At 40.9% G+C, this 143,027-nt stretch overlaps 5 protein-coding genes across 13 annotated transcripts in view; 2 read left to right on the forward strand and 3 right to left on the reverse strand.

The window, feature by feature from the left end:
* The first annotated feature begins 11,382 nt into the window (after positions 1-11,382).
* On the forward strand, positions 11,383-35,461 carry COG2 (component of oligomeric golgi complex 2). 5 transcript variants are annotated; one of them, XR_016464238.1, is made up of 18 exons: positions 11,383-11,616; positions 11,813-11,974; positions 12,691-12,756; positions 13,154-13,234; positions 13,783-13,886; positions 15,098-15,206; positions 17,041-17,220; positions 19,461-19,585; positions 20,829-20,955; positions 22,969-23,108; positions 26,069-26,130; positions 28,065-28,216; positions 29,381-29,581; positions 30,375-30,447; positions 31,329-31,471; positions 32,386-32,581; positions 33,105-33,209; positions 33,299-33,427. XR_016464238.1 is itself a non-coding variant. In XM_031613705.2 (18 exons), the coding sequence occupies exons 2-18, from the start codon at positions 11,918-11,920 to the stop codon at positions 35,148-35,150; spliced, it is 2,043 nt and encodes a 680-aa protein (XP_031469565.1). In that variant the 5' UTR covers positions 11,388-11,616; positions 11,851-11,917; the 3' UTR covers positions 35,151-35,461. The 5 variants fall into 5 exon arrangements, 4 of the variants coding, with proteins under 4 accessions (XP_089991576.1, XP_031469565.1, XP_031469555.1 ...); XM_031613705.2 differs by lacking the exon at positions 32,386-32,581 and adding an exon at positions 35,049-35,461 and having other exon boundaries at positions 11,388-11,616; positions 11,851-11,974; positions 33,070-33,209; positions 33,299-33,479; XM_031613695.2 differs by lacking the exon at positions 32,386-32,581 and adding an exon at positions 35,049-35,461 and having other exon boundaries at positions 11,392-11,616; positions 33,070-33,209; positions 33,299-33,479.
* A 2,828-nt stretch (positions 35,462-38,289) lies between these two features.
* Positions 38,290-56,652, reverse strand: AGT (angiotensinogen). Of its 3 annotated transcripts, none has more exons than XM_031613674.2 (5): positions 56,436-56,652; positions 44,446-45,265; positions 41,277-41,541; positions 40,537-40,681; positions 38,290-39,974 (listed from the first exon to the last, which is right to left on the reverse strand). In XM_031613674.2, exons 2-5 carry the CDS (start codon positions 45,236-45,238, stop codon positions 39,783-39,785), a joined length of 1,395 nt encoding a protein of 464 aa, XP_031469534.2. In that variant the 5' UTR covers positions 45,239-45,265; positions 56,436-56,652; the 3' UTR covers positions 38,290-39,782. The 3 variants fall into 3 exon arrangements, with proteins under 3 accessions (XP_031469534.2, XP_089991578.1, XP_089991577.1); XM_090135452.1 differs by lacking the exon at positions 56,436-56,652 and adding an exon at positions 50,139-50,269; XM_090135451.1 differs by lacking the exon at positions 56,436-56,652 and adding an exon at positions 47,082-47,292 and having other exon boundaries at positions 38,301-39,974.
* Positions 56,653-59,471: 2,819 nt separating this feature from the next.
* CAPN9 (calpain 9) lies at positions 59,472-88,033 on the forward strand. The gene is made up of 20 exons (XM_031613647.2): positions 59,472-60,610; positions 66,515-66,584; positions 67,003-67,121; positions 67,577-67,710; positions 68,299-68,467; positions 68,968-69,051; positions 69,318-69,403; positions 71,312-71,389; positions 75,271-75,431; positions 76,127-76,284; positions 76,944-77,152; positions 77,947-77,983; positions 79,483-79,563; positions 80,096-80,153; positions 80,705-80,769; positions 83,084-83,152; positions 84,533-84,611; positions 85,422-85,538; positions 86,775-86,833; positions 87,615-88,033. The coding sequence occupies exons 1-20, from the start codon at positions 59,924-59,926 to the stop codon at positions 87,639-87,641; spliced, it is 2,547 nt and encodes an 848-aa protein (XP_031469507.2). The 5' UTR covers positions 59,472-59,923; the 3' UTR covers positions 87,642-88,033.
* Positions 88,034-101,772: 13,739 nt separating this feature from the next.
* On the reverse strand, positions 101,773-123,221 carry C2H1orf198 (chromosome 2 C1orf198 homolog). Of its 2 annotated transcripts, XM_090135453.1 has the most exons (5): positions 122,748-123,221; positions 114,731-114,781; positions 106,152-106,700; positions 104,158-104,217; positions 101,773-103,619 (listed from the first exon to the last, which is right to left on the reverse strand). In XM_090135453.1, exons 1-4 carry the CDS (start codon positions 123,093-123,095, stop codon positions 104,161-104,163), a joined length of 1,005 nt encoding a protein of 334 aa, XP_089991579.1. In that variant the 5' UTR covers positions 123,096-123,221; the 3' UTR covers positions 101,773-103,619; positions 104,158-104,160. The 2 variants fall into 2 exon arrangements, with proteins under 2 accessions (XP_089991579.1, XP_031469493.1); XM_031613633.2 differs by having other exon boundaries at positions 101,773-104,217; positions 122,748-123,220.
* A 1,592-nt stretch (positions 123,222-124,813) lies between these two features.
* Positions 124,814-143,027, reverse strand: part of TTC13 (tetratricopeptide repeat domain 13) — a 37,936-nt gene continuing 19,722 nt past the window's right edge. The window contains exons 15-23 of one of the 2 annotated variants that reach the window (XM_031613598.2): positions 141,787-141,879; positions 137,216-137,299; positions 135,947-136,031; positions 133,754-133,860; positions 132,355-132,490; positions 131,513-131,592; positions 130,254-130,332; positions 128,660-128,739; positions 124,814-125,003 (exon numbers count right to left, since the gene is read on the reverse strand). In XM_031613598.2, coding sequence (XP_031469458.2) covers positions 124,880-125,003; positions 128,660-128,739; positions 130,254-130,332; positions 131,513-131,592; positions 132,355-132,490; positions 133,754-133,860; positions 135,947-136,031; positions 137,216-137,299; positions 141,787-141,879 — 868 coding nt within the window. In that variant the 3' untranslated portion in view covers positions 124,814-124,879. Of the gene's footprint in view, positions 125,004-128,659; positions 128,740-130,253; positions 130,333-131,512; positions 131,593-132,354; positions 132,491-133,753; positions 133,864-135,946; positions 136,032-137,215; positions 137,300-141,786; positions 141,880-143,027 lie in introns of both variants that reach the window. The other variant, XM_031613588.2, reaches the window with a different exon arrangement.

Below are 143,027 nucleotides of genomic sequence, written 5' to 3' on the forward strand. Positions count from 1 at the left end.
GTTAGAGCGCATGGAATACCTTGTGTCCTCTCTTAAAAAAGTTAAAATATAACAGTCTGAGAGGTCAATGCAAAAAAAACACCATCACAGATTTCTGCCCTAGGGTCAGAATGACAAATCAAGATGCTGATGAGACTGCTCTCTGCAGAGCTTTCTGAGCTGAAGGAACAAATTACATTATTGCCACCAACCAGGCCGGTAAAGACCAGTGGAAAGTCCCCCTTCACTTTTGCACTCTCTCTGCTTCCAGCTGGTCCTGTCAGCTCAGATGTTGTGAAGAAAACTCTTCTTCCCTGGTGAGGAGTGAATGTGTGCTGTAAAGATTGGCTTGAAATAAAACTGGGCCTGCAGCCAAGCTTGGATTCAGTAGCTCTAAAATAAGTTAATTTACCTTCTCCCCAGGGATGAGTGTCTACCCGATGACTGTCCTCAACATTCCTAACTCTCCCACCCTCTCCCTGCTCACCTCCATTGCTCACTTCTCACTGCACCCTACTTCCCAACTCTCTATAAATCTTTTGTGGGCAGCACAGGTCCTGGCATCGCTCAGTCTTTGCATGGGGTGCTGCAGAAGAGGTCTGGGAGCTGCAAACGTACAACATCCCACCAGAATGCATCCATTGCTCCCACATCACCATTCCTTGTGCCAGAGGGCACGTGAAGCTATTTTTCCTCCTGAAAAAGAGGCATCAAATTATCCTGCCCGTGCATAAGCAATTGCTGCAGAAGGTTTGCCTGATGGGATGCAGAATTGGGCAGAGTGACACATGATCATAGCAGTCATTGGTTCTTACTGTGTATGAACAAGTGTTGGTCTTCTGTTTCATTAATGGGGACAGTGCAATCACTGTTTGTATCAAAAATCTTTTTGGTTGGTTTTTTTTTTTGACATCCCATGTTGTTATTTTGCTTCGAGGCATCTGAGTGAATTCAAGAATTAGCTAGGGAGAAATTTCAGTAGAATATTTTTCAGAGATTCAATAAATATCCTTATTTTTAGATACCATCAAAGACAGAATGTGGGGCCAGCTGAGCTGTCAGTCAGAGTTTCTGTAGCAACTGCTATCATATGTATATATAAAAGAAGAACTGAAAAGCTGAACTGGAAATATTTTTAATTTACAAATAGAAATAGAGAAAACATTTCAGGAAAGAGATGTCGCAGCATGGGAGAGAGCTGGGAGAACAAAGTGGAACTGAAACCACCCATGCCATACTTTGTGAGACAAGGAGAGAAAATAGCAGTGAGTTATATTCATAGCAAGGTGACCCCATGCGCTTTCATGGCTGAACTCACCACCTGCACAAAATAGTCATGGCTTAGGGCCTGTGAGACAGAAATAAATTTTAAACTTGCATTTTCTACACTGCAAGCAGTATTCCTTTCTTTCTTCTGCATTTCTCTTGTCCTTGCTGAGTATGACACTCAGAACCTGTGATCTTGGGGTCTGTTAGAGAAGAAAAGCAGATACAATGATGGTTTTAGTCTATCTACTTATAGCTACTCTAAGTACACCTCAACCTTGAAAATTCCTCCAGGCTCTTCTCTTTCTCTTTCAAACAATATTGTCATTGTTTTAATGTGAGTGGTAACATACCCAACTGGTGTCATTTAGTATACATGTAAAATACAGCTTACGAAGCTTCAGATGGATACAAAAGCAAAGGTGATAGATCAAGAGAGACTCTACCTGGCCAAGAGGAATCCAGCTGTGATTAGCAAGGAAAAGTGTCACTGCATAGCACCATACAGCTCAGCACTATCAAGAATTCTGAAGGCAATAACTTAGAATCGGGCTTCAGAAAGGCTTAGAATATTATAGACTTGTTTTCACCATGACTCAGAGAGGGACTATTCCTTCTCTTGTCTTCAATCCACTTTTTTTCCGTATTCCTAAATAGCCCATAACTCTTCCATGTTCCTTTCCTGTAGTTTCTTTACTTCAAACAATTCACACAGCACTCTTGGACATCCCAGCAGTATCTGCATATAGGTTTGCTGGGTAAGTTTAGAGTTCTACATCTCCTTCAGTATCTTTCTTCCTCTGATTTTGTCCTCTTGCTCTCCTCAGTTGAGATGCTAGGATGCTCTGTATGGGCTTCCTCAGTCCTACAGCTTTTAAAACAGTAACTGTGAGTGCCTGTCAAAAACACTTGTTAGTCTTGCTCTGGGCTGCACCCATGCCTGGGAGGTGTGAAGCTCTGATTTCAGGCTGAGAAGTGCTCCTAAATTCTCTAATCATCCATTAAATGCCTTCCCTTTGGCCCCTGTACATGCCGGCAAGGATTCACCCGCTAACGAACAGCAGCTGTTGTTCATTCTGTCATCTGGCTATGGGAAAGTGAAACAGAAATGAAAGCACCAAGGAAACAAGTGGTGTACTGTGAGACTTACAGTGAAGATCATCAGCAAGCAGTGGGAGTGGGAACACTGAGAGCAGCTGACACGGATGCCTCTCTGCACTTCAGGGTGCCTCAGGTGCAGTCACCCTGCTAGTTCAGCAGGTAGGGGCCACAGGCAGTGTATCTGCACCCCTGCACTCTGCCCTCCACCTTTACATTTCCAGAAGGAGCAAGAACCCCAGCAGAGTACGCTCAGTGTCATTCATGCAAGGTCTACATGCAAGGACAATCCATGTGTGCTCCAAAAGTGGAGAATGGCCCTCACTGATCAGTGAGGGAGGAACGGAAAATATTCTTCACAGCAAATGAATACTGAGCATGTCTGTTTCTTATCGGTCTCCATAGCATATTTTTCCCATATCTCACAGGAACCTCATACTCATAGACAGCACAAAAGACAAAACCATGTTTTTTGCTTTTCAGAGACTATCAAAGGTGGGCATTGTCATCTTGCCACAATTACTTTTTTTATACCAAACATTGACCATTCATCAAAGCAAGTCTCTTTAACCTATAAAAAGAAGTAATATCTTGCTGTCAGCCTTCTGTGCAAGAAATGAAAGCTTATTTGAGCTATTTGTGCACTGCATTGCATAGAAATTATCCTGCTGTAAAGGGACAGACTTAATGACCAAATAGGTCATTTCTATTGCTAATTTCTTTGCTTATATCTCAGGAGATTGCATGCTAAAAATTCTTCTTCAGAAGAACTTTCTTATCCTAGTGTACATAATTACACCTCTGGTAAAGCACAGACTTGTTCTACTTTTTTATGACTCTTGATTTTTCCTGCCTTGCCTTCAGACACTGAATGCGATCCATCTTGAAAGGATCTGATTCTTAAGAACCTTCTGAATATGTGGTCTCTTCGAAGTGTTACAGCCTATCTAAGCCAAAAGCACTACACAACTAATTGCTTGAAAATTTCATTACAATATCTTTCTGCACTGTAGCTAAGGTCAGGGGAAACTTCTTTTAAAAAAGGTACTTGGCTGCAGAAGCATCCCATTGAGAGCCATTCATTACATTTATACTTCAGAGGACAAGATGAAAATGGTGAAATCGAGAGAAAATGTGAAGTCATGTCTGATCATTTATTGCCAGGTGTAAATTAGTTGGTAGCCTAAGCGAGACCTGACTAAGGACAGAATGAGGACTGCATATCATAACCTTGTTGCTTGGTTTTTTTTTTTTCCAGCTCTAACTGCACAGCATTAGATGACAGTGACTCAGCCTGCATCTCATCCGCCATATGTCTCAAATATGGTCTTTTCCCACTTAAAAAGTTTGCCTGGGCAGAATGAGAGGATTTTTCACATTTGCCTGTGAATTCTGGGCAGATGGCAGTATTTCTCACTAGCTCCAGCCATGTATGTCTGGGAAGCTGGGGTATTTCCTCAGACCGCCAACAGATCAGCTGTATAGTGCTCAAGATGCAGGAACAACACATGAGCACAAGGCTGTGCCCATAAATCCTGCACTTCTCAGGAGCACCCACTGGTTAGCACATGCAACTGATGTGCCCACAGGCAGGTGAGAGCTGCACTGAACAATCTGCATTACTCACTGCAATCAGCTAAGTCTCACAACTTACTGTGTGTTATATGTGTTAATTTGACAAATCCAGGACAGAGCTAGTAATATTTTCTGGGCAGATTAAAAAGCTTGGTCCCTGGTGATTAATAGTGCTGAGGCCTACCTACCAGTGTAGCATAACAAATACAAAAAAAAGGGATGACACATACAATATTTCTATGAGGAGTTCTTGAAACTGTCAAGATGGACACAGTTTTTTCCAAAATATTTGTATAAAGAGGACTCCTCTGACAGTGAGTCAAATTCAAGGCCTTTATCTACAAGTATATTTTTGGTGATTTCAAGGTAAGGATAAGGTTTCCTTATATAGTTGCATCAGAAGGGTGCTTTAAATGACTGTGGAGACTGTGAATTTATGTCTTCTGAGTGTATGTGTGTGTGATAGGTGCAGAACTTGAACTTACAGCTGCCCAATCCTGGTAAAGACCTCATGGACATTATTGACAGAGAGTGCTGAAATCAGGCACCAGGTAAAACACTGGGGGGGGAAAGATCATTCTTTTTTTAAATCACCTTACATGGAGCAGTGCCACACCAAGTGAATAACAAGTGTCTGTCTATAAGCTTGCTGTCCTAAACAACTTGGCATGCTGTAATCATGGAGCAATCTCTGGGTGAAGCAGGGAAGATCAACCAAAGACATTCTATGATTCTATGATTCTAAGAGGAGACTGATGGCTGACAAGAGAGGCAAACAGTGAGGATGAGATGGGATGGGATGGGGGAAGCCATACTGCAATCAAGTGACTTGCTGGCCCTCTCCCCCACCAGCTCTGCCAGCGGCAGGCAGCTTTAAAGCTTCTTTCCCGTAAGCAGCCCTTTCCTGCTGATCCTATTTACTTTTGGGGATGGCTCCCAGCATCAAGCAGCTGAGAGGTTGCCAACATTTGATGCTACTTCTCTCACCACCTCCAGAGGAGGAAGGTGGGTGAGGAGCAGAGCTCCTGAGCAGTGACATAGCAGGGTTGGCAGGAAGGGAAGGATCTCACAAAGAGGAGAGGAAGAAATATTTTTCATTTCTCATTTCCACTTTCTTTCCGATCACTTGCTCTGATACAAGCTGAAGTGCCAGTGCATACTTCAGCATAGAGAAATGAGAGGCTGAGACAGAGCCTGATCACAGTGGTTGCTAAGAGAGTAACCGAATTTACAGCAGATGGTGTTTATTGTTACTTCCCATCTGCATAAGGATTAAGAATTCTTCTCAGAAGAAAACAATGCAGCCTGACAGCATCCTGGTAGGAAGGGGCAAAATTAATTCCAATCAAATACAGCTTTTCTCATAAAAGAGATTTTTTTTCCAGACCTTTGGGTAAGCTTAACTTCAATAGAGTTTAGGATCATTATTTTTTCTTTAATATCACTAAGTTTCTAGCTGTGCAGTGTCATTTTTAGAAATGTGAAGGAATGGAGTCAAGTAAAGGTTAAGTACATTGCCTCTGATCAGAAAGAAACTCAATGCCAGAGTTGAGATTAAAGTTTCAGCTTCCCAAGGTCTTACAGCAGGATGCTGTTCCACAAAGGAACTGACAAGACTTCTTGCAAGCATCTGTCCTTGGCCCAGGGACTGCCAGAAGAGAGCTGTAGCTATACTGTCTATGAATGATCAGTCCCTTAGGATTGCAAATGTCTCTCTTACATTCAGCTCCCATCGACAAATGTTGACTCAGCATGCCTTTTTGCTCACAGAAAGAAATTAAATTTTTGTTCTGTTGGTATAATCCATGTAAAATCATAGAGTTATAGCAAGATGATCAGTACACTGAGCATCATTATACTTTGACTGGGCTTTCTTTGTATGCCACACCATAAGATTCATGTATTACATACATTAGTGCTGCTGCCACTTTGCTTTGAGTTGGGCCTAGGCTTTAGTAAACAGACAAGCATCAAAATGATGACAATTATGAAATAGCAATGAAACCTTAATCTAGAAATGGAAGGAAAAGAGAGCGGACAGTTAACAGACAACAAAGCAAAAAATAATAGCATTCAAAACAAGGATAGCAAAAGAATAAAGAATGAAATGGTAGTTTGAAAAAATAGAATCATAGAATCATTTGAGGTGGAAGAGACCTTAAAAGGTCATCTGGTCTAAGTAGTCCAACTTCTCTGCAATGAACAGGAACACCTACAGCTGGACCAGGTTGCTCGGAGTGCTGTCCAGCCTGACTTGTGTAGCGGGCCATTCTGTATATAGTATATAGTATATGTATATACTGTATATAGTATAGTATATATATATATATAGTGTGTCTTTTTTTCTTTTTTTGCTCTATGTTGCTTGGTTATAGAGTTTTAAGCCTGGCACACCCTCTTTTACTTTCTGCAGTTTTTGTCTTGGAAAAATAAGCAGTCTGGCTATTTTTTCTGGGATTTCTAGAAACGAGACAGACCTTGGCAGATCGCTGGTGGTGCACAAGCAGATTGTCTGGGTACGTCAGGGAATTCATGGCATTCTCTGCAAGGGGATGGCAACTGAGGCTGCTGAATCTGACCAAAGCAGCTGCCTGCATAGCAGTAGGCAGCCATCTCTTGCACAGTGGCTGCACAGTTGATCTCTTAAATTCACAGCAAATCTGAAGCAGCTGGGGTATGTCTGATATCTGGCATATGTGCTGCATAAATAGAAATATCTCTCTGAGATTTCTTGAACACAAGTCTGGAAATCCTACATACATCTGCAGCAGGTATCCTAGTGGTTGATAATTTTATGCAATAGTCATGACAGCATAAGTCACTGAGTAAGTTGTCTTTTTGAGAATTGCAGTGCAAGCCATTCAGAAAGGCACAACAGTAGAGGAACCTATGTGGTGATGCCGGCAGAAGATGCTTTGCCATTTTAAATTGCAGTTATTAAAATCCTCAGACATATTCTTCCTCTTAACTGGTTTATACAGTAGTGGCATATCTTAGCCTTTTTCATTATTTCCTCTCCTTTGCTGATAATAGGTGAAGTCTGTGTGTGCATGTGCGTATACTTACACGCAGTGTAAAATATACATGCATCCCAACTCATATCAATGCCTTCCCATTTGTAGTTTCTCTAGCAGCTTGGTTGTGCTCATGTTTCTTAACTGATATGTGCAAAAAACCTTTGCAGACTTTGTTTCTTGAAGTCTTACAATAGAAGATCTGTTTACCACCTATAAAGTCATCCAGTTCAATACAATTTGGTGATCCCAACCAGCTCTATGTTTGTTGTACACTGATACAATCTGCTCCCACTCTCAACAGAAATACTTCTCCAGACCAGCTCCTTAAGTCATTTTTTTTTTTAACATCCTGGAAAATGTACATGGATTTCTATGTTTGTGTGAAGCATTAGTGACATCCAGTGGTTTCCAGTGCAAATGGTAAGAATGCTTAACCCTGTTCTCAAGGGACACCTAATATTCCTCTTTCTCCTTCTGTAACAGACAGCTATTTGAAAACGGAGAAAGGCAGAGAATATGTGTTTCCTGGATCTTTCACAATACATCCTTATCTGGGTTTGATTAAACCTCACTGATCATGCACTATATAATTGTTATTTTTCATCTGTATTATGTGTAAGAACCTACAGAGTCCCTTTGAGAAAGTGGGTGGCTGAAATCATGCCACCAAAGGCGTCTCCCATCAAAACAGATATAGATTACAATGAAAACCAACTTAGCAATCAGATATGAGACTACTGAGAAGTATTAGCTGTATACATACAAGGGTTTCAATAGGTAGTCTTCCATGGAGGTGTGTGAATGACAGCATGAGAAGATGAAGAAAGAATACAGAAAGAAACAAAAGCAACAGCCATAACATACTCCTGATGAAAAGCATCACAGGCACTTTTGGGCAGAGTGTTGGCTAAGAGAGGCTTGGGACTACAAAAGAAAAAAAAAAAGCTGTTGTTTGAATTCTCTTCTCTTAAAGAAAATGCACTTTGTTATAAATAATCAGGTTCTCAAAGAAATAAGCAACTCTATCATCTGTTTCCTTTCCCAATGGAAATAAGTTGATAGTCTCTGAATTTTGGGCAAGAATCTGTTGAATCAGTCACAGGCAGTTATCTCAGCTCCAATGCCGCTAATTCTGCGCTGTCTGGGATACTGTTCAGTTTCAAGGAGGCAGTTGAGACACCAACAGCCCAGAAGAAATTTTCAGATTAACTCAAAATAATTAAGTTGAATTATGAGAGCTCCCATCCCAATCATGGTGAGCATCTCAGAAGGAGTTTTTTACATAAAATACTAGCTCATACAGAACATATCAGGAAACAGAGGCTGTTCTGCAACATTTCAACATGAAATATGTTCAAAACATGTTTTCGGCCAGTTCATTTTCAAACTCCAGTTCTATATTCTACATATGTTCACTATAAATCTTACAGTACATATCATACTTAAAGCAAAACAAATCAAAACAAAACCAACCCAATAGATTTTAATATAATCACAAAACAATGGCATTACTTCAATTTTATTGTTAGCTTCCAAATCACATCACCCTAGGAATTAGCAAACTTCCTTACCTTGTCCAATTAGGACAAAGCGGTTTTTTTTTTTAATATGCCCACTGACATGATTACACTAGAATTACTTATGTCTTTAGAGTTGGGCAGTAACATGTTGCAATGAGTGACAGTCATCAAAGAAATCAGCAGCATTCATTCATTGACTTCAGTGTTCTGTATTCACGTAAGCAAGTTCATTCCTATGTCTTATGCATCAAAAGAAAACAAATAAAAAGCTGTAAAATATTAATATTAGGAAAATATTATTTTTCTTGTGAACTTCTATGTCTATCTGGAGTTCTTTGTTTCTAATATGTACTGAAAGCAGCAAACATCTTTTTTTTTTCACACTTTTCCCAGAGCCAAGCGATATGTTGATGGAGAAGTCATTTTAGTTAGGCAAGATATTCAAGCTAATGTATCAGTACTGGCATGATAGTTTGTCAAATATTATCTACATTTCCTGAAGGATTTTTGTACCTGGAGCGTTCACTACAAATTAACTGTAGTATCTCTGTCCCTGCATGATGCACATCGTCGCACTTCTCTCCTTTATAATAAATTGCATGCCAGGCCTTCAGCTTTTTAAAATGATAGCAATAGAGAGAAGTCTTAAGAATGTGGTGGGAGGTAAAAGCAGATGCTTTCTTTTCCAGCTTACCTAGTGTATACTGGAATAAAAGTATTTCCAAGATAGTGGATTTGTTACTGGCAGCCTTCAAGAAAATGATTATATAATTATACTAAGCATGATTTGTCATATCATTACACATCCCTCACAATGTTCATTATTTGAGAATAAGGGATGCTGGAATCTTTAAAATTCAGTGCCCACACAAAAGCTAAAAGTAGCTATTCTGCTCACCGGCCCCTACAACAACCCTATTCAGGTAGTAACAATAAAGTGAGACAGACTTTCAGATGCTCTCTCTTCATTCATTCAATGAGTTCATTAATCATATGTTATCCAAAACCTGCAGATTATATAGTGATTCCAGCTTTCATAAGAAGTTATTAAGTGTTATGCCTTTGTGTCTCGGGAAGGATGATGATGAAAAAATTTAAAACCTGTGCTTTGCTAGGCCTAGAAATCTTGGATTGAGTGATGAGAGTCAGGAAAGGATAAGCATGAAAGGCTTTATAATAGAAATGAAATAAATAATCCTAGCATAAAAATAATGGAAGATAGATTCAGAGAGAAATTTTTTTACTGAGAGAGTGGTGAAGTGCTGGAACAGGTTGCCAAGAGTTGTCGATGCCCCATCCCTGGAGGTGTGTAAGGCCAGGTTGGATGGATGGGGCCCTGGGCAACCTGATCTAGTACTTATCTAGTGGCTGGCAACCCTGCCAATGACAGGGACGTTGGAACCTGATGATCCTTGGGGTCTTTTCCAGCTAAAGCCATTCTATGATCCTATGACTCCTACAGTGCTGTGAAATGGCTCGATTCTCTTCTTGGTTTGGTCTGCTGAGTCATGGGGATGCTCCGGTTTGTGCATGGCTGTGCCAGATGAAGGTGGCTGCCTTATTCTGGTTTTACTGTAACTTACTGAACCTGTTATATTGCAGTTTCCATTGGCAAATGATTACATTCCACAGACTCCATGGTAATTTTACAAATACAACAACAAATCAGAAGGATGTGAACAGTTCATCAACAAACAGATCCAAGTGGAAGCATACTCTTTTTTCCTCAAAGAACTTTGTAAGCAAAAGCACGAATGAGTAGATATTTTTAGAGCAGCATTTGTCTTAGCTAACACAAGAGATCTTAGCTCCCTCGGCAAGCACATAAATTAAAATTGTTTAGAAGTTTAATTTCCAACATCTCGTTCATTAAATTGAAAAGATGGGTGAGCAGAAATATGGCTTTGCTCCTGTACCAGCATCAGCTACAGAAAAAAAAAAAAAAAAAAGGAGGAAAAAAAAAAAAAAAGATTTATGTGGTGGATGTATCTTTCCTGCTCTGTAGCTGATGACATGTGAGAGATACTAACCTTGCTCACCAACATCTGAGATCTCCAATGGGGCTGGGTTGTGAGATACTTCAGCCTCAAAGAACTTTCCAAATGGAGATGATGAGAACGGCTGTTTCACTGCATGCAATCAGCCTGCCTACCACGCAGGGACAACCAGCACGCAGATGGGGTAAGTGCCCACAATTCTCACTGAACTCTTCAGTTCTTCATCCTGGAAATCCTAATTAACTACATGCCGGGAGTGACTTGCTCAACAAGTTGGGCTGGGATGTAGGCGTCCAGCCTGCTAAAACCCATGCTGCACAGATCTGCAGGGGTTCAGCCCTCCCTACTCACCTCTCTACCAAAAACCCACACCTGTTGCACCCAGTGAACCTCTCCCAGCACTGTCCATGGACATGCAGAGAGCACTGCAACAGGGACACCAGTACAACGGCTCAGTACAGCTCAAAGAGGCAAGGTTAAATAGAAAGTAAAGCACTTGTGTGAGGAAGGAGGTCATTTATTCTTCCATTCTGCGGCAGCATACAGAAGCACATGATAGCAAGGCATATTTTTAGATCTGAAGTTACCTTTATTAACACGTGAGAAACTGCGAATGAAAGACTTGAAAGAAGATGTTAACAGAGTACGCTGGAAGGCAGCAGAATGGAGAAGGTGAATTACGCTCTGATTCATTTCTGATACTCAGGAACACATGAGCACAACCCAAAACACCTGGACAAGGAAAAGCTGGTTTTGCTGTCAGGAGCGCAGGTTACCACGAAAAACAGCAGGAGCTCCACTCCAAAAGATATCAAACCCCAGGGGCCGGGCTTGGCACGGCCTGGAGCTGTCAGCTCTGGGCGAGCCAGCTCAAACGATGAACAGCATCGTTATCCCGGCCCCGCCATTTTGAGCTGGCCGGCCCCGCCCGCAGTGCCGCTCGGAGCGCTGCAGGGGGCGCTGCCATGGCGGCTGGTGGTGCCGCGCCGCTACCGCACGCCGGGCCCGCCCCGTCCGGCCCGCGGGGCGGATGAGGCGTTGCGCTGGCAGCTGGTTCCTGTTGTCGTGTTGGGCCTGCCGAGCCGGGCCGTCATGGAGGCCAGGAAGATGAACCTGCCGCGTGGCCCCGAGAACCTCTGCTTCGACAAGGACGAGTTCATGAAGGTGGCTGGGGGCCGCGTGTGCCCCGGGGATGAGCGGGGGGGGCTGCAGCCTCGGTCGGGCTCTTCGAGCCCACAGCGGGGAAGCGGTGTGTGTCGCTGGGGTTGATCCAGGGGAGGGGACGGATGGGACGTGTGTGTGTGTGCGCTTGGTTTGCACTTCTCCTTCCATCGTTCTCCTTTTCCTGTTTCATTTCCAGCCGGATTTTGACGTCGATCACTTTGTATCCGAGTGTAGGAAGCGCGTGCAGTTGGAGGAGCTCAGGGAGGATCTGGAGCTCTATTACAAACTCCTGAAAACGGCCATGGTAGAGCTCATAAATAAGGACTATGCGGACTTTGTTAACCTCTCAACGAACCTGGTAAGTTTACGGTGTCATCTTTACAGTGTGCATTGTAACGTGCTTCTTGTTTCTCGTGTGAAAAGCATGTGTTAGATTTAGGGCATCTTAAACAGTGGCTCCTTGCACTGAGAGGAGGTGAAAGACCATTCCTGGAGAGTTAGCTAAAGTAGAGGATTGACCCATGATAAATGTTTTAGAATGCACTTTTGTTGTGTAACTCATGAGGAAAACAGATTCGAGGCAGACGCTTTCTGTTTTCATCTGCTAAAGTTTGTAGAATTGAAGGCTGTGAGTCATTAACATTCAGTAGTAAAGTTTTAGACAAGGCCACTCTGCAGGATTCTTTAGGAGTCTTCAAACTTGCTGTCCCTTCTTTAGAAGTTCCAACTCATTTTACCGAGAGTTTTAATACCTTCCGTGTTAAAATTACTTGTTCCCTATTTCTCCTACTCTTTTACCTCAGTTTTACAATATTTTACAGGTTCAGAGATTGAGATTTATCTTTTTTATTGTAAGAAAAGTTGTTATAGATTGTGATTTTCTTTCACTTTTGGCTTTATGTGACAATCTGATATCTTTATACGTGCATTTAAAGTAACATCTTTTTGTATCGCACTTATATCCTCCTATAGACTCCAGTTTTCTCAGTTCTCCTTCAGTGTCTATAGAATAATAGTAATTCAGCAATTAACTTACCAAATGAGTTGTAAAAGTTTTTATGGTAATTTCTTTAGGTTGGCATGGACAAAGCCCTCAATCAGCTTTCAGTACCCTTGGGACAGTTAAGAGAAGAAGTTATGGTATGCTCAAAGAAGTCATTATAATTTGTATTCATTTCTGTGTGATATGTAAACTACATTTTATTTATGTTAGTTTTTATTATAATCTTAAAAAGTTATTCCTAGTTGGGTAATAGAGGAGATGTGTTTTCTAAGACTTGCAGTAAACTTACATTTCTTATGTTGCAGTAGTGCCTTTCAATCAAGTGATAATGGATTCCTTAAATAATAAATGAGTGAACTTCTGCAAGATAAATCTATACAAAATGTTGGAACTATTTCTGTCTTTTTTTACTTTGAGAGTAGTTAATCTATTTCCTATTCTGCATTGTTAGAGATTAGATTTTCAATTGTTTTTTTAAACTACTTCTTCATAGTAGCAAGCCAGCTTTTCATTCTGACTTTTTTTCTCTCACAGAGTCTAAGGTCATGTGTCAGTGAAGGAATTCAAGCAATAGATGATCGTCTGTCCAAACAAGAAGATATCAGGAAAAAAAAGGTAAAATAGACAAATTATTACCTTGAAGAGATGCCTATTAGGGCAACTTCTGACATTAACCCCTAGAAAATTGAATTTACAAAGATCCAGGCCATGTAGCTGCATACTGTGCAGAATTTTGTGGTTGTTAAACTGAGAGATTTTGATTGACTGTCTTCATTTTTATTATGTCTTCTTGACAATAAATATTTTGTTTGTTGGCTTTTTTAATTACAGCTGCTCTTACTTTTGCTTGTAGTAGTCTGTAAACTTGTATGTTGTGAAAGTAATTGAAACACAGCAGCTTAATTTTTGTATGGGGGGAAAGTAACATTTGACTTGTTGCTTGACGTGGAAAAATTCAGGGGTAAGAACAGCTGTTCTCCCACATTGTGGGATTTTACAAACTCACGTGGTCAGTAACTGATATGTGATTTAAATATCAAGAAGGCAGAGATTTTACATCAGGGGAGAAAAATAATAATTTTAAAAAAAAGTATCCCATATATCTTCAGAGGTGTTGTAATGGGTTTGAGGTCAGACATTAAAAAGTCTTTCTTTATTTATAGGTGTGTGTCCTGAGGCTTATCCATGTTATTCAGTCAGTTGAGAAAATTGAGAAAATTCTACATTCCCAAGGCACTAACGAGTTATCCACTTTAGAAGGAAACAGGTAAAAAAAAATAAGAAAAAGTGCTTGCTTAGTTGATGGGACCAACTGAATTTCATGGTATTGTTGTAGATGAATTTACAGACATTAAAGTACATCTTTGTAATTCTGGTAGAATATGTGACTATTATTTTAGTATTTTTTTCGAGCTTAGACTACAGACTGGTCATTCATAGATCACATAACAGCCTCCAGTGTTCTTGTAACGATGAAGTTTGCGTAAAATGTTTGGTGAAATAATCCTGCCATGTTCAGAATACTTTGCAGTCCTGCAGATGTGGTTTCCTCCCGTATCATTTGGAAATAAAGTGTGGGTTAGCATTTATTGCTTTACTTGCTTATGTATATCTGAAGTGACTACAGCAGGAGTAGCCTGAGGCAGACAAGCCACACTGGTAGTGCTTCTGAAAAGTTCTGAGAAGACTTGGACTGTGAGAAGTTTTGATTTTTAACAGCGTAGTGGAAAGTGTCCTTTCCCTCTATCTTGGAGTGATGGAAAATGTCTTTTGGTCGGTTTTGTAACTGATGTACCATCCGGGTGTTTGCAGTAGTTGATTATAATGCAAGTGTTACTTAAAGGCAGAGGAAAAAGACAATTTCATGAACCTGTTTGAACGTGAGATAAGCTCTGGTGTTCTGCTGGATCATAAAGCAGTGAGTGGGTGGAGGTGGACAGAAGACTAACTAGATACACAGAACAAAAAAGCATATGCAAGTGTTTTCTGTCAGGATCAGAGACTTTGTAGAATCATGTTTGGAAGCAAGACTGCTTCAGTGACTCAAAATTTAGGCTAATTATTGGCACCATATAAACTTGAGAAGGGTGGTTTCTCTAGAAATAGCTGTCGTTAATTTTACCATTGGACAAAAGGAGGAAATAAAGAAATTTGGATGGTAAAGAGCACTTACTGCAGTTTTTGAGCTCTGTGAGACTGATATCTGTGACAGCAAGCATCATCACAAAATAAAAGAACACTTCATACTTCTAGGCAGGATCTCATGGTCCTCAGCTTCTGCTCACAGATTTTATATCCTCATGGGCCCCAGACAAGTCTGATAGTCTATGTGTTATTATCATGTGATTGCAGCATACTAAATTTCAAATATTTATGTCAAATCACAAAAATTGAGGTTGTCACCTGTTTGATGCAGATGACAGTGAGTTGATACGAAAGGATCTGTGTATGCTCATTTTCTCATTGTTTCTTTTCCAGCCCGCTTTTAACTGGACAGGTTTTAGAGAGAATTGCCACAGAATTTAATCAACTACAATTTCATGCAGTACAAAGCAAAGGAATGCCCCTTTTGGACAAAGTGAGACCAGTGAGTGTTGCCTGATATCCAGCTTAACATTTGCATGATCAAGCTAAAATGATAATATTGGAAAACAAAAGTCCATTTCCACAAAGGAGAAAATTATTTTCAAGAGGCCATTTTATCAGCTGTTATCAAGTGTTATTTCTTGTCTTTTGTTTGCTAACGTTAGGATAAATTACTTAAAATAATAGTGGGAAATATGACAGGCGCTTTTGTTAGCCTAATGCATCTTGCAGTCTGCTTATTAATAGCAGAGTATAGTTCCAGAGGTGTATATTGTTTTTATTACCTGCAGCATACAGACCAAAATATAAATTGGATATGCCTTAGAGTGGCTGACTTGAATAAATTCAAGTTTGTCTTTCTCTGGTATTTGGTGCCTTACTGTTGGTGTCCTGGCTGGCAGGCTAATCTCCCTGATAAGCCTGTTTATAGCAACTATCTAGTGTAAAAGATGAACGACTGTTGTTGTTTTTTTTTTTTCCCCTAGACATCCATTTGTGAGAAGGAACAAAGGCAGGTGCTTAAGAAGTAGATAGTGTGAGTTGAGGTAATGCTTCAAGCAGATTAGCATGGAAGCTGTCATTCTTGATGGCTTTTGAACTAGTGAGATGTTTCATCATTACAGCTTCTTGTTATTACATATTCCTACTGGCAGTATGAGCTTGTTTTATATCAGGACTTCAGTGGTACCTTGTTGATTCGTGGACTGCTCACAAGACTATTCTGTCTACTGAATTATGAAATAACAGCAGGAGTAGATGTGAGCAACAGAGTAGTATTTATGGTGGGAGAACCATTGTTCCTTTGTTGTGTAGCTTTCTTAACAATATTTGCCTAGTCTTCTATACTTTTTGTTGATGCCCCAGTTTTGGTTGGGTGATCTCTTAATAGAGCCTGTTTGGTGCTTTTTTAAATTTATTTTGGACTGGTGATTTGAAAAATTTGAACGTACCAATGTTTTAGTTGTCATCAGATAGTGGTTTCCATGACTGGTCAGCAGTTGGGTTATTGGCTTTGTATATTCAGATCATATTCTCTGATCATGTAAAAAATAACTTTAAGATGAATGTGTGCAATATAGCATGCCAACTGCTAGAGAGAAAATTTGGCTTGTTAAATTGGTAGTTCAGCTTTGATTGAATTATTGCATGTTATTGAATTCACTTTTGTACAGAGCTGCAAGGGACCATCTTGGGCCAATGTTGTATCTAATGTAGCAGGGAGTTGGATCTAATAGAAGAAATGTTGTAGGGGAAGAGGAAAAATGATTAGGAGAATATACACTGAGCAGGAGGATATATGCTGACTGAAGTGGCTGTTTAGCAGAAGCCAGAAGGAGAAGGAATGTACTGGCAGATCATTTGTTGCCAGTATAATTCAATGTCTTTGGTTTGCAGTTATTTGGAAAGTAGTGCTGTGAACACGCTATAGTTTTAGTTTTTGACAGAGGGATAAATGCTGCAGTTGTTACCCAGGTAACATACTGAAAAACTTTTGTGTATTATCACACACAGTTGTTCAGCTGAACAAGGAATAATTATCGACCTATTTCTTCACTATAATGAGTACCTTAGATAATTTATGATGTCTCTTTCAAAATATACAAGAAAATAATTGCCTTTTAATTTAACTTTATAACAATAAATACTGTGTTAAATAACGTCAGTAACCAAGTAAGCTTGTGTTAATTTTCATTTGATGTTAACATTTATTAGAACTTGCGTGCCTTTCAAATAAAAATTGAAAGCTGAATCAAGTATTTCTGAACGAATTTACTTTAGCAATGATGACAAGGCTTTTTTTTTTTCTAACTACCATGTTTTGTTTCTCTTCATAGCGTATAGCTGGAATAACAGCTATGTTGCAGCAGTCTCTGGAAGGACTGCTCTTAGAAGGTCTTCAGACTTCAAATGTTGACATAATACGTCACTGTCTTCGCACTTATGCAACAATTGACAAAACACGAGATGCAGAGGCTTTAGTTGGTCAAGTGCTTGTAAAACCTTACATGGATGAGGTAAGAGAAAATCAGGAATCCTAGGAAAGTGAACTGACTTGCAAGAAAACTTATTTTTCCAGCTTCGGTTAGCAGTTTCAAAGTACCTTTGTGAAGGGAGCGAGGGAACTGACCATGTCATTTTCTGTTACTTAAGGAAAAAAGGTGGAGGAATTCTCTATTTACCTGTCACCAATTTTGGGTACATCCATTTGAGGTTCTTTACCTATGTTTTTCTTGGGCAGGGGAGAAATCCAACTAACAGACTTGAAACTAAGCAGATGACTGTAATAAAATACAATTTATTCTAGACCAGAGTGCATTGGATCAGGACTGGAGTGAGCATTTCTCATCAGCTGGCTCAGTACCAAGCAAATGCAGCAAAAGTAGTTCTTAGTGCAATGTCCTTTTCTTCCCATTGTGTGAAGAAGCAATATCTGCAATTCCCACCACTGCCAGAACAAAAGCAGGAGCAAGATCAAGGCTTTGTTTGGGAAGCATTGACTCTTGTAAGAGCAGAGTGGCAATAGATGCTGAGAAAGTTTTCATCAGTGCGTTGGCAGTTGTGTCCAGGTCAGGTAGTAGTGATGTGTCATTGCAGGCAGATAATTTTTTCTCTACTGGGATAGATGTGAATTGATGCCCTTTTACAGTATAAGTTCTAATGCTAACTAATTGCCCAGGGAGTTTCCCTGGTTTTCAGTAGATTATCAGAATATTTTATAAAACTATTAAATTCACTGGTCTTACAGAAAAAGTTAAGCTGGGCCAGTGCCAGGGCTATAAAGTTGTTCTAAAACTAGTGTTACGCGCGACTCGACAGTGCTAATTATGGTTTCCTACAGGAAAGTTGAGGAGGGACTTTTTGTAAGGGCATGTAGTGACAGGACAAGGGGAAATGGCTTTAAGCTGAAAGAGGGTAGGTTTAGACTAGATATTATGAAGAGCTGTGAGGGTGGTGAGACACTGGAACAGGTTGCCCAGAAAGGCTGTGGAAGTCCCCTCCTTGGAAGCAGGGAGGCCAGGCTGGATGGGGCTGTGGGCAGTCTGGTCTAGAGGGAGGTGTCCCTGTCTATAGCAGGGGGGTTGGAACTGGGTGATCTTAAAGGTCCTTTCCAACCCAAACTATTCATTGATTCTGTGTTTGGTTTTCCAAGCTTTCACTTCTGTGTCCCTGGGGAGGAAAGGCCTTGAAGTATGAGAGCTGCCTTGGTGGTTGTGATTGCTCAAATTGGTGTATGCTGATAGGAAACAGAATAGATCTTGTTTCCCTCATCATTACTTCTAAAAGGGATAACACTTTTCAGTGCCTTTAGGTCCCAAGTTACATTGCTGTAATGTACATCTTTCTCTTTGCTTTGTCCAGATTTTCCTTTATTACCATTACGCTTGAAATGGAGATGTTTAATAATGTTTTCCTTGCTTCATAAACCTCTAAGTGAGAGGCATGGGATGATGCAAGACACTGTTCTGCTCTCAGGATATTTAAAACAATTATTCTCTACTGGTTTTTTACACTCATATTAAAGAGTTAACATTTCTATTAAGACTCATAAAAGCAATTTGAACATTATTCCTAAAAACATTGAATTGCCTTTTCTTAGGGTGGTGTGCCTTTTTACACATAAATGCAGAAGTGAACTTAAGCTGTTTGTTTCCTTCTTTTATTTAGAGGCAGTTTGCCACATAGTGTTTCTAAGCAAGGCAAGCGAAAGCAAATCTGTGTAACTTCTGATGAAGGAGTTTGTCTAAATCAAGATAGGGGAAATAAATTACTTCTTTTTTTAACACTTAGTAATTCCTTCAGCAGCCAAGATGTGGAATTATTTACCTTCCCCAGTGAAAGAATAGTCTATCTGATAAAACGTGAGCTGTTTATCATTGTCAGTAGGATGCCTCTTCCCTTCTTTAGAAAAGGAAACATTTAAAATTGTTCTGTTTTTTAGTTTGTGTGCACCTACTCTTAAAAAACAAAGCTCATGGCTTTTGAATGGTAGAAGAAGTAGAATGTTGGTGACCCATCCACTTAAGAATGGACTTCCTTTGGGTGCTTTCTAATGCTGTAGCAACTGCTGCAGTAGGAGATGGTCTTCTTTCCTCAAGGAGATGTGTCCTGCTTGGAAACTGGGAAAGCAACATACTGAATACTGCAGGATTTTTGGATATGGTATTGGGAATTCTGAGTGAATAGACATCTGAATCTTTTATTACTGTATTTCATACTTGCTCTTCTGATGTTCAGCGTTGAATCTTCCTGACAGGTGATTGTGGAGCAGTATGTTCAGGCTCATCCTAACGGCCTTCAGGCCATGTACAATAAACTGCTGGAGTTTGTTCCTCACCACTGCCGTCTCTTGCGTGAAGTTACAGGGGGAGCTATTTCAAGGTAAATGTTTGGGGTTTCTTTCAATTGCTCTAAAGTTACCTCAAAGATAATATATTTTTGAAGTATCTTGTGTATTGACCTTCCATGCACAAATGACTTATGAGGTCTTTCCTGAGGATTCATATTCAACAGTGAACAAATTTTCTTGGATCTGGGGTCCAGACCTTCACAGGAGGCAAATAAAATCCTGTATTTCAGTATTAGAATTGAGTACTAATCACGATACAATGTGACACAAATCTAGGGTTTTGCTGTTTTTTTGTGACTCAAGGAAACATGATTGAATGTATCATCCAAGGGCATCATAAAGCTATTAGAAAACAGAAGTTCAAAAATGACTGAGTTGCTAGGGTACAAAAAAAAGCGGAGTTCCCCAGCAATTTGACAGATTTATTGCATGACACATTTAATTGATTTCTATGGTACTTCCACTGTTGTCTTTAAAAGTGCTTAATTGCTTATGCAGCTAAATTGCCTTTTCTGAAGTTGAAATGTTTTATGTGTACTGAATCGTATCCACTTATCCATCTGCTTGCAGGCTGGTTAATACAGTGGAATGCTGTAATTAGCAAAACTACAAACGCATCCCATAGGGACTGCAGAATTATTTTTCTAGTCATCGTTTGCTCTTAAATTGTATTAGTGTTTCAATACTTCTAATCTTCTGGCAAGATTTTTATCTGCATTTGTCATTATTTAAGGTTTTGACTTTGTATACTGAAATGGAAAGAAATGCTTGTGTCTATTCTGCTCTTGATTTATAAATTTTCCTAATGAGGGTGGCTTTCAATTCTTTGTTTGGAACCACTGTAACATGTATAAATACAGCTTGGAACAATGACAAGGGATAATTCTTTTTCTTTCGTTGCATAAGTCACCTTGCACATATTTGCTAATTCTTTCAAGTTTGGAGCTGTTTAAATCTTGAAAATATGTGAGTAAGAGTTAGGAGTTTTCAGCTGAAAAGCAGGTGCTTTCCGGACACGTTTGCAAAATATGTAACAGATAAAATTGTGAAACACTTCCAGGGTTATAAAAATACTTGCAACTTGTTGAGATCATTGGGATCATCCCAACCTGGAAGGAAGAACGGTATAAGAGAATCAGCATTCCCATGTTTAAAAAAAAAAAAAAAGTAATTACATTTTGTCTAATGCAGTGCATGTCCTTCTAGTTATCCTTACCTCTAAATAGAAGCCTAGTGGTAAAATACAGCCATGGAATCATTTCATTTTTATTTCAGTGAAAAAGCGGATATTGTTCCTGGATATGATTTCTTGGTGAACTCAGTGTGGCCAGAAATAGTACGTGGTTTAGAAGAAAAACTGCCATCACTGTTTAACCCTGGAAACCCAGATGTGTTTCATGAGGTAATTAATTTTGTGACTTATTTTCCATTTGTTATTTCTATGACACACATATGAATGAGTCATATTCTCTAGCTTTTTTTTTTCCTACTACTTTTATGTAAACTTCTGTTGTGCTTGGAAGAGAAGACTATCTCACAACACTTGATTTTTTTCATAGTAATTAATTCTCCCCTCAGGTTTGTCAGCATCGTGGATTCAATTTGGTACCTGATATGGTGCTGTGTTTTGGATTTAGCGTGGGAATTATGTTGATAACAGACTGGTGTTTCTGTTGATGCTGAGCAGTGCTGCACAGAGCCAAAAGCCTTTCAGCTTCTTGTGCTGTGCTGCTGGTGAGGAAGGAATTGGGGGTGCATGAGGAGGGGCTGAACCAGGACAACTGATCCGAAGTGGCCAGAGGGATGTCTCCTATCTTGTGGGTTCATGTGGAACTGTAAGACTGGGGGAGTTAGCTGGAGGGGCTGCCACTGCTTGAGAACCTGTCAGGCATTGGCATCAGTCTGCAAGTGGTGAGCAATTGCATTGTGCACCGCTTGTCTTATGTGTTCTATTATTATTATTTTCCACTTCTTTCCTGTCCTGTTAAACCAATCTATGTCTCAACACAGAAGATTTACGTTTTTTTTTTCTTCCCCCCAGTTTTCTCCCACATCCCATGCAAGGAAACAGGGTTGGGGGGAACAGACGGCTGTGTGGGGCTTAGTTGTGTGCTGGGTTAAACCACAGCTGTCAGGAAAGCTCTTACAGGGGTTACTGGAAGCCAGATTGTCATGTGAATTTGGCCTTAAATATTTGTTTTAGGAGTAGCTGTCCTTTTTTTAGTTTTAGAATTGCAAAATTGATGAAGGTGGAAGTGGATGGCTACGGTGTTTTTGCAAGATCAGGACTTCTGTATATAGAAGGCTGTCGTCTTAGTTTTTTAATTGAACAGCTAGGTTACAGCTTGCCTTAATACCTCTCCGTTTCCCACAAAGTTTCAATCATCCTTCAGGCTTTCACCTAACGTTATGACTTGTGCTATTTGCGTTATACAAGAGTTTTTTTTCTTTTTAAACAAGTATTTTATACTTAAAATATACTTTAAAACCTTTTATCTTATGTTGAGCTGATATCAACCAGTGGTGCTGTTGTGTTATTTAAAAACAACAACAGCAACAACAAAGAAACACCCACAATGACTTTCAGTTACTTGATGTAGTCAGTCTAAAGTTCTTAAGTTCTTTCAAGACTGCTTTTGTCTATTTAAGATAAAAATTGGAGTCTAGGTCATTAAAATATTTTATCTGAAAATCACTGAAGTGCCAAGTGTAAAAGTGCTCATGTCTGTGGAAGAACAGGTAGGAGTAGTTAAAAATGAAGGAGGGAAAAATACTTGTGAAACATTTGCCATGTCGCTGATAATCTATTAATGGAGACTGTAGTCAGTAGTCTTCTAACTTCGTTTTCTTGGTTGATAGAACTGCAGAGTAGTCTTTTTCTCCAGGTTGGATTGGTTATTTTGCATATGTAAGTACAGCTGTAATACTTGGAAGTATTATCTGTTAAAGGGTCTTTATATATAAGAGAAATAAAATACTGTACTTTCATTCTCATGTGCGTTTGGTGGAGCATATTTCTGGAAGTAACTAAAATCCATCTGTTGTATCCCTTTATTTCTCATTTACTAGGACTGACTGTTCTTAGTGCTGTGCACCAGTGTTGCTCCACGTTGGTGATTTAGCTCAGAAATACTTATAGGTCTCTCTGATCTGGTTGTTGAGGTAACTCAGACAATTTTATGATTTCCAGGAGTGCGGTGCACTGGGTTTTTGTATTGCAGAGTAACACCTATTAGATAACTGGTTTTGGTTTCACTGCAGGATTTTGGCATTATATGATTAGGTATCAGTGTTGGCCTGTTCTGAGCCTTGAGCTTAACTGTAGGCTGATATGGGAGTTCTTTTCAGAGGGTTGTGGCCTTCACTGCTTAATGGGACCCTGGCAGTGATCAGAATGCTCATTTTCTTCCTGCAGAAGTACACTACCAGCATGGATTTTGTACGGAAGTTTGAACGGCAGTGTGGCTCACAGGCCAGTGTGAAACGGTTGAGATCTCATCCCTCCTACCACAGCTTTAACAACAAATGGAACTTGCCTGTTTATTTTCAGATAAGGTTGGTAAGCATCTGTTGGTCATTTCAAAAGTAAAATGTGCTGTGTGTCATCTCTCTCATTCCAGAGTCACAGAATCATTGAATCATAGGGGTTGGAAGGGACCTCTGGAGATTGTCAAGTCCAACCCACCAGCTAAAGCAGGTTCCCTACAGAAGGTTGCCAAGGTTGAAAAGTGTTCTGAGAGTCTCTCAACAGCTTGAGGGTAGTGCAGCACTGTTAATTGGGAGTCAGAGTCATAAGCAGAGGCAACTAACAATTTCCTTCCTCAATTTTTTGTTCCACATGTCTTTTAGTTTGCATACACACAGTGAGGATGAATGCTTGATTTTATGGATTGTTCTTGTTTACAGTCCACAATATTAATGAATTCTTTAATATGCTTTTAGTTTAGAAGGTGCTGGCTGAAGAACTGTTCTGGCTGTGTTGTATACCCTGTGTTGTACCCTAACTATATGTAGCCTCTTGTCCTGCTTGAATGTGGTTTGGATAATGTTTTCTCTGCTGGCAAATCCAGTCACAAGATTTTCTTGCCTCTGTTTCCCACTATGCTACACATTTATTTGTTCCACCTCAGTTGTTTGTGGGGCTGACCTACATCCTGGATCACTGAAATTATCAGGTCTGTTTAAGAAATAAAAAAGGAAGTAGGTGGTGGCAGCAAAGGGAATGATATGCAAAAAAAGGATAAGAAAGTGAGGTTTATTTTTTAACCTGGATCACCACGGTGGCTTTCCTTATTGCGTGTCTATAAATGATAATTATGGTACAGCCATAGGCACATTTATACAGCAGGTTTAATCCAGTGTAAATCTGATGCTGCTGAAAAGTTCCATCTGGGAATCTTATGAGAGCTGGAGCTAATTCAAGACAAGTGATAGGAACATGGGGATGGGAGCATTTTGTTAGTGTTTTGATGATGTGCAACATTTTGTAACGTGGTGGTCCTGGCCTCTTCTGACATCCTTCTTTATTTTTTTTTTCCACTTGCACAACTGTTCTGCAGCTGTGTAGTGAACAACATGAAGAACTGTTATCTTGGGCAAAAAAAAAGCTGTCTTCCGACTCCAATCAATTTTTCCAAGCCACTTAACTGTACAAATATTGATGCTGGCCCAAGGGAAAGGGCAGGAGTACTCACTACAATAGTGGTGCTGACTGTGCAGACTGTAGAACTACAGCAATTATAAACTTCTTAGCAAAAGGCAGGTATCATTAATGAGTCTGTGAATCTGCCCTTTTGTTTGAAAGCACAGCTTTTCTAACAAGTGACCACTTGATCAAGCTGTCATACTGCTGTTCTAAACATTGAAATGCATCTTCAGCATATTCTTTTAGAAGAAAATAATAATCTCTTAGATGTTTTGAGTTCTGGCTAACAAAAAGGAAAAAAAATAGTAATTCTCTTTTAAGATTACTGTAAATCCAAAAGAGTGCACTATTTCAGCAGATGATTGGGTAACAGGAATTGCTTCATCTTTCATCGTCATTCCTATATGTTGGAATGATCTGATAACTTTTGGAATTGCCCATGAATCCTTTAGTACACGAATAATGAAACATATAGCGTGGAAGCTTTTTCTTTGCTGTATGTAACTGTCCCCAAGTCACACAGGATTTGTATTGAAGTGTGTTCTTCCACTATTGCACTTACGGTTAAGATTGCTAGTTTTTTCAGTTACAGAAATTGCCCAGAACAAAGAGCCCTCACTAAAGCCTGTACAAAGGAGTCTGTAAGGAATAGATGGACGTAGAGGCATTTCTTCTGTAGCAGTGCAGGTACCAGCAGCCTCAGTAACTCTTTTCCTTGCCATTTCTTTCAATTACATCAGTACAACAGATAATGGGACTGTAAGGAACTCATGCTTGTGATTGTTTTCCCATGTAAGGAATATTCAGTAAAAGATGAATAATTTAAAAAAAAAAAAAAAAAAGTGATTCAGTTCTCTAATTCATTTCACTGTAAGACCTGAATGTGCTGCTTTGTCAGTGAAAGTGTTGCACAGGCAGGAATTAATATTTGAAACCATTTCACAAATACTTCAAAATACATGCTAACTGTTGGTAGCAAATGAACAAGAAACCTCTTGTGGGTTTCTTCCTCTTTGATATGTCAATCACAGAATTGCTGCTTAAATTACTTTAAATATGCATCTGGTACATTAGTAGCTGGAACAGGAAAAGCTGGGCAGGTGCCTGCTCTGATTTGAAAATGACAGTTGAGAAGTTTTAAAATGATCCTTGCAGGTTCATGATTAGGAAGTTTGGTAGCTGTAGAGATTACTGTGATGAACATAAAAGCAATAAGGAAGAATGACAAAAGCTTTCAATAGAGAAGTTTAAAATATAGTTTTATTTCAGAGTTAGGAATAAAAATGTTACTAATGATTACATTTTTACCCAAGGGAAATGCTGTCTTATTTGCTGTTAATCTTCAGGGAAAAAAAAAAAGGCAAAAAAGAGGAGGGTAGGGCATCCTGTGGGGAACTATTGATTTTTGTCAGGTACAGAGTTGTTTGCAGAACCTTATGCCATTAACAAACACATAGAAAGCTAAAGGCTCCCAGTGCCACGTGACATGCCTGAAGGTCAGCTTAAGTAAGTATGAGGTAATGTGTTCACTTCTAGTGTGAAAACATTAACAATTAGGAAAAAGAACCCACAAACACAAACCTTTACTCCATAAAAAAAGACCTAAATACTTGACATGATCTTAATTCTAAGTTACATGTTTATTTGTAATATGTACGTTTTAAATCTGCCTATATAAAATGAAATGTTGTCTTTCAAGTATTTGTTGATTGTTGGCCTTATTTATATCCTGGGTCATGTTGAGGAAAATAATAAATGTATAATCTGTCAGTGTGTGTACACTAATGGCATACAGACTGAACATTGAAAAGTATTGAGGCATCAATTTAAGAAATGATTTATTTATAATCAAAATTTTTCTGTTTTTCAGATTTAGAGAAATAGCAGGGGCCTTAGAAACTGCACTTTCAGATTCCCTAGAGGAAGCACCAGGTAAACTTCCACTGAAAATTAATAGTTTCCCTATTGTGGTGAAAGCTGTATTTTAAGTAGCAGTGATTATTGCCTCTTCATCACTTACTGACTTGCATCCTTAGGGTTCATGTGTGCTGTTCTGGTTTTTTTTATGAACCGATTTAACAGTAGATTACATTTTTATGGGAAAGGCAATATAGAAGCATTGTTTGGTGATCACTTCACTTACTAAAAACACTTCTTACGGTAGCAGTAATTAACGTATTTGTGGATCTGTTCCCTTATTTCAAAAAAGGTCTAAATTTCCACTTGGCAACCTGCATGTGATATCCAACGGGTTATGCTTTGTTGTTGGGGCACTTCTCTTGTTACGTGTGGAGAGGAAGGTGTCTGTTGGCAGCATTTAGGCTTTCTGTGGTTTGTATTGTTGGCTTCTACTCAATACGTGTACATTGATTTATGAGCAGGTGAGAAGGCAAGCATAGAAAAGATTATAATAGAAGGACAAACCTAGGGTATTTCTTAGAAGTATATTTTAATTAGACAAGCTTTTATTTCAGTTAATTGAGTAAAATAGCTGTGAGGAAGGCAGTGAAAAGTAATGTATGTATATAATGCACACATATGTATACATATATTTATACACATCTTGTGTGTAATATTTTGAACTTTAAGCTATTAAACTAAAGAAAGTAAGGAGGAAAAAAACTAATGAGTATGAAATGAGTAAATTCTACAACTTCAAGGCATTTATTTGTGACCATGAGTTCCATTAATTAGCTTTTGGATTGTATGCTATAAAAATCAGAATCATAAGAATAGTCTGGGTTGAAAGGGACTTTAGGATCATCGAGTTCCAAACCCCCTGCCACAGGCGGGGTTGCCATCCACTAGATCAAGTATTGGATAAGCTTGCCGAATGCCCCATCCAACCTGGCCTTGAACAGGGACAAGGCATCCATAGCCTCTCTGGGCAGCCTGTTCCAGGACCTCACCACCCTCTCAATGAAAAACTTCCCCCTGACATCTAAATCTAACCTCTTTTAATTTAAAACAATTCTCTCTCGTCCTACCACTATCTACCCATGTAAAAATTTTATATATAGTTTCCCTTTAAATGTTGGAAGACCGTAATGAGATTTCTGTGCAGCCTTCTCATCTTCAGTCTAAACAAATCTAGCTCTCTAGCCTGTCTTCATAGGAAAGGTGCTCCTGTCCTCTGATCATCTTTGTGGCCCTTCTCTCAACCCTCCAAAAGCTCCACATCTTTCCTGTGTTGGGGGCTCCAGACCTAGATATGGTACTCCAGATGGAGCCTCACAAGGGTAGAGTAGAGAGGGGCAATCATCTCTCATCCAGCTGATACACCCTGGATACCATTGGCCTGGACTGCAAGCACACACTGCTAGCTCACATTAAGTTTTTCATCTACCATGTTTCCATGATAACAGTAAGATCATAGTTCTTCAATTGCACCACAGTTTCCAACTCCTCCTGCTAATTTCCCACTGCATGAATTGGTATAGAGAGGTACTTCAGCTGGTCTTTCAGCCACATTATCTTTCAAGAGGAAAAATGTTAATATATAAACTGCTTTATAAGTAGTTGGTTTCAATATGGATATTCCCACTGTGTTTCCAGTACCTATTTCTAGCATGTTACTCAAACTTAAGTATGAAAGGAACGATAGTTCAGTGCTAATACAGTTTTACTCTTGCATAAGGCCCTGCAAAGTATGCATGTCATTAGTCAATATTCTAAAGGAGTGAGGAGCTAGTATTTTCAGAGTTTGTTTTAGTCCGTGTTTAGTAAATCCTCTTTGCTATCTTTGTGGTTGTGTCTCAGGGATGTTTTTTTGTTAAATGTTGGATAATGCATTTATTAACATCACTAATTAACATCTTTCAAGAGTGTGCTTAGGAACTTAACTTTTGTTGCCTGATTCTTTTCAGAGGGCAGCTCGTATTGTCTTTTGGCTACTCACATGGTCTGGATGAGTCTTTTGAAGTGTTGGTCGGATCAAATGTTTTTACCATTGTTAGCACACCGTCTGTGGAAACTTAGTCTGCAAATTTTGGCACGTTACTCTGTGTTCATTAATGAGGTAAGAGAACAACGTAGTTATGGTTCTGAAGATTATGTCCATCAGTAAGAGACCTCTTTAAAAATAAAAATAAAAAAACACCAACAACAACAAAAAAAAACCCATACCTGATACTGGGGAATAATTGAGGATAAAAGGGACTTTTGGAAGTCAAATTCCTGCTTAAAACAGGGCCAGCATAGGAAAGGTTATGAAGACCTTGTTAGGTTAAATTTTGAATATCCAAAGGTGAAGACTTCACAGCCTCTTGAGCCTGTTTCCAATGATGGACCACCTTCACAATCAAATATCCTTGTATTAGATACAATTGCCTTTGTTGCACTTGTTCATTTCCTCTTACTCTGTCATTTTAACTTAAGGGAAAAAGTCTGATTCCATCTCCTCTATACATTCCCCTTAGGTTGCTAAAGACAATACTCCTTGTGAGACTGAATAGTACAGCTCTTTCAGCTGAATTGTCTCTTGAAAAGTGTTGATAAGTCTCAGAATTAAAACAGATAGCTGAGTGAAGCACATGCTTTGCAGTAGAGGGCTTGAGGAAGTGGGAGAAAGGAGATGATTGACAACAGTGAGTCATGTTTCTTGAAACCAAGAAAGACCTTGGCTAGCCTGCTTGTACAGGTATGAGCAAAAGGGCAGATAAATGACTGGGGAGGACTCAAACTCCTCCATTTGGTGACTTCATTGGCCTAGAAAATGCTTAAAACTCTCCTAGACATATCCCTGAGTATTCCTCTCAAAGGTGTGATAGTGGAATAGATTGTGTGTTGATTCTTGGCTTTGACTCAAACACTCTAGCAGTGGAATTGGTTGTCTCTGCAGTGGAAAATTACCCATCCCACACAGTCCACAGGTACAAACAGTTTCTGAAAAGCAGGTAATAATCAGGTCTGTTCATCTGAACACCACACTGGTGAAAATTACTCCACAACTGTACTGCCTTGTTGTATAGTGACAAAAAAGCTCTAAGTCATTGAATTACTTAGTGCACCAAAATCTGCTTTAAAATCATCTCTTTTTATGTAATTGAGGAATACAGTTATCTCTTACAATTGCAACATTATAATGTCAAAAACTTACGAATCCTTTATATACTGTCTCTATAAATGCAACCTTAACTGCCTTTACTGTTGCCAGGATTCACATCTCAATTTGACATTTCAGGTTTCTGTAAGGCCCATTTCCAGTGAGAGTACAAAAGAAAGCAGAAAATTAATGCCAGCTGGTAGAAGGGAAACTTCTGTAAACCTCAGCTCTAATGAGGACCAAGGGAATGGATCTTCCCCAGAAAGTCAGCCTTTGCCTTCCATATCCAGTACTCAGTTGGTGCATGTTGCTGCAGATCTGGATAAACTCCAGGAAAAGGTTGGTACTTGTGACTTCACATACAGAAGTCTTTGTCAATCTGTGTGCCAGTGTTGGTTGTTTTGGATCCTGTTAATAAAAATAAATTTAAAAAAAAAAAAGTACATTTTTTTTAAGATTTATCTTGAATGCTGAAATTGGATTTGTCTGATAGAGAAAATATCGCCTGAAATAAGGGGTCTATTCTCTATGTAGTTTGAGTTACAAGTTATGGGAAAAACCTCTTCAGATATTTAATCAGTAGCTGATAGACTCTACTCCTAAAATGTTTCTGCTCATTTTTGGTGCAGAGTAGCACTGTCCCAGAGTCTCACTTTTGCCTGTAAGATCTCTGGCCTCAAAGTGTGGTGCAGTTTTGGCTTTAATATTATATTCTCTTTTATAAAAGAACTCTTCAAAAGAGTTCTATCATCATCATGTTTTACTAATGATCCAGAAATTTTGAAAGAGCTATGTGGTATTAATATGCTTTCAGTGGGAACTTTTCTAATGTACTTCAGTCAGTAAGACTGAAATTTCTGTATCCTGTGAAGCTGCAGCTGGGTCAATAATATTTTGTGAATTGTCAGTTATTTTCTCTGAGGACAAAAATGGTAATGTAGGGAATTGAATGAATAGGCCTTAATTCCCATTAATATTCTCACTAACCTGAGTCTGGGTTTCCATAAACACAATAAAAAAGCAGAGAAGATTGTAACGATCTTTTGATACACTGCTAACTTGCAGAGTATAGGAAGAGCTATTTAAATATGTTTATAATAAGATTTTGTCTATCTTACATTTCATTCTTTAGATTCCTGACATCTTAGAAATGATTAAACCTAAACTTGAGATGATTGGCTTCAAGAATTTGTCTTGTATTGAAGGTAAATCTGAGAGACTGAATTCAGTCTTTCCTCCTTCCCCAAGTCCCTCTGCTAACCGAACCACATCAGCTTTTATACAGTTTTATTGTTTACAATGAGAAACTTGAAAATAGGAATGTTTTTTGTTTTTTTATGTAATAGTGCTTGTTTCTGACCTGAACCATTCTGTGACTCTGAGAAATAGAAACTGCCTTAAATGGAACTGTGAAGTCTAGAAAACATTTAATTAAAATGTACTGAATCTAAAGTAGTTTCTTGGGAGATAACTTGTCTAGTAATTAAGATGGTTCTCCATGAAGTGAGGAAGCTCAGTATGGAAGATCGATATTGAATCTTTAAACTCTTGCAGTAAGGAAAACAGAGAACAATAAAGGAGATGGTTTGCATTATCCAGTTGAAACTAAAATACTACGGGTAGATGTCCAACTCTGTAAGAGAGGTAGGAGCTTGTGTACATTGCAACTCAGTAGATGGTCTCCTGACAATTGCAAGTGTGCATTAGATATGTTCCAATTACTCCCTGGGGAATTTAGGTACTGTGGAAAAGAATTTTACAGTCTCAGTGTCCGTGGTAGATCTGAGCTTTTTGATTCAAGCCCCTTGCTACATTGGTAAATTGCTGGAAAAATAATGTGAACCTGGAGAATGTCACTTTACATTTTTTGTTTCTTTGTTTCTTCTGTGTATCCATTTTTCTGGCTGAGGAATGGCTGATATTAGTGGAGATGTCTTATAAATGGCTGATATGTATGTATTTATTAACTACCCTGTATTTGATACCAGGAGCAGCCATCTAGGACAGTGAGATGGGGATGATGCTGATTTGTATTGTGATGGGGCAGGGTAGCTCATTTTAAACTTTAGTATTTTTACTTCAATAGGAGCCTTGGAAGACTCAAAGACTTCTTTATCAGCCTGCATACCTACTTTGAATAACAGGATTATCCAGGATCTCAGCGAGTCCTCTTTCGCTTACCTGAAGAGTGCACTGGAAATTCCAAGATTATATAGGAGAACCAATAAGGTCAGTGCTCATTGCAGATTTAAAAATACATCTCAGGGGAGTCTGTGTGAAGAATGCTAACTGAGCAGTACATTTTGCTCCAGGGCTGTCTGTATCTGTTTAGCAGTCAACAAAACTATTTTATAACTTTCAATGATCTAGTGATTACCATTTACCTCTTAGAAAAGAAGGGAACCAAAGGGAGATGAGGCTGAATGTCTTCCTGAGTACTGAGAGCTCTCTACAAGGAAAGGAGGCTGTAGTGAGGGGGGAAACGTCTTTTCCCAGATAAAACAGGACAAGAGATGGTGGCCTTACATTGCAACATTGAAGATTCAGGTTGGATATTAGGAAAAATTTCTTCTCTGAAAGAGTGGTGAGGCAGTGGTGAGGTGGTGGAGTCACTGTCCCTGGAGGTGTTCAGGAAACCTGGAGATGCGGAACTGAGGGATGTGGTTAGTGGGCATGGTGGGGACAGGCTGATGATTGGACTAGGTGGTTTTATGGTCTTTTTCAACCATAACGATCCTATGATTTTTGAAATTTTAGGTGAGGTAACAATGAGAATACAGGCTTGTGATGAAGGGAAAGGCAAGAAGTAGAACTATTAGGCAAACAAAAAAGGGTTAATAATAAACGTTTCCCTTGTGTCATAGCATGCATCAGAAGATGAACTGCTACTGAGCTGTAGGCTTCTTTTAGAGTATGTGGCAGGGGATGATACTTCTGCTGTGTCAAGAAACTTTTTCCCAGTGAGCTACTTTCTTAGATTTGATTCAGGAAGTGTATTGCACAGAAAGAACAAATGAGAATGGCCAAAAAACATTAATGTTGTTTGGGTGAGAAGTTAATAAAAGCTAATTCATAAATATGATATCAAAAAACCCCAAATCAGATACTGCATTATTTGGTTACTATGATTTTGTTTTTGCCAGGCTGTATGGTTGTTACTGTGGCTAGCTTGGTCTCATGTAAGAAAATGGCAATGTAAGAAAACTCAAGTAACAGGTATTTCAGGTGTACCCTGTGTGTGTTTGGTTTCTCTGCAATGCATGAGGCTTGTCCAAGCTCTTGGATGGATCAACCCTGGAGAGGTGAAGCATTCTGCATCCGAAACTAGCTCAGAAGAAGGTAGTAAAGGGGGTGGATATTGGAGTTATCCCAAAAGCATTCTTCTGGAAAATATTCTGAGGAAATAGGGTGGTATAAGAATAGAAGGAGCAGTGTTTTCGATTTAGTGAAGTATAATACAAGATAGTAGCTATTCTAACAAAAGTACATCATATATACTGAGTCTTTTCAGCTTTTCTTGAGGTCAGTGTGAGTAGAAAGTGCCCTTATGATATGAGTAGCTGGCTGGCACGTGCATCCTCAAAAACTTTGGTCATTTTGGATGTTGTTCCGTGGTATATTCCATAGAATAACACTACTGAATGATTTTGTCATAGTGTCTTTCCTGCATATGAAGACCTCTTTGTTGATTGGGCATGAATAGGTATCTATTTCTTGGCTTACATTCGCCCTTAGCATTCTACATACATGCTGTAATTGGTGTCTGTCTTATCAGTAGATAAATTACAGGTTGTTTTTTTCCACCTTCTTTCTCTGTTATCTCCCAGGAAGTGCCAACTAAAGCTTCATCTTATGTTGACAGTGCTCTTAAGCCCTTCTACCGACTGCAGAATGAGTATAGAAATGTACTGAAACAACCCATGATCCATCAGTGGTTGGAAGGAGCCCTCTCTGAAAGCACACAGAGGTAAGAGAGTCATACATAACATTCTGTGCAGCAGGTGGGCTTTTCTGTAATAGTAAAATTTTTGCTCTCATTAATTTTTCTTTTTTTAGGTATTATGAAACTGTATCAGATGTGCTGAGTTCTGTTAAGAAAATGGAAGAGAGCTTAAAAAGGTTGAAGCAGGCCAGGAGGACTGCAGCTTTGAACCCTGTTGGTACAAATGGGGGTATGAGTGATGATGATAAAATCCGACTGCAGCTGGCTCTAGATGTCGAGTATTTTGGAGAGCAAGTAAGTTAAAAGAGAAAACATCTGTTTACTGCTATTACTGGTTTTGGGAAGGGAGTGAGATACAGGAGGAAAGCTCAGCTTCATATTTCAAATGTGAAACTTTGTATACATTATGTTTGATTGGCTTTTACAGCGTGTAATGCAGGTAATTTGAAACCTGAGCGATTGTTGAGTCTTCTTGAGCAATGCATGCTTTCCTGTGATTTCTTACATAAATGAAAAAGCCTGTATTTCTCAATGTTCCAAATTCAAGTATTTCTTAGTACTCAGAAGCTAAAAAGAAATACTAAGTGGACAAATCAGAGGGAATTTTTTTTCTCCGCTCCAGTAGAAATGACTTTATGGCTTCAGTTTTTGTTTGCCTTCTCTCTGGGTATTTCCAGCCTTGCCTTAATGCATAGTCAAGGGTTTACATCCAAGAGCTTTGAGGATTTCTTATTTGTTGTGTTACGCAATAGTAAGCTCTTTTCAATGCCAAATACGAAACCTTAATTAACAAAGTAAAAATAGGTGGAAGGTGATAGTCCAGGAAATGTATGTAGTAGCTGTATCAAACTGTATAAACGTACTGATTTATAGTCATCATTTCTATATGTAATATGCAGATATAAACAAATAAGTGTAGTCTACATCATTAGTTGCCAAGCAGTTGTCATCAGTCTTGTTTATGAGCACATGCTGTGGCTGCATTATAACAGGCAGATACATTTGGCCTGTGTGTAAACTGATGCTTTTCTCATTTCTGAGGCTTAACTGAAAGGAAAGTGGTTTAAGTGGAGGTGTGGAAATTAACAGGAAATACCATTCGGCAGTTATTAGCTAGGAGCATGAGTTGGGTTCTTGGTTTTTGTGTTCCTATTATGTGCAGTAACAATATTACAATGTGAATTTAAGTTGAATTGGGTTAGATTATGAATAATCATTTAGGAGCTGATTTGGTACATTTGGACGAAATTTAGAGTTCCAGCAACGAACACCTTTTCAGTCATTACTAGTATATTTAGATTGCATTGCACTTTCAGATTTATCATTGTTGTGTTTTTCTAACTGTTAGAGTAATAGATTTCCTAGGTAAGATATTCCTTGTAGTAACATTTCTGTAGAGTTTTCACCCAACAGGAAGTTCTATGCTAGAATCATAGATTCTTACAGATTACTGGAATGCTTTCATTATCACACTGTTGCTTGTTGTTGGATGTACCTTTGTATTAAAAGCTTTGCTCAGAACACTGATTTGGGATTTGAGAAAAACTTCAGTTGAATTCAATGTGTTAAAAGCATAGTTACAGCCAAGTTTCTCTTTCTGACTGTTTCATTGGAAAACTTCCAACTGGCTTTAGTTACAAGAGGACAGTTAAATGTTTTACTCTGAGACATTGTGTTAACTGGAAAGACTTAACTGAGCAAAGTTTTATAAGGTTTTTTTTCATATGTTGCACTGTATGCAGTTTAGGGTTTTTTTTTTATCATTCATTAATGTAAGATAAAACATATGCTTTCCCAGTTGTTTTTAGAACATGAGCTTTTGTTGTTTTAAAGAAAATCAATGCTTTTTTTGTTTCTTTTTAGATACGAAAGATGGGACTGGAAACAAACAACATAAAAAGCTTTTCAGCCCTTACAGAGCTTGTTCTAACTGCCAAGGATCAGGCTACAGTGGAACAATCCTAAATGGTTTTGAAAACATGCAATTGATGATGAAGGAGAATGTAACTGTTTGTCATTTTACCACATAAGTAGCAATGAAGTGCTTCCTATTGCATCTCAAGCAACAAATTGGTGCATCTTCTGTTTGTTTCACCAAAAGACTGAGAGTTTACCAATAGTTTTCCATTATATGGAAAGCAGTCATAAGTTCTAAACTTCTTACTGCAGAAGTGGGAAGTGGAAGAAAATGTTTCCATTATTTTTCTTGTAAATCTTATTATGTAGAAGAGTGAACATATATGATGAAAATAGTATGTAATAAATTGTCTTCCTAACTCTGATGTCCCATTTGTTTTTTGAATCAAATATATTACTAGCTGTCTAAATCTTCCAAAGGAACAGCTCTTCTGAAATACTGAAATTGTTCACAGGAATACCTGTCTGCTGTTTATTGCTGTTGCTTTGCATTTATCAGCTTTTTCTCATCATGAGTCATGGTTAGCTCTTGGTAGGATTTCAGATCTTTTTATCTTACAGATTTCTTTTTTAATGGACCTTGTTGGTGAGAAGTGCTCCGTACAGAAAGTTCCTAAGTTCCTGTATAATTAAAAAGCCATTTATAATACTGGTACCTAACTTTCTGGCTATTGCTTCCATAATTGTTTCCCCTCAAACTAGAACTTAGTATACTAAGCTAGAATTTATTCAGAGTTGGTATAGATCAATTTGCCTTTTGCAATTAGATCAGTTTTGCCTAAATGCATGTGGAATTCTTGTGATTAGAAACCTAGCTACCTCACTACAAAGTGCATCATTGCGTAGTTGGAAATTTTAAGTGTTATTAAGGTTTAAATGGTTAAAAGAGTTAAAGGGTTTCCTCAAACCTGGGGTGATTTGCCTTCTGACACTTCTTTATGTGAAGAATAGGTGACACAGTCGGAGATGAGTAGGAGATGCATTTGAGACTTTATGCATAATTGCAGGCTGCGCTCAATGATGAACCATGTTGTTATCCTTTGTTTTCTTTCTCCAGATCTCCCATCTGCTAGAGCATGATTTTGGGTGCTCATTCACTAGAATGTTGATGTAAACTATAGCTGAGAGCTCAGTGTTTGAATGGTGCTTAGGATACCTGTTGTGTACACTATTGCATCTGTGGTGGAAGAATTCATTGCAGCTGGGGAGACCATGTTTCCTAAGTTTCAGTGGGATTTTTGCATTCATATTCTGATGGGATAGAAGGCTGGGAAGAATATATGTGGCAGTAGCAGAACAGTTACTGAGAAGTGGCAGACTGAGAAGCTTTCACTGTTTTTTTGGTAGTGTTTAGTACGCAGTTATATAAGATACAGTGTGAATACTGCCAGGAGAAAATCTGTCTTAATATGTTTCATTTTATAAAAAGAGTGAGAGCTTTTTAAACTGTTAGCTTGGCAAACTCCCTCATGGGTTTGGAAGTCTGTCTGAGCTCTTATTGACATCTGCTTTGCTGCCTGTAGTACTGAAGTTCTTGCAGCTGGAGCTTAAATAGCAAGAAAGTTATTAACTGAGGAGGTGAAAAAGAAAAAACAACACATCCACCTTTCTTTTAGGACTTCATTAGCTATACAGAGTGAAGAATATTATGCGGTAAGAATTTTGGACATTTTTCAAATTCAATTCCAAAGAATTTTGGACATAAAATTGATGTCAGAACAAGTCTCAATATAATAATGTTGTTAGGAAAGTGAACAGATGCCATGTTTTTCAGCATTTGAATATTTGGGAAAAGAGGTGTATACAGCTTATCTTTTTCATACTGTAGCACAGACTCCAGAATTTCTCTCTTCCAAGTAGAACCCCCTGATCCCTTTCCATGGGGCTGCTCTCCAGCCTCTCCTCCCCAAGTCTATACATACACCAGGGTTTGCCCAATCCCAGGTGCAGAAGCAGGAGCTTGTTCTTGTTAAACTTAATGAACATGATGATTGTCCAGCTCTCTAGTTTGTCAGGATGTCTCTGCAAGGCTTTACAGGAGTCAACAGCTCCTCCCAATTTAGTGTTGTCCTCAGACTTGCTTTGTTTGCCTTAAGTCCTATATCCAAGTAATTGATGAAAACGCTGAAGAGAATTAGACCTAAAACAGAGCCCTGGAGAACCTTAACAGTGACTGGGCACTAGCTTGATGTAACCCCATCTACTATTACCCTTTGAGCCCAACCTGCCAACCAAAAGTTCACCCATCATATTATGTTTTTATCTAGCTATGTGCTGGGCACCTTGTCCATTTGAAAGCTGTGAGAAACACTATGGAAAGCTTTGCTGGAATACAAAAAGATTACATCAAGTGGCCTCTTTAACTATTTGGTAATTGTAATTGTGTCATAAAAGGAGATATAAGTTTGTTAAACAAAAATTTCTCGTGACTCCATGGTGAACAAAGACTGCATTGTCTTTCAAATGTTTTTCAATAACTTCCAGAATCATTTTCTGGTTTGTAATTACCAGGCTCTTCTTTTTTTGCACTTCTTGAAACCTGGGACTGCATTTGCCAGCCCCTAGTCAGCTGAGACCCCTCCAGCTTCACAGAACCATTGAGAAATAGGTCTTCCTATAACATGAGCCAGCTGTGAGTTCCCTGGGATGAATCCATTTGGACTCTCATACTTAGGCATCCAGCTGAATGCATATACACTCTTCCTTCTTTTTCATCCTCAGGGTGTCAATGGACAGGTGCTTTCCACTGCCAGTATTTTCCTTGTTTCTCTTCTCTGTAATACTGAGCAGTACATGGAGTCCTTCAGTATTTTGTAGTCCCCAGCTACAAATAATGGTGTTTTGTCCCAGACCTTAATGGCAGCATTGGCAGGAGCTCCCTTACGTTACACTCTGTTTTCATGGTAAAAATGGAAACTTTTGTGGTCTGCAATTTTATTTGTGGTTGATTGTACCTTCTGGCTTCAGTGAATAAGTGGAATAACTTAATAGAGCCCTTATGAATATTTGGAAGCTGTTTCATGCTTACAGCTATATCATTGGCTGTAATTTGCAACTTACTGTCTTACAAAACATAAATCTGATTTAGAGCAAATTTCTAAAGTTGGAACAAGAGATCTAGTTGTTATAGGCATAAACCCAACTGCACTGTGGCAAAGCAATTAGAAGTTGGTTTTATTTGCAGCTTTCCTGTTCTTCAAATTCATAGTTAATTGCTGCTGTATATAATGCAAGCACAGTATTTATATGTTAAAGCATCTGGAATACATACAGAAAAATTAGATAAATGCAGGGATATTATAGCATTTGAAATCCTAGTAGTCACAAGAGTGAGTTGTGTTATTAATAGTCTTTTTATTAAATAGAAGAATCCACTGTGTATCTGTAGCACCGATAGCTAGCTGCTGACATGAGTGGTTTTGGGTAAGATAGAAATTTGTACCATTGTGGATGACAGTAAGATACTGCTCTCTGCAGAATACATCTGGTATCGTACTGCAAAAGGGTTTGCAGTTAGTTACTCTCTGAATGCCATCAGCTCCAAAGGCAAATCTAAAAATGTGAGGTGGAAGTCTGTGTGCCAATGAAATCAAAGGGAAAAGCTCTTGCAGGCTTTTGCAGTACCAAGATTTCGCTCCCAGTTTCTCTCTTTCTCATTCAGGATTCAAGTCTAATAATCTGTTGTTCCAGTTTAATGTTTCCAACTTCTGTGACTGCTAAAATTTGGACTTCTAAAACCATTTTATTCATATGTAGCAGCACACCCACCATTAGTATAGACATTAGTATAGATTACTGCCACTAATACTATAATGTTCCTTCCCCCTCCCTTCCCCCCCTCCCAGAAAATATGGTTTGGATGTGTTAAGGCTTACCAGTAATGTTCTTTTTTTCACCATAAGACTGTAATAAATGCCTCTCAGATCAGTAAATATTCTAAATAATTAAATTGTATTGGAATAGTAAGTAGGTCTCTTTTTTTTTTCTTTTTTTCTAAACAATCAGAGAAACTGCTGTCAGGCTATGAGAATTCAGCTGCAGCAGTTCATTAATGCCACCAGCCCTATTTTTAGTTTTTCCATGGAGTTAAGAAATAAACGTGTCCATCTAGACTGCAGAAAGAAGAAACTTCCTATAAATGTGTTTTTGCTTCCAAGGCAAAATCTTGTCTCAGTGGAACAAGTAAAGCCTTCCCAATGCTGTTGGCAGCATTTTGAAGGCAAATACTGCTGATCAAGCTAGAAGTCTCTGTGGATAATTTGAAAAATTGGAGGTGTCTTGCAAAACTGATCAAACTAAAAGGTGACTTCTCAAGGAATGATGAAATCCTTTTTCCTACCTTTCTGTAGTAAATTGCACTTGCACTTATAACATTGTAAGCTGACTTGCTGATTACTGTTTTATCCCCATTGCCTTGAAAAATGGTGGGGCAGAAGGAAGACAAGATGGGGAGAAGGAAAGAAGGGAACTGGGTGGTTTGCATGAAACGGATGAAGATGGGATGTTGTGATTCTTTAGCTTTTAAAAAGCTGTATTTCAAACTGTATTGAAGCTGTATTTCCCCTTGATCTCCAAGTAATGTAGAGCACTCAACACGATCATAAAAACAGCTTATGAGTACAAAAAGGTGATGGGAAATGTGCATCCTTTTTCTTCTCCTCTCTTCCTTGGTGCTTGCATTTAAACCTCCTGCAGTGGGTTTGTTACTCTACCAAGGAAAAGCATTGCCCTCGACTTTGCTTCAAAAACTGCTAAAAGAAATGGCTTGTTCAGCATTACTTCCTGTGGCACTGAATCTTTTTCCTGTGCTGTGGTGTCTTCTGGCTGATGCGTTCCATCGCTGCTCAGTTTGAAAAAGGCTTTATTCATTATCTGTAATGCAAAAGGTGAGTCAACAGGATCAAGATAGAGTTAAAGTAAATAAAAAAGCACATGTGATAATCAGTAACTTGAATCAGCTGTAACCAGCAGGCTCATGGATGTTAAAAATTTGCTATTGAAATACTTGTTCCATAACAAGAAAAAGGCTCTACAATTGCTTGTACACTTGGGTTGTATGAAATCCTTGTTTCCTCATCCCTGACAAATGAATGTGCCCTGCTGATCATATGTCCCACGTGGCTCTGAGTATTTTTAATTCAGGCTTCCTTTCTACAGGCAGTGATTTTTAGGAAGGATCTTGTTTTTACCTGCTTGAGTTCCTAGCTGCTGGAATGTCCCAGGGAAGTGGTGGAATCGCTGTCTCTGGGGATTTCTAAGAAAAGGGCAGGTGTGGCACTTAGGGATGTGGCTTGATGGGCATGGTGGTGATGGGTTGACAGTTGGATGAGATTACCTTAGTGGTCTTTTCCAACCTTATAATTGATTCTATGATTCTAAAGTTATGCAGCTACAGGAGGCATATTTTGTTGAACACCAGTGATGTGTACTGTACCTTTCCGACAGTGAGGTGAGTGTCGCTTATTTTACTGAGATCTGCCTCCTTCCCCAGCAGTGCAGGCAATTTCATATCTGCAAGAAATTCTTGTAGATCACAGCTGTCTTCTATTCTTAACTCAGGCAAAGTTAATTTCATTTTTCTGGGGGGGAAAAAAAGAGAGTGTATCCTGTAGTATCAAAGCAAAGTGTTTGGGTAGTTTTTGGGCAGCTAGTCTGTATGGTAACTGTTGAGTCATGGCCTGAACCACTCATAGAGCACCTGGAGAAAGGACCCTGTCAGCCCTGGGAGCACAGGTGAAGGCTATTCAGCTGTGTGACCGAAAGGGGTGGAATCTGGCTGCACCTCTCTTAGGCCTCATTTAAGGGCTGACTGACACTGGGGAAGGGGTGGAGATCCTTCCTTGGTGAAGCTTTCCCCTGTGAACTTGGAATCTTCTGATACAGGTAAGCAATCTTCTTCCCTTCCTTTATAGCACCTTTCTATTGTGCCTGTGCTGTCATCACACATCTGTTGTAACGCATTTCACATTGTATAGATCTGTCCAATTGCCACACAGTGGAAGTTTTTTCTACTAATAGCATGGCATCCCTGGGTTTCTGTGCATCTCTGCGCTAAATGTTACATTCTCAGTGGCAGGATCCAACCCTTGCTGTAGAGAAGGAAGTAGGCAGAGCTCCACTGCACACCCTCACCCATTCATGCTTACAGGAAATCATGTGGTGTCCAAAATGTACCTTGGGGACAGATTTTCAAGCCAGGCTGATGGCTGCAAGGGAAGCTTGGCCTCTACTTTGTCCAGGTCATTGCCATTGATGGGCTGCAGCAACACCAGCAGAACGTTCTTGCCAACAGGGACTTCAATTGCAGAAAAGGTCTCACTAGTGTCAGTCATGTACTTGAACATCCCAGTTACTGACAGCATGGGGACTGAGACTGCCCTGTTTGAATCAACCCAGAACTCCTGAGGTTCTTTCAGCCGCAAGGCTTTCTTATCATTCACTAAAAAAAAAAAAAAAAAACAGATCAAGAAATTTTAAATTGATTCTTCTCTTTCATCCTCCCCTCTGCCCCCTTAACTGGGGTATATTGTTTGTTTATAACACACTGTGTCAGACAAGGATCGCACATGTACAACTGCATTTAGCTACTGTAAGCTTGTGTAACCTACCTTAATATGCCTTTTGGTAGCATCAGGCAGAGGCTGAGGCAGATTCACAGCACAGGTTCTGAAATGCTATCACAACTGATCAAAATTGCTGTGTTTATACCACTTTTTGCAACCAGAAAGGGCTACAAAGCTGGCTGAAATTTCTGCCTGCTCAGTTGTTTACTCCCTCCCAAGCTGCTAAGCAGTTCTTGAATGGCTTATAGTGAGATGCAGAAGACATGGATTTCTTCTACATCCCCCAAGCAGCTGTGATGACTATGCACAACAGCTGCATATTTTGAACCCATCTGGCAGGGCAGCTCTCATGCAGTGCCCTCTCACAAGCTGAAGCAGCCAGGGAGGCTGATGCAAGGCAGGTGAGGCACTGGCACAGCTGCCCAGAGAAGCTGTGGGTGCCCCATCCCTGGAGGCTCTCAGCCAGGTCAGATAGAGCCCTGAGCTGGTGGGTGGCAGCCCTGCCCACAGCAGAGGGGTGGAACTGGGAAGGCTTTAAGCTCTGTTCCAAACTAAGTCATTCTATACTGGTTTTTTTTTTTTCCTCCACATCTCGTGAGAAAGAAAGCACCTGAAAGCAGCAATGAGCTACTTTCACAGCATCTGTAACCTTGCCAAATTTAGGATAGCGGAAGCCAAGAACAGAATTAAACAAAAGGGAAATGAGTAGAAATGAACTTTCAGGCTCAATGCATCAAAATGGGATAGTAACTGATTTCTAAAATCCTAACCTTGTCTTGAGGAGGGGAAAATAAAGTAACATCCAACTCTTTGTGAGGCAGCAGGTGATCAGTAGGCTGCCTACTGGTGTTTCTCACTCATTTCCCTGAAGCAGCACTGCCCTCTGGCAAGGGCGAATGCCTGAGGGCATAGACCTTGAATTAGCTCCAGGCAGTTTCTGCATTCCCATTAAATGAAAGGAGCTTCCAGAAAGGCTTAACACAAAGTGCCAGGAAGCTGATTGCTTCTGGAGCATTTAACATGACTTTGGATGCAGAAAGTCTGCCCTCTAAAGCAAGGGTGCTGCTTGGCAATATCACCATTTAGTTGTACACTATTTTGCTAAATGCTACCAGTGGGTTTAAAATCATGTCATCCAACTGCAGTGTCTTCACTCACTGGTTGGTAATTATTTTGCAACCTCAAAAAAAAAAAAAAAAGTTGAATCAGTAAGATTTGCACTTAATGCTCTCTGCTGGATTCTGAATAGCAGTTCCCGCTCAGCAGTGAGTCTATAAATGTGAAAACAACTGTGAGCAAGTGAACAGCAGTTGAGACTATTTGAGGAAATTTAGCCTTTCTTTTGTATATATTTCTGCCACATCAGTTTATCAGTCCTTTGGCTCTTGAAAGTCTTTCATAAATCTATATAATGTGCTTCAGTGCAAAATAGTGGGTTTTCTTTTTTTTTTTTCCTACAGCTATGAGGCAGAACATGGAACAAGGGGGGTTGGAGATTCATGATCCTTGAGGTCCCTTCCAACCCTGGCAATTCTGTGATTCTGTGATTCTGTAACATAAGCTGTCATGGTTGTCCCTCTGTAGTCAAATGGCCAAGCCAATGCTGCAATCAATTTCCCATGTTTATTAATAAAGAATTACTTATCTAATTATTTCATCCTTAAGCCAATATTCTCCAGCCCACAGGTGGGGAACATAGCTTCTCAAGTGCATCATTTTGGAAGAAGAGGCAGAACAGCTGACCTAGTGCCATTCAGACCTTCAAAAATGTGTTCCTAAGCAAATAAAATTACAAGTTTCCTCTATAGAAGAGGAAAAAATTCTGTTAAAAGAAAATTCTGCTCTCATGACCATGTCTAAGTCTTCAATACAAAAAGTATTTTTGTAGTGCTATCTTTATGGTAGACCTCACACTGACTAGAAGGTGATGCTTTGTCACATCTCTTCTGCAGAATTTGGGATCAGTTAATGAGCATTACACAGCATCCTCTGACAGCACTCACGAAAGGTAAAGGAAATCTGAAATCTAGTTTGCAGTTGAGAAGATAAAGGTACAAAAACATTTTATGCACTCCAGAGCTTCAGTGCTAGCAGTAGAAGCCCACTTAGAAACTTATGATTCACTGCAAATTTTCTGAAATATGGTCACTGGTACACAAATTGCCCTAAAATTTGCCATCTCTGGTATTGCATTCAGACATTAGGACGCTGAAAACCAACTACCCTCTTAGATGCAGTACAGAGGGAATTCTGGCACATCAGCAATGGAATAACACCACATAATTATAAGATTGCCCTACTTCTAGTTTTGGATATTCTCCCAGCTTCCATAACTGGTGGCTTACTTTCTGACCTTGATATTTCCTTTAGCCTGTGGAAAGGTATTGCTTTTGTTTGCTTTAAACCTACTTTCCAGATGACTTTTGCCAAAAGCCCCTCAGGACATTTAGATACTTTTTTGTAAGAAATCATGCATAGTACTCTATTATTCAGCTTCCCGCACCTTTCTTCACCCTTAGCTGCCTGGTCTAGGCAAAGTCCCTAATGCCACCCCCCTCCACCTCTTCTCCATTGCCCTGGCTATCTTGAGGCTGGGTGAGAGAAGGTGGCATGTGGGCAGAACCCCAGGAACAGGACACTGCATGGAGCAGTGCTCAAGATTCCCATGTAAGTGAGCTCTTCCCTCTCACTTCTTGGCCTTGTTTCTACCCTGGGAAGCAGAGTAGCTGACCTCTCCTCCACCCAGCCTGCCTCCAACATGAGTACTTGCTCCCTCTTACCTGCCAGATGAACATCCACTGTGAACACTAAGTCAGTAGCTGGGTCGAGGTCTGTCAGTATGCACTTGCTTTGGCCTTTGCTTTTGGCCTCCACAAAGGCATTTATTTGTTTTGTTGCCTCACTTGGGTTTGTAAAGTCCACAGCTCGCGTGTAAAAAGCATCAGCAGAGGGGAGCAAGCTACGCACAAACTGTTGGGATAAGGGTATGCCAGGGGCAGAGAAGAGGCAGAACATCTTGGAAAAGAGCAGATCCTCGTCCTGGGTTTTGACAAGGTTTTCGATAGTCCTCAGGCTTGCAAGGAGCTTGTGCCCATCCACCCTGGAGGTGCAATTGAAGTCTCTAGAGGGGGGAACAAATCCCAGCAAACCCTGCAAATCAGCAGCTGTCTGGTTGGATGCACCCAAGTAGAAAGACACCAAGGAGCCATAGAGACTGGTAGGGGACAAGAGGACATTTTGGCCCTGCCGTGCTTCCCTCTGCGAACTGTAAAATCGCATGCCAAGGACATGCACAAAGTCCTTCAGGTAGATCAGTTTCTGCCCTCCATGGACACTTACACTAGGGGAATCCAGCCTGACTTCATCCTTCACATCCTCTTCATAGGCAAGTGTGGTTTGGGATTCAATGGAGGCAGGCACAAATGTTTTCTTTCCTTCCTGGGTCAAGCGTTCCAGTTCCTCACAGGCACTCTCATTGAAAGCATTCAGATAGAAGGGGTGGACATAGACCCGGTCACAACCCACTGCAGTGAAGCACAGGAGCAAACAGAGAAGATCTGCTGCCAGCTTCATGTCGGAAAACCACTTCCACAGTGTTTGCTGAAAGAAAAAGTGGGGAAGACGACTGGTCAGCCTGTTATAAATACTGTTTCCTTTGTGGTGAGGTGCTCGCACTTTGTATGTTACAAAAGCAGGAAGCACAGTGTCTAGTGCTGCTCAACAAAAGGCCAGGGTGGAATGACCACCAGTTTCAGTGGCTGCAGATGGGGAAATGCTAAGTGTGGACCTGACTACATTACCCAGTGTCGCGACCTGAAGACTGCACTGGAAGAAACAGGGCTGCATACTGCAATGAGCTAGGCTTGCAAACTAGACTGCTAGTTCTTTCAAAACATTATAATAATGCAGCCATATTGCTCCCAGGACCTAGTCAGAGGTCTGTCTGCATACTGCTGCACTAAATCTTGCTGACACAAGGACAGGCTAAGCGATTTGCCTGCTGTTACAGGGGAAGTGGGTTTGAAAAGCAGGTCTCTTAAGGTCCCACCACTGAGCTCTCCTGCTCCATATGTCAAGTCAGCATAATGCATGGCACTAACAAAGCACTCTGTATTTCCACAGCCCAGTGCAAACATTCATTCTAGCTTCTAAACAAACCACCTGAAGGCTCTCTTACACAAATGTGCTGCCACTGAAACCAAGTATTTACCTTCATAGCACCTTCATAACTTAAAAACAGGGTTAGGAAAGATGAACTCAGTTTTTCTCTATTGCACAAGCAATTTTTTCCTTCAGTAGGTTTCCTGCTGTTTTTCCTGACTAGAAATGGAGACTTCTCCTGAATGTGGACATTACCAGTGTTTTAGCACAAGGGACCAGGGGCATATAGGGTACAACAAAGGCACAAACACGTACATGTGCACATACATATCACATACACTTGTACATGCAAACACACACTCACTTCTCCTGTATCATTTTTTTTTTTTAAACAACTTCGTTGCACCTTCCTTGGGTTTGTAGTCTACAACTTCAGATTCACATAGTTGAAATCCAAACGCTTCTTATGGGCCATAATGCTGTTATTCAGGGCTACATTTTTACACCACTAGTCATATCTTGTTCGTTTCAACTCTTTTCACCTTCACCACCCTTCCCAGTCTCTGCAGAGTTTGTTGAATGAGCGAAATGCTAACCAAGCTCTGATCTCCACCTTCTTCCTCCAGTTTTTGAGTGGTGCCAGTCTCCAAGTAGTGCCAGTCTGGTAGCTTGACACTTTTAGGAAGACACATTGCAATGTCTGTCTCACCAACGCTTTAATTTACATAGAGTGGAAGCGCTATGGATTGAATCCAGCCATTCGAGAGCTGACACCCCACTTGATTTACAAGATATAACAATATTCATTTTGCTCAGGGATCTCCAGGTGTTTCATGCCTAATAATGCTCGCATTTGCGGTATCACTACCCTCTTGCAAATGCAAAACCTGAGAGGAATAGACACTTGGTAATTAGACAGACACCTCACTAGATACGTGCCTGTTAACATGCATTTACATTCCCAAGCCATAGGCACATGTCTAACAGGTTGGCTTGCAAAAGGAATTTCTGCTGTTGTAGTTAATCCCACCCCATCTCCTAAATCAGCACACTGGCAGCAGTAGCTGGTGCTGCTATCCCCTCCACTCTCTGCCTTCATCCTCACAGCAGCTGGTGCTGGCAGATTGCTTCCCCCAGAGCCACCACACCAACTCTCACGGGCAGAAACAGCGGGAGGGCAGTTCTCACTGCTGCCACTTAAACAACCTGATCTGTAGAAAGCAAACATGCTGTATTTCCCTAAATAAATCCACACCGATCCTCTCAGAAAAGGAAGAAAACTTGAGCTGAAAACCAGCATTCAGAGCAAACCCACCGTGTGTGCTTGCTGTCCGTGCTGCGGTCCCCTACAGACGCCCTGTCCTCTGGGGCAGGCTCCTTGTGGTCCCTTTTGAGCAGTGCATGGTGGCTGCAGGGGCATTTATGCCCTTCCCAATTTGGGGGCCTTTCCAAATGTCTCCAGTGACATTGCACAAAGCTACCTCATGGGTGGGAAGGCCAAAAAAAAGTTAAATCGGACCAGAAAGGACCCAATGAAACTTGAGTGCAATTTAACACTGGGTGAGGCACAGAAAACCCTAGAGATCAATACACAACCTTTAACCTGACCCAGCTCATTTGTGTAGCCTGCTGTTACACATTGACTAAGACGGACACTGATGTTTTGTTATGCAGAAGAACTGATTATAGGACCTGAAAATAACCCTGCTCATTTTGTGCCAGACTCAAAAAAAAAAAATGCAGATTTCCTTGTGCCTCCAGTTTTTGTAGTCAGATCAAATATTTTCCTTCTTGGATAAGAATCTCTAACTTGTGGCTTGTCAGTGTGATTGTGACATGTCAACGAGTGGGATATTTCAATTTTTATCCTCTTAATCTACCCATAAGATCAACAGTTTATTCATTTTCCTTTTCAAAGCAAACGGGCTGGAAAGGAGAGAATGAAAACTAGAAAGGATTAGGACACCAGATTCAGGTAACGGAGAATTCACCTCTCCCAGTCTCAACTTCCTACAGTCCTATTTAGGAAAAAAAAAAGAGGGGGATTCAGAGATCTTTCTGCTGCTTTGGAAGCAAACCTCTAGCTTTGGCAAAGAGTCATAGTATCACTCAGGTTGGAAGAGATCTACTCCCCTGTAAAGCCCCTCTTCCTCTTTAAGCAAGTAAATGGTGAATTAAACCGAGGATGACATAGATGGTCTCATTCAGCACCATCATTATAGTCAGTAATTAAAATCCCATGGCCCTAATGGGAACAGAACTGACAACATCCTAGGGTCTCAGTTTTAAAGGGCCAGTCAGGCCCAATTTGTGCTATAGAGTTCAGTCACATGAGGACTTCAAGAAGCAAGCCAAGAAAGAACAAAGTATGAGTTTGGGCTGTTGGAAGTGGTGAAACTGAAGGTTCTGTCAGTGACATCTGAGCCCTGATGGAGGGGCCAGAAAATGTCCATTTCTGCAGAACCGCTTTTTCATTTGAACAGTTCCACTACTTAAGCTGTAATGAGGTCTGAAAACAGTCCTGAGCATAGCCACATATGGCATGCTGTCATGCAACAAGGCCTAAACAAACAGCTTGAAATATTTAACATGTTTCCTCCATCTGAATCTGAGGAGCATCTGGCTACAGAACAAGCCCTGTGCATCTGCACCATCTCCAGATGGCTATAAAATGCATGGAGCCCAGCCATGCACCCAAGCAGTGGGAGAAGCAGCTCTTGCATTAAGAATGCATTGTGTTCAGCTAAATGCTGAAGAGACAGAGCTGGGTCTCAGACTGAGCTGGATCTCAGAATCTCCCTTTTTAGCCTTCCATTCCCCAGGGCTGATGAAGGTGCATGTGGAACCAAAGCAGTCAGGCCTGCAGGAGGCATTGGGACTAGCAGCACGTTCCAGGCTGGGCTGCACCATGCCCATGGGCCACAGCCATCCTGCTGCATCCTACTGGGCCAGGCCTGGGCACAGAGAAAACACAAGCTCCATCTGAAGTTCTCAGTATCAAGAACACAGATCTGGGCTGTTCCAGCAAAGGGCACCTCGTGCTCTGTAAAACTGAAAAGTATCCTTAATGAGGGTTGCTTAATAATAAGCTGCCAGACTTGCATATTTATTGTGGATGTTATGTACTGGATGGGAAATCATCTAATCCACTGTACTTTTTTTCCTTAAGTCATTTTGCCTCACGTGTGATACAGAAATGCTGTTGTAGCACCCAGAGGGAGTAGTCTGGCTACTCCCAGCTTTCAGCTGCCCTGTGGGCTGTGACCACATCACGTTGCAGCTCCTGCAGTGAATCACACTCTCCTTTTGCTGTCTGTAGGCACAGTTCCCAACAGCAGTAATTCCCTTATGGTGGTAAAGACTTTGATTTCAGCCCATCCTTATGCCCCAGTGCAAAGCTCAGATACAAATCCCACCAAATTTGCCAGTCCCTTACGCTCATTCAGTTAGTATTCCCCTACAATTATGCATCATTCAGTAGCGTATTTCTTAGATCTAACACTTACCTTTTCAGTTTATACTAAAGAAGTTACTCTAAGACTTTGGAGTATGCATTGTCACAACTGGGAATGTATTTTTTCCTAGTATGACTTAATTACAGGTTTTCATTTCACTTCTGAGCCCTTTTAAAAAGGTAGAGAGCAAAAGCATTATCTCAATTACTATATGTGGACCCTTTCGTCAGGCCTTTTTTTCTGTTGAGCTGCTATTATTTTAGGAATGATGCTGTGCTTGAAGAGCTAGACTTCAGCAAGATGACAGTCTCTATCACAGAATCTCCAGGGTTGAAAAAGACCTCAAAAGATTATCCAGTCCAACTGTCCATAACTCACCAACATTCCCACTAAACCACATCCCTCAGTACAACATCTGAATGTTTCTAGAACACCTGCAAGGATGGTGACTCCACTACCTCCCTGGACAGCCCATTCCAACACCTGACCACTCTCTCAGAGAAAAAGTATCCTGCCTGTCAACTGTGATGACAGTGGACTGTCAACTGCTATGACTCTCTTCCCCAAAGAGAACTGTGGCAGAAAAATTGCACTGGGAAAAAAGTGGTTGAAAAACTTTCATAGAATCATAAGGTTGGAAAAGACCACTAAGGTCATCTCATCCAACTGAGAAACCATCATCACCATGCCCACCCACTAAGCCACATCCCCAGGTGCCATACCTGCCCTTTTCTTGGAAACCTCCCAAGACAGTGATTCCATCACTTCCCCAGGGCTTTCCAGCAGCTAGGAACTCAAGAACATAGAAACAAGATCCTTCCTAAAATCATTGCCCATACAAAGAAAGCCTTGATTTGTTGTTGCATTACAATTCTCTTCTTTCAATAGCCACAATGAAGGTATAAAGCAGCACAGACCTCTCAAACTTGCTGTTCAATGAAGAAGTTCCTGTCCTTCTTTTGCTTCACTCCTCCTGATCTCTGGAGGGGTCTTGGAACTCCCTTTTGTACTCACCCTTACATAAGCTAGCCCAAGCTTCTCATCCCCCCCCCCTCCCCTTGCCCTATTTTTTTTTTTTTAAAAAAAGGACCTGCCTCTGTTTTTCCTGTTTGTTATTCATGGTCACAGCTGCCTTCTCCAGAAAGGGAGCAGAGAGTGGCTGAAAATCTGCTTCTGCTGCAATCACTGCTCTGATTGTAGCCTCCCTCATCTCCTTTGCTCCATTGAAAAGAAATCCCTTTACCAGCCTCCCTCTTCTGAAGTGCAAATAGGGGATAATTTTGCTGACCAAGAAAAGTTCTAGGGGTGTATTCCTCCACTGCTTACTTATGTAAAAACTATCAGATATGGTTCAGAATTTTTTAACCCCAGTAGAGGATCTTATAGCCAGAAGTGAGTAATTAGGTCTTTAATACAAAAAAAATGTTTTTGCCCAAGACCAAATTGCAATTGATCAGCAAACCAGCAATTCTTTTGCTGAATAACACCTTGTCTCCATTCTGCTGAAGCATTCATTGATCCAGAGAGTTCTGGGAAAGGCTGTATAAAATTCAGCACTTTGTACAGAGACAATAGTAAATATGTTTTTTTTGTTTTGTTTTGTTTTCCAGTCTTCCATAATTTGCTCTGAGACCTGAACTCAAAGGGGCCAGACATACTACTAGGACAGCATACTAGTAGTCTCCTGTGAAGTTAGGATGGGATTTATGGAGAAAGAAGTGACTCTGGAGAGAGGATAAGGAATGATGTGCTTAGACTCAGCCCACAGGCAGTGCTGAGAACCTGAACACAAGCTCTTCCTAGGCTGAGTTGGCACCTCTGGCCTGCATTGTTTATGAATTTGCATATGGTTAACTCAGAGTGTATGATACATGACTATGTGCACATGCTACTAAATTGTAGAGTATCTTTCTTTAAGGCTAATTTACCTTGAACAGAAGGCAGGACCAAAAGAGTTTATCTATACAACCTGTGGATTTTGGTTGGTAATCAAAAATCTCTATTCCCCATCAACATTCATAACTCTTCTCTCTTTTGTTTTGGAAAGGGAACATCACATCAGGTCTGGACAAGGAGGGGACAAACTACAAAAATGACAGGAAAAAGAAAGAAAGACGAAGCCTGTATGGGAGGACTTGCCAAGAAGTAGACAAGGAATATTGCTTTAAGGATAGGTGTAGTAATTGCTGTGAGATGGCAGGCAGGCATGATGCTGGAAGGAAGAGATTTTGTGAAGCCCCCAATAAAATCTTTGTAGAGCAACCAAGTGCTTGGGGAGAACATGGCATTTTGGTTTGGAAGAGTAACCACTGGGACTGGGAGAGAAAATGCAAAATGGTGAAGGCACACAGCAAGTGCTGACTCTGTTTTGCCAGAATTAGCAAGTTCTCAGTAAAATTATAGGCAGAAAATGTAAAAGAAAGGAAGTGTCCTGCTTCGTATACGAACTGCAGAAGGCACAGCCACAGGATACTGTAGAAACTGAAAGTGTTAACTGAAGCAAAAGAGATTACATGAAATTACTGAGGGCACAATCATCAGAAGATGCAAAACATGATAGTTCAGGTGCTAACTCAGGAGATGCCCACACAATAAGCTGTCATGACTTCTAGTTAGATCCATGTTAGCACCTCACAGACTCCTCTCTAAGTGCCTGTCTACAGCCTATGATGGAAATAGGGATATCTGAGCTAAGGTCATCTTAACCTGGCTCATCCAGCAAAAATGGAAATACTATTTCAGTGTCACAATGTCAATGAAGCATCACACCCAGCAAACCTGACCCCAACTGGGCAGTGCTCCTTCGTACAGCACACTTAGGAGCACACTGTTGTCTTTTCAAAAAAAAAAAAAAAAAAAAAAAATCAATAAGCCCTGGGGAATGTGAACAGTTTTCAAAAACAGTGTATAGGTTCCTAATATCAGTTAGCCACTTTGGGGAAATTTTTTCTTCTCTTGCTTAGAGAAAGCACCTATATTAACTAGTGGCAGATTCACTGCCCCGAGGTCTGGAATTTGTTCCTCTGTCTCCTGCCAGACTTTCAGGATCTGTTCTCACTTCTGCTGCACACAAAGTACTCACTGGATATTCCCAGAGTAAATAAGTAGGGAAGAGTCAGGTAGTACAGACCTGTTGGTGGGCCAGGCAGGTTTCTGCATGATAGTAAACCAGCCTTCCCCCATTCTGTGACAACTATGGCAAGTTGCCATGGGCTCAATTTGTTTATTTTCCCTTATCTCTGATGGAGAAAGGCTGTGCAAACTAATTTTTCTGGGGACTATTTTAATAATACTTTGAAAAGGAAAAGCTTCATATGTAATTTTTATTTTCTCACGTTCTCTCTGTACACCTGATTTCTGCCCTTGTTGGCGGGACACACTTTTCTGTGAAAGCAGCTGGGGAACAGAGGGATGTACTCAGCACTTGCCCAATTTTTTGTGTAAAGAGGATTGCAAAAATGCTTCTCAATAATAGCATTCAAAGTGCAGATGATGAAAGAGAGATTATCCCGCTTCTGCTGGTGGTTCTCACAGCAAAGAGCAGCACAACTAAACCAGGGATCATGTGATCAAAGGTTAACCCTAATTCCAATTTCTCAGCATAAAAACTGAATCAGTGTCATGCTTGACTCGGTCATAGAATCATAAAATCATTAAGGTTGGAAAAACCAGTAAGATCACCTAGGCCAACCATCAACCCACCATGCCTACTACATCCCTCAGTGCCACATTTACACAGTTCTTGAACACCTCCAGGGATGGTGACTCAACCACCTTCCCGGGCAGTCTGTGCCAGTGCCTCACCACTCTTGAGTTTTCCTAATATCTAAGCCAAGTCTCCCTGGTACAACTTGAGGCCATTCCTTCTTGTTCTACTACTGTCAGCTTGGGAAAAGAAGTCAACCCCCACCTCACCACAACCTCATTTCAGGTCACTATGAAGAGTGATAAAGCCTCCCCTGAGTCTCCTCTTCTACAGACTAAGTAGTCCCAGTTCCTTCAACTGCTCCCTGTAAAACTTGTTCTCCAGACCCCTCACAGCTTCGTTGCCTGTACCTGGACACACACATTGTGAGTGGGCAGCTGTGGGGCTGACTCGAGTAGCTGAGGTCTCCCCAAAATGATGCATGGGGCACAATGTTCCCAAGGCACCTCCAGCAGTGCTACAAGCCCTGCTGTGTGATGGAGGAGGCTGCTCCCGGCTCCCTGCAGCAGCACCACCACCTCCGCATCTCCTTTTCCCTTGAGGGCAACCTTTCTGCTGGTGCCCACCTATCTCCAAATCTCACCTAACAATACAACACCTGCAAACAAGCACACATTAACATCAGCAGGCATCGCTGCAGCTTAAAACGACATTCGGTACGATACAGCTCCCGTTGGCAGGCTCTGAGCCTAGCAGGGCTGCGCTGCAGACGCACCAGCACCCATAGGGCTGCTTGCAACCACGGTGGGGTTGCCCGGAGCCCAGCAGCTTGCAGAAGAACAGCACAGCACAGAGCACAGCACAGCAGCAGCTCCGCCTGCCGGCCGCCGCTTCTTTCTCCTGAGCCGAAGCTGCCGCCGTGTGGAGGACCCCGGTTATGCAGCCCTTGGAAATATTAACCTCCTTTCGCTTTGCTCAGCCAACAGCTCTGGAAGCAAGGGGGATGAAAGTTAAACGTAGGCCCACTGCTATTTTCAGATCATTTTGCCCGGCAGAGGGATGCTAGAAATAATGAAAGCTCGTGACTGAAGTTTCTGAGGGTCCAGTAAGTGGCAAAAAGCAGTCAGAGCAGAGTTTCCTGCTCTTTTGTTTTTACTGGATGGTTCCAAAGCAAACATTTGAATGTTTGCTGTGGTTTTGGGTTTATTTTACCTTAGCACCTTTTCAGTATTAACTGTAGAATAAGACTTCAGCTTACTGCCTGGGGGATAAAACTGAACAAATTCAGTGAATTCAGCCCAGGATGCTCTCAGTGATGTAGAAGTAGGACTGCCTCTGGTCAGGGTGCTGGAACACACACCGATGGAAGCCTTTGTAAATCCTAAGCTCCCCAAAAGCCCAGAGGGTGCTCTGACATCTATTTTCCCCAAAAACCCGAATTCCTGTAGGGCTTTCCTGTGATGAAAGGGTTGAGGAGATGCAGCAGCTGGCCCCTCTCCTACACTGCCACTTGATGTTTCACAGCTCAAAAGAGAAGAATAAAAATAAATCATAAAAGCACCCTTTTGTTTGTTAAACAACTCCTCTTCCAAAGTAATGCATGAATGCAGCAGTGCTGGCTCAGCTCTAACAAAAACCTGGACATGCAGCTCAGATAGCTATGCCTGTTTGCCCTGGTAAAGTACTTAGAGAGCTGCCTAACTGATACTGCAGCTGCCAGCACAGATAATGCTGTCATTACTCACTAAAGCATACAGAATGATGTCTTTTGTCTTTCGTTCTGGATGCATAAAGAGAGAAGTAGCAATGCTACTGCCAGGCTTGTGCAGAGAGGTCAGAGAAGGGGCCCGCTTGTAGCAGCAGGGATCTCCCCTGGGTGTCACCCCTACTCAGGGTGATGATACAGCTCCAGGGTACATCTGTTCTGTGTCAGCATTTCCTTGCCAGCAGTCAAGGATGGCAGAGCCGCACGTGGTGTGAGCATGTCTGCCCCAAATGTGGTCTTAGACTCCTCTTTAGGACAAGGCCTGTTTGCTACTATTCAGCATGGAGGAAGCAACTGCCTAGGGGCATCTAGCATGTCTCTGTTGGGCAAAATGGTTTGAGCATGCAATTTTGGTCTCCTCCTTTAGACGAGATTCTGACATCTTTCAGTCCCTCCAAGGGATTTTTTTCTTTTAAAAAAAAAAAGCCAGAGCAGGGTTTTAAAGGAGCAGTTATTAAACCCCTCCCCATGGTTTCCAGAACCCTTTTCCTCATTCTCTGAAGCATTTTTCACTAAGCTGGTTGTGACATTTAGTAGGGCAGCCTAGACCTCAGGCCTGGCTTACAGTCCCAGCACAACCCCTAAAACCAAGCATGACATTCCTGAACTCCCCTTCCTTTGCCTCTCTTCTGCCACTGGAAATGAAAGAGAAGGATGTTTTCCCTAGAGAACAGGCCAGAGAAAGCCCGTATTGCCTTACTGCTGAAAACTGAAGGAAGTCTTTAAAAACTAACCTCAAGCTGGGCTCAATTTCATCTGGTCTCAGCTACAGTTGTAACATTATATCATGTTCCCAGTTAGCAAAGATGTGTGCAGGAGCAGGAGCAAACTCTGCCAGGCTGCAAGACACTGGGCAAAAGTCCACACTACATTGGGCCAAAGTAATGGAAAGTATAAGAAACAGTGCGGTTTCATGTGACTGTGGCTGTGACATTTGGATTCAAATCAATGCAAAGTCCAGAAAGGCACCAAGCAGTTTAAAATGAGACTAATCTCAGAGACAGAACAAAGATGTTTTATATAGCTTCACACAATGTCAGAGGAGGAAGCAAGGACAGAGAGCTGCTCAGTTTCAGAGGCACCTCAATCTACATAGTAAATTCTATCCATAAATCAGTGCAAATATAGGGAGAGCTATAAGGAGACCCAGACAAACCAGTCATGTTTTTCAAGCCCCTGGAGACAGCACAAAATGAAATCATCTGGCCTGAAACAGCCCCTTAGAAAAGGACAGAGCAGTGGAAGAGCTTAGCCAGCAGCCGACAAGCAGTCAGGTCAGAGGATAAACCCTGAAACATTAAACTGATGACAGGGCATGAGGTTTAATGACAACAAGGTTATGAAAGACTTAATCAGGTTGCTGTCATTTGAATAACCAACTTTAAATCCTGAGTGACCAGGGCCCACCTGATGTCAATGGGGAAGGAATTATATAAGTGTGACTAAGAAAAGCTCATACCAGATGTTGAAAAATAAGGGCTGAAATTCAGAGCTGTAGCACGAAGCCCAGCAAGAAGTGGACATAGTAGTTTCCTACGTTGGGCTTTTTAGGTTCCATTTATGTCACCTTGAATAACAGCTGAAGAGAGAGAGACTAAGAGTCTTCCTCCCGTGAAAGGCAGTTAAGGCCACAGAAATTCAAATCAAACCTTATGCCCTCTCAATAAAAAGGCAACAAGTCAAGGAAATCTAATCTGACAGCATTAATGATGGAAAAGGAAATGAAGTCTCAACACTCAAAAGTTCTGGAGAACAGAAACAAGAAGTATCACTTCTGGGGTAATAGAAAAAGTGAAATCCTACCTCTCCAAGCTGCTCTCCTGGCTATGGGCTGGTGGTTCCCAGGAGCTGTGCTTCACACAGCCTTTGCCTAAAGGCTCCAATAGCAGCCTACATCCTTGGAGCCAGCAGTCTTCATCTGTAGCCAATCTGAAGGATGCCTATGGGCAGCAGTTGAACTAGTGCTCACATCCTCCGTAGGTTTTAGAGCCCTTGGATAGAGCTGAAAGTAACAGATAAAGCTCCATGCATTTTAAGGAGCAGAGTTTAATGATGGTGCATAGAGGAAAAAAAAAAAAAAAAAAATGTTCAACTTCACTACACATTGCCAGCCTGTGCATCACATGAACTCTATACTGTCAACTTAACGTCCTGCCCAGCCATACCTACAAGAGCCTATTGGTTTTCCAGAGAAGGTCTACTGGGAGCTAATTGCATGCACTCTGACATCTGTCTCTCAGCTAGCCGTTCCTTCACAGCTGTGCAGGCATTCACTTTGCAGGGCCAGGACAGACCTGCCCCATCACCCCTGCTAAGAGAGGGGGATGGAAACCTACTGTGCACTGAGACAATACAAGCATGGACGAAGGAATTGCTCAGGCCTGTCACAAGCCCTCCTCTTTATACTGCTTTAATATGACAGTATGTCCATTGCAACAGCTTGCCAAGTGAAAGTGTACAAAGCCTGCTGTCACAGCCTCTCATTGTCTGTGTTCACCTCCTTTTTCAGTGAAAAAATCTACTCAGCTTTTTCTCAGAGGACCAGATGACTAAGGATCAAAGCCTTTTTAAGTTAGTGGATCTAATACTGTCTGTCAGTATCCTGAGCTATAACAACACATTTTTGTTGTCTGTCTATAACACCGTAATACTACAGTGTGATGGAAAGCACAGCAATAACAGTGGAGTGTCACAATCCTAGCCTACAGCATATGAGAACAAGCCCAAACACAGCAGCCATAGATGCAGAAACAAAAGAAAATCTACTTACCTTCAAAAGGTCTCCAGCACATAGAAATCTCCAACAAGATACCCTCACCTGCACTGCCAATCCTTAAATGAGGTCTGGGAAGGGGTGCATCCTGGCTCCACCCCTTCTCGTCCATCAGGTACATTGTGTGCACCTGAGCTCCTCTGGGTTGGTCCTGCCTTCCCACCAGGTGCTCAATCACTGGTTCCAGCTGCAACTTAGCATTTCTGTACACTGTCCATAGTGGAATACCACAAAAATAATTATTTCTCTTGGCATCCTTGCAGTTATCTGTGGCAAAGTGGCCAGGACAGATAGGTATAATTGCCCTTTTGCTCATATCAAACTAATCCTTTCACATAAACCTCCCTGCCACATCCACCTTTCAAAACCACTTTTATAGCCTTTCCCTTTTATCTCCCCATTACCTCATTTCTTATATGTATAGCGTTGTTCCAGCAGGGAACATATCTACACAGCTACAAGCACAATGCAGAGTTTAATAGTCCCTACTATACATAAATCTAACACAAATAATTGCCCCAATGAATGAAAAGACCAACCAATGTCATTCATAGAGAGATGGTATCAATTTCTTTGATCCACTCTTTACCTGTTAGAAAGCCACAATTTACTGCAGTATCCTACCTGATATAAGATGCAAATGTTTCACTTTCCCCCAGCCTGTAACCACACCTGAGGGCTTGCAGACAGCACAAAGTGGCAATACTAACAAGAGCTGTTTCAGGAGAAAAATGTACTTCTCTTTGCTTTAAAAGGGGACTTCGTGTTAAAGAGCAAAACTGCTTGAAGACCCTTTTCTTGTAAAACACTTCAGCATGGCTAGTGAGATATAAAGTGATGTAGAAATCTGGGAACTGAAATGTTTTTGAGAGCATTTTCTGCTCATTTGTCTCTTTCACAGAGTTATCATAGAATCATAGAATGGTCTGGGTTGAAAAGAACCTCAAAGATCATCTAGTTTCAACCCCCCTGCTGTGGGCAGGGTTGCCAACCACTAGATCAGGCTGCCCAGAGCCACATCCAGCCTGGCCCTGAATGCCTTCTGGGATGAGGCTTACCATCTGCCTTCCCCAGGCATCATCTCTTTAGGCCATTTTCAGGCAGACTTGAAGTGAGGCTGAGATCTCAGAGATAAGACATTTCATGCAGCATTGTGACTTGAAGCTTCATGCTGGGGGGGGTGGAGGGGAGGAGGTGGGAAGGACTGTCCCTACCCTCTGAGTGAATTGCTGCAGTGTGAAAACATCCCTTGTGATGCACCAAAGTATACACATAGGAGATAAACTCTATCAATTCCCCTTCAGCAGCAAGAGCACCCCTCAAAGCTCAGCACACTATAGCTGTGTCCAGGGTGCTGCACATTTCTTACTCCAATCTTCATGTTAGTTTGGTATGTGAAAACAAGCCTAATCCACAGCATCTCTGTGTGGGCTAAAGAACATTCCCGTTTTAACCACTGTCTGAATGTGGTACACTGGGTACATCGCATCCCTAAGGCTCATGTTGGCATTCATGCCCTTTGCCTATCTTAGACTTTTAGCTGAGATTCATCTCACTTGATACACATTTAATAGCTGAGTAGCTACTCTAAGATAGGCCATGAGGCTTCACCTCCAGGCGGTCAAAAGACACGGTCATTTCCAGAGAGGTCTTACGAATGAGGACACAATGAATCACTTGCTGGAGGCACAGCTCTTCTGCACTGACTGTAGAAAAAGCATAGATGTGTAGTTTGGGATCTGCTCTGCACACCCAAAGTTTGGTCAAATGATTGCCACATTTGGAGTACAAGACCTGGCTCTGCTCACACATTTGAACAGCACCTATATTCTTGGACAACTTGGCCTCAGGAGGGAGCCTGCAGACATCAACAATGGGTACAATTATGGGTACTAAACATGGGAATATACACTCTGAGAAAGCTTTGCTCACAGCACTGCTGTGAAAAATAGCAGAACAGAAAGGAATTAATTCTGTTTCACCTAATTGCTCTCTATAAATCATCTCTGACAGCAAGCTCTGACTGGTCTACCAAAGGGCCAATTAAAGAAAAGGGAGGCTGAGCAGCGTTTGTACTCAGGGCTGTGTTTTGTATTACAGGAACTGTAATTTGTTCTGAGAGGGTGGCATCTCTTGCCTTTCAAAGCATAGAGGAGTATCCATGCCTGTTTGTCTCTGAAACCTTGCCATTATTTCTTCAGATCATCCTCCGTACTGGCATCCTCTCTAGGACAATGTTTTGCTGTCTAATGTGAGATGTGATGTGGCTGGCAGCAAAAGCACAACAGGATATGAACAAGGTTATGAAACCCTGAACTCAGCGGCAAGTAGGCGTGTGTCTGGTTTTAAAATCCTGTGTTACAGAGGACATGGAACTACTTAAATGCACGGTCCAATAGGATCCCTCACTTAGTTAAAATCTCCTGCTACCTGCCCAGCTCTGAGCTCTCTGCATCAGCTTCCACCACCTCAAACATGGAGCCAGCCCTTGTGCATCTCAGCCCTGGTGTCCTTCTACATGGTCAACACCTGGCCGCAGAGACAGCCTCACCATTGGGCATGTTTTTCTCTGGTGCAGGATGAAAAGAGCGAGCTTGCAGTGCCTGCCGAGGCTACACCCTCCTGCAGCTCCAGTTTCACTCCAGTGGCTCGCTGCCACGAGGGCTTTCCTCAGGAGCTGCATACCTTGAAGTCATCAGCCACCTCCTGCCCATCCCCACATCCTCATTGGGGCAGCTGGGAGTGGTGCCAGGCCCCGGGTGGGCCCATTGCCACCGGGTGGGCACAGCAGCCCTGCCCCAGGGAGGGTCTGGCACCACCTTCCCGCTTCCACCCCAGCAGCTGGTGTGGCCAGGCCAGACGCTTTCCCTCCTTGTTTGCTTTCAGGGTGTTCATCATCTCTCGTGCTGTTCGGAGCTGCTCCTGCTCATTTCTCCCCTTGTGCCCTGTTCTGCTAGACCTCAGCCCACTGCACTTCTCCCTGTTGGGAGCCATGCCCTACCTCCTCCACGACTCAAAGCCAAGGCCACCACCGCTGCCACAGGAGGCACGTGCCACCCACAGCTCAGGGAAGGGCTACCAGGAGCTGAAGCAGGAGTGCCTGCGCAGTGGCTGCCTCTTTGAGGACCCTGACTTCCCCGCCAATAATGCCTCCCTCTTCTTCAGTGAAAAGCCACCGATTGCCTTCCTCTGGAAGAGGCCTGGGGTGAGTACGCAATGTCCACTCACCCCACTGTTCTATGGGATCGCTGCTACATCCAGCAGTGAAACGTGATGGCTGCTTGGGGTGCTTTTGTGAGGTCTTGTCCTCTTGGCAAGAAGCAGAGCTGGAAGGTTTTGCCCAGCAGATCTGCATGTTGCTGGCTTATAACTGCAGAGGGGAGTGGAAGGGTAGGGATGCTGTTGTAATTGCTAAAATATTTCCTAAAACATTGCAAGTGTTTCTGAAGCTCACAATTTTTTAGACTGTCCTGAAAATCCTATAATTTGTCCATTTTCCCTTGCTCATCTGAAGGCCTTCGGTTTATCCATTTTAAATATTGTATGTAGTTTTTCTTCTGCCTCCTGTAGCTTAATGTGCAGCCACACTTAATGTGCCCATATTTATGTAAATGCATAAACAATTTCTAATCAGACTTCTCTCCTACATTATTGCTAAACAAAAGTAGTGTAAAGATGAAAATGAGAGGGCATGCAAGGAATTAAAGGTAAAATGCATCATGGTGATTTGATAACTAAACAACAAGTGTTCTTAATGGACGAAATACATAATTAAGGCTAAACAGGAAGAAAAAAAAAAAAACAACAAAACTTTTCACTTTTAAAAATGAGAGATGCTTCCTTCATGAAACACATATGACAGTCACTGAGCATTCTGCAGTAGCCAAGGGCTCAATGAGTATCTCCTAATGCATCTTGCATAACAGTCATTAATAACACAGTGATAGCCTGAAGCTTCACCAGTCACATGCTCTCAGATCACAAACCCATCATCACCCCAGGTTCCCAAGTTTAACTAGTGGCCACAGAAAATTTGTTGCTAATTTCATGTCTTTGCTAATGCTTGACATTTATTCTCTTTTCCTTCATAGTCTGAAAGCTTCTCACTTAGTAGATAGCTTACCTTTGTCGATAGTGATAATGAGTGACAAAGAACAAAAGAAGCTTAAAGCTGGGTTTATATTTTATCTTCACTTAATCCACGAGAATCATTCAAATGCCTTAGTGTCTGATAGCTAATGGAGTGCCTCTGCAGTGTTATTAAAGCCATTACTCCTCAACAAGTTTCAGCTATGAAAACCAAGAGATGGTTCCAATGGCACTGATGCCGTCTTGCCTGATATCGCCTTGAAAGACAGGTAGGCTGTGGGCTGCCCCCAGGAGCAGGCTGGAGATGTGAGCTGCCTTCCTCCAAGGTGTGACTGGTAGCAGCTGAGAGCTTCTGTGTCCCTGTATGTGGTACTCCAGGACAGAAGAGGGTGGTCTGCCCGTTGTACTTACTGCTCTCAGTTTCTGGGTGTTTGTAAGCTGAAGTGGAAATTTTTCTATGATGAATAAGTCACCTGATACAGTCTCTGCCTTTACGCTCCAATTTCCACCATGCAAAAAAAAAATAATAATAATAAAATTGAACTTCTGAGAGCAGCACAGCAAGAGATACAGCTCAGGGGACACTTTGAGGACCCAAAAAACAAGGTTAAAATCTCCTCTAACTCCTCAGCATTTAAGCTGAATTATTTTCATCTCTATTAGCCATCAGTATATTTATACACTTACAAGTATAAATATTTACATTATAATTATGTTTATACTTATATATACTTACAGCAGTGAATACAATCACTGTAACATCATTTTGAGTTAGCGTTTTGCGGGTGGGGTATGAGCCTGGAGCAGGTGCCAGGTTGGTATCACAGCTCAGCTAGCCAAGCTGTGTGCCTTGGCAGTGTGAGCCCAAAAGCACCACATGTAGGTATCAGAGCTCAAATTGCTTCTTTGTGACTGCGTTGCCTACCAGTGTTTTACAGTGGCTCCACTGAAGCGTAGCGTAGCACAATGCATGCAGGTAATTGCAAGGCAAAATAATGTTAATCCTCACATCTGCACCTTGATATAGTTCAGAAATGGGAATAAAGCCTTTCTCCTTATTTTCATGTGCATAGACCTTTGTACATGATGTGAAACCGGACCTTCAGCCACTCTAAGCCCATAAGTCTTCAACTGCAGTGAGCTGCACCAGGGGAACATCCAGATTTCTACATAAATCTTAAGTGTTCCGAGAGTCAGAAAGATATTTAGCAGTTTAGTTTGGTAAATTTCAGAATAATATTAAGACTAAATTATGGTTTTCTCATTGCTCCTTCTCTTCCCTTGTTAATTCATATCTGAATTCAACTGTTAAACTGGTATATCTGTCATTTATTTCTAATAGCTCAGTGTCTGGGAAAGCTAGAGACTTGCCTACCAGCCTGACCTTGAACGTCTCCAAGGACTGGACACCCACCACGTCTTTGGTCAACCTGTCCCAGTGCTTTATCAACCTTATCATAAGAAAATTCTTTTTCTTATGTCCAATCTAAATCTCACCTCAAGGTGACCTATTCCTAAAATGTTTAGAAACCCAGAACATAAATGTAACTAGAGGGGGTGGCACAATATCAGTTTTAACTTCATCTACATTAAGATTAAGTATGGATGTTGTTGATGGATGGCAAAGATGAAGAATGAAAAACCAGAAAAGGAAGTCAAATATGTTTTACCCATGGTCTATAGGGGAAATTAATAAGGAAATTATCCTAATATAAACAGCCACTGGTCTGACAGAGAAACAGACAGAGAAATATAATAACAAAAAATAAGGTCCCAGTAAACAGCCTCAGCTTTTCTTAGATCTCCATGTATCTCCAATACGTGACAGAGACCCAAGCGATGCCATTTATCTTCCAGTAACTCCAAAGAAACATAGACAGCAGGAGAGGTACAGGTGCCTCTTTTCATTTCCCTGAGCATTGCCCTGCCCTGCTTCTAGGCAACACCCTTCTGGAGGCCAAACCTTGAATTGCTATCTGCTGTGCATGAACGCAGGGCCTAATTTTGGGCTTTGTCCTTTAATGATCTGAATGAACTGATTAAAATTTATGTACTACCCAGACTGAAAATTCCTTTAAGAATATTTTTATAACTTCCACTCATAAAATGCAGTGCTTGGTTTTCTTTTGTGTAGCAGAGAACGTGACACAAATCCATTCAAAGTCCTTTAAATCCCTTTTCATTGATTTTCATTTATGTTTGCTTTAGATACAGAGATTGAAAACATTTTCTTATTAGTTAGCTGTAGAGCTGTGTAATAGGCAATGAGCTATGAAAGACTCACAATGCTCAGCAGCATTTATGTCTGTGTCAGTGTTTGTCAGTATCTCTGCTAACACAGAGTTTCTTGGTAACTGCTAAATGCAGTTCTTGCTGTGAGAATCACGTTCCCCGGGAGCACTGGTGCTAAAATAAGGCATGTTCTTAAAGATCAGCTACATTATCAGCCATCACGATACTAAAGGCAATGAACTGTGCTTTTATCACTCCCATCCCATCCACACATGACTGGCTGTATTTAACAAGCAGGTGGGCCAGGTGATAGGGAGGTGCTGTTTGGTTTCTCTGTGCCAGGTACACTGGGGATATAACCTCACCACCACCTCCTCCACAGCAAAGGCAAACAAAATATGCAACCAGCTTCCTGCCCAAATGTTGCCTCTGTGGCACTGGCTACGTAGGTGTTGCTTTCTTCTTCTGTGGCTGTGTGTGAGAATCCTCAGCCATCTAAGTGATTCTTTCTTCTCCTCAGCTGTTAGAATTGGCTCATTGGCTTCTGCAGGTGTGTGCCTCAGTAGCTAAAACTGGCAGTAGGCAGTGAGGATTGTTGTCCAAATAGAGTGACTTGCCCCTTTTCTCTAAAGACCACTCTCTCCAACACTGAAGTCACAGAAGGCCACTTATCAGCTAGTGACAGCCAGGTAAGCTCATGCATAGGTATAGCACCTGGATCATTTTCACCCTTATCATAGCACTCTGGCAAGGATGGAATAGAGTTGGTGATCTGCCATGCTCCAGGTGCTATGGGAGAGTCCCTGTTACATGTTGGACAGGGATGTGTATTTTCTCTGAAAAACTGGGTCACCCACTGTGTGTCTTATATGTGAACTTTGAAGAGGATTCAGGATAGCCATTGCCTTAGAGCAGTGCTGTGGGCTCTGAGCCATGGACATCCAAAGCAGAAAGCTTAAGCTGCTATAGCCAGGTTCATTTCAAACACATTCATCAGTGGTCTGCCGATGTTCCTCTCTTCCCTCCTGTTTGTCTGGTCCACAAGAGAGTTTTGACCACTTCCCTCCTGTTTGTCCGGTCCACAAGAGAGTTTTGACCTGCATAAAGGCTTTCAGCAATATGGAGACAGGCTGTGTGGATCAGCACAAGCCGCCCATAGGAGGGTGGCTTTGCCAAGAGAAGCTTACTCATCAACAGATAAGTCATGGCTAACTTGCTCTTATAAGCAGGGAGGTGGCTGATGTGATGAGCTACATGGTTTGCTGTAATGCTGGTCATGTCTTCTGGGCACAGCCACCTCACAGGAAGTGGATGATTACAACAAAATGTACTGAAAAGGCATGAGGAAATGAAAAAGAGGCACTGGCATGCCTTGGCTTGGCTCACTAGACAATGCTTGCGGGATGCCATTTTTTGGAATGACACACAGCATGCTCTTTTTGTACCTCTGCTGCTGCAGTAAACCTGCTCTGACTGTCCAGAAAACACACCTGTGCTTTTGGTTTAAAAATGTTTAGACATGATGCAAGTTGTGTGCATCTTAGCTGAACTCTCAGGCATGATATCTGCAAACAGCCAGCTACTCTGTCTAGTAAATCCACTGTTCCCTTCAGCATCAGTACTAGTCCATTACCATCTGCAAATCCTTGCAAAGCACTGCATGACCTGACAGACCAAAAAGTCAGGCTGCACATTTGGGGCATGCCCAGGCTTTGCTGCCGAAGATGAGAACAGCAGTAGGGATTAACTGGGTCACAGCCCAGGCTGCAGCAGTAGCCAGTGGCAGATGCTTCATGAGTAAGTGCAGGAAGCTGAACAAAACTATCTGTATCCTACCCTGATGGCCTCACAAAATGCACTGACATGAACCAAGAGTAACCCAATTTCCTTATGGACAACGGCACAGGTTAAATGCCTGAATGAGCTCTGCTGTTTTTCCTTCTTCTTTAGTTTACCTTTTTTAGCAAACTGATGGTTAAATAAAAGAATTTCATGCAACAGATCTGCAGTAGGATATCCAGGAAATCTGATTAATTACAGGAGAATTCTTCCAGTAGTATATTACACGTTATCCTCCTCTCTTTCCTATTCAGTTCAATACAATTTACAGTTCATTGGAAAGGGGAGGGAAGGGGGGTTTTGCCACTTTTGTGGATTTAGCACTTTAATTTTTCTATCCTGCTGAGATACTTGAGAATTACTTTAATGCCATCTTGATCATATACTCCCTCCAACATCTGAGAACACAAGGGTGTGTAGTGTTAAAAAACAACTCCTAAAAACCAGCTCTATAAACAAACAAGCCTGGAGTCTACTTTTTTATTTCCTTATTTGAGAAGGAAATAGAATATACAGTGTTTCATAACCGTAAGGCCATGTTATGTGCAGATAAATACAAGACATAATACTGTGTTTGAAGTAAATTGCCAATTCTAGGGTTTCTTTTTCAGCTGCTGGGGAAAAAAAGCAAGCATTAACCAGGCTTGTAGCTTAATTTTGGGATTCTGGACCAGGATGTGCTATGTTTTAACAATTGCCTATGGGTGAACAAAGAATGCCAGCCTTTCATTAACAGCCAACTCATTAGGAAGAAATGAGGATAGCTAATTCTTTAATTGCTCTACATTACAATTAATTAGCAAGGATTCCCCATCTAGTTCTTTGTGGTGGCTACACTGCTCAGGAAAACATGGTTCATGTGCAGAGTGCCACGCATCTGGGCTCAGTGTGACAGCGATATTTCCTGGCATGGTTTCAGTCATTCTGTGTCTCACTCCCACTCTTCCAGGAGATCGTCAAAGATCCCAAGTTTATCCTTGGAGGAGCCACAAGAACTGACATTTGCCAAGGGGATCTTGGTGAGTGATTCTTCTGCAGTCTGTGTAGAGCAGTATGTGTATCTTCACAAGTGATGGGATGTTGTCCCACCTGAACTGATAGGAGCAGTCAGGCTGGAGTCACCTCCCATGCTGACGTTGCCCACAACCACCTCGTTGGTAGCATGCTTCCATCTTTGCCAAGGATCATTCTGGTGCAGTGGGATTCAAGGCCAAGGGAGGATCACCATGCAAGTGTACTGGGAGCCCAAAGGAGCTTTTCATCCCCTAGCACTTCCCAACTGCACTTGTTGGTCATACTTTCTGGGGACACACAGGATCACTTTTCAATGGGGATGGCAGCTGTCTGTGACAACATCTCCCCTCATCCCCACAACACCTTCTTTTCCTCTCAAATGGAAGAAAATGAAGCTTTTTCTTCCCCCTTCTCAATTCACAGGTGACTGCTGGCTATTAGCAGCCATAGCTTCTCTAACGCTGAATGAGAAAACACTAGCAAGAGTAGTGCCATTGGATCAAAATTTTGGGCCAGGTTATGCTGGGATATTTCACTTCCAGGTAAGATGAACATCTGGCACAGCGTGACAACATTTCTGGTCAGTTGATTGTTGCATGTTGTGGTTTGCTTTGTGGTGGGGCTGTCACTTATTCCAGAGGAAACTTGACAAAAAGTGAGATTGCTGAACTCACTCTGCTGTCTGCATTTTGAAGAACAGCCTCTTACAGAAATATACACAGCCAGTCTCTGTGAAGAGAAATATGGCTTTATATTTCTCGCTTTCCCCCCTAATCTCTCTTAGGATATAAGGCGTTAAAGATGAATCAAGAGTTGAGCTGTGTCCTTCCTCCAGACCAACATAGCATGGCTTAGTAGGCGTAGATGGTTTATCTTTGACTTCTGAGAAAGCCTTTGATTGGCACTAACTTACACTTAGAAGCACTGGAACACCAAATTCTTATGCTCAGGAAATGACATGCTGGCAACAAATTCACGTTCCATCCTTTCTAAATAGTTTTGGCAGCACAATGAGTGGCTGGATGTTGTGATTGATGATCGATTGCCCACCTTCAAAGACCGGTTGGTATTCGTACATTCAGCTGAACACAATGAATTTTGGAGTGCTTTACTAGAGAAAGCCTATGCCAAGTAAGTCTGGTATACCACACTGTACATTCACAGTTCATTATTTGTACATACACTATACACAATTCAAGCTAATAGCTTCTATCCTGTTTTTCTTCTTCTTATTATTATTTGCTGCTGCCCTGATCTAAAGATATTATGTCTATTCTTTTTGAGCTCATCCATTTTCCATCAGATCGTTAGATACAATCTGACATTACAGCAGTAGAGCTGGATCAAAGCCTGAATCTTACCATTTGTGTCACTGCTGGTACTCAAATGATGGTTCTGTCTAACTCTAGATTTTTAACTGATTTGGGAGGTAGCAAGCCACTGATAATGCAAAGATATCAGCCCCTGCCAACCTGATGACTGGCACTAACAAAAGAAAAGCCCCAGGCTTTGAGGTATGGAGGATCAAATGAATTAAAAAGGAAAGAACAAGGAAAGTAGGAGGTTCCCAATACACCTCACATATCTCCTGGGTGCGTTCTGGGACACTTTTCTTGAGCTGAGTGCCCTTGCTGTGATTTTATACTCATGTGAGAAAGCTCTCACACATGGATATCTTCAAAGTTTTGAAAGCATGTTTCACGTTAATGTGTTTTCCAGGCTGAATGGCAGCTATGAGGCTCTGAAAGGAGGCAGTACAATAGAAGCCATGGAAGATTTCACTGGGGGAGTGGGAGAAATGTATGAGGTTAAAAAAGCTCCTGACAATTTCTATGAAATCCTAGAGAAAGCTCTGAAAAGATCATCAATGGTGGGCTGCTCTATTGATGTGAGTAAGAAATGGGTTCTGATTTTCTCAGCTTAGTTTTATCGTTTCTGTATGTAAAAATATGCACTGGATATGCACTGGACTCTGCAAATAATAGCTATGAAATGATAAATATGTAATATTAGTGTAATCCCTAGTTTAAAAGTTTAAAAGAAAAAAAGATTCAGCACATTTCATTAGATGATGGCTATGGTATTTAAGGCAGTAATGACATTAATATGAGCACTTGGGAAGAGTGAACTTTATTTCCTGGCTGGAATCACCTTGTTTTCCTCAGAGTGCACAATGCTCCAAAAAAGAAAATCACACAGCTCTAAGGAGTTCCCTTTCAGAGGGAACCATTGCACAATCACTGCCTGCATGGAGCAGAAAGACAAACTGCCTGTTTACAATGCTGTTTAACATCTGGTCTTCCATCTGATTCTTGGAAGGGACCAAGTGGCACTGCTTGCAGTCTCACCATGAAAAGAGATATATTCACATTGTTTTCCATATTTCAGACCAGCAGTGCTGCCGAGTCAGAAGCCAGGACACCCTTTGGCCTCATAAAGGGCCATGCTTACTCTGTAACTGGCATTGATGAGGTACGTTCCCTCTGGCTTTTGTCAGCAGTGCAGGGCAAGGAGAAGTTTGGTCAAAAGACAGAAGAGTGCCTACTACCCTTAAGAGATGGAAGGAATTATCCTGGGGGATTTATCCAAACTCCCATCCATCTTTCCCTCCCACATCTCCTGTAGCAGTGCACCTTTAGCATGCCTGTTACACCAACTTGTCCAACCTATGCATGCTGGAGAAGTCCTGCTCCCTAGCTAATGACACTCAATATTTTCTCTGCTTCCTTCTACTGCAGGTGAGCTATCAGGGCCAGAAAGTGCAGCTCATAAGAATAAGGAACCCCTGGGGACAAGTGGAGTGGAACGGGCCTTGGAGTGATAAGTGCGTGAACTGTACCATATACACTCACCATGCAAAAAATCAATCTGCTGCTCTACATCTAGCTTTCTGTAGATGCAGTAATTTCACAGATAATTAAATTAAGGATTTGCATATGCTTAACAATATTACTGTCACACTGGCTGTCATCTTCAATATTTTCAGGGCTGCTCAATTAATGGGACACTGTCCAGATTGTTTAGCCCCTAAAACACAGTATTAGCAAAAGTCATACATTAATATAAATAGGATAAGTGAATTTTAAGACACTCCCCAGAATTACAGGTTTTAAGTGATTTTAGAATAGGTCACCTTCACGTGAGATTTAGATTGGACATAAGAAAAATTTTTTTCTTATGATAAGGTTGGTAAAGCACTGGGACAGGTTGACCAAAGAGGTGGTGGGTGTCCAGTCCTTAGAGATGTTCAAGGTCAGGCTGGTAGGTAAACCCTCTTCATTGCAGTGGAGTTGAACTAGATGACCTTTAAAAGTCCCTTCAAACTCAAATGACTCTATGATGATTCTACGATAAGATAGTTAGATGAGACTCTCTCCTTGTGGTGCCATTCAGAGCTGTGGGAAGACACAAAAACACAGTAGGATTGGTCTGAAAAGCAGTCTGCTTCTACTACTAAAAGTAAATGAAGTGCAAATAATACAAAAAAGAAAAAAGCATATAGTAAAAAAAAAAAATAACACATCTCCCCTCCAACAAACAGTTTTCCAATTTATTCTTACACATATAAATCTCACTTCCTTTTTATTTCTTTTTCTTCTATTGAGCTTTTTCTTGTTCACACAGATGTCACAGAGAGGAGCCATAACCTGGCTGGGCCTTCAAAATTGCTGAGACCTCTAGTCCTCTCTAACATTCCTTTGAATGCAAATCAATGAAATATTTTTGCATAATCTCAAATTCTTTGTTTTATATGAAAAATGTGGATAATTGGCACGCACATACAATGAGTGATGAAATCTCAAAAGAACAGAGAGGTTCAGACTGGGACAAGCATCTGACAATTCAGGTTATATATTGAAAATGCTGTCCCTGTAAAGCAGAGCTCTGATTCTGCACTTTGGAGGATTTCTGGGACTCAAGATGTCAGAGCAAAGTTTTGCTAAGGCAGAGTGTCTCCCAGGTCAATGCAGTAGTCTGCATTAACTTTTTGCAATGATTGCTGGAATTGAAAACCTCACAAGAGGTGCCCTATGCATGCTATCAGATTGGAAATGCACTAGGGCATTTCCTAGTTTTTAATAAAAGTTTTAGTAGATTTTTGTTTGGTTTTGATCTGCTGCAGCTAGAGATGTAAAGATAAATAAAATGGAGGCAAGGATTTTATCTGCAACCCAGCTACTTCAGCAAATCTCTCTGTACAGGGTAAGGAGCCTATTTGGTTCCCATTAAGTCAACTCTGTTGAAATGTCTGTCTACGGATGAAAAATAGATTTTAAGGAGGACTGTGACTTACAAAAATCTTGTTGTTTACTGACTACCACATTTTACCTAGCTCCAATGCCTGGCAGCAGTCCCAGTGCTGAGTGCAAAGAATAGTTCAGGAAGGATGATCTCGGGGAAGTCTGGGGATCTTTGACCCAGTCCTGCTTCCAGATACGTTAGCTGAGTCTATGCCACTAGGTGAAATGGTAGTAGGGTTCAGGAAATCTTTTAAAGGCATCCATATTTGTGTGTGTGCTGCTCAAAGAAAACATATCTGGGAGAACAGCAGCTTGCTGATGTGTCCAGCCAATTGTTCTGAGTGAGGAGAAATTAAATGCCATATACTCTGCTGGAGTTGTATTCAACTACTGGAGTTGGACTTGATGACAGAGTTGGATTTGTGATCTGTGTAGATCCCCTTGCAACTCAGAATATTCTATTATTCACAGTATATCTTATTTTCTTGCAGCTCTCTAGAGTGGCGTTTGGTCAGCCCATCGGAACAGAAGCGCTTGGCTCAGACAGCACTGGATGATGGAGAGTTCTGGTAAGCCACAGGGTTCGAGTGTGACTCCGGTCAGAAATCAAGGCACAAGTGATCAAAATGAGTGATAAGGAAGAAATGTGAGTGATCAAATGCTCAGTTTCCTCCTAGGAGAGAGCAGGTACTTCATGTTTCATATGAGTACATGTGTATTTTATTAACAAAAAGTGTTTTAAATATCAGTTTAGTTAATGATATTAGCATATTTCAAATACTATGTGTCTCCCATGGCTGTAATATCCTTTAAACCTTTACAGGAACACAAGCACACAAGGGAGCATTGTTCTGCACTGTATTAGCTATGAAATGCCTTCAGGGCTGTTGTTAGTCATACACTGGTAGAGAAGGGAGGGCTTAGAAGCAATGCTATGTTACAGAAAGTACAAGAACACCAGAATATGTGTGAAACGATGGAAAGATTTAAGAAAAGATTTAAGAAAAGAAAGGGGGAAAAAAATGTGGTAGCAATTTCTTTAGAAGTGTGAAGTGTTCTTCATGCCAAATTCACTATCTCAGACAGAGCAGATGGCTGACTTGCACAAGATTCCCTCTCCCACCCTACCCCATGTCAGCCATGCCATGCTCTACTGACAGTGTGTCTGGTCACATTATCTGGGTCCAGATGCTTATTTACACAGAGGTAAATCTAGAAAGGTATTCAGCAGCAGTATTCCAAATCTTTCCCACAAGTTAACTTTAGGCCTGACAAGTGATATAAGAAAGATGACAAAGAGCATTTCGTCACATAAAATCGTTTATCCTACACTTTGATAGTTCCTGATGGAAGTAGAACCAGTAACTGATCCATTACTTAAGCATTTTTACATATTGATGACTTTTAGTTATTTTTCTACTGATAACTAAGTACATCCTCAGAAGGTCAGTAAAATGAATGAGATTCAGCATGCCCAGGCAATTTGTCTTCTTCATACAGCATCTCAGACACTGAGAGCAGAAACAAAAGCCACTGGGACTGAAATTTTCCATGAAGGGGTTAAGTGGACAAAAATCATACATAAAATATAATAAATTCTTCCAAAACCAGTCAGACAAGTTTGAGACCAGTAAACTTTCCACCTAGTCCATCAGACTTATTTGTCCTGATACCTTTTGACTTTTGTGTATTTCTCTAACGAGTGTTTGTCTGTTTGCCCTTTCTAAGACACACTTTGATGGTTTCCCCATCAGGATAAGTATACAGACTTTGCATGATTAATGATTGTGGTATATCCCTAAAGACACTGGTCAGATGAGGAACAAGATGAAGAGAGCTGCTTCTCCCCTGCTTCCAGTTTGCTCCTACTGTTGATGCAGTTTAGATGAGATGGAGTTTTACTATTACTTCTGTAGCTAGGGACCTTCAGCCAGCCTGTTCACCAGGACTTCTGGTGGTGACTTGGCTTGTCTCCCTGGAAAGCTGGAGTGATCTTTGTGAAGTGTTTTCACACCTGCTGCTAGAAACAGTGAGTAGCAAAGTAATTAGCTCTTCAAGAGTTCAGAACATGTTCTCCGTGACGCACATTATCATTGTACTTAGCAAATAACATTAGGTGCACTGGCACTTTTCTTGTTGGTGACAACCAGTTTCTACTGAAGTAGACCTAATGTTAGGTAATACAGTCGGGGAGCTCAACAAGTATTCTCTTTGTATGTTATTTCTCAATGTGTCTGCAAACTGACAGGAAGTCCAAGAAACCTACTGTGCATTCCTGAATAGCTTGTGTAATTGTGCTCCACGTTTTGGACCAGCTTATTTTTTGTGCTGACTGCACGCAAAGCAATGGTCATTTCTCATGCACAGACTCATTTTTGTTAAAGTGAAACAAGAGAAGCAGAAGAGGAAATACTCCTGTTTGTTCTCGTGTATTGCGTTTGGTTTCACGCTAGGCAGAACAGGAAGGTTAGGAAGGGAAAATTGACCAAAAGCTACAGGACATTTAAAGGAAGATAAGTGTTGTTTCATCACAGTGGCTTCACTCAGTTTAAAAAGGCAGCGCAGTTATGGAAGTAGTACACAGGATAAGGCAGCCAAGGTGGGCAAAGTCATCTCATAAGTCCTTTTGAACTTTCTGTTCTTTGGGCTGAAGAAAATCTTCATGGTAACATGCTTGGGGCCTGCTTACCTCATTAACTGTCCCAAAGGTATTTTGTCAGTATTTAAGCAGTAAAGATCTGTCTTGTCAGGGCAGATGAAATGATGATTCTACCAGATAGGAAAAAGATATCCTACTGTTGACTAAGAAATCAGCTTCTAACTTGCCTTAGTCTCTTCCCTTCTAAAATCAGTGGGTTGAAGTCTTCTCTTGCCTTCACGAGTGGAAATATAGGACAGCCCTACAGAAGTCAAAATAGCCAATTCTGATCCATAAAGTGCAATTTCTTCATCTACTTTGCAGCATGCTTCCAGAGAGCCCCAGATTGCCTAGAATGGCCAGGAAATTAGAGGTAGAGATTTTTCTATACTGCTCCTGCTATAGTGTATTGAGCATCATAGTAAGAATCAACAGAACCTGTGGCATGCAAGGCTAGCAATATATATGAGCTGACAAGAAAGAGGAAAAATCCCAGGAACGCAAGTTCTACTGTTTCATCCCTCACTGAAAAAAATGTTGTAAAATGGTCCATAGCAGGTGTAAATTATTAACACCATAGACACCCACTTCTTATACAGCAGAAAAATGGAATATGATCTATTCAGTGAGCTGCACTGATTGCTAGCTGCGTCCTATCTGCCGCTAGCACAGATATACATATGATCTTGAAGAGCTTTTACTTTCCTTCTATTCCATTTTTGCTGTTATGCATTATCACAGGAGAAAAAGGATAGCTACAGAAATTTGTGTCAGGAGGGAGCAGTTTCTCTCCTCAGTCCTTTTGCCCAGGACTGCACACTATGCACTATGCCTGCCTCCAGCTGTCCCTTTTCTTGGCTATTTGCTCAGCCCTGAATATTCAGCTCCCCAGCCAGAAACTTTGTCATTTCTTTTCCAATTTACTTGCTAGCTAAAATCCCATGAATTATCTGCTTCTTAGCATGCTGAGTAGGTTAGGTTTGACCAATCCAACATAGAAACTCAAAAGTGACTGTATTTTGGCTGTAACTTTTCTCTTTCAGTGATCATGTGTATGTATTCACCTTGGGTTTAAAATGCATATACTACAATCTGTGTGACACTCCAACAGTATCTGTATCACCTTCAAGGGCTGACTGGTGTCTTTACTCAAGTCCAAATATACTTTTTGCCCCTCTGCTTGGTGCATGTTTTTGCTAAGACAAAGTCCCAGGCATCCATAATAGAGGAAAAGGTGAGAACCTTACTAGAGGCCCAAACATTATTTTAACTGCAGTGTGGACAGTGTGGCTAGCTGTACCACAGCCTGGCTAATCCATCACAGTGTGTCACTTGCAGTGCTGCTATGTGGCTGGTGTTGAATGCACAGATGATCTGTAGGCAAACTTGGCTCCTATATGGGTGCCTGCCATCCTTTGGTTGGTTCTCTGTCAGTATGAATGCAACTCAGGATTAGGGTCTGGAAGTCCAGGGAACAGAGTTGATTAAGTATTTCTTTCCACAGTAGGTATTATGCCAGTGTCTCTTCACTGTATCTTACACTCAACTGTAAGTGAATAAAATTGGTGGAGTAGCAGTGTAAAAAGAAAGGTGTAAGAAATGTCAAAATCAGGCTATGACAATAGGGTTGTTTGTGTTTCACACCACAGAACTATCTTCTTCCTCTGTGGGCATCCAGCTTATCTCCACTGGAGCTATTCAAATCCATGTGAGCTGATAGTCTGGCCCTGGGACCCTCGTGTGTAAGTTCATGTCTGGGCATCCTTCACTGAAGTGAATAGTTGTCCATTAATTCCCATGTCTTTCACTCAGGATGAAATTTGAAGACTTCAAAGTGCATTTTGATAAAGTTGAGATCTGCAACCTGACTCCTGATGCCCTGGAAGACAGCACTGCCCACAAGTGGGAGGTGACCATCCACGAGGGGAGCTGGGTCCGGGGATCCACTGCAGGAGGATGCAGAAATTTTCTAGGCAAGTAGACACTGCTTTGAAAATGAAAAACAGGCACAGAAGCCCTTAACCTCTCTCAGACACCTCTCCTGTTACCCTAGAGCTACAACTGTGGAAATAGGACAGGCCAGCTGAGTCTCAGCTAGTAGAAGCCAGCCAAAGGTATAAATACAGTCCTACTTGAGACTTGGGGTAAAGGAACTGCTTTCTTTGCTCTCAAGTTTGTTGGATCTGATTTGTCTCTCACTTACATTTGTACAAGCTGTACTAGCTCTAAATAAGTCACTTAAAATGCATCAGTAAGTGTAAAATGAGACAAAAATCCAGCTCAGCCGGCATGTTTATGTGGCTCTGAAGTAGCATTGTGGATCTGAACTGTGTTACTCCATATTGGCAGCAGTACTATGGAATCATTGTAACTATGTGAACAAAATCCCATCTGACAGCTTTATTTAAACCATGGTAACTTAATAAAATATCAGCCCTAAAATCTTTTGTACACCTCCATGAAGGACTTCAGGATTTGGCTAATTTTCTGCAGAGCTGAGTGGAAAGAAGCACGACAACTAATGGAAAAAAATAATTTTGAGCAAAACCTCAGCTTAATTGTCCTCTTTGTTTTCTTTTCTTTTTTTTTTTTTCTTTTTTCTTTTTTTTTTTGTGGTTGTGGTATTATTCTGAGGCGAGAAACGTTCTGGTGTTCTTTACGTTGGCAGACACTTTCTGGACAAATCCACAAATCAAGCTGCATTTGACAGAGAAAGATGATGGTCAAGATGACTGCACGTTCATAGCAGCACTGATGCAAAAGGATCGCCGTAAACTCAGGAAGCTTGGTGCTGAAATGCTAAGCATCGGCTACTCCATTTATGAGGTGCTCTATTGCTTTTACAGTGCAGTAGCCACACCATCAATATTAGCATCTTTCTCCACATTTGTAATCCTGCCAATCATCAGATATTTTTAGGGCCTTTTCTCCTAAAATACTCCTCTTGGTTACATCAAACCCCATGGAGAACTTTGATTTGGTTAGGATGGAGTCCTTACAAAGGAGGATTTAGGAGTCCCATGGGTATCCAGGGTAAACTCAGCCCTGTAACTGTGTCATCCTCCTGCCTGGCTCTCAGAGAGGGGATGTTGCTTCTTGTGAGCTTCTTGGGGCTCATCATGCACAATGATTCCTGTCCCTGTGTGAAGTTTGGATTAGAAAATCTTTTGAGGCATGTTCTCCATCCAGAAGAGGACCGTGAAGTCTCATTACTCTGTGACACCTCACCTGGGATTGTGATTTTTAATAACAGGAAATGTTTATGCAGGAAGGCAGTGTCCTAGTGTCCCCTTAGACTGTCTTCTGGGTGGGAGAAGACAGGTCCTTGCCAAAAACCATGAGCTAGGTTCTGTGAGTGCTTGGGCAAGGGGGTGACAGTCAGGGTTGCATTGTGTCACACAGAGTTTGGTGCATGACTGGTAAGAGGGTGGGGGTAGCCTTCAGTATACCACAGCCAATGCAGTGCTGCCTTGAATCCCCTGTAGAGCCCTGGTGGAGATGAACACTTGAGCAAAGACTTCTTCAGGTACCATGCATCCAAGGCCAGGAGCAAAACCTACATCAATTTAAGGGAAGTGTCTGACAGATTCAAGCTGCCACCAGGTGACTATATCCTTGTTCCAACCACATTTGAGCCACACCAGGAGGCAGATTTCTGCCTGAGAATCTTTTCAGAGAAGAAGGCCATCACTGAGTAAGTCAGCAGAAAGCACCAGCCCTTTTGGTGCTTTCCTCTGCATGGGGCTGCCAACTCCTGGGAAGAGTCTGGATGCTGGGTGCCCAGACCTATGACAGAGTCCTGTAGTGGGAAGCTCCTGAGGACTTTTTGCATCTCTGCAATTTTTATTTGCTTAGTAAGGAGAATAAGGAAAGGTTTGAAAATGGGCTTTTGGCCTGCAGCATGCCCTCCAATGTGAAGCTGATCTTGGTCAAGGCTCATCTGCTTGGTTGCTTTCAAAGTGGTTGGGAAAAATCCATCTGCAGATGCATTTGCCCATTTTTGCTAAATCTTGCTATTTTGGAGAGGAGTGTAGGAGGTGGAGAAATATGGCTTGTCATGGTGAATCCAATGGAAGCTTGAAAGGAAAAACTGCTAGCTGCCTGCTGCTGTTCAGTAATATATGGCTGCAATAGTGTTTGGTTCCTCTTTGTTTCCTCACAAAGTCTGCCCACATGACAATTCTGTTTGAAAAAAAAACTGAGGAAAAAAAGTACACAATTAATAAGATTAATTCTTTTGCAGACAGCATGCACAGAGGCAATGCCCTTCCTGGGTCCTGCTTAAAATCTGTTATAACGGCTCATGCCAAAATTTGAATTTGCAAAAATCTCTCTGATTAATTTTGTCTAAACATAAGTAGTTCAGTAAGAAAAAAATGCAGTTTTATCTTTCACCTCTGGAAAATGTAATGAGCAAGCTCGTGCCCTTTCCACCCCAAGCAGACATTGAGCATCTTCAGATACTGAATAAGGTTTTGTTTTCCCCAGGGATCTGGATGAAAATGTTGCCATTGATCTCCCCGAGGTAAGTCTACAGAGTTAAAATAGCAAGAGGATAGCTCAGTGTAAGCCAGCTCACACTGCTTTTACTGTCTTTGGCTAAAAGACGTTCATTTCCCAGGAATGTTCCACAATTGCCAGCTTTGTGTGAGTGACTGAAGCATTCAGTTCTGCTGAATATGGTAAAAGAGCTATAACAATCAAAATCACAGTTGTTATACTTCTGCAGCTGCTTCAAGGCAGAGTCAGATAGACCAGAGGCTGCTATCAGCTACCACAGATGCACTGAAAGTGCAAATTTAGTTAGCATGGGGTTGCACGTGGCCTTTCGTATCTGTTCAAATTCTGTTTATTGTGGAAAAAATAAGAGGCAATAGAATTTCCACAGACCTACGTTTGTTTTGAATACAAACCTACCAGTATCCACAGGGCTTGGAAGGAAAGGCTTGGTACACGCGTGTGCCCAGTGGAGCGATTAAATTCTTTTTATTCCTGAATGGCCTGACCTGCCTGCTGAGCACCAATTGCAGCTGAATCCAGGTCAGCTCCTGTTTTAGCGTTTCCCTGCAACTAATTTGCTGACTGTGGTGTGAATCCCTATGCAGACAGGCTAAGCCATGATTCCATGTGAATCTCTTTCTTAGAAACCTTCTCCAGAGACCAACTAGCAAGTGTACCCCTTCATTTCTAGGATCTCAGGGCCATGTTCATTGTCAAACTAAATCTGTCTAGTATCATTAAAGGAACGCAGCCAAACCTGAGCAGTACAAAGTGAGGAACAGGCATTTGGTAAAAAAAAAATAGATGTAAGTGACCAAGCAGTGTTGAGAGTGTGACAACATGCTAAATATCACCTATATTTTATCTTCTTTGCGTAGACAAAGCAAAGCTCAATTATTTTCATTGTTTGCTATGCTGTTGATTGCCTTCCTTTTCCCCAGTGTTTGGCACAAGAATTGCTCTCTGTTTGCATGGTCACCACAGCTATAGCAATGGCCCGACACTGCTGCATGTCTCATTGGCAGACTGAATCCTGAGCTCTACACCCTGCAATGATACTGAGGCTCTCAGTTGACTGAAAATGCTTATAGGCATGCAATGGCCCTGGGTAAAGTGCTGAGATGCAGCCTCCTCTAGCTGCTGCCATGGAGAGGGGCCAGAAGTCCCTGGATGATGCTTCTGGAAAGAGCTTCCTTGAACGAGGTAGTTCAAGGACTGTGAAAGCAGAGTGGTGCAGGGGTGGGATGAGACAAGAGGCACTTTCCAGTACAGATGGTTGTGGCTTTGAAGTAGCCAAAGCAATAGCACACTATGTAATCATCCGGGAAAAGGAAATGAGGGATGAGACTCCCCTCAGAAAGCTAGATGCTAGGAAGGCCTGAGGTTTGCTGTCAAAGCAAACAATGCTCAAGAGCACGTACCCTTTTGTAAGATATACTATGGTCCCCCTGATGCAAAGAGGGACTGTGTGCAGGAGAAACACCGTGTTTCTCATACAGTTTCTTGTTGTGATTGATACTGCAGCCTCCAAACCCAACCCCAAGTCCACAAGAAACAGAGGAAGAAAAACAGTTCCGGGCACTATTTGAGCAGATCTCAGGAAAGGTGAGTGCAAAATCTTTGTGTGTCATGACAACACGTAGAAAGGAGGAGAGAGTTCTGCTCCTCCCAGGGCCAAGTGAGGCAAAAACTGCGTTTTGGGGGCAGTGTGCTTAGCTGTAGTGTGTCATTTAGGCACCAGATGTCACCATGCCTTATACTTAGATAGAGAAGGACACGGTTCCTACTGAGCAAACAGGAGGTTCAGAACTAGAACTCAAGTCCAGAGGGAGCCTATATGGTTCAGTGTCCAGCTGCATTTTTCTTTCTCTTTGAATCAATGGTTCCATCTTGAGATTGTTTACAGACAGCCTCATGCACAGTAGCACTTCTGTATTTTGCTAACTCTTTGATTTTTAGCCTTTTCTGGGTTTTGCATGATTCTCTTTTCCTGAGGTGCAATAAAGTGCATGTGAATGGGATGATATATTCTGAGGTTTTTTATATATCTTATTCTAGAAACGCTCAAGCACCAGATGCTTCTTTCTTTTTTTTTTTTTTTTTTTGTCTTTTTTTCTTTTTCTTTTTTAAACTTCAGGACATGGAAGTAGCTGCAGAAGAACTTGAATATGTTCTAAATAAAGTATTAAAAAACAGTAAGTACTGACAATCTCTGTTGTTGCTCGGTGGCATGCAGTTAAGAGCCATAAGGAACTTTATAAAAGCTGCCCTTAAGCTCCCTTACAGATGGAAAAATAAAGGCTGTGTTACTAATCTTGCATGGTGTCCTCCAGCCAGGGCAGAGCTGGAAAAACATCTAGTCTGTGTTCTAAGCACTTGATTGCCTTGCCTCCAGCATGACCCATGTCACTTCAATGAGGCTAGTTCTACACTGCACTACTGCGCTGCTCTAGAGAGACTGGGAGTGGGACTAGTAAGACCTGGACATAGTTCATGGCACTGCCACAGGCCCTTTGTATAACAAGAAACAAAGAGAATATTTTCTTTTATGTCTTCAGTTCATACCTCCTCTGTCTGGATTGTGATTTCCATACAGTGTGGGCTGTCTTCATGTTCCAGTGCACAAGTCCTTCCACATGAGGCCTAAGAACCAGCTATCAGTGCTTATGAAATTCTGTTTTCTATTATGGAATTATAAAAGGCAGATTTGCCCAATGATTTCTTTTTTATTATTGTCCTTTTTCAGCAAAGAACATCAAATTCAAGAAGTTAAGTCTCATTTCATGCCGAAACATCATTTCTCTTATGGATGTATCCTTTTAAATAAGTGCTCATGGAGCTGAACAAATACTGAATATAATTGTTCATAGCAGGGTCTGTCATGGATATTAGAAATTAGTGTGGCAATGTCATGTTGAGAACGCTGTCCACTGGAAAGGCAAAGAAAAAAAAAAGTGAAAGTTGTATCCTGATTTTTGCTTTAGAAATTCAGGATTAGGAGTTTCGAGACAGACCATTTTCTGCTGCACAATTCAGAGGGAAATGCTTCAAGCCAAGCACCTGTGCAAGTAAATCTCAAATTATTTACATACAGAACAGTGGATTTTTCAAGATGCAGATTATTCAAAAAAGATCTGGAAAAGATACTGAAGTATTACTCTAGTCTGCTGTCTGGAGAGTGGAATTCACAAGACAGAGGTGTGCATGGAAATTATGGGTCAAAAATTAGGAATCAGCAGATTGGTAAAAATTACTGACATCAAGGCAGTGGGTTTTTTGACAGCCAGTTGAAAAGCTGGTAAATCTGGTCATTCAGCTGGACTCTGGAACTCCAGGAAGCAGACTTGTGGGTAAGATTTTTCTGTCCAAATTTAGGCATTTGTGATGGAAATGTCTACATCTACGCTAGCTTTCTAGACTTATCCTATAGACAGTGAAAAGAATGGTATAATTATGCTTGCTCTGGATGTGCTTGAATGTGAGAAATGCTAAATGATGGCACAGATATTAGATTTGATGAATCACAGCCCTGGCTGTTCTCCCCTGGGTTCATCCTTTGCAATGTTTTGCTATCTGTTGAATTAAATATGGCTTCTCTTCAGGTAGACCTGTTTTTGGTGGTACGCTTTTCTGACAGATACAAGAGACAAAGCAGATACAGTTCTGACAAGACAACTATCTAATATGTGAGTTTTGTCCTGCTTGTTCAACTAGTAAATTCTTACATTTTTCTTCAGTTGTTCAAGTCCATGATGGCAGTAGCATGTTCTCAAAGACTTCTAATACAAAACCAAAACAAATAAAACTGTATCCTGTAAAAGCTATGTCCATAACATTAAAATTTGGTGGAGATCTATGCACATGCAACGAGAAACAGCGGATCCGTCCTAAATCTCCACCCTTAGAAGCTTCAGTAGGGAGCAGTCCATGTTCACCTCTCATCCTTACACGGTGTTAGAGCAGAACAGGAGTCTACACTTGACACTGGCGCATGCAGCTCCTACTATTTAGGTTGTAACCAAATAGTTTCCATGTTTTGCAGTGCTTCCAAGAAAATCTCTACATAGTTTTGAATTAATGGGGAGATATCTCTTCATCTGCTTTGGAAGCATGAGGAATGCAGGCACAACCATCTCATTCTGGTCATGGAATTTAAAGTAAAATGGAGGAGCATAAGGCCTCAAATGTAAGCTTGAGTTGATGCTTGCAAGTCCATTCCATGTCATATGCCACCAAATTCCCTGATTGTAATCACCATGCAGCAGTGGGGACGGGAGCAAAGTCTTAACGTGACACCAGGAAGAACCTGGCTGGCTACAAAGACAGACTTTTCATAGGAATGACAGTGTCCATGGAACCCGTGGGTGCCCTCAGTAATATAACCAGTACAGATGCTTAAACAAAAGCATGCTATTTAAATAAGGGCGAGCTAGGCCCTGCTTGGCACACATTAGCCATTGTGAATGCTTGCTGAGCTAGTGTCCATGTAAGCAAGGGCTTTATCTTACTTTTATCTTGAAAAGTAAGATGGGAAGGGGAAGAGGAATACAAGTGAGGTGACCGTCAGTAACTCAGTACAGTAAACATTAAGAAGACCCTCACATTTCAGAAACAGTGAAGTTCAGGTACATCTTGTCACCATCTCTCAGCACTACTTTACAAACTATTATTTCAGACCAGATTTTGCCAGCCTCGTCTCACAACTCTCATTTAATCTTTGATGGAGTCACTGCAGTAGAGCATCATCTCTAGATAACAATACTGAATAACACATTGGTTGACTAACTGCTTCAACTACAGTAGCAATTTGTTTTAATCAGGTAATTTCATTCTCTGAATCATTTAGATCACATTTACATCCAAAGCTGTTCTTGCCTCAGAACAATCTGTTCTTCTTATCCTGTGGAGCCTGCATTGTTCAGCTGTGTTTTTCTATCACATTATGTTCCCTAAGTATCACAGCCACAGCCATGATTGTAACTGCTTGAGCTGCACCTCATGATAAATCCTGCATCTTGTTCAGTGGCACCAGACAATGTAATGTTATATGTTTAAAGAAATAGTAAATTCAGCTGGAATTTGCACCTGCATGCAATGTGTCATTTTCCTTGATCCAGATTATTAGACCAGTGGCAACGGGAAACTGGAATTCAGTGAGTTCAAAGTTTTCTGGGAAAAACTGAAGAAATGGATAGTAGGTGACATTATGCATTGTATTTGTTTCTCCATGTTAGTAGCTATTTCATGCCTAGCTTATTATGCATATGCAGACAAAAATAGAGACAGGAGTGTTTATAAGCCAGAAATTTAAACTCAAAACAAATGTTTTAAAAGTATACTGCTTGTTTTGGATCATCAAAGATATCCTTGGCTTTCCATGATGCTAAACCTTAATGGTTTTCTGGAAATAACAGAGATTTTTATAAGGAAATCAAGTGTGTTTGGGACAAAGAATGTAGTGGGCGCTTCCAAGGAGTCCAATCAAAATGAAAATTAAGGAGTTTCCATTACTGATGTACAGAAGAAGAAAATGATGATTCATCTCTAGTAGAAAACAATCATCTCATAAGTCACTGCATTTCCATTATCGATCTCTCAGTAGTCAAAAGTACTGAAGTCTGAGAAAGTTGATTCCAATTTTAAACACATTTCCCTGCCATTGTATATGGCAGTAAAAAGAAGCAGACTTTCAGAATCAGGGCACAGAATGAATATTCAAATAAAGGCATCATAATTGCTTCCTCATGGTCATTAATAGTTTTTTTCTGAATTCATATTTCACCCAAGCATTCAAAATATGCAGCTCTCTGCTTCTTGTCTGCGCCATCAGAAATGGCAAACGCTTATTCTGGGTCCTTATGTCATACCTCTTTTATCAAAAGATGCATTGTTTTTTAATAAGGAAGCTTGAGAAATTCTTGTCTTTGGTAAGAAGATTGCACATATATCTGATAGCAAATTTCAAACTGAACGTGAAAATATCTCTATTTAACTCATATTCTAAGGGAGATTTGTGTTTGTCATCTCATTAAAGGGATGGATTTGAACTCCAACTTCATCATTTAATAGTTAGGTCAAAATTAAAATGAGTTGCACCAGGTGCACCATGAGTATTTAGAACCTTTATATCCACAAGCAAATGAGTAAGGGATAATCTCAATTTCTTGTTAAACAATTAGTTTCTACCTTCGATATTATAGGGAAAAACATGAAAAGAGATTCAGGATTCTGCCTTAGGAGAAAGGAAGTTAGAAGACAAATAAAAATACATCCTTCTCAGATAAAATTACTTCTTAAAAATCACAGAATTCTTTTTATGAAGAGCACTTCATTATTTCTGAATGCTTGGGTTTGGCAGTACTTAAGTTTCACAACAGCCTACCCATATGACAGAGAATTGGGTCCCAGATGTTCTTCTCAGTTACTGCAGATCAAACTAGTTCTAGTCTAAAGTCTTGTCCACTTTCTTGAGTGCTTATGCCACACAGAGATAAACACCTTGCCTTTGTATGCCATTTCTGCTCTTCCTTTCGAGTGGAAATACTGAACTTTCCATCTGCTCCTTGCGTAACAGAATATCTTTCTTCGATTTGACTTTGATAAATCTGGCTCCATGTCCTCCTATGAGCTTCGCAGTGCTCTCAAAGCTGCAGGTAAGACAAGCACTATGAGCACTACAGCTAAGACAAGTCAGGCAAATTTCCTATAGGCAAAGGTGGTTGCAACCAATGATGCCAGCTGGGCACCCTGTAACTGCAAGAAGCACTAAGTCCCAGAGAAGACTGTAGGTATGAGAAGGGAAATGAATGGACTTTCAGCATCTAAGTGAAAACCTGCATGCTCCTTTGTGACAACCCTGCAGCCTCTTCTGAAATGTGTACAGAGATGTAGGTAAGATCAGACTTCCCTTTAGTTAGAGCCATTGCTTGGCCAACCGTAGCTTTCCTTGTGCCCACAAGGGTTTGAAGCAGCATGGCCAAGCTGGGGCTGGAAGCAGCCAGTAATGGGCCAGTAGCATGCTCCATCCTCTTGCTTGTCAGGTAAACGTTTACATTTTTGTTGAGCTCTGTGAAACTCAACACTGCAGGGTTAAACCCTAAAGGAAAACACTTCAGAGCCCATCTCCACCTCAGGTGTGTAGGAGCAGTGAGTAAGCTGTTTGTTATGAAGAGCAATCAGTGGGTTTGCATAACATCATAAAGTATTTTTATCATTAAAGCACATAGCTTTGCAGAAATCTCTTCAATTTTCAGAGAGACAGAGTGGTCTGTCATATCCAGTAACTGCAAAATTTGTTGTTCAGAGGTAGTTATTCACTTCACAATCACATCACCTCATGGGTGGATGTGTGCCATTGCAATCCTCCCATTAACTGGTTTTCAACATTAGTTAGTACAGATTTGCAGATTCTTACCTGTTCTATGAGGCTGCTCATTTTTTCCTTTGTGTATGTGTTTGGGAAGGATATCAACTCAACAACTACCTGCTGCAGCTGATCGTCCTCCGATACTCTGATGAGCAGTTCCAGATTGATTTTGATGATTTTCTAAACTGCCTAATTCGCTTAGAGAATGCAAGTCGTGAGTATCTTCTTCCTCTGGAATTTCTTTCCCTTTGAAAAAAAAACGCACTTTTGGTTGCCATCAAGCATATTGCATAATATCTGAGGTAAAGTGTGTATATTCAATGGCTAACATAAAATAGCTCTGTTTAGCATTTGTTTTTAGAATAGCTTTTCTCCTGTAAAGAGAAAAATGCTTTGCTGCTGATGGAAAATTTCCCCACATGAATAGAGCCAGCTTCATAAACTCCACAGCAATGCAGAAGGCATGTAAAGAATGCTGGCAAAGTCTGTGTTGTGTCCTTTTCTCCTGTCTCACCCATTGGAATAGTGGTGCCCAGCCAGTTTTTAGCCACATCTCACTCATAAAAATATGGAGCAGTTGTGTGTCCTGTTGGGTCCAACCCCTATTCTCCCCAGTACTAAAACTCAGTCACCACTTCCCTCCAGTTTCTTTTGAATTGGCTGAAGATACTGTTCTCTGCTCATCAAGGCACCTTAGGTCTTAATTCATTCGCATGCAGTGTCTCATTTGTTCTGGAACAGAAGCAGTAGAGATAAATAAAATGGCTGGATAAATACTGAAGTGATCATCAGTGTGGCTCCAAACTCAACTCAAACACAATGCATCTCAACTCAATGAGAATCACAATGAACTTTCCTGAGTAATATTTCTTGGTTTTTTTTCCCTTTACTTCCTGGTTATGTCTGTGGCAATAGAAGTGGTGAAGTGCTGGAACAGGCTGACCAGAGGGGCTATTTATGCCCCATCCCTAGAGGTGTTCAAGGCCAGATTGGATGGGACCCTGGTCAGCCTGGTCTAGTATTAAATGGGGAGGTTGGTGGCCCTGCATGTGGGAGGGGGATTAGAGATTCATGATCCTTGAGGTCCCTTCCAACTTGGCCATTCTGTGATTCTGTGAGAAGTATAAAGTACTGAGAGAAAAATTAGATGAAGAAAGAAATGCAAATTGCTTGGCTTCATTTCTGATTATCCAAATCTGAGTGCTTAGGCATTCATTTCCTTTTGATTCCTGAGATGAGGCTTGTACAGAGGCCTGAAATCAGCAAGACTTTTCCCCTTCCAAGAAATTCATTTTTCAGAGCAGCCACCACCACTCAGCAGCCCTAAGCATCCAGCCTTTGTGCAGGCCCCCCCTGTCCTAGACACAGCCACCCGTTGTGGGATGGGGAGCTCATGCATGAATATGAATGAAGCATATTTATAGCTCCGGTGTCCTGTTTTTCGTTTCAGGAGTATTCCAAGCATTGAGTGTGAAAAACAAGGATTTCATTAACCTGAATATTGGCGAGGTATGAGCACAGCTTCATAAACACCAGCAAAATGATGTAGCTTCTCTAGCATTTGATCTTCACATAAGAACTGGAGGTGAAATTTGTGTCCATGAGAGCACAGGACTGTCTGCCATAGATTTCATCAGGGCTGTGATTTTGCAGCACATACACTGATTACATCTCCTTGGTGCTATTTCCTTCCTTGCCCTATTGCACACAGACAGCTTCCCATCCCCCCTTCTGGCTTTTCTGCTTTTACCTTCCTTGGGTGCCAGCTCACGGTGGGGGAAAGGAGAGGCAGCAAACTGGGACGGGACTCTTTCAACTCCCTCAGGAGTTGAAATCAGCATCTCAGTTAATATGCATCCTCAGCTTCTCAGCATAGGCTTGTTGTTTTCTTTGTGCTCTGTTTGTCTTCCTGTTGCACACGTGGTCTGTCTCTGATTTTACACTTACCCGAAGTTTCCTGGGGCAGTGCACATTGAGTTCCCTGGCACAGCAAATATGAAAGCTCATTTGGGCTGTGGTGAAGGAAATAAACATGCTGGCATTCAGTGCTCAAAGAGCTCTACCCCCTTCTCTCTAAGAGCAGAAGTAAATGCTGGAAAGTCCTGCTTGCATACTAGCTATAGTCTCCATGTAGGAACAGGACATAAAAGCCAGTGAACAATGATCCCCTTCCCTGTGTGAGGTCAAATCAGAGCAAGGCAGTGCTTTTGAACTTTGCTCTTTCATTTGGGGAGGCAGGTGAAGGGCCTGAAATTATTTACTGTAAATTTGATCTTTCTTTCAATATTAGTTCATCAACCTGGCAATGAACATCTGAGGAAGTCGGACTTGGATGCCAGGAGTCTCTTGGGCTGTCACTGCCATGACTTCTGCTCCAACAGCTGTGATGCCCTTTTCATGTAGACTTCACCAGGAGCTTTTGTGTGGAGGAAGACTCATGCTGCTCATCTTTCTGGTCTCCAGCCCTGTTTTGTTCAGGAGTTCAACAGTCCGATCTCATTTTGTTTTCAATTTTGATAAAACCTGTTGATGGATTTGTTACTGGGAGAGATATTTGAATGGGGCACACACGCTTCTCAAGCAGACTGAAACTGATGCCCCTGAGTGAACACAGTCTTTTACGAAATAGGATTGTATTTAGTTTCAGCATAGCACAGACTACAATGATTAAACATCTTTATTGCTGCTTGGCTATAGATTGCTTTAAGATGCTTTTAAAAATATAAAGTTGCATAAAATTTTGTTTGATTTGGAATTTATTTCCAGGCCTGCTGTGTGGCTACATTAACAAGCCTCTTGTTGCAGCCACATGAATTTCAGCCTGCTATTCTGTGAAGGGAATGGATGGATGAAAATCCGTCCCTGAATATGCACTTAGGACATAGGTCCCTGGTCCAGGCATCCTTAGAAGGATATTTATTTAAGCTAAGACCTGATGTTCATCATAGATTTAATTTAGAGAAAAATGTTTGCATCTCACTCCCCTCAGTTCCTCTTCTGTCTGGGCCAAAGTATGCCCCACAAGCCAGAGTCTGCACACAGTTGCACACAGCTTGGCTGCATCTTCAGAGGCACACATGGCTCAGGAGACAGTGACTTCTTGCTTGGGGACATCTTCCCCCACCCACAGTCAGAGTTTGATCCCACAACAACCATGCCTCCAGAAGAGCAATTACAATCATATTATATGGTCTAAATGCTACCAGTAGTAAGGCTCTGATCTCTGCAGCTATTGCTATTTTGCATTTGTCTCTTGCACTGCATTATTCATGTGATGTTGATAGTCAGTGCTGACTTAAAAAATAGCAGTAATAACAGCCAGGAACTTAAGAGGTCTTCAATGGATTTGTTTCTATGAATATCTTCATAACTTATGACTATTTTATAATGAATCAACTATCTGGATTTGTTTCTGAAAGCCTTTCTTGCAGCAAAACAGATGGCCCTCAAAGAGCTTTGTATTCTCTACTGTCCAGGATCACTAAGACAGCCAGGGCTCTATTTTCTCTAGATTTAGACCTACTGAGCAATTCTGGAATGAAAATCGAGCTGCGATAAAGATGAAGCTCAGACTACAGGAAAAAAAATAACAAGGATCATGATGGTTAAAATATCCATTTTTTTTCCAAACAATGGCAATCTGCATAGTAACAATGATAACTGTATAGAAAATGCTCTGGAGCGAACTTAAAACTGAGAGAAAGGTAGTGGTTGCAGTATGTGACCAACCGAGTTACTCAACCCAATGGAATGTATTGATTTTCAGATGTACTGGTTGTATGTGCTTTCAACAGCACTGGAGGCAGCTGTCTAAATTTGTGAAAGTTCGCATGGAAATCTAGACTGTCCTATAAATATTTGGCCACATACTTGAAACTAAGTTAATAGATTCTTAGCTGGTTCACTGTGTGAGCTTGGATGTTGATACAAATTTGTTGTAATACATTTTCTTTCTGAAGCAATATTCACAAACTATGCAGAAGAAAAGAGACTTCTCCATGTCTGGCTCCTTCACTGTAGCTTTCTGTTTTTCTACACAGAGCTGATGGTGTCTTGGAGAGACAGGTTTAAGAAAGTGATAAATACTGGAGTGAGAGCAATGGAACACAAGTAAAAATCTGTGCATTTAAGTGAAAATTCATGCATTTAAGACAAAAACACCCCAGCTTGTTTTCTGCCCAGTCAGAACAGTTACCTGCTGACTGTATCACAAGCAATCTGAGAGTTAACACCCAAATCCTTTGCAAATTAGAATAAGGCCCTGTTCCAAAAGTGAAAAGCAACCTTGGGAGCCAGGGCATCTGAAAGTGGAGGATTGTATAATCTCTTCTGTAGGTATGGGTTTTTATTCTGCTGTTACATTGCTTGTGCAAGTGAATGGGTGGGCGAGTGAAAGACGTTTGACTTCACAGCCCCGTCAGAATGCAATAGTCCCTTTCAGCACTTGGTTCTCAGGAGGGCAGTCCAATGCCCGGAAGCACAGCCCTGGGCTTGCTGACTCCCTTTTATTTCAGCCAAGGAGTTTGAAGTCGGATCCTTCTGCCTTCTGTGACATGAGGTATGGACGTGTTTGGCTCTGCATCATTACAAGAGCTATGGCAAATCACTTAGGGTGGTCTGAAAGCCATGCGAGCTATACATTCCCTCATGTGGTGCATGCAGATCTTGTCAGCAAGTACTGGCTCAGTTGGGGAGCCTGTCTCTATGTTAGTGGCTGCCTTAATGGGAAACATTAGATGCATTTTTCAGACATATTTCTGGTGGAAAAAAAATGACTTAGCCACAAGGTTGCAATTTGAGCATGCTCTCCTGCTCCCTTTCAGAACAAAAACTGCCTCCTTAAAACCTGCTGCTGAAACCTCAGGCCAGATGTTGGCCAGAGCTGGCCCACCCACCTCCACCACCAGTTTCTGATGCAGATTTTGCAATGGATTTTCCAGTCTCAGAGATTTCCTGCCCTAGTCACAAGAGATACAGAATCACAGAATCATTAAGCTTGGAAAAGATCTCTCAGATCATCAAGTCCAACCATCAGCCCACTCCCACCATGCCTACTAACCATGTCCATCGGTGCCACATCCAGACAGTTCTTGAACACCTCTAAGGACAGTGACAACCCCGCCACCTCCCTGTGCATCCTATTCCAATGCCTCACCATTATTTTGGAGAAGAAATTTTTCCTAATATCCAGCCTAGCACAGAGGACCATGAGGAACTGCCATAAAAACATGAACAAACTGAGAAATAGCAAAACAGCATTCTGTCCTTTCTCCACACAGAGATGAAAGAGCCGAAATTTTGGGCACCTGTGTGGACAAAAGTTACTTCATGCTTCTTTGAAAAGCTCAGTAATGCCGAATCTTTGGCAGTGCCACCCACCTCCAAAACGTCCTATTTCTGTCATAGGTCTATTCTATCTCTCATGAGGTGTGATGTTGGTCCCCAGACTCTTGATCCATCAGCACAGGGGGCCTGAGGCACAGCAGGGCCAGGAGGTGTGGGAGAGAATGAAAACCAAGGCATGGGCCTGCTGCTGGCACCAGCTCCTTGTTGTAGTGCTGTGGCGTCAGGCAGGAGAGATGCTCGGAGCTACAAGGCCTTCTCCCCATTTGTAATACTTGTGGTTGCTTCCAGCCATCAAAATTAAATATTTGTATAGAGATAGATGAGTTATCTCCATCATTTTCATTTCATCTGCATCATCTGCCTGTCTCTCCCCGGAAACATCTGACTCTTCGTGCTTTTCAACTCATGGCAGCACATGTTTTGGAAGCACATCAGAGCGCTGAGGGTCATTTGTAATGTTCCCAGTATGTCTAGAGCTTCATTATTTTAGAAATGAATTACAAATACTTGCAGATCGAGGTAAACACAAGCTGTCAACTCTCGCAAACAACTATCTTTTGCACGTCAGCCACTTATAAGGACAAGTGATACTATAAACTGCCCTCCCAACAACTCTGTTTTCATCTATTGCCCTTCGTGTGGCCCTGAAAGGGAGGTCAGCACTACTGAGCAGGGCCACCCGGCAGGGAGAAGGTCTGAGTTCTCCCAGAGCATTGTCAGACTGGGCGAGGGCTGGAGCCTGGGCACAGCCACAGACAGCAGGACCTTGCTCACTCTTCTGGCAGACAGTCCCACGGGATGCAGCCCTGCCCCTGCCCTGGAAGGGAGGGCACTGCCAACATCTTGTGACAGTTTAATCCAGTTGCTAAGCAGCTGGGGACACAAATACAGCAGAGACAAGCTGCCCAGAGGGAAAACTGCTGCATTGTTCTGGAAGTCTCTGGGCCTCCCCTGCCCTCCTGGCCTGCTGGGAATCCCAGCAGAGCTCTCTTTGCTGCTGGGGCGCACAGATCTGGCTCCCCAGCTGTCCAGCTGCTGCTGTGCCATATCTGCAGCCCGGCACTGGGCACCCAGCCCAAGGAGGGAACAGCTGGGATGCAGCTTCTGCTCCTCTTGATGGTTAAGTGTTTCTTGACAAGCATTCTGGGGTGCATTAAAAAGAGCGTGGCCAGCAGGTTGAGGGAGGTGATCCTCCCCCTCTACTCTGCTCTGGTAAGACCTCATCTGGAATACTGTGTCCAGTTCTGGGCTCCCCAGTACAAAAAAGACAGGGATCTCTTGGAAAGAGTCCAGCAGAGGGCCACAAAGATGGTGAAGGGCCTGGAGCATTGCCCCTGTGAAGAAAGGCTAAGTGAACTGGGTCTGTTTAGCCTTGAGAAAAGAAGACTGAGAGGGGACCTGATCCAGGTCTATAAATATCTAAGTGTGGGGGGCAGAGCGGCGAGGCCAGACTCTTTTCAGCAGTGTGCGGAGACAGGACAAGGAGAAATGGCCAGAAACTGCAGCATAGGAAGTTCCGCACAGATGTGCACAAGAACTTCTTTACGGTGAGGGTGACGGAGCACTGGAACAGGCTGCCCAGGGGGGTTGTGGAGTCTCCTTCTCTGGAGATATTCAAGACCCACCTGGACACCTACTTGTGCGACCTGGTGTAGGGATCCTGCTTTGGCAGGGGGTTGGACTTGATGATCTCTGGAGGTCCCTTCCGTTCCCTACAATTCTGTGATTCTGTGATTCACTTTGTCTGACCATCAGGATGGTCAAATCACTTTTAAATCCCAGTGTACATCTTCCACCATTACTGATATCTCGAAGGGCACAGCAGAGCATTTGCAGCACTGCGAGCTGCAAAGATCCCTACCACTAAGGCACAGTGTCTCATATCACAGTGCCTAGAGCAGAAACAGGAGATCTGGGCTCAAAACCACTGAGCAATTTGAATCACATGCATCTTTCTCCAGTCTCCTGCAGTCAGTAGACATGTGGCCTTTCTGCATGAATTTAATACCCAAAAGAAAGGCTGTAAGCCATTCAGGAATTAATCAGTTGCACCTTTAGAGAGATGCATTCTTACAGTGCATCATGCAAGAGTGGCATATGCCATACCTCAGCAGGACACTCTAGGACACAGTGCTGTGAACCCAATCCACTTGCTGTACACAGGAACAGTGACACAAGTCTTCTGGGATGCAGCCACATTGCCCTGCAGCCCCTTGGCTGTCCTGCAGCTGGCTGTCAGGACAGATAGCTCAGCACCCACTCCAGCTTGAAAACAGATTATCTGGTGCTGCAGAGATTGGATTTATCATGACTGATCCCATCCGTTTCCTAGAGGATGTGCTAAGTGACCAAAATAGAAATGGGGTCAGCAATTAATAGAGTAGCTCTCAGTCACTGTCACCATCTGTTGATGGGACGGACGGCTCTTTTGCATATTTACCTGACAAATAAGTCACAGAAAGTTTTAGCAGGACATAGGTCAAGGAGAGCAGAGACAGAAATGCTGTAAGTTCCTAAGAACTGGAGAAGCCATTGTATAGAAAGTGCTATCCTCACAGATTTCTTCTCCAGTGTGAAAGCATGAATAGATCTCCTCCCATTTTAGTGAGGGCTTTCTAGGCACTGCAGAAAAGATGGTGGGTGGGTGGTAGTAACAGCCTCAGTTCAGCTTTGTGCCCCACCAGGCTCAGCTGAAGTCCCCGATATTATCCCTAAGAAGAATATCATATATACCATTTTGTCTCAAACTGGGGTACGCAGATGTTCTAGCACAAGAAGCAGAGGTTGAGAAGTGTCTTTATGAGGGCATTGCAATGGCAGCAACCCAAGCCATGTCCTGTGCTGGTGCCAACAGCCTTCTTAAAGCCCTGGGACACCTTTAGTACCACGATGGCTGATTCAGTTTCTGATCCTTTTAGCGAGTGCAGCTTTCTCTGCAGCTCAGGGTAAGATCTCTCCAGGAGAACTCACTGTTAAAGAGATGTTGTTCTTTCCAGGGGCAGGAAACCTCACGCTTGTCAAAACACTTTTCTGAGCCAGCAAGAGCTACAGTAAGAAATTTTAATTGAAAACAGGTGCATGGCTGGCTAGCTGCTGAAAAGGGTCACAGTGCAGTTTGCATAAGTCCTGGGGAAAAGATGTGCATTCAGCACGAGGAAAAGAACGTGGGCATGAGGTTTGGTTTAGCAAGAAGGAGAAAGAGAGAGAAAGCAGGGGCAGCGCGAGCAGTCTTCAATGCTTTAATGTAATTATGAAAGTTTAGCTTTAAGAAAACAAATTCCTGTGGGTGACTAGCAAATCTTCAGGCCAACATGGCAAAACTTCATACAGGGGAAAAGCATGAGCACCATTCACTCCTCCCCTCCTTCCTGTCCCTGCAATTCGTCCTGCTGGCATTGATCCCCCTGCAAAAGCATGTTCCACTGCTGCTTCTCTGAGCATGGGCAGAGCGAGTACTTAGCACTCTGAGTGCCCCATTTGCCTGCGCTGATGTACCCGAGGCTCACTCTCCTGCCAGGTTTTTCTATTTGGTAAACAATGTGCCTGCTGGGAGAGCAGTTATGCTGCTGGGATGCAGCATCCTGAGTCTTGGGCAAGGTCCCATGCTCATGGGCAACCTGCCTAAGCAGAGGGTTGGACCAGGTGACCTCCAGAGGTCCCTGCCAACATCAATCATTCTGCATTGTGGCCGTCTTGTACCCCAAATTCTCTTGGTGAGAATGGATTGAGGGAGCAAGGGACTGGCAGGACAATGGGGGGACCACTCTCCTGTGGACAGATGCAGAGATGTACCCACAAGAGCCATGGCAAAGGGGCAAGACATGTGCTTAATGCAAATGTGGCACTGTCCTTATTTCCCTTCATAGATCAGAGAAAAATTCTCCAGCAAGGTGCCATTATCACTCAACTCTTGGACCTAGGACATCCCAGAAGGCACCAGACAAGAAAGACACAGCCCATGGTCTGGGCTCACTGGATGGATGATCAGTGCCTCCTTTTTGGGAAAAACAATTCCACTGCTCAAAATTTGGATCTTTATTAGAAGGTGTGCTCCTTGTTGGCAGCTTTACAACTGCACTGTCAGTGTCACAAGATTTCATGTTCTCCATAAAGCCTGAACTCCAGAGGTCTATGAGAAAGTGAGGATTGACAGAATTTCTACAGTAAGTTCCAGCTTTAATGACAGAGGAAATCTAGAAAATGGCATTTTGAGCAGGTTAAAGATTCAGAGGCCAGAATACAATGATCGATGCTATTTTACTGCTTTTTGAAGTTCAAACCATGTTGATAATTTTAGTGGCCTTAACTCACAACTTGTGACTGCTTTGATGTGTTTTACTGCTCCTGGCTTGAAATAACCCTTTGCTGGCTCTACTTACAGGTAGGGATTTCCTTCCCTAATAAATAATTGAAAGTGTTCTGACAATTAAGTCTCCAGAGCTGTTAATTTAGTAGCTTCTCTGATCACTAACATCCAGCTCTTGACAAACATTAACATCAAACTGCCGCAAGAGTGGGAATTGGTGATTTAAAGCTGTTTGAAGGTCTAACATTAATGTTATAATGCTGCAGTACTCATCTAAGCAGAACAGTGTTCCTCCTTGCAGTCTGACTACTCCTGTGCATCACTCAGATGCACAGAAAAAGGGAAAAGCAGAACACCAGCCCTTCAGCGTGTATTAATGTATACATCAATTTCTGTGTATGCACTTTAAACAAAATCTGTAACATAAATAATGATTTATGTATATATATATGCACACACACAGATATATACATGTGTTCTATATACATGTAGGACAGCTTGTGTAAAATTCTTCAGTAATAACCCCAAATAGGGAGGTGGTTTGTACCCTACACTGACAGCCAACTTTTGACTCACCACACATGGATCGCTCAGCTTCAAAAATGAGTGGATACAAAAAAAGAAAACCAATCTTGCTCTGCAGAGGCAATTGCCTGCAGTCACAGACCCATCTCTGTCCCAAAGGAAAAATGCAGTTTCTCAGCTGAATTCAGCGTCATTCAAAATTAGATTTAAAATTTAGCACTCGGCCTTTCCCATTCGAAAGCCAGCTTTAGGCTAAGCAGCTTTGATTTAGATGATCTATCAATGTATGCTGCAACTCAGGAGGGCTTTCACTGCTCCTGGGGCTAAAATTAGAGGTGATACCTGTGCTGCGGCTAAAGATTGCATTGGCAGAGCATGGTGCCCAGCTTCTCCCATAGTCACACTGCCTGCCAGCAGGACTTTGCAGGAATTTTGGGGAATTTGCAGGAATCTGTTCAGGAACTTCCACCCAGTTGAATTTCTGACCCTGTGTAGTACTGCAGAATTTCTGTGTGGGACCCAGCATGACGCCTGGGGGCTTCATCCCCATCAGAGCATGGGGACATTTCATCTTCAGCTACCCGATGGTTTCAGCTAGTGTTCACAAAGGTGTCTTTCCCATCATCTCAAGTGGCCTACAGATGTCAATTCCTTGCACTTCCTACCATGTGATCCCTTCCAAGTGACTTCAGCTGATGCTTTTTGCTCCCTTTAGGGAGGTCAAGATGATGCCTTGAGCTGCATGCAGGCTTTCAGCCTGAGGTGAGTGTTGTCATTTGATATCAAGATCAGAGCTGGTGGCTTTCATTAGAAGTCTCTGAAGAGGAATCTCTGTGTACTTTCTGCTATCAGTGAATATCTGAAGGAGTTCAGCATAGAAAACCTCTTTAGAATAACCTCAGTGATGGAACAAGAAAATGTTCTGTAATTATAAAATTTGCAGCCTTAGTAGTTCAAAAATTCAAGAGAGGAAGAGGTATCCTCTTTGGCTCTTAACAGCAAAGAACAGAGTGCCGTGTGTAATTTGTAAAGGGAAATATCACAGCCAATAGTCTCAGGTAGAGAATGGCCACAAGTGGTCTTCACCATCATTACTTATGACTACTTTAGCAAGAAAATCTTTATTTTACCTGCAACAACTAAGATATTGCACTGGGGCATCTGTCCATGAGACACAGAACCCCATGATCTTAATCTCACCAGTCCTCCAAAGATAACAACAACTATCAGCATTGTTGCCACCTCACAGGAAATCTCACTAAGGCATCTCAAGGTGGAACGCGATGCTAAGCCTCAGAGCATCACCAGAAGAGGAAACACCAGTAGATCTTCAGTATTTCAATTCCTGTTAGCAAGAGCTAGCATTTCTGTGCTCCAATTTCCTGAATTTGGAAATATATATATGTGTGTGTTTGCATCCAGTCAACATTTGGCATCAACAACCCCATTCCTACAGCCACCACTAAGTGCTGAGTCCTGCTGCCTCTTACAAGGGCTGTGCAAGGAACATAAACACAGAACGAGGAGCCCAGCTCTGAGCAAGCAGTTCTGAAACAGGAACACTTTGCAGGTAGCTGGTTGTGAGTGCTGAGGCTGTTGAAGTCAAAAATAACTTTAAATATGGCAGAAATAATAGAAACTAAGGAATTTTTGATCAGTGGAGCTCTGCATAACTCAAAAATATTATTCTGCACCTCTCTAGTTATAAACTACTTATGTGTTGCAGGTTTTTCCTCTCTAATTAGATTGTGATTACTCTGTTTACATCGTTGTGTGTGGCAAATATACATGCATGCCTTGCCTGCACCTCTGGAGCCAAACAGCCATTTGGATCTTTCTCAAATGAGAAAGAGTGTCTTTCAAAGCAGGGAAGAGGCTGAGCCTCCCTAGCCCCAGCAGGAGGTTGAAAGCATATGCAATTTGGGTTTGTGAGGGAAACTAACCCTGCACTGCAACGTTACCTCCTGTAGCCCTCCTCCTCTCACTCCCTGCATTCTAGGAAGGCAGAGGGCCTGCACACCAGGCACCCAGGAGGGGTCTGCCCCTGGGTGCTGTCAGGCCTTGGACATCAGCAGCTCCATCTGAGCTTTCATGTAAAGTGATTGCTTTTGGAGCAGAGCTGACAGAGCAGGCCTGAGGAAACCTCAGAAAGCTGAAGAGCTCCATGGAGATTGAACGTGGTTTTACCCATGCCTGGATGGAAGGAGGGCAGTGGGGTTGGCAGGTCTGTGGGCTGGAGGTCTGTGGATGGTGGCCTTATAGAGACAGGGATGAACTCCACTTCATCCAGTTCACAACAGGACAGATGGGCACTGCTGAACATGCACAAACTCCCATATGGTGGATGCAGTGAAGGGAGCATATCTGAAAAGTTAGATGCAATGTGTCCTGTGATGTGTTTTTCAATTGGAAGGTCGATAATTTCTTCCCCAAGTAGTTCCATTGCCTTGCTAAACATGGTATCTAAAATTAGCTTCCCCAGATAAAGACATTTTTGCCATATTTACTACATTCCTATACAGGCACTGAAAGCCAGCTGTTTGGGCTGGGTAATGGAGACAAATCCGTTTGTAACTGTAATGATGTGGCATTAGTGCTGGAATTAATTAGGTTTTTTTATCTGTCTACATCCTATGCTCATTTTTTCCATACTGAGATAGTGCCAGAGGAAGCATTACAATATATAATTAAAACCAGAAGTGCCTTGCAGTGAACTTAACAGTAAACACTAATGGAATTTCTAGCAAAAAGTAGTGCCCTGGGGGCTAGTTGGGAATGAACTAAGAAGGACTTGGTGCTGTTACTATTATGGATTTTAGCTGAATCTGTACAGTAGAAAGGATTCACAACTGCTGTTTACTCATGCAAGCTGAAGTTCTCTGTAAGTGCAGTCACTTACTACCAGATAAAGTCCATGAGGCTGGGGGCACGCTTCCCAGCTCCTGGTTCCTGCTCCATCCATCAAAACCATGAGAGCACGTGCCTCAGAGCTGTGACAGGACTGGATAACCCAAATGGGACAATGCTGTCTGCTAGCAGTGACCTAGCAAACATAGTGCTCCTAGCACTGGTGGCATAGCTGTAGGCTTGAAGGGCCTGGCCTGGCAACTCTTGGGGCATATGCAGGTTTGCTGTGGCCTTGGCCAGATGCAGTCTGAGAGCCAGCTGGGTGGCTGCGGGTGAAGGGTTTTGCTGAAGAGCAGAGGCGGCTCTGAGGCCTTGTGGAGCTCACCCAGGTTGGCTGCAACCCTGTTCCTCCAGCCAGCCAGGCTGCTGGAGCTCCCAGGGGCCCTGGATCCACTGGCTGCAGCTCAGTTTCTTCAGGATGGAGAAATGAAAATAATCTGCAATTAGTGGCCACAAGTATTTGCCATCATTCTCTGCTCTGGAGGAATGGAGCTGCTGCCAAGTGAGAGTGGAAGCCAAAGGGTTTGGTACAACGCAGGGGCCAGAGCAGTGTTTCTTAAACATAGTCTTATAGGCACACAGCATTAGTTTCCTTTTTGGCAGATATCAGTCCTGAAAAATGTGGCAAGGAGAGCAGGATATTCAGTCAGCCTTTTAATAACAAACAGCTGTAATAAAGTCCAGGCTTCCTACAAGTCCCAGTAAATTCTGCCACCAAGCTAACTGGAGCCAGTGCTTCAGCTCCTGTAGCTGGAAAATGTCACGGTGGAGAGAACCCAGCGTGGTGAATTTTCTACTCCCATTTGACCTTTTCTCCTTCTCTCACCTTTCTTTCTTCTCTCATCTCCATGAGGACACTGTGTGTCACTGCAGCTTTTCATAGCAGCTGGCAATTTACAGCAACAAAAGCAGTCCCAATAAAACACTTTGTACCTAGCTGTAAGGAGGGAATCTTCAAAGGCTGCCTTCTCTCTGGCTATTTGATTTCAGAGCATGTACCCATGAGGCAAACAGCCAGCTTGACTTGAGGGTCACCGGCACTCTTGCCACTTTTGGTAAGAAGGGAAGCTAAGGCTGAGGGCAGGCCCCTGTGCAAACCTCTGGTTGGTTACTGAAATTGTTGAACCATCCAAAATACACAGAATACTTCCCCCCCCTCCTTCCATCTTTTTTTTTTTTTTCATTCCTTCATTCTCTTTAGAGACAAGCATTAAAAGAAAATTGCAGTATGCTATTTTCAGAGCAGCTACATGTTTTTTGATTCATTGGCATCCCAGTAAAACACTGACCTGCCAAAGGCATTTATTCCTGTATCTGTACTCTGAAATGAGGTCCAAGTTTCACAGCCATTAGGCAGCAGAGCCGATAAATGCTGTGATTTAGAGGTTGCCTAATGGAATCTTTTCACCCAGAAGAAATTCAGTGTAAAATCTGGAGAAAAAACAATAAGCTTTAAAAACAATGTGCCAGGCTGAAGGTGAGCAGAGATGCAGCTGCCAGGCTTTCAGCCAAGTCTGACTTAGAGAGGGATAATGGGCACATGGACAGGCCAGCAACCTGCTGCCCTGTGAGTGGGTACCTGTACTGTGCTGGACACATGCACTCGTTTGGGCAGGAAAATCAAGCTGCTGGTAAGGGGCAGGGGAAGTGTGGCCTCTCTTTCCCCTGGAAACTTTGCCTTGAACTGCAGGGAGGAGGATCAGAAGGAGCAATGCCTCTGTGAAGAGAATCCTAGAAGGGCTGAAGGAGAGGGTTGAATTGTGAGATTTCCTTCCCTGCTCCACTAAGAATATATCTGATCTCAGATCATCATCTCTTGGAGACGGAGAACTGGACCAAGGCTGCAAGCATATCTTGTGATCATCTCTCACCATGCACTCAATGACTCTAGAGAGCGCTGTCAGGGCCCTTCAGGTGGTGGAAGGTCAGAGAGAGATGCAGATCCTCACTGTGAACTACTTGGCTGCAGTATGCGTTGAGGTGTAAATCACACGTGTGAAAAGGAATAGTAACAGATTTTCAACAGAAATAAGAAAAATGTCCTGTTGCAAAGAGTCGGGCACACTGGGATTATCTGCTCTGTAAAGGCTGTCACTTGCATTATTTACTCATAAATGTTTGACAGCCAAATTATGGGTTTATCTCAGATAGCCAATAATTACTCCTCGATTCTGCCACATCTGTATCTCACAGTAACAAGAAAAAACTGTCACAAGCCATGGCAAACTTGGGCAGCAAATTCCAGTGGCCTGACTGTGTGAATAACGCTTACAAAGTTGGGTTTTGTACCTCTCAGGACTTGCAAGCTCTCTGGGGAATGCTGAAGAGTGAACAGGACTGTGCCTGCTGGGTGCTGTTACAGTACCACAATGGTGGCCACACAGCCAGTTTCTCATTCCCTCAGCAACTATGGCAGAAGCCACCACTGACAAACTCGATCTACTACTCTGCTGTCCTTAGGCAGACAGCCAAAGCATGTTTTCTACATTGTCTGTATCCGGTTATGAGACCTGCTGACTCTAACTGCCCAGACAGCTCCCAGAAGCTGTGGATTTGCCTTTATTAGAATGGACTTTTAAAAGTTAAGATAAAACTTAAACAAGACTGAAGAAAATGATGTGTAAGCCAGATCCTAATTATACTTGAAATACCACCGCTTCATTGGCTGTCAAGTCTTTCCAAACCAAATTCTTCTTCAAATGTCCTTTTAGTTGTTGGTAGAAATTCAGCTCAAGGATAAAACAAATCCAAGTTGCTTTTCAAAATACATTTTTGGAAAAGAGCAGCTGTGGGTATGCAGAAAAAGAAACATCCTTGTAACAGTAAGTTTGATTCTCTTGTGCAGCAAGCTTTCAAGTGTTGGACAGAAGGCACAAAGCGAGACTGTGCAGTGGCCTCTGCCAGCATCTTCTTGTGACTTGCTTTTAAAACGGTAGGTAACCATCCACAGAGAGCATAATTGTGTCAAACGTTGTCACTGCTAGTTCTGGTCATTTGCACAAGCATCGTTTTCAAAATCCTCCTGCAATATTGCTCCTGATACCGATGCGTGTGTTACATTTCAAGTCCATTACAGTGAAGTCTTCACAGAAGCCTCAAGTCCCCTCCTGTCCCCACCTGTCAGATAAAACAACAAAGCAAGGAAGCTTCCCCAAACAGCCTCACTCTCAGTGTGAAATCCAGCTGCAGTGTGGAGAACTGATTTTTTTTTTTCCCTGATCTGAAGAACTCCGTTTCTAAATTCTAGATCAGACTGTTCTTCACTGCCTTTCAGGCAAATTCAATATGAACAAAAAACTCAAATGGCACTAATGAAGGAAGGGCATAAGGGACAAAACAGAAACTAGTATGAAAGCCTTGAATGTTCTATTTAAAGTGAATTTATTAAAACATTGTTAATATAAAATGTGACCAAGTACATTTTTTTTTGTAAGAATGTTTAATAAAAACATACGAAAGAAAGAAGGAGCATCAACTCTTGTCAAAGCACAGGAAAGAGCTACCAGGATAAGTATAAAGTTCTGCAGCATGTTCTACCAGCTGGTCCCAATGTGTATCAGGGTAGTGTTAGCCAATAGACGAGACAGCCCAGATTTGCTTTAAGAAGTTTCAATGCAGTTACCAGAGATATGAAATAACACCCCTCAACAGTATGAGAGTTGGCTTTAAGATCTGCCCATTTCTAAGTAAGATTAGAATACACATCTTAACACTGGATTTGAAACTTTTCAGCAGCTGAATGCATAGAAAATTGGAGTCAGTGAAAGGAGTAATACCCAGGGTTAGCATTTGTCGGCTTTGAAAAGGAGGTGTAAGTCAGCACTAATTACACACCTAAACATTTTTTGCTGAAGTCGTTCTAAGCTATATTAATGCTGGATACTTTTAAGAAATCCTAAAAACAGACAGCTAAGAAAAGCAAGCTGTAAAGCCTAGGTCAACAGAAACAATTATAGTATTTTGTGAACTGTTGAACGCATGGACAATATCTGTGAATTAGGGAACGTGTACATCTCAGGAAAGATATTTAGAAGCCTCTGAATTCTATACATAAGGCTATGCAATGGCTTATACTCCATGGCAATCTGCCCCTTTAGCTAAGAAACCTTTTAAGAAAACTCTAGAAAAGCTGGAGGTTTGAGACTCGGTGGTTCTATTTTTCAGAGGGCAGCTTACAGCATCTTCCTTGATCAGCAATTAAGTTTTAATGCTCTATCAGCACACAATGCTTGTTCAGAGCAGGCAGTACAGCAATTAGAGGCAAGGACTCCTCCAGTACATTTCAAACACTTCCTGTAACAGACTTGGAGTAGGCAGAAGAAAACCCTGCAGCAGCCAGTTCTTTGCATGTAACTGCCTCTGGCATTTAACCAAATGCTAATCCATGAGAAGCCCAGCACTCTCAAGATCTAGGAGATGGCGACCTTCTTACAGATTTGGCAGGGACGTACAAGAGCCATCAGAGCCCCATGCTTTGCCTTCTACCCCAAACAAACGCTACGGGACTACTGCTGAGGTAAAGGGAAGGTCAGACCTTTGGCATTGGAGCAGACCACCCACTGGTTGTGCGTTGGGGGAATTAAGGCTTCAAGGTGAGGTAAACACAGTGAGAGTCAGTGTGTAAATCATGCTGCATTTCGGAGACAACAGACTCAAATGACAGCTAACCTTGTTCTCTACATTTAAAACACCAAAGATCATTCGAACGTAGAACTGCTGAGGGCCACCTTGAGATGCTACTTTGCATCTTGGGAATAAATATAACCCAGATGTTGAATGCTGAAGAGAGGAAGTACCCACCAGGAGGAAAAAGCACCAAAGTTGATAAGTCCTTGAGACTGTAAGTTGCTTATAAATATAAAGAAGCCTCATACTGCTAGGACCTCCCATAAACATAGTGGTTTCCTGACACAAAGGTAATTCACACTGCAGCAATTACCAGTGCTGTGCTTCCAGCACTACTGTTAAGAAGAGTTATGCTCTAACAAGGAGGCAGTGAATCGTTAGGCTTGTATTCCCTGAAGACAGTTTCTCCCATTCATAAGGTGTTGTCCTATTTCCCTTCCCCAATTCAAGTCTTTAATCCAAAGATCAGAAACATCAATTCTTTCCCCAGGACATTTCTCTAACACTCTTCTGGTTATTTTAGCAGATTTGTAGGGTTGAAGAAGTGCTTCTTTGGATCCATCATTTTGGCAATACCTCTGCCCTCTTCAAAAGAAAAGTATTTTCAAATAAGTAATACAAAAGTTACTTCCAGACTACATGAGATATAGAAATAAACGCTCTCTGTATGCTTATTTTTCATACTGCTTTTGCTAGTTATCTGAAGTACAGAATCATTTGGTTGGTTTTTTTGGAACCACTGCATGTGCTATGCTATTACTTACAGGCCATGCTAGCAAGGTTTCAATTGAAAATAACAACCTGCTCCTGTAGGTTCCACTTCTCAGGCGTAAAGACACTCATTTGTTTTCCTTTAACATCTATTTGGTAACTTCTCCCATCCTCTCAAAACAGTAGCTACTAAAAATTTAACAGATTTTAAAAATAAATCAAAATGAAACCACACATCTAACACTGTTTAAAAACCAAAAATGCATCTGGTATTACAAAAGTTTATACAAAGGCAACATTTAAGAATTTGAAAGTTACTTCTAGAAAAAGACACAAATACTAGTAAATTAACACATGAAGAAAAAGATATCTCACTCCTTTCCCAAAATTGGTTCGGACTATTTGGATGCACCTTTTACCAGTTGTCTAGAAAATCAAAGCCAGTCTTCAAGATAACATTGCTTGTACTAGTCTGCAAGAAGAAAAAAGAAAAGATGTAACTGTTAATTATGGTATTACAAGCAATTACAATTACTTGACTGCTTATCTACAAAAGAAACTTTAAACTGTTGTCTGCCGGTATTTCAAGTCCTTCATCTTGCTTAAGATGCCTAAGAATCTACACCAAATAATGCCAGACATGAAGACAAACAAAGGCAAACAAGAACAAAAATGCAACTCCAAGGAAGAAAAGAAATCCTTCTGATCTGCAGGCAAAAGGTAATTTTGTGCCCATGAAAATCTCATAAAGATCAACTTTCAGAGTAGGGTAGTAGGGTGAGCATTGCAGACAATGAAAAAAAGAAAAAACCAACAATGCAGGCATTACTAATTCAAATGAATTGCCTGCTACAGCGACAGCCAGTTATTTCGAGAAAAGTATGTGGTTTAGACTCTGTTGACCAGCCATTTTACTTGGCTATCAAGAACATGCTGCTGCTGCAGTACTGCAATGTCAGTTGTGACATATACAATGATTTCAGTTCAGGAAAACTGTTCAGGAGACACGTGAGTGGCTCTCTAGTCTCTATTCCTACAGTGTGACTTTTCTTTGTTTCCTCTTTCTGCAATCTCTTCCCTGTTCTGGGGAAAGAATCCAGAAAGAGGGAACAAAGAAAATTCTTTCATGGAACCCTGTCTTCTCACTTCTTGATATGGCAGGTTTGCTTCTGCATGGATAGAAAAACCAGGCTTTTCAAACCATTCCAGTGAGCCAGAAAACGTTCCAAAGAATTAATACTGAACAAAACCATTATGATGTAGGAAATCATGACACAGTTTTTATCTAAAATTAAAGAACTACTGCAGTCTGCAGTCACAATTTGTAGTAAAACAATTCAAGAATAATGTTTTCGCTTTGAGAAAAAAACCCCACCAAAACCTAAACTAAATGTGGCACTCCAAGCACTGATGTGGCTTAAGTAAAATTCTCTCAAATACTGCCACTCTCTTCATTTTCAAGCATTTACCTCAGCCTGCATCTTTCTGACCTTACATCATCTTGTTTGGAATTTAAACAATCACCAGTGTGAAAACATGGTAAGAGAAAGCTCTGTGACATGCTTAAGGTGTACAGTAATACATTAGGCTTGAGTGCAGTGCTGCATTTCAAACAGAACTGCATGGCTTTGTTTCAAGAACAGTTCTTCACAGTTTTTAGATTTTGTATCTCTTTCTTCTCTTTCCCTCACCATCTCATATCCTGTTGTTCCTTTTCTTTTCTCACAGATCATCATCTGCTTTTTAAATAGATCCAACGGGCTATTGAGCTGCTTAAGGTTCTTTTTTGTTGTTATTTGTTTTTCTTTAAGAAAAAAAAGTCACATTCAGAAGGCTATTCTGGGAGCTCATTCCATTTCCATTTTGGACTTTAAGAGAAAATACATTTAAAGCTGTCCAGCTGCCTGGGACAAAACACTGCGATGCGGGTGCTGGGCTTAGAACAGCTGAGAAACAAGCTCACCATTCACTGCTATGCTGTATATACCATGAAAGAATCCTAGATTTTAATTTTCCTACTATTCAAGTTAAGCTTTTTATAAGAAGCATTTAGCTGTTTCAAGAAAAAAAAAGTTTTTTTAATTTTATATAGTAAGCTCCCTACCCCAAATCATTAAGTAGCTTGCTCTCAAGTCAGCCAAGGGATGCCATGTCAGTGTTTCAATTGTTATATTTAAATGATGCCCTTATCCTATGAACTTTACTACATTAAAAAACATTATATTGAAACAAACAACAGCAGTTGACACATTGGTTAAATAGACTTCCCTAAATTTGCAGGATAAAAAGACAACAAGCTTATCTATGTTTTAATACTTCATTTCAAATCTTCCAGAATGACTTTGTCATATTTTAATATGTTATATGGTTTTTACATTCAAGGAAAATGGATACAGAAGTCTTTACCTGTCCAGGCATTTGTTGATCTGTAAGTATAGTACCATCAGTATCTTCCTTGTTTGTCCTAGAAGATGCCAGGTCCTGTGGTGGGTCAGGAAGAAAGAAATCATCTAGAGAACTAGAAGGGAGTTGAGAGGGTCGAGGTTTCTCCCATTCAAGAGATACAGAAGGTAGACTGGGGGTAACAGACTTCTCAGGTTTAGTTATGCTGGGCTTGTCAGCTTTTGCCACCTCCTTCGGAGCAGACTCTTGTCTGTAAAAAGAGGGAAGGGGTTTCTCTCCTTTCTCCATGGACTTGATCTGGCTGGGGGTCAAAGACTGGAACTCAGACTTGTCTCCTTCAAACTTGGAGCGCTCTGCATTTATCTTCCAGAAAGAGGACTCCTCATCCTTTCTTGGTGCTATTAACCCATCAGAGCCAGGGGTCTTAGCCTGAGAAGATTTAGGGACTTGGACACCAGGTGCTGCTTTAAGTGGCTGCCTCTGTTCATTTTGTGTCTGGGCACCACTCTGTTCTTGTATGGACAGAGATGCAATGCTGAACTCCATTTGGCTCTGTTTGAGATAAAAGGAAAGGGAAAAAAAAGTATTTCAGAGCCCTTCAAAAAGACACAGTTATGAAATTCTCAGCTTGATGCAGATAGATAATATTTTTACCAATAGCTAGACAATTCTCATGCAGCAGATATCACAGAAAAGCCATTCATTTTTTCCATAAATGTCTATCATTCTAGCTACATAATAATTATTAACAAAAGTCTGCCGTGCGGGCAAATGTAAGAGTCCCAGACCTGCTGAAAAGGAGTCAGAGGCAAAACAGATTGATTATATGAATATGGTTGAAAATATGATTTGAGTTACCATCCAAGTCCCATCCAAGATAGCATACAGAATCATAGGATCACCAAGGTTGGAAAAGACCTCTGAGATCATTCAGTCCAATCATCCACCTATCACCAGTATTTCACACTAAACCACATCCCTCAGAACAGCACTATAATATCAGAATAGATCTGGATGCTTTCTGAAAGCTATACATGTTTTACGTGAGAAGATTAAGCAAATGAAACCACAACATGCTGAAAAGGCAGTCGTCCAGTATAATCTTCGATACAGTTGGCAATATGTTTTAATTCCATCCACTTCCAAGACAGAGTACTAGATGTAATGAGTATGTGTAAATCAGTAGTTTTACAATTCTAATGCCACTCTGGAGTAAGAAACAACTCCAGCAGGGCCTGTTCAACACTCACCCCACAACTGTGTTTTGGTTTTACTTGCAATTAGGATAGCTGCACTCATTTGTGAGGAATTACACTGAGTCAATGAAGACCGTAGCTAAAGCATGAAACAGATCCTGCAAAAGTCACCCAACGGTGAACAGTGCTACAAAATGTTCATTTTGCTTACCACCACTTCAGCACTCTTGGCTGTCAGCTTGATAGTCTTTAAGCCAGTAAAAGTTAAGCCTTAGTTCACTCTAAGGAACATTCAAGTGTTACTGTATATGGAACATTATGAAAACAAAACAAAACAAAACAAAAAAAAACAGTGCATTTTCAGGTGATGCTACACTGTTGTTACAGACTTAACTAGTTTGCAAAAAGCATACAGGACATTTCAAACAGTAGATTTTGCCATAAGCTGTTGATACATCTGAAATGCATTACTAATTTGCTGAGTTTTTCCAATTCTACCTCACTTTGGGACCTTCCTGAACCAAACTGCAATAGCATCTGTAGAATTAAGGTTAAAAAAAGTCCAAATTGCATGCTGTTTTTAATAGCAGTCTTTGATCTCAAGTTCTGTGCTATTGTACACACCCAATTCAAAGGGACTCCAGACTTAGGATTTGCACACCTCCTATTTCATATTCAGAATTTCTCATCAAAATGCAAATGTTAACACAGCATCTGATTATTTATGAGCCAGATTTATTTTGGCTTATGTGACCAATTTGTTTTGAACTGGTCAGCAGCTGGCTACACATGATTGATTCAGGAATCAACATCTTAACTTTCTAAAGAATTATATACTATTAGGTATCTTTCTGAGATTATAGGCAGGGAAGCATTGCATGGTGTGTTTCCATTAAGAATATACTGTGTTACCAAATAATGAAGGATATAAACACATCGCTTCATTTTTATTTTAAACCCAATTTTCTATTTGATGAATTTTGTGTAAACACAATGGTGTTGAGGATTATTCAGTGACTGCTATTCTCTGTAGTAATTTATAGGATTTGTTCCCCTAAGCTCACTTGACAATACTATTGAACAGAGATTTACCACCCTGAAGTTAAGATGCTTTAAGACTTCAAAAATGACAAAATCCCATCTTAAAAAATCCCCAAGCCACAATATAAAGTGAACACGCATTTCCCTAATATCCAAAGGGAAAAAAATAATCTTGTTTTGTTTTTATTGCACCTCGGAAGACTTAATTCCTGCATGAGAAGGTACTTGAACCAGAGCTATTTCCTATCCTTCTGCAGTCTCCTTTCTTCTCAGGCTGTCCCAGAGCTTACACTAGAATTGACACTGGCAGAAGGCCATTGCAGGAGCACTTTCAGTAAAATGATCCTTTCCTACCTCGGTTCAAGCAAGAAAGAGGGTCAGTGCCCAGAGCAGAGAGAGGCCATCCCAGCCCTGTTTCTGCTAGACAGATGCTGGAAACAAAATCTGGGCAAAACACTGATAGAAGAGAAGCTGGAGAACAAAAATTAGAAAGAAGAAAAACCAACAAGATGACTTCACATTTCAGTAGCACCGAGATACACAAAATAATCTAAGGTTTCCTTAAAAATTCTTATGTTGTGGACCAAAAGCCACTTCCTGTGGTCACATTTTATTTTCTTTCACAAAGGCCCAAATGTCAAACTAGAGCTCTGGTTTGGAAGGAGCAGGCTCCTGCTGGTGCAGGGAAGAGCGTGACCCTGCAGCAGAACTTCAGACACTTTTAACCTTTCCAACCCAGAGAGGACACAATCTTTGTCCTTTTACAATGGAAAACATGGGGTGGGGAAAGGAGTTGCACACATTTTTGTATTTTCATAGGGCTGTGGATGAAGCAGTCCTAATGCCCAAGTGATCCTGGGGAATAATGTACCAAAACAAGACTACCGTTTGAGTAGCTGAAGCATTGAGATTAAAATCTCAAAAACTAGAATCTTGATTTGAGAAGGAGAAACACCAGCTCCTCAGTTTGGATGCAACTCTTTAAAGTTTGCTCTCAATTCTTGGAGATTTTCACCCTTTAAGTGGTAAAGAAAGTTTCTGAATATTCATTGAATCAGCTCGCTGTACAGATGCTGTGTCTAATTTAAGCTTAATCTAGTTTATCTAGCTTTGAAATATAAAAGAGCTAAGCTCACCTTTCTTGGTCAGTCTCTAATACTCTACTCTGTGCACTGCTGAGGGTGACCACACCTTTTAACTTTACAAGGAAAACCCACCCAGTGTTTAGGTTTGCATATGTGCATCAAGGTATGCTCTGGAGATGAAGCAGTTCATAATGTGATGTTTCACATGGAAAAATCTGATTGAAAACACTTCTTCACGAGTTTGCTTTCTCTTTGTCTTTACAACAAGAAAAGACCACACCAATACATTCTGAAAGCATGGAGCTTGGGCATTCTCTAAGAACAGCCCCAGCTGGTCAGAAGTACAATACTGCTTCCCAGGAATTTCTGTGGACAAGTTGCAGGCTTATTTTCCTTGAAGCACTTATTGTTTCTATTTGACTTTAAAGGTTATTTAAGATGTCTGAAGCTGTGAGAAATGTTAGTGAGGAAAGAAAGTGATTAATATGCGATATCTTTCAAGTCACAAAAGTGGTAATATAATACTAAAAGAAACAAAAAATCACAAACCAGAGCAGCAGATAAATTCATATGAAGACAGAGAAGGGCCATGTAGAATGTAGAAAGCTAAAATGCAATTTCTATGTTATCAAATTCCTTTGCGAGGGTTAGAGTAAAGGATGCCTACATCTTGGATCACCTTTCTGCCCAATGGATAAAAGAGAAAAAATATGCAAAACTGAAGTTTTTAGGAAGCTGTGTCTCCCTCTTTCCTTAAAAAGGCCATATTAGGATATTTATCATTTTAATCTATTAAAATTATTTAGATCTTACCTCAGTATCCCTCAGGAGGCAGAGATAACCTACCAAATCATACTCCTATCTGTAGGTGCTCATGGGAAACAACGTATTCTATAAGACAGGCACCACACACTTTAAGGACCTGATGATTAATGGAATCAGGTTTGAAGTCATAAATCTATCTTAAAAACAAATGACCACAAAAATTCAGGGACTATTTTTTTTAAGCATCTTATTCACTCATCAGGAATGTGTAGTATTTTACTCAACAGACACGCAAACACAGCCAAAACAAATTGTTTTGCTTGGCAGCCTGAAAAATCTAAATTGTTGAGACAAAGACTGCAGAAACACTGTCAAAAGCAACTTGTTTAAAGCAAAGCCTGATATATATGCAGAGATAAGAAAGCCAAGTTGAAAAGGATTTAGAAAATGACTTTGGTTTGCTGAACAGACAAAATCAGAATAAACATGGACACAAACTTGTTGCCATTTTTTTTCCTTTGTTTCCTGTGGGCGTTTTCAGGATCTTTTCAGGACCCTTTCAGAAAGAAATCCTTAGGTCAGCAGAGACCAATCACAATGGTAAAAATAGAGCATACAAAAACAGTCTAAGTAATTTTAGTGCATACCAAAAGATAACATGAAAGAGGCATAGCATGTAGCTTCAGAGGAAATTTCATTATCTACTATTTGGTGATATGAACAGTACTCTGGCTCTGGTCACAAGTTGTCTCCTCTACTAGTGAGCCTGAGCAAACTCACTGTATCAGTGTTCGGCATGTGCCTGGTTTTATGCTGAGAACCAGCTGTCCAAAGATTGATGCAGGTAACTGAATCCTTAGCCAACAACACCAGATTAAAATAAATCTTGAACACAGCTACTGTTATCACAGTTTATTTCTTTTGCTCAAGAACTAATACTCAGCAGTAGTCTTACAGCACTGATTTTTAAATCTCTGTAATCTAGACCAAAGAGGGGAAGGAAAAAGCCAAAATCTGAGGCTTTTTCCCTCTTCCTTCCTTCCAAGAAAGTATTACCATTTATGCCAAATCAATATTATAAGATGAAAAAGTGGTTCTAATATCAGGCTATTATGGAAGGAGAGAAAAAAATTCTTTACTGATACTTTTTTTTTTCCTTTTGAAGAAAAAGAAACCCAACACCTAGGAGCTGCACAAATCAGGATATTGAAGATTGTCTTTTAGTTTTAGCCCTTCAATACAGGAAACAGTTTGCATATTATGTTTGTTTTGTTTTCTTATAAGCAGCATAAAAAGTAGCACAGAGGAGAGCTGAAGGAGGAATAAGTAAACCCCTACAGAAAGGACTCTCTAAAGCTGCCTTCTCAACTATTCTAGCTGTAGCAAGACCAACAGACTTTTATGATGTATGAGTGTTTGTTTTAAACATCTAGAATTAAATTTATTTTAGTTAGTAGCATGATTTAGAAATAGGTTCCAATTTGTCCCCATGCTGCTCTGTGCATTCAATGAGTTAACCAAGGTGGCAGGCAAACTATATTTTCTGCTCACTATTAAATTCATTAGAAACAAAACAAAATTTTATTTCCAAAACCAGGCATGATTCCTGTTTTCCATTTATATCTTGAAATCCGTGCTATTTCACTCAATTTTTACATCAAACAGACCAAGAAACCTCAAAGGCTAAACTCAGCCAAAATGTTAGCTTTCATCTCACTTAAACCTTTAGCCATAAATAGAATGCCCTAAATTCACAAACCTGGCTTTGGCCCGAGTTAAAAAAGAGTAACCCACATTTCATGTGTTATATTCATAAGGGCTCCACCCATGAACCAAATCACTCCATCCAAGTCAGCGTCTTGTTCTAAAATGTCAGTTTATTTGCAGTGCCATGAGAACGTGTTTCTTCTCCAGTAATTATCCTTTTGAGAAGTGCTATGGTTTTCCACTAAAAATATTAGATCATTCAAATGATGCCTAACTGCTAGCTCCAACATTTACATCGTGTTCCTGCTTTGTTTGCAGCTTCAGTGGTGGAAACATTCATGGGAGTATTTGACACATTATGAGCAACTTAACCCTTATCTCATATTTCTGTTTAAAATGAGAACACAGAAAATTTACCTCTGACAGAAGGGAGGTTATCAAATCCTTCTACTACATTCTGTTCAGAATGAAAGCAATTTATTACAGTATTTTAATGGTAAGTGTAACAGCCAGGAAATTAGGGAAATCATTCCATTAGCTACCTTAAGAAAAATGTGTCCATGCCTAATCAGCTGGAAGCAATACTGTCACCACTGCAACAGCTCCAATTTGCAGAAAACATAGCCTTGCCATTTCTCTGCTGTTCCCTTCACCTCCTCAGTTGTCCAAAAATGGCTGTCCTACAGACAATTACTGATTTTGCTACTTCTTATTTTTTCTTACAGTCTAAGTGTTAAAATAGAAGAAAAAGCCTATTGGCTTTACTGATTTAAATCTTTACTTCTCCTTCTCTGCAGAAGTCAGTCGTCACATTTTCTTCTACAGGTACACCAAAGCTCATTCACACAAAGCTACAGAAGAATGAAGGTACTCTGTTATAACAGCACTGATGTGTAAAAAAAAAAACCAAAACCACCGAAACAACACAATAGGAAACAAAAAACTCTTCATGAACAGGAGATAAGGAAAACAAAAGGTACAGAAAGAATAGCCCACCATGAGGGAGAGCTAATGAAACAGAAAGAGCCTGACAGCCTAAAATAAGATGGGAACAGATGTGGCACACAAGACACCAAACATGCTTTACAACTTTGCAACCTTATTAAATGGCCCATTCAGGTTTCTTCACTGCTTCCCCAGGCTGGACTGATTGGGCAAGGGTATTTTCTACTCAGCCAGTAACTCATGGAGAAATTGCATTCCAGCATTTTCTTGTTGAAGTGCTGGTTACGGAAGAGATCAAAGAGTAAGCATGAAGCAAGACATAGGCCTTTAGAACCAGACGACTCAGCAGCTGAAGGGCTGGGCTGGAAGGCTGACACAATATGATGAGGCACTGGGAAGAAAACAAAAGGAGGAACCCACACAAAGCAACCAACCCACATGCCATGAAGTGGGACAAAATGGATTCCCTAGAGTTTTGCTCAAGGAAAAAGGTCATTCAGCTTTTCACCCTGCAGCTGAAACACAGCTAGGAAGGAGGGGGAAACAGAAGCACAGTTTGATTAGCGGAGACAAATTCCTAATGCAACCTCCCCTGCTTCACTTTTCTTCAGCAGTCACAGGAGTGTTTCCATGTCATCCTGCAGTTCTCCACACGTTACAGAAAAGCATGAACCTGGACCATTGAAGACCTTTATTCTGAGATACCAGGAGGACAGCACAAAGAGTCTTAAGCAGCAAAGGAAAAGCCATAACTTGGGTTGAAAAAAAAACTTCACTAGCCATGCAAGCACTTAAAAGATAACTGACCATTAAAGAGGAAATCCATCTGACTGCAGATCATCACGGATCACTGGTCAGTGTATTACAGGCAGCACCATTTCCAAGAAGTTAAAATATTCAGAAGTTATAAAATTTTATCAAGACAGAGCTTCAAAATATGATGACAGCTGACATGGTCCTAAGACTGACTTTTGGAGTTTGTATCAAAAAATAATGGGAGAGACAACAAAACTGTCTACAACATACAATTTATTTCACTTTATGGTCAACGAGTATCACAACTATTCTTGACAGCTCCATCCATGTGCACTCATACTACTAGCCTCTCTAGTATTATCCTAAAAGTCAGTGGCTTCTTTTTCTAAGGGCCCTGAAAGACAGGAAGGCATGAGTGAGCTAGCTGGTTCCTGCTGCCAGAAATCCTCCTGAACCACCACAGCTTATAATAGAGTTTTAAGGTGAGAGAAGATCCACAACGGTTTCTGCTAAACTGCAGCACTGTATGCTACAGGGATCCAGGAGCCACATCAAGTTATAGGTTAATCTACATCTGCTGAGCACAGATGGGCTGCTAGTTAGAGGCAGTGACCTTGAGCAAGGAAGGCTGACAACAACTCTAGGGTTAGGTCAACTGGATTAATTTAGTATCCACTGGCATTTCCAGATAATTACTCCGCATCAGGCTAAGATTATATCCATAAGCTCATGCATGATATCTACATAGTTCAAGGGCAAAAAAAAAAAACAAAAAAAGGTGGGTGAAAAGCAGCTTTCTCTGGCAGATAAATCCAGAAAACAAAAAGTCTGAAATATGATTAAATGAGCATGCTCGTCATACACCCGCACCTGAAATACAAGCGTTGGTTCACGAAGCACACTTTGTGTTTCTGTTGATGTAAACCAAAGTATACCAGCTCTGTTTCATTTGCAGTATGGTCACTGTACACAGCTCTCATAGAGCAAAGGCAACATTGCTTATCAAGTGTCAAAATATAATAGAAAAGCAGAAGGAACAGCATCAAATGACAAACCAAGATTTTAAATAAAAGTGACACATATTTACCTTCGTTTCCCAGGAGAACGGAGCCGAGTGCTCATCTTGCCAAGTTATATCCTGAAATAAAAATCAAGAATGATTAAAAATCAGAAGAGCAACTTTACCTGCTTAGAATATCATTTGGATAACATTACATTGCACTGCTGGAAGTATAACTACTACCAAAGAAGTAGCTAAAAAGGGAGAGCTCTACTTCTATATGTCACTGATTACATATTGAGACTGACTCAAAGCAAGTTCTTTGGGGGAAGGATGACCAAATAGTATTCCTATTTAACCTATAAAGTATATGAAGATTTAACTTGGCCTAAACTTTTTGAAATTGCTCTACAGATTGCTTTAAAATCTCCAGTTTTCTACTATACACATTCCTTGGTAGCTGCTAGCAACACACAAGAATATAACTAGGGGAGCTGGGGCCTTAGGGAAATAAAGTTCCATTTCTTCCGCCCCACGGGTTGAAGAGCATGTGTGCAACCAGGCAGCAAAAGGGCTGCATATCCATCAGCACAAGCCACAGCTGGATCCAGCCCCAACAATACCCAGCATTATGCACTTGGAGGATGATCAGCCTGAAATAAGTATTTGGTGCTGTTCATGCAAGAGTAAAATCCCAATCTGAATCCAAGCAGTACCATTCTGGGAATGCATTGCGAGGTTTCACAACTATCAGAGACTCTGGTCATATGTCATGCAGAAAGAATGGTTCAGAATATATCAACTGCTGGGCACGGTTGTGTTCTGAGTGAACTCTGCTGTTTTCAACTATTACTGTATTTCACCTTCATTACTAGCAGAAGGCCAGTATCAATAATGGAAAAAAAAAAAAGAAAATAATCCCAATGAGAAGTTTAGGTAATCTCTTCATGCATAGCTTGACCTCCAGAATACAAGCCACTGAGAAAGAAGGGGTGACAAATAAATAAATCAATTCTGTTGTTCATGTCTCTTTACAACCTGCAATAAAATCATTGCACTTCTAGTTCTTATTTTTACCTTGGATGCTCTTTCACCAACTCATGCTGGTAAAGGTAATAAGTTGCACCCTCTATACCAAGTACAATGTTGCTTTGCCACCACGGTAAGTCAGAGGAAGAACAAGAGTAGGAATGACTGGTGGATGGATGGATGGATGGATGGATGGATGGATGGATGGATGGATGGATGGGTGGATGGGTGGATGGGTGGATGGGTGGATGGGTGGATGGGTGGATGGGTGGATGGGTGGATGGGTGGATGGGTAAAGGTCTGGAGAAACCATGCATTGACAAGGAGATGACAGGACAATACCTGAAGTGCTTGCATCACACTTCTGCTTCTAAAGTAATGACAGAACTGAGATATGATTTAAGCTAACTACTGCATAGGAATCCCCCATCTTACTATGACTGCCCTTTTCTTCATATTTTTGATCTTTGCCTTTATGGATATGCATTTCTCAAAGACATCTGACAGCATTCTCTTGCTCTGACATCTCTAATTTCACCCTGAAATTCTACTGGCCAAAGGCTATGAAAGTTACAATTAGAAATGTCTATCCAACTCCTTAACAAGAAAACACGTCAGTCTCCAACTGGTTTTCACCTGTGAAATGTACCATTTCTAGCAGTAAAGTGTTTGAGGTATATGAAAGCAATCCCACATTCCTTTATGAGGATATAAAAGCAAGATTCATCTGACTAATTCTTTACTGACTAAGACTTAAGTATCTAAGGTAAAGATGGATGAAAATAATTTTGAAAATTATAAAACCTAAAGGTTTCCTTTACCTGAAAGGAAAAGCCTGGACTCTACATTCTGCACACATTCTGACCAAAGGTAGCTTGGCACAGGAAGTCATTGCTAAGAACACAAATGTAATACTAGAACCTCTTATTCTGAGAAATGGATACTTCTATTTATTAACATTTAAGGGAAACAGAGTAAAAGTCTGTTATTACTATCTGTTTTGACTTCTATCAGTATTTGAACTGTGAGGTGCTGCTGACCACACTGGAATGCCACACGAGGCATTAGATGGGATGCCTTGAAGCTGGTGAGCTGTCAGATTATTTCAAAAGTATTTTCAAACTGCACCTTTTGTACTTGAAAACGACGTAGTTGGATCCCCACTTCTGAAGGATGCATGACAGGTATCACAGCCCAGGAGGCAACAGAGGTTGGAAAGCGCCCTCTGTGAGCCCAGCCACTGCATTAAGTCACACAGCGTAGGCAGGACTAGAGTTCTGTCTGCACAGGGTCTGCACAAACTAGTACTGGATGTCAGCCATAGCACTAAAAGACAGAAGCGAAGTCCAGCAAACTCCCACGTGCTGTCAGAAAGTCTTAAAGCTCCAGGCATGTAAGCAGAGTTGTCAGTGGATTTTACCTCAGGAGTGTAAGGGAAGCTCTTGCTGATTTAAGTGACTTCTTGTCAGAAGGCTTCGGCTAACTCATTTGCTATGGCAGCTGAGACAGTCCCACATAGCTCACAAGGATTAGTTGCTGGAGAACAGGGGACAAAAAACTTAATACAAGGCTGATCCCAACAATAAGACAAGTTACAGGTCAGCCATCTGTGCAGGTGGTTTAAATAAACTATTAACATTTCCAGTGGAAAACAGCAAAAGAAAAACTTGTGCTGGTAGTACACAGGGCAGAGAAAGTTAAAATATTCCTTGTAAGGGACTATCATACATTAACTGAACATGCAAAACAGCTATGAACCACCTTTAAAGTTGGCAGCAAGCCATGATCACCATCATTCTGGATCCAAGAAAGTTCATAACTCTTCTCTACCTGGGACTAGTACAGACAACGTCAGGAGGAAACACATCCTTCACCCCGACGAAGATACTGCTGCTGCTAGTAAGCCCTGCTGACAAAAGGCTGCCTGAGGGATGACAGGAAAATAGCATAGGGAAGACTGAGTGAAGGTTTGAGGTTGCCATACACCCAGGCAGATAATTCCCTACAGAATGGAGCGCATCACTTAATAGAATTTGTTGTCTTCAATTGCCATTGAACTTGTTGGCATACAGTGTCAATCTCTGGCTTAGCTAGACAAAAAGATACCAAATCAAGTTAACAGTATTTTGATATTGGTTGTTAAGAAGTTCTTATTGGAGAAACGATACAAGACTTCATTGGATAATTGCAGAAAATGGAAATAGTAGACATTTGCTTGAATCATAGAATCTTTAGAGTTGAAAAGGACCTTTAAAGGCCATCTAGTCCAACTCCCCTGCAATGAACAGGGACATGCACAACTAGACCTGGTTGCCCAGGGCCTGATTCAGCCTTGCCTTGAAAGTCTCCAGGTACAGGGCATCCATCACATCTCTGGGCAACCTGTTCCAGTGCCTCATCACCCTCACTGTAAAATACTTTTTCCTTATATCCAACCTAATTCTACCGTCTTTAAGCTTGAAGCCATTTTCCCTTGTTCTATCACAACAGATTCTGCTAAAGAATCTATCCTCTTCTTTCCTGGAGGAGTTCCCTGAAAGAAAAGGAGGAGATTTTTCATCTTTTTTCTTTTTCTCCTCAGGCTGCACATCCCCGCACACTTCAGAGCCAGTGAGTCTGAAGAACTGTCCACATTCAAGAGGTCTTCCACTGGCTCTAGCAATCTAACATATGATTCAAAGATGGGGAGTTTCAAGGAGTTGACGTCTGCGGTTATTTGAAGAGTACTTGAAGGTAGGATAAAACAGTTACCAGGTTCTGTCCATTGTCACAGAAGGAAAGTTTATGGCCTTCACTTCTTGGTTCTCAGAGGACATGGAGAGGACCAAGGGAGCAGCAGGAGAATAACACAGTTCAACTGTTTTCTGCCTGATGCGCTTGATTCATGTTTGTCACCAACAAAACCTGAGAAAGAACTTTGTTTTCCCTAAAATAAACAAGTTCTTGCATGTTTGAAGAAAACAGAAGCAAAACCACAAAAAATTTAAAGATTCACAACAGTAAATGATGAGTGAGATTTAAAAAACGAAACAGCTTTGAGGCTACTTATCATCAACAGAGATTAGAAAAGATCCATATCTGATAATTGCTTTCACCACACAACAAAGCTTTCTTCCAGAAAGAAGACATATAAATAAACTTTTGTTCACCAGCATTCAAGAACCTATTTATAAGAAAGTGAGCCTAATAAAACATACTACGTATGTTAAAAAAAAAAAAAAAAAAAGAGGAGTTGGAGGTATTGGAGAGAGCGACACAAAAATCCAGTCATACACTTCACTTCAAGAACTGGGTAGAGAATGTATTAATCATAGAATCATAAAATCCTTAGATTCTATTAAAAAAATCACAAACTACGCCTGCTACATCCCACAGGATGCCAAACAGCATCAGAATTTCAAAAAGGAAGCCACTGGGAGAAAGGTGCCAGCCTATCTGACAGAAGCATTGCTCAGAGCAGCTGACAGTGACTGTGTCATAGCAGAACTACCAGCAAATGAGTTTCTATGCTAGCAAATGCATTTCAGAAGCACTGTCAGAACAGGACTTGCTGGTTATTGTGGTTTAGCTGTGCTCCAAACTACACTGCATTTTTTATTTTTTAAAAGCACAAATCTATAACAGGCTTGACATTAGAGCTATTGATACATTAAATATTTGCTGCTTCAAAGCATTTTTAAGTAGGAGATAAAAGGGTCGATTCTTTGGCTTGGCAACAAAGTTCTTAACCAAAGCAAAATAAATACTGTATCCACCCTCAGGTAGCTTCTCTATCAGAAGATGATGGATGAAGCTAAAAAATTCCTTTACCTGTCTTTTCTCCACATAAACTGTTTAATATTTTCTAAATCACATTGTACTTTATTCAATAAAAATTCTCATTATTGTGATTGCCTGTCAAATACTCGATATCCCAAAAAAAAACCCAACTCTCTCAGCCTTTTTTGACAGGAGAGGTGCTCCAGCTCTCTGAGCATTTTCATGGCCCTCCTCTGGACTTCTCCAAAAGCTCTATATCTTTCCTATGCTGGGTGCCCCAGGCCTGGACACAGGATTCCAGCTGGGGCCACACAAGGGCAGAGCAGAGTATTCCTGCTGGCCCCCTTTCTTGTAATGCAGCCCAAGATACAGCTGACCTTCCAGGATGCAAGAGCACACTGCTGGCTTATGTTTGGCTTTTTGTCCACTAGAACCAAGTCCTTCTCTGCAGGGCTGCTCTGTGAGTTCTTCTCCCTGTCTGTACTCCTACCTGGAGCCTTGTTAAGAAACACAAAGCTCTTCTTGAAGGTTGCAGAGTCCAAAAGTCCTTGGTGACTCGAGACATTTGCCAGGAGTCACACGTGGTGCTGCAACGCTCTGGCACTATATGACCAGATTGTGGCTGCAGCATGCTGTGGTCCTGTTACTGCATATATATTTTCTGTCACAGCCTTCCCATGCAGGTAACATTCTGAAAAATGTTTTGAGAAGTGCTTATACTATGAGAACTTGCAATCCTGCACAAAAAGTTCAGCAAATCAGTTTGGTGTAAGAAGATAAATGGGAAAAAAGTGGGAAAAGAAAGAGAGAACCACCTGTCCAGAGATGTAGGACTACTAAATATACGCTCTGTATCAGCTTATCAAAACGGCCACACACCTTAAAGTGAAAAGGAAGTGGTGAGGGCTCTGGATGAATCAGTATGTTCAGCATTCATCCTTATTCTGCCTTCTCCCAGGTCCTCTACAGAACATGAAGAGAAAGACATGAACTTTCTGTGCTTAAGCAAGCACAGGTAGATGGCTACAGATTTCAGCATCAGCTAACATGGAAGCTGAGCTGTGCTTCTCTAGCTGCAAATGTGATGCTTAAGTAGCAGGTGTCAACAAGAACACTGCCAGGACAGCATGCTCACACTGTAAGGGCTGCAATATCAATTAGAGATCTGGGGGTATGCAGGCTTATGTAGGCTGTTCTCAGCATCCTTGCCAGGACGAATCTAACCATGCCAGGTGACTGCGCTAAGTGGAGCAGCTACATCTTACACAGGCAGCAGTAGTACAGCTCAATAAACTGTCAGTTCTAAAGGCAGCATGGTAGCAAACCTCTGTAGGCAAAGCGTTTGCAAGCCTGGAAAGTTGAACCGAAATGGCAAGACTGGCTGCAGTGGCTCTGTAATGGCAGGACAAGGAGGGAGAGATTAGCGAGCCAGGGCAGATGTCCAAGAATCAGGCTGAATGCCAGAGAGGGAGCAGAGGGAGAGGAAGCTATCAGATGAGGTGCCAGGAAAAGCTCCAAGGCTCAACAGTGCAATTGGAAGAATTAAAATGGAAATGCAGAATGCCAAAACAAGTGGAACCTCTTTTCTTCAAAAAGCATTTTACATTACTTCAGCTTGGAAGTCAAGGAGGAAGTCAGTTGAGGCAGATGCTTCCAAAATTAAACACTTCGTATTTTGATGGACCGTGCTTTTGTTGGTTAGTGGCTGCACAACGGCTAAGAACAACACTGTATTACAGCTGCATTTTGGGGGAGAAGGAAAAAGACAATGGCGTGCAAAAGTTTCAGATGGACGATCTAGCTGTAATTCAGATGAACAGAAAATGATTGTTTCCATATGGTGCAGCACAACCACCTACAACATGCCTTCGTCCCTTCTGGATCCACATAATTCAAAGCAGAAAGCCCAGCAGAGCTGTCTGAGACCAGGAACGCTGAACTGTTTCCACAGTCATTCACCTAAATCCTTTCAAAAATAACTTCAAGTTTAGGTTTCAAGGACTGCTCATACAATAAGATTTCTCTGTGTCTTTACACTCCTTTTCACCAGCAGTGACGGCCTATTACCAGAAAACACACAGACCTCCTGACTACATAAAACTAAGCTTGAGCATACCTTGCAAGACTCTAGATATGATGTGTGTGCAGCATACCTTTCTATACCATACCAAGGTGCCATACCTTTCTGCCACAGGCAGCACAAGCAGCAGCCTTCTGCCACAAAGCCAGACAGGAGCCTCGATGCTTCACACACCTCTTACAAATCCCATTGCAGGGATTCTGGCGAGCCAGCTACAAAAAGCATTGCTCAATTTAAACTGGATTGATGGCTAGAAGCACAGAAGCAGATTGTTTTGTTCTGATGGTAGTCACGTAAGTTAATTAAAAACGGGTCGCTTTAAGAAATTACATTAAGAGAATGAAAGATATTGGCTCTGAAATCATGCTAAAAAACAAAACAAAAAACAAAAAACAAACAAAAAAAACAAAAACAAGCACACTAAGCAAAATGAAACAAAGGAAATCTCACACATGGAAAGAGGGAGTCAGGAGCACTGTCAGGTCTCCTCAGACTCACAGGAGGTTTGGCAATGGGACGATTCCACGCAGGCACCCTCACACTTATGTTCTCCTGGAACAACTGCTGCCCTTCTCCACTAGACAGGGGACCTCAGAAGCTCTAACATCTATGTATTTTTTGTCATCTACTCTTTCCACGCCCTTGTTTTTCTTGGCAAGTAACATGGGAAAGACTGTGCTTATTTATTTATTTACTTTAAGGCGTCAAAAATACCAACAGCTGGAACGTCTTCAACGTTTTATTTTTAGCAGAGCCTGAAATTAGGAGCAGAAAGGAAGAGGTTTAACTCGGGGTAAACATTCCGTGCGGTCCGTGCCGCCGCCTTCAGCTCTGGAGAACTTCTGGGAGCGCTGACAGCGGCCTCCTCACTGAGCCTCAGCTTTAGGAAACCCACATCGGGATCCGTCCTGCTTCTCGCAGGCACGCCTCGGTACGCCGCCTTTCCCGTTTTTACGGTTTCACCGAACGCAGCGCAACACGCCGCCCTCTCGCACACGCTCTCCATCCATCGCCGGGGCAACCCCCGGCCGTCAGGAACCGCAAGGTTCCTCCGCGCAACCGAGACGCGCTACCGAGCCCGGTTAGCCGACCAGCAGGACCCACCGCCCGCTCGGCCCCGCCGCTCGCCCTCCCCTCCCGCAGGCCCCGCCATGGCGGAGCCCCTCAGGGAACCGACGGGCCGCGCCCACTCAGCGCGGTCGGACGCCGCGCGCGGGGTGCGGCTCCGCTCGGTACCTCGTCGCCGAAGCGCACCACCTTCTGGCCCGTGTTGAGGCGCAGGCTGGGGTAGGAGGCGGGCGCCGCGGGCGGGCGGGCGGTGCCGCGGTGCGCGGCGTAGCGGGCCTGGACGTGCGGCTCCACCAGGCACTTGTCGATGATCTCGTCCTGCTGGCGGGGCGGCAGCCGCTCCCACTCGGGCCCGTAGCGCTCGCGGATCCGCTCCTTCTCCGCCATGATCTTGCGCGCCATGGGGCTGAGCGAGGAGAAGTAGCTGAACCGCTTGCGCTCCCGCTCGTCCAGCGGCCGGTTGCCGTTCATCACCGCCGTGCGGGAGGCGGCGATCGCCGCCGCCATCGAGGCCATGGCCGCCCGGCCGGCGCCGGCTCCGCGCGCACCGAACCGGCCGCGCTGTACAGCGGAGCGGGAGCGGGATCCGCCTCCTCCGCCTCCTCCTCCCGTCCCTTCCCCGCTCCGCTGCTGCAGACGCCGCCTCCCCTCGCTCCCTATAAAGGCGGCCGCCGCCCCCTCCCCGCCTCCCGCACGCCCAGCGCCCGCGGCAGCCCCTCCCGGCGCCCGGCGCCCTCCTCGCTGCCCCTCGCGGCCGCTCCCTGCCGGGCTCCTCCCGGCCGGCCGAGCGGCGACCCGCGGGCGCTCCTTCCCTGCGCTCGGAGCTGCAGTCTTCCCTCACAGCTCTACTCGTTACCCCGGGCAGCTCCTCGTGGAGGAGAGGAAGGAAGCCAGGAATTGTCACCTACCATCCGAGTTCCCGCACCCCGCCGGCCTCTTCCTTAACATAAAGAGTGGTTTCCGACAACTACAGCTCCTGAGTTTATAAGGCAGAACAAGAGTGCAGTGCAAAACCAGCATCTTGAAAAGTTCATTACCCAACTGCCGCGATCTTCCGTTGCCAGCACTATGATGAACTTGCAGCACGAGCACAGCTCTCTGCAACCTTAGTTCTTTCCTCTCAATCTGTTTGTCCTAGTACTGTAATTACAGACAGACCTTGCATTGCATTTGCCTGAGGCTAAATTGGTTCTACCAAGCCTTTTTATGATTTTCACACTGTATTCTGAAATCTCACAAATATTAGGAGATCAATAGGTTTTAATTACTTAGTCTATTTTTTCCCTTCACGCTTTCTCTAGTACGAATAGATAAACGGCTGGGCCTACAGCCTATACTTAAGAGCTCAAATGAAACAGCTGGACCAGTTGTCTGATGACACAGAAGGGGATGGAAAACTGTAATTACATTTCTCCACATCTCTAGTTCTTAGGAGGTAATTACAGCTCTCCCAGTCACTACATACCAGTCCAGTTATATAATCCTGCTCTGTTTGTTAAACTTGTTTGAGAGCATTGTTTGACTCGGGCTCACTTTCTTAGTCACACGTACTGCCCAGAGAACCACCCTTTGGAACACCTCTACACACACATGCAGGTGCAGCAGGCACCATACCCACACCAGACAGCTGTTCTACAATGCTGTCAATCTGTTGGGATCTTTTGCCAATCATCACCACCAGCAGAAAGGAAAACCTCACGTATTGTTGTGTTTCTGACATTTACTCACTGAGAAGCTAACCCTGGATATGTCATTTGTTTGGTTTTATTTCCAAATTATCTTCTCATGATCGCTGTTCTTTTAAGCTGACATCTGTTCCTTCCCTGGATTACATTACATGAAGTGTCTGTGTATTTACCGATTACTCACACATGTATGGCTTGAAGTTTTCCATTCAAAAGGCAGAGGCTTTGGAAAAAAGAATAAATGGAAGTTGCATCATGGGATTTTCAATGCACTTTAAAAAGAAAAATTGAAGTAAAATCTTCACCTGCAGAATGTTTAGAACATAACTGAAATGGGAATTTCTTATTGCTCTTCATTTTGGCCCCTGGACAACTGTATTCCCTGTTAGGGTATGTCAGAATACAAGTAGTTAACTATTCTACCTTTTTTTTTCTTTTTTTCTCTCTTTTTAATTCTACTGGTCACAAAGATTTCTTTTTGTAGTGATATTTACTCAAATAAGTTCACATACTCTATTTACCAGAAAAACCATAAGTAATAAACCCAGTTTGAACATGTTTTCCCTTTTAAAATAAATTAAGAAGCAGTATATTTTGGCTTTTTATTTATATAAATTACACCACAACAACAGTTTTTTTTAGACACTGAGAGGAGTCTGTATTTAGCACTTCAATCATCGTTCTCAGGGTTGGAAAGGTCTCTGATACTGATGGTAGGCTCTTGTAAGAAGGTGAAATACTGAAAGAGGGAAAAAAAAAAAGACAATTATTCATTTATTCTAAATTAGGAATTATTTACCTGGAAGCTAACATACTGGTTTACATTTCTGCTCATCCACTTCAACAAATTTGGGATTTGAAGTTAAGAACCTGTTTCCAACCCTCTCAAGCTGTATTGTTGAAATTATCGGTGAGATCCCATAGCAAATCAGATCAGGGAACTGATCTGTTCTAAACTGTGGTTTTGGCAGGCTTATTTGTAACTGAGGCTGTTTCATAGGACAGGTTCTCCCCTCCCAACTGAGAGCTGAGTGAGGAACGAGCCAGAGAGAAGAAAACGCTAAAAGCTGGCTTTGTTTGATGCAGAGAAAAATATCTGCAGAACCACAACTTAAAGAACATGAAGTAATAATGTGAAGGTAATTATCCTGAGTAGCTAATTTGTCTGTGGTATAGAAATAATAGTGCATAATGTAAGGAAGTCTTGAAGATTTCAAGCTATAAGAATCTGCTTTAAGTTCTGCCATTTTGAAAGGCCCTTTTATTTAGTGATTATTTTCATTCTATTTAGTGAGAGCAGTTCCTGAAGTGAGGGGTCATGAGAAGACAGAGCTGCGGGTGGTCAGCACACACTTGATTTGGTTGGAATAGCATTAGCTAGCTGACTATGCTCCAAAGAGGAAAGTTCCCCTAATGAAGATATGTCAGTGTGAGATTTAAAAAGAGGTTGAGTATATAAAATAGGGAATTTACAGAAAAAGAAAAAAAAAAGTGGGAACCATAAACATTTGATATTTCTAAGACAACCAAGTCATAATATTTGTACAGACTACTTTTAGCAAAAACCCACAACTGTTAAAGAAGCATCAACTGCAATTTGCTACACTAGTTTAAAAATATCATTTCTTAATGAAGGCTGAATTTGACTGCATGTACATGGAGAATTTTAACTCATGTCTGATAAAGTCAGACTTGAGTCTTCTTAACAGCATCCCTCCTTTACAAATGCATTTTACAGTCTAGCAAAATTCAAACCGAGAGCCACAGATGAAGTTAAATAACATTAAGCAGTATGAGATATTTAGCACTAACACAGAGCTGTGGGGTTCTATAGGCTCTCAGGATCACACAGTAGCTCAGGACATTTGTGATCTAGCATCCCACTCAAAGCAAGGTCAACTGCAAAGACAGCACAGGCTGCCTAGGGCTCTATCCTGTCAGGTCTTGAAAATCTCCAGGGATGGAGACTGCACTGTCTCTTTGGGCAGCCTGCTCCACTACTTGATTACTTTCAGGGTGAAAAGATTATGCTCAATCTGAACCCTGTTTCAACTCGTGTATGTTCTCTTATCCTCCTACCAAGCACTGCTCTTATACTCCTAATAAGTATCAGAAAGCTGTTGTTAGGTCTAAGCCTCCTCTTCTCCAAGGTGAACAAGATCAAATTCCTGCTGTTGAGATATATGCCTTGCCATCTTGGTGGCCCTCTTCTGAATTCACTCCAGTTAATCATTGTCTTTACTGTACTAGCAGCCCCAAAGTTGGACACAGAGTCCTAGGTGTGATCAAAAGTGCTGAACAGAGAATGATTATCATCTCTCTCAATCTACAGGCTTCTCCTGTTAACAAAGCCCAGGATGCTATTGGCCTTCCCTGCAGCCAGGATACACTGCCTGCTCATGTTTTGTTTGCTGTCTACAAAAGCATACAGGTCTCTTTTCACCAAGTTGCTTGCCAGCCTGTACTGCTGCATGGGATTCTTCCCCTCCAGGGACAGGGCACTGCATTTGTCTTTGTTGACATTTATAAGGCTCCTGTTGGCCTCTTCCTGCAAGCTTATCTACGTCCTCCAAATCCAGCCCTGTCCTCAAGTGTGTCAGCTGGACACCAAACTGGGGAGACACCTCCTAACCCCACAGACAAGAACTCCATTCGCTCCATCGCCTCTTCCAGATCTGTCTCAAGACAGATCACTGCAGTGGTACAATTGTTACTAGGTTACAGGCAAAGCCCAACTATTGACTACTCTTTAAATCTGATCATCCAAACTACCTTTTATCCAACTAGTCAATTCATCCAGACCATTATGAGCTATTGCTGCAGTTTAACCCAGCAAGTGTCTAAGCAACATGCAGAAGTTTGTTCACTTCCTCCTCTTCCCAGTGGGATGGAGGAGAGGAAAAAAAAAGTAGAACTCATGACTTAAATCTATTTACTAAGATAAGGAAAGGAAAACAGTTATGACTACATATATATATGAATGCATATAACAAGTGATGCACAAATAATTGCTCACCATCCCCTGACCAGTGATCAGCTATCCCCCAAGCAGTAGGAAAGAGCGAGACAAACTCACACTCTCTTGAAAAATCCTTCCACTTGACATCATATGGTATGGAACATCCCTTTGGCCAATTTAAGTGAGCTGTCCTAATTCTGTTCTCTCCCAGCTCCTTAGGCCCTTTGCTGAGAATAACCTTGGCTCTGTACAAAACTGCTTATCACAAATTATAAACATCGGTGTGTTATCAACATTGTTTTTCTCCTATAACCAAAACAGAGCATCATACCAAACACTCTGAAGAAAACAGTTCAGTCCCAGCTGAAATCAAGACAGCTTAGTACAATAATATTGTGGGAGGCAGTATCAAATACCTTGCTGAAGTCAAAATAAACATCAGTTGCTCTCCATCCACAAATGTAGCAGTTCTGCCACAGAAAACAACATGTTCATCACCCCATCTTAAGAAACAGCCAATATGGACTCTCATATAGCCTGAAATGCCTTTGCCAGAGGAAAGACCTCATGACTGACTTAGCAACTAAAGCATGGCTGACGAGCCTCCAGTTTCCCTGAATGGTCCTTCAGACCTTTTGAAGAAAGGCTTCCTTTCATTTGGTCACCACAAACATCCTGTGATCTGTACAAACTCAGAGATTACAGCCTTCTAAGGACATTGGTCAGTTCACTCAGCACCATTTAAGTGCTTTGACCCTGACCTGAAAGACACTAAAACTCTTTTGCTGTTGTTTTTCTTTGGTCTCTGACCCCATTTTTAAGATTTTGTTCAGGGAATAACTATTAAGGGACAAATCAAATGCAATGATCTTGCAGTACTGACAAGGAATTAAAATGTTCAATATTCAAAAATCTATTCATTAGAAAACCAAAATTTGTAGGCATTATACTGAAGTCACAGTTATATTAATGCAATTCTCTTGAATCAAAACTTCCATTTACTTTGATACCTTTTCTCCAAATTAAAATAGTATTAATGGGTAAGTGCACCACTTCCAATGTATAGTTTGAAGAGATCCATAATAATGCAAAGAGCAACCAAGTTGCATTTTTTCACTTGTTTTATTCACTCAGTCACAAGATTCATTAATAACAAAATCAGAAAAAAGGAAAATTAGACCACTGGACAAAACAAAGCAAATATGAAATCAACAAATTTTCTCAGAGACTAACACATGATGACTGTGTCTAGACTGCTGCTCTGTTAAACTAGAAATGTCTTTATAAATTAGGGTTTGATAAGAGTAAAAAGAGTCATTTACTAAACTCATCATGTCTCAGTCACTTCTTTTAGTATGGGCTTAAAGTTGACCTACAAAGTTCCTCACATTTTACTTCTCCACCCTCATTCTCCTCATCTGAACAAAAAGATTTACCTTTTCAGATTCATCCAACTCCTTGCTATTTTGCTGAAAGCTTCAGATCCTGGTGCTGTCATTGCTTCAAAGTCAACAAGCTGAAAATGCAACAAAATTAAAAAGATCTTAAGAAATGGGAGAAGTTTCAAGTTCTCTAATTCCAGGAAATTCATCCTTGAATATTTGTAATATATAAATTCAACTTTAAAATACGTACCCTCTTTTTGTGACTAAATCCAGTTAATTTATTTTATTATCTCTTAGCAAGATGTCTTTGCTATTGAGTCAGTGCCAGAAAATACTGTTTTCATTCATTACAGCATCCAATTAACTATTAATACCAGGATATTTCTCATTTCCACATACTGTATTCCACAAAATACTGTGTCATAGGAATGGCAAATTTATTCTGAACTTCACAGATGTTCTGTATTATTTCTTTCCACAGTGAGTTTTCAGACAAGTTTAACTATACATAGCCAAGAACTATGGGAAGCTTCATATTTACAGCTAATAAGTTTTCAGTAAACCAGTGTTCAAAACACATTGGTTCATTAATACTGAAATATTTAAGTTGAAACATTTGTGGTTTAGTGAACTTTGGCTGAATTCAAGGAATTGTGCACAGATCAGCTTCTCTCTCTCCACCAAACAATTTGGAAGTAAGTTTGCAAGCCAGGCACTAAAGCTGTCTGCAGGTTTGAGCATTCCACCACCACAAATAATACGTGGCTGTAGCTACTGACAGAACTTTCTGCCGGGAAATAACAGAACTCCTGATAACTGGGCATCTTTGTCTTCAGAGCAGGCTGATAATGCATGAAAAGAATTTTTTTTTTTAATATGCACTTGTAAGCTACTAGAATGTACAATATACATTCTCTTCATGGCCTTGTTTGTTTCTTTTTGTATTTTTTGATCTTATCAGCCTTCTAAACTCATTGTACTGAGAGGACAGACTTCATTGTTTTCAGGACTTTCTAGAACAGAAGGAAAAGTCACTCTCTTTTCAGGTATCCACACAGGATATTTTCTTAAACGTTGATTCTGGCTGGAATTCTGATGTTTTGTTGATAACGCATTAAAGAGACAGATGTGCTCTCACTTCTTTCATGCTGAGGAGGTAACACAGCAAACAGACAGACCATTTAATAAACAAAGGGAAATTGAGCAAGATGGTATAGTATTTAAATGTAGTCACTTAAAAAACAAGGACATTTTGTATTAATCAGAATATAGAGCTGAAGGAGGTATTAGAAGAAGTTGCAAATACATTTCACTTGCCTAAAGTGCTCACAGATACACTGAGTGCTGAAAATTTTTGCCATGTGTCCAGAAAAGCCACCCATTCTACTAAAGTGTTCTCAGAGCCCTTTTCAAACAAAGCTGGAAAAAGCAGTGCAGCACAGAAGAATTGCTTCTGTTAGAAACGTGATTATTATGGGACACAATCTGCTGCAATTTGACTAACCAGAAGCACTGCATATATTATTTCTAAGTCTTATTTGCTCTCTCAGGCTGGAAGACACCACTGTAAGTAGCTATCTCTTCTCCAGTACATAAATATGCAACTTCATTCTCACAGCTCCTTCCCCAAGGCCTTGATACTTACCTTTCCTTTAGGGATTTTTCCTGATACCTCCTTTCCACTTGCCATTAGAGCTCCCATGATCACTGAATAAGCTATCACACTAAAACAAACCAACAATACCCACAGTAAAAGTCTCTCCATAGTGTTACAGTAAATAACAGCATTTAAACAGCATTGTTTTAGACTACACATACAAAAAAAGAATATAGAGTTGTTTCACAGATGGTTCATAAAATTACGTGCTAGCTATTTTATAAAAAAAAATAAAGTGCAACACACAAAGTGAAATCACGGTTACTTTCATACAGCATTAGTATGAAGCTATCATACTATGGAGTTTAACTACTGAAGAACACTGTTTCCACAGTAGTGAGAACTATAATTTCAGGTTTGGTAGTTCTTAAAATTCCATGGAGCTGAATACAAAACAAACTCCTGTTTCCAAGAAGCTTAGCTATAGCCCCAATGAGTTTATGAACCAGGCTGGAGACACCACAAAACAGAAAGAAATCCCCTTATTCCATCTGTTCAGTATATTTCTTTTTAATTGTGAAACTGAAACAATTTATGTTAATTTTTTCACTCAGTAAGAAAATTAAAGGCTAGTTATAGAGATGAAACTCTCTTGATTATTTATTTTCCACTGAAATAAGTTTATTAGTAAACTTGAAACAAATGGAAAAGATTAACAATAGTCTTAGATGTAGACAGGTTGGCATTAAATTAGAATTTCAGTTGCAGAGATCTGTGAAATATAATATTTTATGCTAGGATTTCATTTGGTAACTTTAACAGCTGCAAAAACAACCCCATTATTTTAATGTTATTAAAATAATATTTGCAGTGTGTTTTCATAAAATAAGTTATACCAAATTGTATCTCATCTAAAATGTGTCTTTCAGTGAAGCTTTTTGAGTCAAATTTGAGCACTATAACACAATACGGATTAGGAACCCAAATATTACAACTTAAAAATAACACTTTTCAATTCATGAACTAAAGGCCATAATACTGACTACTCATCTTTTTCTGTGTGTGGCCATGAATAGTTACTATCAGCAATTACAAACTAACGTTTAAAACAGTACAAAATCAGTGCTCATCACCATGGCAGCATAAAATGAGGACCTGTACAGTTCAGTACAGTACAGGTCAGACAGCTTAACTCAGAGATCACTAATTTTTTTAGACAGTGAAAAAATTGTAGTTAAGATGCCATACACGTGGACATTTAATAGAGTGTATCCAAGAAAACAGATGTGATAAAAACAATCACTAACCTTGATCCTCTTGAAAGTGGCATTAAATTGTAGAAGTAATAAACTAATGACAGGATCAAGTTGCACACAGCATCTGCTTCCTAATCAAAGGCAAAAAATAAAAATGGCTTAATATCCAGATATTACCATATATACAAACACATATTGGAAAATTTTACAACACTTATTTTAAGAATAACCATTTTAAATGTGAAAAATTTCAACTAGTATATAAAAGTAAGATGCAGTTATGCATTTTATATCACAGAATCACCAAGGTTGGAAAAGACCTTTAAGATCATCCACCTATCACCAACAGTACTCACTAAACCATGTCCCTCAACACAAAATATTTAGGTGAAACAGCTCTGTAAAAGGATGAAAAGTGCAAAACACAGGCTCAAGTACAGTTGGGTTCTTATTACAACAGAAATGAACACAAATACATGAAAAAGACCATTAAAATTGTGTTCTTGTTACTTCTCATCCTGCATTCAGCCACTATAAATCAAATCTTTGTGTGATCTTAAGTGGTGCTCATCAGTGAAATGACAACCACAAACTCATGCAAACAGAAAAAGGAGAAACAACATCTAGCACTTCTACAGCAGAGCACGTTGTGATATCAAGAGCTTGTCTAGACTTTCTCCAATTACTGCAGCAAAGCAGAGCAGATTTCATTAGCAGATGGAATTATGGCAACTTGTTATATTATTTGACATAACTAGGTTTAAACAAGCAGTCAATTTTATTACTTAAGATCTCTGTCAGAAAGCATTAAGGCATTGACTGTTAAACACAAGGTATAAAGACATAATAGAATTTTGTCAAGGAACTCACAATTGTCACTAAAACAAGCTTACCCCCAGTTCTGCAGAAAGAATTAAGATTTTTCCTTTAGCTGTTAGATCCTTATATAGCGCATCTATTTCTGCATGATACAGCTGTGTTCTTTCTTCTGTTGTCTGAGTTTCAACTGAAAATAATATGTTTCCAACTCTATCAAGCAGATTAAGCAGAAAAGGAGATAATTTTTTTGGTACATATTCAAGCTAAGTAACAAATGCACAGCAGTTAAATACCAAATCATAAACATTTTCTCTTTCTTTTTTTCCTTTAAGCAGGAGATTATGTGGATTACCTTCATTTTATTAAAGCAAACAAAAAACCTCACTTGAATCTAAAAACATGTTGTTGTGCTGCAAGTTTGTCATATATAAGATTGTAATCTAATTTAAAAATATCTTTTTGGCCTTGAAAATGTAAAATAGAGTTAACTGTTAAATTCATCAAGTATGACTTCCTTGGGTATAAAAGTGTAATTACAAAGTATGGGTCACAAACCATTAACATGGAACAAAATGCGTACAGAGTAAGATGCTGTATCACTTTGCTGATACCAAAATATTTTTCTAAAATAGTAGAGACATTTTGCATGATTTCACTGCATACAGATGTACAATATAGAATTTAATATTAAAAACCAATAGACATATTTACACTTCAAAAGAGAAGTTCAAAATCCATGCCCCACATTAGAAGCATACATGTTTTGGGGAAATTACCAAGCATAGAATTTAAAAGCCCATAAATAAACTAATACAACAATAAACTAAAAGGTAAGAACTTTAGTTGACTTTAGTCAAACTCTGATTGGTAGCTGGAGGGGGTTTCTGGTTTGTCCTAATTAGCTTCAGACTAATGCTCTTCGAGAAGATAAAGAGCTGGAATCCATAGTGAGAAATTTGCTATTTCACTCAAAGAGCAGCCCAAAGTACCATCTGAGCATATGCATAGCTCAAACTGGTAAGTGCAGTTACAGGTTCTGCAAACATCTCAAAGAATACACAAAATGAAAAGACAAAATCCAAACAGAATAGTCTTTTTCATTCACTTTCCAGCTTCCATAACAGACAAAGGCTTATAACAAGAAAAGTATTTTGATATGGATAAAGACCAAGACTTTTCCTCCTTCTGGTATTTTAAACTGTAGGAAGAATATTGAAAACTCCCTTCTTTTATATGCTATCTGTTAGAGAATTATCCCAACAGGATAACTCCAGAAATAGCATCCATATTCCCTCTTTGTTAGGGAACATGATAGGAAACAGAAGCACTGAAATAAACAAGTGGTGACAAAAATGTCACCAGTAAAAAAAACAAAAACCACTTTATACAAGTAGAAATGACATTCGAGAAGATTAATTGCCAATACTTCATCATTACTTAATGCATTTAAGCCCCTGCAAATAATAAACATACTTATCTCCTGTTATTGTTATTGTGAACCCATCATATTCTTTCCCTTGATCCTTGAGGCTGGGGACTTTCGTGTTCACAGTGAACCCATCTCTTGTCTTACTGTTAAACTGCTTTCAAAAGGAAAAGAAAGTAATTATAGGGTGAATGCAAAGAGACTGCCTCTATTGTTCTGAAACACCTGAAACTGGAAAGTGAACAAGCTGGATGAAGAGTACAGTGTTAACTACATTATTTCATTCTTTTTTTTCTTCTTACTTTATGGAAAACTGAAGTACCGAATCAGGAAACATTACATTCAAATTTAACCATAAAGCATATACAATTGTATCACCTACAAAAAGCAAATGTATACAGCAGTTTCAAAAGCTCAAAGTTTTCCCCAGGTTGCATATTGACAGTAACCATTTAGTGTAACAATGTAAATGCAAAAGCAGAAATCTGAGAATCTGCGTACTATGTTTATCCCGAGAAGCAGATGCATTAGCTTTAAGCATGGATTCCAGAATACAGCTCATAGCAACTTCTTAACTGTGATTCAATTTCAATTAATGTTTATTCTCAACAGAAGGAAAAATACCAGAGTTTAAGAATTTCACAAAGCTGCATGATCTAGCTGTAATACTGTAGCCAGAGTTGTATAAACCATGCAAAACTCTTTTTAAGTAAAGCCAAAAGCACAGCTTTTGACATACAACATTCCCCAGCTATCCAAATAACCAAACTGTGACAGTATTAGCAGGCATTCAATTTATACAGGCCCTAATAATGACTACTGTGCAATAGTGTTGAATTAATTACTATGACAAATTATTTACTTTAAAATAGAACTTATGATCTGGGATGTTATGTTTAAAGAGAATCTACATTTATTTTAAAGAAACAAATCTAAAAGCCTCTAATGAGAAACAGCATTCTGCTTAGATACAATTCAGAATAGGATATAGTTGAGTTAAACCAGACAAAATGTACAGGTTATGAAAACCAGGAAAAATACTTGCTGCCAGTACTTAGAAACACGTATTTCAAGCTCAGCCAAATATAGTCCACTATGTTTAGACAACATTTTTTTCATTGTTTTGGAGTAACCTGCACTTTTAACTCCACTAATAGCAATTTTCTTGTCTGGTCTGTGATTCTACAGTAGCCATAAGAGGCATACTATGGGGCTCTGTTTGCATATTCATTTGCCAGTAATACCTATTAAAAACACTCCATAGAAAAATTCAGAGCTTGAGCCACACAGCTTCTGTAAAGTTACCTATAGTGCACAAGCAAGTGGTACAGCAAGCAAAGTCAAAACCAGACAGTGCATCAACAGTAGCAAGGCAAATGCATCATACAATAGCTGTTCTATGGCAATCAATCAGTTTTGCTTAGAAATAGCTTGGTATCTATGATCTATTCATGAAACCACAGTGCAGACATACTGACAAGGAAGTTGTGAGTTTGTCTCCACTTAAATGACTATTCCTTCCCAAATTTTATTCTATTTTAAATAAAATCTTGCTCAATGCTTACATATTGCTCATGCTAGATTAATTTGGGGTAAAACCTCTGACTTAAACCTAGCTTAAGCCTCACGGTTTGAGATAAGGGTATTTAACACATTTGGTATGTTTCATGATCCACAACCGTTACACAGGGACCACCACCAGCAAGTAGAAAAACTGCAGATTTCAACAGCTCCTTATTCCAGAGCACAAAAATGCAAAGCACAATTTCAGGTTGATGATCAGTCAGCTAAGGGCAGCCACTTCCCTGTGTTCCCCTCTGCCAGCCTCCACCACATGCTGACCTATATGAATGATGCTAACACAAGAAGAGCTTGCATGTTCCTTATCCTCCAGACATTTTCAATTTTTTTCTTCATACTATACACATACACTGTGAGCCCATTACAGAGGTTCTGACAACAAACCTTTCTGGCTGACAGTGCTGGCTTTAAGGAATTATATTCAGCATCTTGTACATTATCTACTGTAATTAGACCAAGCCTTTCAAATATACACCACACATCTGTATTTACCAAAGGGAAGCTCACACTCTATATACGTAGATTTGAAATAACCTGAGTTAGTGTTTCAAGTTGTTCATTTTAAGCTTTACAGAATTGTTACACTCTGGTGAACTGGATATACCCCAGAAAAAACTGTATTATTTTCAACATATTTTGAAGTGTTTTCTTCAATTTACCTTCATTATTGGAAGAAGATCTTCTACTTTGTGTACTTTTTCTAAAGCTTCTCGAACCTCCATTAGTCCTTTTGGATTATTAGCACTAGAAAAAGAAATAACGAAATATAGAATTGCAGTATTTGAACACTTATAACATTTTTGAAAATCCACTTTAATCAAATTAGCTAACCAATGAGTTATTGAAAACAATTCATTTTCTGAAAAGGAGTTCCTTCATACTTGGCCACATGCTCATTTATTCTAGCACCTTTTTTAAATAACAAAGCCTCTCCATCCCAGATCACCTCTGTTTCTTTTTTTCCAGCTTCAGACTTTAATACTTCACTTTTTACATACTTCAAATTTATCTTATTCATTTGCTGGTCACTCTGAAGCGTGGAACTGGGTTTGCTTGGCTGTGTGGACAAAGGAATTCTAAGTGTTCTAAATCTGAAACAGTTTTAAGACTTCTCCGCACTTTCATTTTCAATATTTACATAGCAAAATCAAACCGAACAACCGAACTATATTTAACAAAAATTATCAGGTCAAAGGAAAATTAGAGGACTTAAGAGTTTCTTAATTTTTAAATTTATCAGAACATTGTTGCCACAAATGAGCTATGGGTTATGAAAATATTTTACTCATTAAAAAATGATCAAAGTTTGCAACAGATAACAATAATGATTTTAGGATCTTTAGTCACCTCTTCTGTTTAAGATTCTGCACTGGAGCAGAAGATGGTTGTAAAGTCTACAACCCATTTGTATAACAAGTAGTAAAGATTCCCTGTTCCTTCAAAACTACTTGCCAAACACCAGTTTCATATAAAGTTACCATCCATAAATTCCATAATCCCTTCTCCTCATTCACAAAGGTGGGATTTATCACTCTACTGTTCAAGAGATTATTCTCTATAATTAGAGAAATTGTATTCTGTTCTACCTGGAGGAAACATGACATCTTGAAGAAATCATTTTTAGAAAGAATTGAGACCTACTCAGGCCAAAACAGCAGGAAGAAATTCAACAGAATTTTTTAATAATGAGCATACTGTAATGACAATAATTTTCCTATTAGTTTAAGTGGCAAATAATAGGATTTGCATTTCCATTCAGAAATATAACAGTTACAGACAATAAGAAAAATAGAAGGGTAGAATTAAGAAAATATCTTTCAGGCTTTCTGAAATGAGTATTATGTACATTTCAAATCAGTATAATGAAGGGAGTGAAGCAATAGGTGTGGGGAGAGAGAAGATTATAAATAAATAAATGAGTAATTTACCCATGATAAACAAGGATCCTATCTTTGATAAAATGAAGAATTTTCTCAAAGTACTCCAAGTACCGCATGTTAATCACCTGTCCCCTACAAAACAAAACAGAGTTTCAAGTCCTGTATTTCAGACCAGCATTCCAGGATAAGACACAAACATTATTCATTAGAAGCTTGACAATTTTATCCACGTATGCTTTGAGATGGAAGAAAAGGACTAGAGGTGTCTCTGAAGTGGCAACTGTCCATCTCCGATTTTGAATGCAGATTCTAAGATGAACTTGCAAAAACTCATGTATCATTCGAACTGTTCTCAGATAAACTGTATTTCACAGGTATTTTCTTATTTTCTGCATATCTATTACCTATATGATAATTATCAATTCTTAAAAAGATATAATTCTTAGACTTTTAGACTAGTAGAAATTGAAGAGCTAAGAGAGAACTATTAATGTGCATACTGACTTACTTTGAGATCCAACAACTCCCCAACTTATATACTTGCCAAGACATGTGGCTGATACATTCTGACAGTCCACGTACAGTTTTCTTTATTCATCTGAACTTCTACATATTGAATTAATTCTGCTTTGATTCCTAACAGTTAGGAATACTAACTAATGAAGGAAGAGAACAAAATAAATTCATTTTCCCCCACAGAACACTGAAAAAATGTAAATAAAAACTAGGTAAAACTCTGCTAGGATACTAACCACTCTGAGAGGAAAAATTACATACCATTATTGCATTTGTAGGAGTCCTTCCTCTTCTCCCAGTCTACAAAACAAGATTTTATAAAGTAATGTTATCGCTCTCTGAGGAAGCAAGACCACTGTCAATCACAGGAAGGTGAATCACAGGAAAGTGTATATACTTGGCTTTTATTCACTCCAGGTGATTTTGGCAGCTTAACTCCCTAATGTCTCACTCCGCCATCTCACACTTCAGTAGGTCTACTCTCACAGTAATGGCAGAATCACTCTTCAAAAACTGAACAGAATTAGAATACATACATATCTGCACAAAGTAAAGGGAGGCAGGGAGGGAAAGAAAGAGGAAGGACAAAGATAAGTTTCCATACATTATTTGCCCTTGTTGTACGTCCCATCATTTTCCATTTGTTTTTAAAATATCTGTACAACAGGCAGAAGCACATCAGAATAAGGAACTGGATTTTCCTTTAGTGGCATCTTGGAAAATACACCCAAATCAGACCTGTCTGTAAAGCTATCTACAAGCAATAGTATAGGAGAAGACTTTTAGTGGGTGCTCAGACACTATTTTTGCTTATTCCCACTGTCTTCTTGTTTGATGAACACTACCATCAACAATTCAAAAGTAACAGTGTTCCAGAGAGTGTTTTTATTTTTTTTGTCAAAACACAGAGTGATATACTCATCACCAATGTTTAGCTGATCCCAAATTCCTGTTTTGCCCACAGAAATAGCTCAAGCTTTCAAAAACATTTTCTCTAATGTAAATCAAAGTTACCAAGTTTCACTATTTGCCAGAAGAGAAATAAGCACAGTCCAAATTGAGTATAGACCCACAAGTTAGTAGAGACAGCCAATACAGTTGAATCTCAAGACCACTCACTGGAAGCCTATGAAGCACAGTGAAGTACAAGACTTCTCTTACACACTTTCAACAAAAGCTCTCCAAATTAAAACAAAAAACCAAAATTGTTTTCTGACTCTCTTCAATCACTATGCCATTCTGACAATGGATCTTGAATTCAGTAGTCACTGAATGCTAGTGTCTCCATATCAAGACTCATCTGTCAGGAAAATCCTGGACTGCAAATGCAAAGAATTCTGAGTAAAGAAAATGTTTATGCTAACAGGTGTCTAATCCAAGTACTTCTGCACACAGAAGTTACTTGTGCATAGTTCGTACCAAACAAGCTAGAAATAGCTTGAGCTTAGCATGACTAGAGCTGTCATGAATACTAAAACAACAAAATCAAGTTCCATTTCTAAAGTCCTTCAGTGGCTAACTAGCTTAAACAGACGATTCCTCCCTGCTTTCCACTATTCCCCTCCTGTAGAGCTACCCAGTCCTCATTTTTGCCAAATAAATTGCACAGATGCATGGTGTAGTAATACTACAAGTTATGTACAATACCATGAAATCAGTGCAACTGAGGAAATTGTAGTTACCAGTATGAACTGCATGGAACCAAACTCAGTACTTGCAGTCATATTTAATACATACTTCCAAAGAAGCCAGAATGCCAAAATATTATTGTTACTAAGTATTATTTAAGCTACTGTCAGAAGAGTCCATAGTAAGTCAGGAAATCAAAAACCATTAACCATCTCTTTTCACATCTACTACTGGGATACAGAACAGAAGACTGATACTTTATCACTCTACTGCTATTGATGCACTTCTTATTTGACTGAAGAGCTTATATCTGAGCACATTTAATAATCATGAAGAGATGCCATTTGTCAGACTAGATAATCTGTTATACTTAGTTTTCAGATAGCCATGATCTAAGAAGAATTCAGAATAATTTTCAAATCGTAAGCTTAATATAAAGCAGTGATCCTGAAAAACACCTAAAAGACCATAAGATGATCTCAATTGTCAATAAGAAAGTGACAGTTCTGTAGCCTATAATTATCTTCAATTTGCAGCCATTTTCCTGTTGAATAGGTCTGCATAATCTCCTTGTGTTACTTAATAACCTACTAAATTTTTGTTTAGAAACCATAAAGAATTTAAGCATGTTTCAAAAGCAATTTTTTTTAACAAACATATTACCACATGGATATATTAATTTCTTTTATCTGGCACCTGATGTGAAATCATCAAGAGAGAATTCAAAAGCAGAAACAAACCACTACCATGGAAAGTTAATCAACAAAAACAGCTATTACTTGGGATTCAAAGTGATCAAACAGGTACCAATTCCTAGAGTTAAAAAGGATGTCATTAGCAACCAGTACTAAGTAGGACCAACTCCTAAGGCTGTTTTAAATCTATTGTTCCTTCCAAAAAAGCCCCAAAAGAGTAACTTGCAGAGAATTATCAATTTGTTATTAAAAAGTATGATAAAAATGGTGATGAGGCCTCCAAAAATCAAGGCTGATACAAACCCATGAGATTAAAGTTTGATTAGCTGTGGGCCTTCCATTCTGAGTACTCATAAGGCTTATTTCAAATTTCTGCAGCATCACCAAAATAAATGGACCAGAGAATTGAGTTTTGTTTTTCTCTCAGCAGAGAACACTTGCAATCAAAGTACTTTGGCCAGTGAAAAACAGAGTTGCAAACAGACATCCTGCAGAAGAGATGCACTTCTGCAGATTAAATGTTCAGTCTTATTTCAGCATAGTAATTAAGCATTGTAACACGAATGCCTTTGTCTTCTGCAAGTTCAGACCACATAGGAATTAAGCTCTTCCTCTCCAATTTAAGAACAGATAGAAACAGATTAAGTATGGAAAGCATCCTTGTCTCAAAGAACCGCTTGCTGTTATTTCAGCTGGATCTCAGGTATGTAAAAAGAGGAATGCAGCAACAGCAAAGATGGACAGTTTGGAACCCAAATTTAATATTTAATTTGAAGAAAGACAGAAGCCTGAGCATAACACAGTCCAAAAATCGGCACATTCTTAGAGCAAACACTGATTTCCACATGGAATTAAAAACTACATTTTAACTGCTCCCTAAAGCAAAGGGCAGCCTAGTAGAACGGTAGGAAGAATGGGGAGAAATGATCATTACCTTCTGCTTGTGAACATCAGATTATCACTGTTTTTCTCTACAGAAAATTATTCTCAAGGCTTTTTTTCCCGTCCTTTTCCAGTTGCTTTCTCAAAAAGGAAGAAACAGATATAAAAGCAGAATGACAGATCAAGGATTCAATACTTCCGATAGTGGGGGAGAAGAAAAGATGAAATCTTGCTTATGTATTCACTTACAAACACCCTCTGCTCCTGTGATTGACAGTGATGTTGCCACATCGAGTCTCTCACACTTCTACCACTTACTGGGCAGTAGCGCTGTCTTGACTGCAATACTGAGTCTTGCAGCATGGGAGAAGATGGAACGTACAACAGTGGTTGAATCTTAAATTTTACCTTTGTTTGAAAGTGCACCTATAACCCTTGTCAGGTTACTTACTTTTGTCACCTTTGCTGTATCTGACATTCTCTGAGACTAAACAAGGACTGTTTTGTTCTACTATAAGTCAGGAACAATGGTAACAGAACTGCTTTGTTTCATAATCACTGCCACTGTCTTGAAGAAGCAGTGTTTGTAAGAATTAAAACTGTGATGAACTCTAGCTGAAATATAAACCTTAGATCATTTGGGAATTAAAAACAGCATGTAAAAATATGCATCTTCCAGGTACTACTTATCCCCTGAAATCCAGGAGAAAGAGGAATTGTCATGAGGGAAAATCAGGAGTGCGCACAAAAAACAAATGGTCCATTAGAAAATAAAAAATAAATATTGATGCAAAACGATAAGCACTTTGCATTGATTATTACAGCACACTGTTTCACAAACAAGCAGTAAATTTCAGTTCCTTAGTGTGTGTGGAAAAATTTTGGAAAATCTCATACCTGATTAAATTAATGTGGTTATTGAAACCTCTGCTAAGGCTTCGTGCAGGCATTTGGTCCAACCAAAGCACAGGTTGGTCAGGGTCTGCTATCCTACAAAGACAAAAGACATTATTATTGGCACACATTTCAATCCATGTCATATTTCTAATTGAACTTCATTCTTACACAAAATAATTTTAGGCAAAAGCTAGAAATAGGTGGTCACAAAGAAGTGAAACATACCTAGAATGTTCCTAAGAATATTATTAAGCATTTCATGTAGCTATGGCTCACACAAAATAAGGGCTTCAAACAAAGTTGCAGAGTATCTTAAGGTCTTTCACAGCTTTGCTTCAATCACAAAAATTCACTCCAAACATCTCCCCCACTTTTTTAAAAAGGGAAATCAGTATTTTCCCAAGTGCACTCCCAATGCTTAAAGCATCATTCTGTTTTATCAGAATACTTTCTACTTATAGAGTGGTAGTTAGCACTCATTTTCTCCTCTTTAAAATTCAGTAGCATAGTAATAAGGGTTATTGCATTTGATGTCTTTCATTTAATAAATAAAGAACAGTAGCCCAGGTAGTGACAACAGATGTTTTCCTTGTGCTGTCCCATTGATATGCTTCAAACATGTTTTGAGTAGGTGCTTTTAAGGAGAAGCTATCACTCTGATTGCTGCTCCTAATTGGCCTATATCTAGTTGATCTGCACGATTACTACTAACACTATAATATTACCGTATTTCTTCTTATTTTTCTTTGTTTCACCTACATACTTTAACTTGCTATTACACAATAGGGTCTTAGTCACACAAATTGCCTTTTATTTTGCAGAAGAAAAAAGCATAGTAGAGACTCAACTTCACTAAGGCTTCTAGATGCTACTGTCACATAAACAAACAAAATTAGCTACCCTACAATAATTGGGATTCTTCAATCAAATGTGCCTATGATTACTCCATCTTTAGGGTGCTCTGGACAAAAGGAAAGATATCTCATTGCCAACAGAACCCACAAACAATAATACTTTCCTACTGACTAAGGTATATACAGGATTCCTCCTATGGTAAGTTTCACTCGTTCTAAGGGAGAATTTTTTGCATTCAAAACTGCTCTTCTGAAAAATTAAACACAACATTATGAGTGATGTATTAATGCCAATACCAATACCCATATAGAATTAAAAATGGACGAATTAAAAATCTCCTGAAAGGAAGTTAGACTTTGCAACTTTACAGTATGCCAGTTTGTAAT

The sequence above is a fragment of the Phasianus colchicus genome, chromosome 2 (genome assembly GCF_987193195.1).
Source record: "Phasianus colchicus chromosome 2, bPhaCol1.hap1.1, whole genome shotgun sequence".
Lineage (NCBI taxonomy): Eukaryota > Metazoa > Chordata > Aves > Galliformes > Phasianidae > Phasianus > Phasianus colchicus.

What these genes read in the sequence shown, in the direction of transcription:
- COG2 (XM_031613695.2), top strand. Translation starts at nt 11,545, where the DNA reads ATGGAGGCCAGGAAGATGAACCTGCCGCGTGGCCCCGAGAACCTCTGC. An exon ending in GAATTTGTCTTGTATTGAAG is followed by an intron (nt 30,448 to 31,328) that starts GTAAATCTGAGA and finishes TTACTTCAATAG; the next exon opens with GAGCCTTGGAAGACTCAAAG. An exon ending in TCGAGTATTTTGGAGAGCAA is followed by an intron (nt 33,480 to 35,048) that starts GTAAGTTAAAAG and finishes GTTTCTTTTTAG; the next exon opens with ATACGAAAGATGGGACTGGA.
- C2H1orf198 (XM_090135453.1), bottom strand. Translation starts at nt 123,095, where the DNA reads ATGGCCTCGATGGCGGCGGCGATCGCCGCCTCCCGCACGGCGGTGATG. An exon ending in CGTTCTCCTGGGAAACGAAG is followed by an intron (nt 106,701 to 114,730) that starts GTAAATATGTGT and finishes TATCTCAAACAG; the next exon opens with AGCCAAATGGAGTTCAGCAT. An exon ending in ATCAACAAATGCCTGGACAG is followed by an intron (nt 104,218 to 106,151) that starts GTAAAGACTTCT and finishes TTCTTCTTGCAG; the next exon opens with ACTAGTACAAGCAATGTTAT.
- AGT (XM_090135451.1), bottom strand. Translation starts at nt 47,186, where the DNA reads ATGCCCCTGCAGCCACCATGCACTGCTCAAAAGGGACCACAAGGAGCC. An exon ending in ACGGACAGCAAGCACACACG is followed by an intron (nt 45,266 to 47,081) that starts GTGGGTTTGCTC and finishes TTTTTCTTTCAG; the next exon opens with CAAACACTGTGGAAGTGGTT. An exon ending in CTTGAAAATCTGTCCCCAAG is followed by an intron (nt 40,682 to 41,276) that starts GTACATTTTGGA and finishes TTTCCCCCCCAG; the next exon opens with AAAAATGAAATTAACTTTGC.
- CAPN9 (XM_031613647.2), top strand. Translation starts at nt 59,924, where the DNA reads ATGGTCAACACCTGGCCGCAGAGACAGCCTCACCATTGGGCATGTTTT. An exon ending in AACGGGCCTTGGAGTGATAA is followed by an intron (nt 69,404 to 71,311) that starts GTGCGTGAACTG and finishes ATTTTCTTGCAG; the next exon opens with CTCTCTAGAGTGGCGTTTGG. An exon ending in CAGTGCTCTCAAAGCTGCAG is followed by an intron (nt 84,612 to 85,421) that starts GTAAGACAAGCA and finishes GTGTTTGGGAAG; the next exon opens with GATATCAACTCAACAACTAC.